Source organism: Bufo bufo, chromosome 7 (assembly GCF_905171765.1).
Source record: "Bufo bufo chromosome 7, aBufBuf1.1, whole genome shotgun sequence".
NCBI classification, from domain to species: domain Eukaryota; kingdom Metazoa; phylum Chordata; class Amphibia; order Anura; family Bufonidae; genus Bufo; species Bufo bufo.
The window spans coordinates 49,294,227-49,416,298 of record NC_053395.1 but is presented as its reverse complement, the minus strand read 5'-3'; the positions used below and the strand labels follow the sequence as shown (position 1 = coordinate 49,416,298).

Here is a 122,072-nt window from a genome sequence, read left to right as displayed (position 1 = left end):
ACAAAAAACCAACAAAGTGTAATAAACTAGAGCACTACAAGTACTTTAAAAACACAAATTCCCTCTCGGTTGTCTGGCCGAGTACATTTTTTATAATAAGTCGGTCTCACCTTACCCCCTGTCCCCTGACATTCCCATGCTTCCAGGTCTCCCGTCTGGCTGAGTAGTCATTTCCTGTGTAGTGAGACTGGCGGGGAACCAGGAAGCACTTGTGCCTCGGTAAGGCGAGTATTACTTATTTTATTAATTTACACTAGGGATGAGCGAATCGACTTCGGATGAAACATCCAAAGTCGATTTGCATAAAACTTTGTTCCAATACTGTACGAAGCAGGAGCTCCGTACAGTATTAGAATGTATTGGCTCCGATGAACCAAAGTTATTGCTTCGCAAAGTCTCGCGAGACTTCAGGTAATAACTTCATAAAATAATTTATACTGTAAAAAAAACTAATTTTCCGAACTCTGGTTAAGTTCCAAGCAATAACCTCGGCTCATCAGAGCCAATACATTCTAATACTGTACAGAGCTCCTGCTCCGTACAGTATTGGAACGAAGTTTTATGCGAATCGACTTTGGATGTTTCATCCGAAGTCGATTCGCTCATCCCTAATTTACACCATTGTAAGCAATTTTTATTTTATTTTACACCATTTTGAAATATTAAAAGGCAGCACAATCTCTTTAAAGGGGTTGGCCCATCTTGTACATTGGGGGCATATCGTTAGGCTATGCCCCCAATGTCAGAGAGGTGCGGTTCCCACCTCTGGAACACAGTCCGCAAAGTGAAGGAAGGTGCACCGCGCCTGCGTGGTCTTCCTCTATTCATTTCTATGGGACTGCCGAAAACAGCCAAGCGCTGGCTCAGCTATTTCTGTCACCCCATAGAAGTGAATGGAGCAGTACCCGCGCTTCCCATTCATTTCAATGGGACTTCCAAAAATAGCCGAGTGTGCTGCTTGGCTATTTATGGCACTTCCATAGAAATTAACGGAGGGCGGCCGCACATGCGCAGTGCTCCCTCTTTCACTTTGTGGGCTTCCTTCTAAAGCGATATGCCTCCAATGTACAAGATGGGACACGCCCTTTCATTTCCAGTGTTCTATTATATTGTACAATGTGGTTTTCGCCCTGTGTTGCTTTATCATAAAACATATTGATGCATGACATATGATAGAAACATAGGAAAAGAACACGACATACACTACATAAAGTGCAAAACATTCACAGACATCAATGCAAACGTATATTTTCTGCATTTCAGACAAACTAGTTAAAACAATATCCTCAGGCAGATGCAAAATCTCTAAAAAGGCAAATTCCAGCCACAGGTTAATGAACTAAATCTAACATTTGGCTTCACGTAATGTCAGTCCATAGTTAAAGGCCTCAAAATACCTTTGGATTGCCTTATTTTTGTGTTCTGGAAAAGCCGTATAACAAGACGTCTTCGGTGTGAGCAGCAGGTTGTTGGCAGCAAGGCTATTAGAGGAAGGTACTGCATGTTGTCAGTAATGAATCTAAGGGCTCAGGCACATGACCATATTGTCAGACCACCTCCGATCTGCATTTTTTGCAGAACGAATGAGGTCCCATTCGTTTTAATGGGGCAGCTAAAAATGCGAACAGCGCACGGATGTAATCTGTGCGCTGTTTGCATCCGTGCCGCAAATGATACGTATCCTATTCTTGTCCGTTTTGCTAACTAGAATAGGCATTTTTACAATGGGGCCTATGAAAAGTGCGGGATGTACTAAATCTGGACATACGGATAAAAGGTGGCCGATTTTAACCACTGTTTGAATAATTGCCAATTGCAGACCTCCGGCTGTCAAAAATAAAGTGTGTGTGTGGGTGGGGGCTCCAATTTATTAGGCAAAGCAGAGAGTGTCTTACTCTAGAGGTCCACTGATGAAGACCAGAGCTGTGTAATGCATCATTTCCCCATATGGTGACAGTGCAGGAGAAATGGACGCCTGCTTGTCGGGGTTCCTCCACAGACTACAGGTGACCATTGAATTCCCAGCTTGAGGACACCCTGTGATCAACTTACCGTCAGTTGACTGTTCTAGCATAAAACAAATAAAGGATTCTCCAAAACGGACGACCCCTTTAAGTTTCCACATCACAGGCCTCATACAATATTTTATGACCAAAGAGTTGCAATGTACAATAAATTAAAAGGTAACGCGCTGTCGCAGTTTTGTTGCTAAAATACGTTAACGGCATACGCCTTGGTAACTTGGTTGAGACAGTATTAGACGCTTTCGGCTGCAGTTTATAAAGTGCATTCTTACATAACATTTGACCACGGGGCATCGGCGCCTCTTGTAGCAGTAGTAACAGTTCTGTTGGGTTCAGTCCCCCATAACGCAGCTAGATAGTGATGCTGTGAGCTTCTGCCAGGCGTCGGATTAGGAACATTTTGTCTCTGCTTGCCTAAAAGACCAAACACGGACAACTAATTAGCTAAACTGTATTAAAATTAAGTCACACACAACACAGAGGTTAAAGGGGTTATCCTGGAAAAGATAACGATGACCTATCCTCAGGATAGACCACCATTATCACATCAGTGGGGGGACAGAGTCCCAGCACCCCCGCTGATCAGCTGTTTCAGGGATCTGCTGCTCTCACCGAAGCTCTGGTCAGCGCTGCGGGCTCCCAGCAGCTTTCCAAGCACAGCACCATACATCATAGTGGCAGTGCTTGGTATTGCAAGCTCAGCCCCATTGACTAGGCCATGTGACTAATGTACGGTGACTTTACCGGCCTAGGAGGAGGTAGATCACCCAGACTCTTCTAATAGCTGAGTGTCGGACCCCTGCAGATATGATACTGATGAGCTAGCCTGAGGATAGGCCATCAATCTCTTTTCCTTGATAAGGAGACTTTTGTATTACTTACCAGTAAAGTCTCTTTCTCGCTCTTCCTTGGGGGACACAGGAAACCATGGGTATAGCTCTGCTCCCTAGGAGGCGTGACACTAAGCGAAAGCTGTAAGCCCCTCCTCCATCAGCTATACCCTTCAGCCTGGAGAAGAGACTGCCAGTTGCGTGTCCAAGTAGTGAAAGATAACCACCAACCGGAAAAAGAACTGTCGAGCCCCAACGGGGGCAACCAAGCCGGAACCACAACTGTAACCCAATGAAGGGCGGGTGCTGTGTCCCCCAAGGAAGAGCGAGAAAGAGACTTTACTGGTAAGTAATACAAAAGTCTCCTTTTCTCGCCCATATTCCTTGGGGGACACAGGAAACCATGGGACGTTCCAGAGCAGTCCCAGAAGGGAGGGACCAGAACAAACTCAACCAACGCCAGAGGCATCAATCAACTGCCGCCTGCAACACCAGACGGCCTAAAGCAGCGTCAGCCGACGCATGAGTATGCACCCTGTAGAACTTGGTGAAGGTGTGCAAGGAGGACCAAGTGGCCGCCTTGCAAATCTGCTCCGAAGAAGCCCGATTTCTCTGAGCCCAGGAAGCCCCGACCGCTCTAGTGGAGTGAGCGGTAACACCAAGGGGAGGAACCCTGCCCTTGGCGAGATAAGCCTCAGTAACAGCCATCTTGACAAAACGAGCGATAGCAACTTTGGATGCCGCCATCCCTCTGCGCGACCCTCCCGGGACCACAAAGAGCGAGTCAGTATGCCTGAAAGAGCTGGTTACTTCCAGGTAAATCTTGAGCGCCCTGACAACGTCCAGGCGATGAAGCTTCCTCTCCCGCGGATGGGAAGGGGAAGGACACAAAGAGGGGAGAACGATGTCCTCGTTCAGATGAAAGGCGGAGACCACCTTAGGAAGGAAGGAAGGGACCGGACGAAGAACCACCTTGTCCTGGTGGAACACTAGGAAAGGTTCCAGACAGGAGAGTGCAGCCAATTCGGACACCCTCCGAAGAGAGGTGATGGCTACAAGGAAAATAACCTTGCAGGACAGAAGTCGCAAGGAAACCGTCCGCAGAGGCTCGAAAGGAGAAGCCTGGAGCGCTGAGAGAACCAGGTTCAGGTCCCAGGGCGGTACCGGAGGGCGATACGGGGGAACCGCGTGAGCCACGCCCTGAAGGAAGGTCTTGACAGGACCAAGGGGGGCCAGTGGGCGCTGAAACAAAATGGACAGCGCAGATACCTGACCCTTCAAAGAACTAAGGCCTAGACCTTGGGCCAGTCCGCTCTGCAGGAAGGACAAAACGGTGGGGAGAGAAAAGCGGAGCGGAGGAATCCCCAGATCGGCACAGAACCCCAAAAAAGTCCTCCAGGTCCTATAATAGATCCTAGAAGAGGACGGCTTACGGGCGCGGATCATGGTGCGGACGACATCCGCAGAAAAACCCCTACGTGTCAGGACGGTGGTCTCAACAACCACGCCGTCAAACGTAGGGACCCTAAACGCGGGTGGAAGATCGGTCCCTGAGAGAGAAGATCTTCCCTGGCGGGCAGTGGCCAGGGCGCGTCTGCCAGGAGCAGCATGAGGTCGGCATACCAAGACCGGCGGGGCCAGTCCGGAGCGACCAAAATCACCGAGACGCCTTCCGCCGCGATCTTCCGAAGGACCTTGGGCAGGAGAGGGATGGGAGGGAATATGTATGGGCGCGCGAAGCCTCGCCAAGGAAGAACGAGGGCGTCGGCTCCGCAAGCTCCCGGATCCCTGGCCCTGGACAGATAGGCGGGGACCTTGTGATTGAATTTTGAGGCCATGAGGTCCACGTCCGGAATGCCCCAACGAAGGCAAATGGCCTCGAATACCTCCGGGTGAAGAGACCACTCGCCGGGGTCGACGGTGGTGCGACTGAGGAAGTCCGCCGCCCAATTGTCCACCCCTGGAATAAAAATTGCAGATAGGGCCGGGACGTGGGCTTCCGCCCAACGGAGAATGCTGGTGACCTCCCGCATCGCTGCAGCGCTGCGAGTGCCCCCCTGGTGGTTTATGTACGCCACGGCCGTGGCGTTGTCTGATTGTACACGAACTGGATGACCCTTCAGCAGATGAGTCCAGTGTCGTAGAGACAGAAGGGCCGCTCTCAGTTCCAGGACATTGATCGAGAGTTTGGACTCCGATGGAGACCAAATGCCCTGGACGGATCGGGGAGGAAACACGCCTCCCCAGCCCGAGAGACTGGCATCGGTTGTAACCACCAACCAGTTGAGTGGCAGAAAGGACCTGCCCAGAAGAGGGGACTGTAACCACCAGCGGAGAGATGACCGCACCGGAGGCGACAGATGGAAGGGATGATCCAGAGACTGCGGCGATTTGTCCCAGGAGGAGAGGATCGCCCGTTGGAGAGGGCGGGAGTGAAACTGCGCAAATGGGATCGCCTCGAAGCAGGCAACCATCTGCCCCAATACCCGCATGCAGAAGCGGAAGGACGGTCGACGGTGGAGAAGGAGACCCCGAACCGCCCCACGGAGGATCAGACGTTTTTCCGAGGGAAGACGTACCTCCGCCGCTCCCGTGTCTAAAAGCATTCCCAGGAAGACCAGTTGTCTGGAGGGGGGAAGGGAGGACTTGGGGAAGTTGATGACCCAACCAAACCTCGCCAGAGTCTCTAGAGTGAGATCCACGCTGGCAACCGCTTGAGAAAGGGACGGAGCCTTGATGAGGATATCGTCCAAGTACGGTAGCAGAAAAACACCCCTGGAACGGAGTAAGGCTAAAACCGGGGCCAGGACCTTGGTGAACACCCGGGGGGCTGTTGCCAGTCCAAAGGGAAGGGCGACAAATTGGAAGTGGAGGTCCCCCACGGCGAATCGAAGGAAACGATGGTGACACTGGGCTACCGGAACGTGGAGGTAGGCATCCTGTATATCGATGGAAGACATGAAATCTCCCTGCTCCAGGGAAGCCACCGCGGAGCGGAGGGACTCCATCCGAAACCGTCGAAGGAGGAGAAAACGGTTGAGCTTTTTGAGGTCCAAAATGGGCCGCACCGAACCTCCCTTCTTGGGAACTACAAAGAGGTTCGAGTAGAACCCTTGGAATCTTTCCTCTAGAGGAACGGGGGTAATCACCCCCCTGTCCAATAAAGCTTGAACGGCCGCGGAGAACGCGGCCGCGTCTTTCGGGTCTCGCGTGGGGCGGGAGCGAAAGAACCGATCCGGAGGGAAGGATGCAAATTCGATTTTGTATCCGGAGGACACAATTTCGAGGGCCCAGGCGTCGGAGACGTGAGCCATCCAGACGTCCTTGAAAAGGAGGAGCCGGCCCCCCACCCGGGTGGGTGGGGGCGCGCCTTCAGGCAGAGGACTGTTTTGCTGCGGGTGTGCGGGCAGCCTGCGGCTTGCGCCAGGAGGGCTGCGCCCGAAAAAAACGGCTTCCTACGCTTGTCCTGGGGAGGAGCCGAAGCGGCAGCTGTGGTGGGAGCCCCAGAGGCCCTGCGGGAGGACCGAAAACGAGACGCACCAGGGCGTCCGCGGGGGGCGCCCCTGGCTTGGGGTTGAGGAAGATGGGTGCTTTTACCACCCGTGGCCTCTGAAATAAGTTCGTCTAAGCGGACCCCGAAAAGGCGGGAACCCGCAAACGGTAGCCCCGCCAAGGAACGTTTGGAGGCAGCGTCCGCTTTCCAGACCTTCAGCCAGAGCTCCCTCCTGACGGCAACTGCCAGGGCGGAGGAGCGCGCAATAAGGGCTCCCGCATCAAGGGAGGCCTCACAGACAAAATTCCCGGCCCGAATAATAAGCTGGGCCAAGGAACGTAGGTCCTGGATGGGGATGTCCGAGTCCAACTCCTGTTCCAGCTGCGTACCCCAAGCAGAGATTGCTTTCCCTGCCCAAGCAGAGGCAAAAACCGGTCTGAGGGCAGAACCGGAGGCAGCAAAAATGCCCTTGGACAGGGTCTCCATGCGACGGTCCTCCGCTGACTGAAGAGAGGACCCGTCGGGAACAGGGATGGCCGTGTTCTTTGACAGCCGGGCCACAGGGGGGTCTACCTTGGGTGGGGAAGACCAGGTGGCCACGACATCGGCTGGAAAAGGATAGCAAATGTCCAGCTTCTTTGGGTTGACAAAACGGGCGTCCGGGCGAGCCCAAGCCTTAGACACCACGGAGGAGAAATCAGAGTGGATTGGAAAGACTTTTGAGGCCTGCCTGGGTCTGATAAAGGAGACGCTAGCTGCGTCCGAGCTAGGGGGGTCATCCTGCACCTTAAAGGTGTCACGTATATCAGAGATGAGTTGACCCATCGCTGAGGCTAGCTTGGACGGCAGGGCCGAGTCCATTTCCAAATCTGAAGCCGCCAATTCACCTTCAGAGAGCGAATCCTTTGGAGAGGAGAGGCTCGTCTGGGTGCGCACGCGTGGCGGGGAGAGGGAGGCATCCGAGGAGGAGGCTCGCTCTACTCTAATACGCTTCTGAGAGTGCCTAGCTCGGGAGGGGTCACTAGGAGAGGATGAACCCGCTGCAGCGGCAGAAGCAGTGGACCCGGAGGGCGCGACAGTCAGAGTGGCGTCCTGCGGGGTAGGTGGCCTGTCTATTAGGCGGCCCACGACATGAGTGAGGCTTTCCACGGCCTGGGACAGGGATCTAGCCCAGTCAGGCGGGTCAGAGGAAGCAGGGAGCGACACAGCGGGCGACTGAGGCTGCGGTGGAGCTCGGCATGCAGTACAGTGCGGATCAGACTGCCCCCGGGGAAAGGGTTCCCTACAAGCGGTACAGGCATGGTACCATGGCTTGGCGGCTGCAGAAGGGTCTGACATGGTGGAAAGATGTTGCACTTTAAAGCAACAGTACTGTGGCACGGAGGGGGTTAAACAGTCCTACCAGACCCGATGATACAAGCGGCAGCTGTAAGGGGAACAGACTGAGGAGGCTGTGGAGGAGAGGCAGCAGCACGGAGCTGAAAGGCTTCAGGATCGCACGGCAGAGAGATGAACCCGGAAGTAGCGGAGCGCAGCAGCACGGAGCTGAATGTGTAAGGAAGCTCCGCCCCCCCTCTGCCGCGCTGAAGCCGAAGCAGAGCCGCGCGCGCGGCAAAATGATTTTAACCCCCAAGGATGTTGAAGTGCCGGCCATGACATGGCGCCGTTCATGCCAGGAAAAACGGCTCCCACCGCGCCTAGAAGTAGCAGACGGCTTGCATGTCTGCAGCCGTCCCCTGTAAGGCAGCGTTCTAGGACTTGCCCAGATAGACTGCCCTCCACTATGCCCGGTAACGTCCCGATATGCGGGGGGGGGGGGGGGGGGGGGGCGGGGGGGGGGTAGCAGTGGTCATGTAACAGTGGCCATGTTGGTAGCAGCGGTGGGAGGGAGGAAGGGGAGGCTGGAGCAGCCACTCTCACCATACGCTGTCTTCGCCCTCAGTCCATCCAGCGGGGGTCGCCCCTTCAGCTCCTGGCACCGCGGTGGCAGGAAGCCGGGGGAGGGACTTGGCGTGCGGGCGACCCTGAGCTGGCGGGACGCAGGGGAGCGAGGCTGCCCTGGTCCACCTTGTCTTCTGTGGGGGAGGCGGCAGTGCGGAATTACCGGCACTGGCGCAACTCAACCCCGGGAGAAACAGAGGGGTCTAATGCGCCTCTGTTGTCCCTGTAGGTAGAAAAAAACCGAGTTAAAAATAACAAATACGTAAAAAATAAAAATCATAGGATAACAACCCTGCATAAGCAGGGGGTGTCTTGCCTCCTTGGACACTAAGCAAAAACTGGCAGTCTCTTCTCCAGGCTGAAGGGTATAGCTGATGGAGGAGGGGCTTACAGCTTTCGCTTAGTGTCACGCCTCCTAGGGAGCAGAGCTATACCCATGGTTTCCTGTGTCCCCCAAGGAATATGGGCGAGAAAAACCCTTTAACAAAGTTACAGCGTGTTACTTTTACTTGTGATGTGTCAATGCAAAATCTCTGAATGAACATCAGTTCTTACCATGGCCAGCTGTTCCTGCAACTGCTCCACCACTTTCTTATGGGCGCCGGCCAGCGCAATGAAGTAGAACATCACCAAGCTGCAGAGAAAGAGAAGAACACGGGAGATCGTACACAAGCTTTTATAATACGGTTACCATCCTAACTCTTCCCCCGCTCTGCCGCTATCCTATGGCCACTGTCATAACTGAGCGGCAGTCACGCTTTGTCTGTAGTGACGTTGCATGGCCACCACTGGATGACATAGTCAGTACTGTAGACAAGGCTGTCACTGCCAGACTAGTCGTCACACCGACTAGAGGACAGCAGCAGCGTGGAACAGTGAAACATGCTCAGTGAAATACGACAGCAGTAGCGCTATTCTTACTGTCAAAAACAAATGAATCTGCAATGGCGCCTGCAGATGTGAACAGAGCTGTAATGTGATGATACTCCAATCCATAGAGTGTGAAGTTTTATTGTTCTTCTGCACACACTAATTGTATTTTTGGAAGTCAGAGACCTAAAAAGTAAACCACTGAATATTTTCAAAAAAAACTCACCATGACAACAGGAAAAATGGAACAGCAAAAGACTCGGATGAAATGACATAAATGGTCTTCTTCAGGCCGTCTGGAAACTTTTCCACTGTACTTGGAATAATTTGCCAGGAGGTATTGTAGTTAACGAAGGGGCCGCAACTTTTAGATGATGGTACCCTGTAGGTCGAAACAAAGACAGGACTTTAGTTCCAAGTAGCTCTTTGCGCAGGCGTAAAAGTCTATGGCTACTTTCACACTAGCGTTTCTATTTTCCGGTATTGAGATCCGTCATAGGGTCTCAATACCGGAAAAAAACACCTCCGTTTTGTCCCCATTCATTGTCAATGGGGACAAAACGTAACTGAACAGAACAGAATGCTCCAAAATGCATTCCGTTCTCATACCGGAGAGCAGCATGCTGCGGTTTGCTTTCCGTCCTGGGATGCGGAGCAAGACGGATCCTTCATGACCCACAATGCAAGTCAATGGGGACACAATAGAAAACGGATCCATCCCCCATTGACTTTCAATGGAGTTCATGACGGATCCGTCTTGGGTATGTTAAAGATAATACAACTGGATCCGTTCATAACGGATGCAGATGGTTGTATTATCAGTAGCGGATCCAGCAAAAACGCTGGTGTGAAAGTAGCCCGAGTCGTAACCCTACTTACTGTGCTATTCCAACCCCCACAGGGACGCAGGCAAAGATGAGGCCAATCAGTAATATCACGAGGAAGAAGAAATTGGAACTGGAAGCACGGAAAAGTCTAGTTGGTGGCCTACAGTTTTCCATCAAAGTAATCTGTGAAGGGGGGAGGGGGAGTGATAATACAAAACAAAAATAACTTTATTAGTCAACAGCTGTAATCTGTCAGACAACAAAGCTGCATGTGTTTAATTCACCCGCAGCACCAAACCAGGTTAAACTAAATGAGTTGTTCAAATTGGACAATCCCTTAAAATTAAGGTGAATGAAACATTCCCACTTAGACCAACCAATAATCTTAATACAGCATAATTATTTAATCAAAATAAAAGTTATTATTAATAATTAGAGATATGCATATAAGCCTCTAGGACAGAGATGCCCAACCTGTGGCCCTCAAGCTGTTGCAAAACTACAATTCCCAGAAAGCCTGCACAGCTTACAGTTATTACGGCATGCTGGGAGTTGTAGTTTTGCAACAGCTGGACAGACGCAGATTGAGCCTCCCTGCTCTAGGAGCAATGGGGGCGTTGCCATTACACCTAGAGGCTCTGCTCTCTCTGCAACTGCTGCACCCTCTGCACTTTGATCGATAAGGCCTGGCAGTGTAAACATCATCACACCTGGCCCTGTCAAAGTAGAGAGGGCGCAGCATTTGCAGAGAGAGCAGAGCCGCTAGGTGTAACGGCAACGCCCCCATTGCTCCTAGAGGCTCATTTGCATATATTGAAACAGCAATACGGGCACATATGAACATGGGACCAACACAGATGTCTTCTTCTGCCAAGTGCACATGTAACAGGTCAGCCAGTGTCATGCTGACAGAGGGCATTTAAAATAATGAATGTATTATTCATGTACGCAGGGATGTGTTTTATGACAATCGCTCTTTTACCAGATTCCACATAGGTGCAATGTATTTATGTGACTGCTGGGCTGCAGAATAACTTTTATGAATGATAAATATCTGCATTTGCAGATTTTTTAAGGGATTGTGTCCTCAGGATAGGTCACCAATATCTGATCGGTGGGGGTCAGACACTCAGCACCCCCACCGATCAGCTGTTTAAAAAAAGAGGTGGAGCTCAATGCGAGCACTACTTCCTCTTCATTACACTGCGCGTTGTCTCCCTTGCATCGGTGGGGGTGCCCTGTGTCAAACCACGCTGATCAGATATTGATGACCTATCCTAAGGATAGGTCATCACTATATACTGTTTGCACAACCGCTTCAATATACTTAGAATGAGATACATCCATGCACAGTGGCATACCTCCAATAGAGGCAGACAAGGCAGTTGCTATAGGGCCTATGGTGAAAAGGGTCCCGCAGTGAACCAAAGGCCTCGTCCCCCCAACTACACTCATTACTGTCCAGCTCCAGTATGGTATCCCTATCATCAGTGGAGAACGCTAAAGGACCTGTGAGGATAGTCATCACAGGTCCTGTACATCTAGTAAAGGAACTGCACAGAGCATCATCACAGGTCCTTTAAGCCCCAACAGCATGGAGAAGAACTGCAGGATGAGATCTCCACTGAGACTAGAATGGAGTGGTAAGAGGAGGTCCTCCTACTTTCTCTTCATATCTCACTCATATACAGTGGATATAAAAAGTCTACACACCCCTGTTAAAATGTCAGGTTTCTGAGACAAAGATAAATCATTTCAGAACTTTTTCCACCTTTAATGTGACCTATAGACTGTACCGCTCAATTGAAAAACAAACTGAAATCTGGTGATGTAGCTGTGTTCAGAATTAGGCAAATACATTCAAAATCATGTTAAATAGGAGTCAGCATACACCTGCCATCATTTAAAGTGCCTCTGATTAACCCCAAATAAAGTTCAGCTGCTCTAGTTGGTCTTTCCTGAAATTTTCTAAGTCGCATCCCACAGCAAAAGCCATGGTCCACAGAGAGCTTCCAAAGCATCAGAGGGATCTCATTGTTAAAAGGTATCAGTCAGGAGAAGGGTACAAAAGAATTTCCAAGGCATTAGATATACCATGGAACACAGTGAAGACTGTCATCATCAAGTGGAGAAAATATGGCACAACAGTGACATTACCAAGAACTGGACGTTCCTCCAAAATTGATGAGAAGACGAGAAGAAAACTGGTCTGAGAGGCTACCAAGAGGCCTACAGAAACATAAAGGAGCTGCAGGAATATCTGGCAAGTACTAGCTGTGTGGTACATGTGGCAACAATCTCCCGTATTCTTCATATGTCTGGGCTATGGGGTAGAGTGGCAAGACGAAAGCCTTTTCTTACGAAGAAAAACATCCAAGCCAGGCTACATTTTGCAAAAAACACATCTGAAGTCTCCCAACAGCATGTGGGAAAAGATGTTATGGTCTGATGAAACAAAGGTTGAACTTTTTGGCCATAATTCCAAAAGATATGTTTGGCGCAAAAACAACACTGCCCATCACCAAAAGAACACCATACCCACAGGGAAGCATGGTGGTGGCAGCATCATGCCAAGGGGCTGTTTTTCTTCAGCTAGAACTGGGGCCTTAGTTAAGCTAGAGGGAATTATGAACAGATCCAAATACCAGTCAATATTGGCACAAAACCTTCAAGAGGAACTTCATCTTTCAGCATGACAACAACCCAAAGCATACATCCAAATCAACAAAGGAATGGCTTCACCAGAAGAAGATTAAAGTTTTGGAATGGCCCGGCCAGAACCCAGACCTGAATCCGATTGAAAATCTGTGGGGTGATCTGAAGAGGGCTGTGCACAGGAGATGCCCTCGCAATCTGACAGGTTTGGAGTGTTTTTGCAAAGAAGAGTGGGCAATTCTTGCCAAGTCAAAATGTGCCATGCTGATAGACTCATACCCAAAAAGACTTAGTGCTGTAATAAAATCAAAAGGTGCTTTAACAAAGTATTAGTTTAAGGGTCTGCACACTTTTATATTTTTTCTTCCCTCTACCTAAGGGCTCTTTCACACTTGCGGCAGGACGGATCAGACATGCTGTTCACCATGTCGGATCCGTCCTGCCGCTATTTCGCCGTGCCACCGGACCGCCGCTCCGTCCCCATTGACTATAAATGGGGACGGGGACGGAGCTCCGGCGCAGCACGGCGAAAGCCGCCGGACTAAAAAGTCCTGCATGTCCGACTTTTTAGTCCCACGGAGCGGCGGTCCGGCGAAATAGCGGCAGGACGGATCCGAAATGGTGAACAGCATGTCGGATCCGTCCTGCCGCAAGTGTGAAAGAGCCCTAAAAGATTTCAGTTTGTTTTTCAATTGTACAGTTTATAGGTCACATTAAAAGGTGGAAAAAGTTCTGAAATGATTTATCTTGGTCTCATTTTTTTACATCACAGAAACCTGACATTTTAGCAAGGGTGTGTAGACTTTTTATATAATAAAACTGACCACATACATCTATACACTCTGCATCTATTATACCTTGTACTTCTCACACATACATACGCACCATATTTTTCGGACTATAAAACGCACAGTTTTCCCCCCAAAAATGGGAAAAGTGGCAGTACGTCTTATACGACCCATTAGCATGTGGGAGGCACAGAGAGGCAAGGGCAGCGCTGCACCAGCTGTACTCACCTTCCCTGGTCTTTTTCCTCGTACCTCGTATAGATAGGTAGGGTGTTTTAGCCCCTGTCCACCTTTCAGGGTGATCTAGGGACTTCCTGCTCCCTATTCCTGCCTACGCTGAGGTCTATATTTTGGCATAATTTCTGAATGGTACTACAGTTCATCGCATGGAAGCCCGCTTCATTGAAAGTGACTCTACTATCCACATCTACAGCTTCTGATGGGTGAGAACGTTTCTTTTACATGATATTTGCTACTGTTACCATTCAGTGCATGTTTGTCCAGGCCCATCCGGGCTGTTATGTGTTTGTCTGTTCTTGAGGGTTCACCCTGACTAGCGCTTCATTATTTTATATTATTACCTATTAAATGTTAAGTTTTACCCCTCTGTCCCCTAGGGGATCAGTACATTTTGTCCATTTCATTTTGGGAGTAAATTGTCAAGCTTGGTACGCTTGGCCCTATAGTTTGTTGTCTGCTATGAGGTCTGATGAAAAAACATTTTTCTTACTTTCCTCCTCCAAATCCTAGGTGCATCTTGTAGTCGGATGCGTCTTTTAATCCGAAAAATACATACAAACACTAAATCTATTATACAGTATAATAGATGCAGTGGACACAGGTATGTAGTATACCCAGCAGAGTAATGATATGTGAGGTACAAGGTATACTTTGGGGCCCAATGATTTCTGTGTAGGCCCCTGGGACTCAACAGAGTGCTTTCAAGCACTTCACTCTCACCCCTATTCTGAGGAAATTCCCAATTCACGCACTCACATTCCCTATATAGCGATTATTCTTCACACAGTTATTTTCTTGCAAGTATTTCCTTATATGTAAATGACCTATCTAGATGGTTGACTGTCCAAAACAAACTAGCATAACCCTCCAGACATTTTTTTTGCTGGTAAGCGGCTTTCTCAGGGGACAATGGGTTAATCTGCAAATACAGATATTTATCATTCATAAAAGTTGACAGAATATTCTGTACAATCTAGCACATCAGCAGTCACAGAAATTCATGGCTCCTTTGTGGAGTCTGGTACAGTAGCGATCCTCATTAAATACATCCCTTTGTACATTAATAATACTTACCTAATCTGATGCAAATGGACCTCTAAGAGCAACAGGGGCGTTGCGGTTACACCTAGACACTGTGCAACTGTCACACCCCCTGTACTTTGATTGACAGGGCCAAGTGTGATCACGTTTACATTGCCTGGCCCTGTCAAAGTGAAGGGGGAGCTGCAGTGAAAACAACATCACACCTGACCCTGTCAATCAAAGTGGAGAGCCTCTAGGTGTAATGACAACGCCCCCGTTGCTCCTAGAGGCTCATTTGCATATATTAAAACATGATTTTTTTCTCAGAAATGCGGGCACATATGAACATGGGACCAACACAGATGCCTTCAGCTGCCAAGCGCACATGTAACCGGTCAGCCAGTGTCATAGGTACAAATCTGTCAACAGATGCCCTTTAACCATCAACATAAAAGTTATGTTTTATTACGATTATTGGTTGGTCCTAAGTGGAAATTTGTGGCCATGTGTGTGTTTTCAAAAATAAATTGATCACAAAAGACTCTCCTGCAAGGAACCCCAGTGATCACCTGTAATCTGTGAGAATACCTGGCAGTAAGGGCTCAATTTCCCTGCAGCACCACCACAGGGGAAACTGAGCATTACACAATTGATTGTCCAGCACTCAGAAGTTAAAATGAATTCAAAATGGGACTACTAAACAAGACACTCCCTTTAATGGTACACGGTACATAACACTCATTTTCGCAATGGCTTCTTTAAAGGGTCTCTACCACCTCGTTTGAACATATTTAGCTGTCAGACACTAGCGATCCGCTAGTGTCTGCTCTACCAAACAATGCTATTATAATAGCTTTTTGTGCAGCCGTTTCCATAAAAAACGAACTTTTATCGATATGCTAATGAGCCTCTAGGTGCTATGCGGGTGTCTTTTCAGCACCTAGAGGCTCGGTCTACCTTCACAAAATGCCGCCCAGCGCGTCCCTCCAGCCCGCCAATCTCCTCTGGAATGCGATCCTCCCTCTGAGTCAGTGGACGAATTCTCGCGCATGCGCCGTGCGCGTCTGTCTTCGGCGCAGTTAATGTCTGACCGCTTTCTGCACAGACATCTCCACTGCGCCTGTTCCTCGGAGCACTATGACATCATCGGCGCAGGTCTGACATTAACTGCGCCTGCGACAGACGCGCACGGCGCATGCGCGAGAATTCGTTCACTGACTCAGAGGGAGGATCGCATTCCAGAGATGATGGGCGGGCTGGAGGGACGCGCTGGGCGGCATTTTGTGAAGGTAGACCGAGCCTCTAGGTGCTGAAAAGACACCCGCATAGCACCTAGAGGCTCATTAGCATATCGATAAAAGTTTGTTTTTTATGGAAACGGCTGCACAAAAAGCTATTATAATAGCATTGTTTGGTAGAGCAGACACTAGCGGATCGCAAGTGTCTGACAGCTAAATATGTCCAAACGAGGTGGTAGAAACCCTTTAAGGATTTCATCATTTACCTTTTTAACATAGAAGATTATGAAATATTTAATAATCGCTATGGCTGGAAGAAGTGGGGAATAAAAAGCTCCGATCCAGCAGATTGTTTGTCCATACACAAGCTCCAGTACGTTCTGAGGGATCTCAAACTCCTGCTGACCCCACCACTGCAGTGGTCTCCATGCACAGTGTGCCACCAGCAGCCTGCAACACAGAGGAGGACAAGTACAAATCCATGAAGAACAAGAGGCTTGAAAAGTTGTAAATCAGTTCACGGGTTTGAGGCACCTAATCTGTCCCGACCTACCACCGAGGGATAGCAACCCCCTACGGCTCATCCACACAAAGCTTTTTTCAGGCAGTTTTCCCTGATGTTTTTTTTGTCTGTTGAGAAAGCAGAGCTAGAGGATATAACTTGAGCAATGTGTAACTCCATTTAAAGAGGTTCTGTCACTTCAGAAAGTGGCATTTATCATGTAAAGAAAGTTAATACTTGCTGATGTATAGTGATTGTCCATATTGCCTCCTTTGCTGGCCGGATTCATTTTTCCATCACATTATACACTGCTCGTTAGCAGGAGTTATGGCCATTTCTGCAGCGCAGGTACGAGGTGGACGGGAGTTGCTGCACATGCTTGCCTTTGTGCACTCACACGGTCCTGGCCACCAGAGAGGCCGGCACTTTTTCCTATAGTGTGCAAGCACGACCACCACTGCTGGATTGCAGGGTGGTCATAACCATGGAAACAAGCAGTGTATAATGTGATGGAGGCAACATGGACAATCACAAAGCATTAGTAAGAGCCTTGTATTAACTTTGTCTACATGATAAATGCCATTTGCTGAACTTAAACAACCCCTTTAAAAATGCAAAGTGCTCAGAGTGCGGAGGTCCCTTTTGTTCTAGTAACAGGAAGGGTCCCAGCTCCTGGACCACCACTGATGCCATCTTATAAAATGCCTCAATAAATCTATATGGAATGATATCAAAAGAAACAAAGATCAAGCAAACAGTCCATACTGGAGGCAGACATCAGTGATGAATTACAGACCCAATGACATATAATGCAGTCCATCAGGTCCCAGCAAGGAGTCTGTTGTTTGGACAGGAAAAAAACATACCGCATGAAGCTCTATTTTACCTCTCAAAGGCTCCTTTCAGACGAGCGAATTTCACACTCCGGACTCGCAGCGAGAGTATGCAGCAGCTCCCGTCCTGACCTCCCAGCACTGACGGGGTCGCGTAGCATTATACTGATTTATGAGGTTATGTAACCCTTAGGCCTCTTTCACACGGGCGTCATGGATTTGGGCCGGATAAGATGCGGGTGCGTTGCTGGAAAATGCGCGATATTTCCGCATGAGTGCAAAAGATTTTAATGCGTTTTGCACGCGCGTGAGAAAAATCGGCATGTTTGGTACCCAAACCCGAACTTCTTCACAGAAGTTCGGGCTTGGGATCGGTGTTCTGTAGATTGTATTATTTTCCCTTATAACATGGTTATAAGGGAAAATAATAGCATTCTTAATACAGAATGCATAGTACAATAGCGCTGGAGGGGTTAAAAATAATAAATAATTTATTTATTTTTTTAACTCACCTTAATCCACTTGTTCGCGCAGCCCGGCTTCTCTTCTTTCCTCAGGACCTGGGTAAAGGACCTTTGATGACATCACTGCGCTCATCACATCATGTGACGGACCATGTGATGAGCGCAGTGATGTCACCAAAGGTCCTTTTCCTCCTGCACAGCAAAGAAGAAGAAAGAAGAGAAGCCGGGTTGCGCGACCAAGTGGATTAAGATGAGTTAAATTATTTTTTTAACCCCTCCAGCCCTAAGCATTCTGTATTAAGAATGCTATTATTTTCCCTTATAACCATGTTATAAAGGGACAATAATAAAGATCGGGTCCCCATCCCGATCATCTCCTAGCAACCATGGGTGAAAATCGCACTGCATCCGCACTTGCTTGCGGATGCTTGTGATTTCCGCGCAGCCCCATTCACTTCTATGGGGCCTGCGTTGCGTGAAAAACGCACAATATAGAGCATGCTGTGATTCTTACGCAATGCACAAGTGATGCGTGAAAATCACCGCTCATGTGCACAGCCCCATAAAAATTAATGGGTCCGGATTCAGTGCGGGTGCAATGCGTTCACCTCACGCATTGCATCCGCGCGGAAATCTCGCCCGTGTGAAAGAGGCCTTACAGTTCTGGAATGTATTGGATAACACTGACTGCATACTCACGCTGCGAGTCCGAAAGGGGCCATAAGCAATATAATCTGCCCCGGATGCAGATGTGACCAGAGCCTAAGTTGGCAGGACCAGCCGGCTCGCTCAGGGGCTCCGACTACCCCCTGACATCTGCTGGATTTGAACATGCCCAATCCTTCGGGGTGCAAGAGGAGTCTGGTAGTGGCTTATTACCCTCTCCCCGCTTCAAACACATGCATACTTGGCCAACAGCTATCTAAGTTGTAAGACCCACTTCAATAAAAGCTTGAGTGGATAAGCAGACCAGTGTAAGGAAAATACAACTTACTTTCTTGGAAACTCTACTAATATGGTCACTGCCAAAATGATTAAAAAGTCAAAGATCATCAGCTTGTACATTTCTTGTCCAACCCTGGTCTCCCAGCACTGTGCAGAAAGAGAAAGATAAGAAAGATCTGGTAACCGAGTATAATTAGTACATGCTCGCACATCTTCAATACGCAGATGGATGACATTTAAGACTGAACAAAGTATGTACCTGGCACCAGAAAGGTCTGGGCTAAAGGTGAGAGAAGCATAACCAATTTACAAGTCAGTTACAGTATGGGTGCAGATTGGTCAGCGCTGATACTTGAATGGGGTATTCTTGCTATATTCACAACATACGGGATAACTATTAGATCAGTGGTGCTCCATGGGGTACAGGGACCTCGTTCTTGTGATCAGTGGGTGCTCCAGTTAGGGAATAACCTAAAGGGGTTGTCCGGGTTCAGAGCTGAACCCGGACATACCCTTATTTTCACCCAGACAGCCCGCCTGAGGCTAGCATCGGAGCATCTCATGCTCCAATGCGCTCCCTTGCCCTGCGCTAAATCGCGCAGGGCACGGGCTCTTTTGTTTTCAATAACACACTGCCGGGCGGAAACTTCCGCCCGGCAGTGTGTTCGGTGACGTCACTGGCTCTGAGGGGCGGGCTTTAGATCTGCCCTAGCCGTTTTACTGGCTAGGACAGAGCTAAATCCCACCCATCAGTGCCGGTGACGTCACCGGGGTTCCTGCCAGCCCCATGGAGAGCCCCGATACGTCACCAGATCTTCAAAAAAATGCCTTTGCCCTGCGCAATTTAGCGCAGGGCAAAGGAGAGCATCGGAGCATGAACTGCTTCGATGCTCATGTCAGGGGGGCTGCCAGGGTGAAAATGGAGGGATGTCTGGGTTCAGCTCTGAACCCGGACAACCCCTTTAATATAACCGGAATACCCCTCAATTTCTCTAGTCTGGCGATATATTCTATAAGTCAGTATTGGTGACCGGTGGCGGAGTTCACAGGAGAGAATACCGGGAAATGAATGGAAGTTGTTCTCATGTGATCCTTTTCTAAATATATAAAATAATACAGAAAGCCTAAAGTGCTTCTCTAAGAGATAACACTGATAGTATGTCCTCGGCATCCCCAATATCTGGTTCAGACTGTAATATTACCTGCTTAGCACTTTTTATTAAACCCACTGCGTTCAATAACTCTTAAACCATGTAGGAAGAAAAATGAATATCCAGCAACCAGATGGAGTCCGTGTAACCTTTATTCCAATGAATGAAAAAACAGCATTCAGTGCAAAAGATGCTTAAATATTTCAGACCATCCGGTCCTTACTCACAGAACACGAATGCTACTCTGATGCCTCCGCCCTGTGCCATTCATTGCACTAGTTGCCCATACAGTATAGAATCCAATGTCAACTGCTCATTGTCACAGACAGAGACCTCCACCGTGCTGCACTCCTATATCTCCTCCCTCATCTCCGTCTACCACCCTATCCCTGCTCCACACTCCGTAAATGATTTACGATTGACATCGACTGCAATCCGAACCTCTCACTCCCGGCTCCAAGACTTCTCCCAGGCTGCACCAGTTCTCCGGCATGCCCTACGCCAAGAAATTAGGTTAAATCACAATATACACAGTTTTACGCCTGTTCACACCTGACTGTAAAACGCTCAACAGGTGAAAACCCATGTTTCCCTATGGGCACGGTTCTCACCTGCGCGTTTTACAGCGCATACTAACGTGCTGTAAAACGCCCTACGCCCAAAGAAGTACAGGAGCTTCTTTGGGGCGTATTGTTGCGCGTTCGCGCCCATAGACTTCAACGGGAATGCGGCAAAATGAACGTTTGTGCGTTTCAGTCTTAAAAACGCGCGTACGGACGCGAGTTTCGCACATGGCAACAGGCACACAGACCACAACCAGGTGACCTCAGCCACATTTCTCGGCTGTTTTTCATTGGAAGCCTCTGTGGTCAATCGCAAAAACGCGCGTAAGACGCGCGTTTCCCATTTCCAAAAATGCGCTGTAATACGCCCCGAAAACGTCCGACAAAAACGTGCATAAAGCGCGCGTATCAAATACGCTCAAGTGTGCACCAGGCCTTAGGCTCTCCCTAAAAACACATCTTTTTAGGGTGACCCATCACATCCCCTGATCCAACTCCTCTCCATATATAGCCCATTTATCATCATTTTCTGAACCTGATCCTCCACCAAACTCTCCAGCGTGCCCATGCACCCAGAAGCACTACAGATATCGGCTGGTGACGGCTCATGCAGCTTTCCGATTTTCCCAAGATGGCTGGACCATAGGACAAAACAAGCACTTTTATCATTTCTGTCAACATAGATTGTAAGCTCTTGTGAGCAGGGACCTCATTCCTCTCATTCCTTGTAATTATTGACTTGTCTGTTGCTATGCTATACATCACTGTTTGTACATGAACCACTGAACTGTAAAGCGCTGCGGAATATGTTAGCGCCATATAAGATTATTATTATTCTACATGTAGTCACCTTTTGCATTCAATTTACTGGAATAAGGGTTATACAGACTCAGTCTGGTTGTTGGATATTCCTGTTTCTTCCTACAATTTGACGTTCCTCCACGTCTTTCCGGGCACCGATGTGGTCCTTAATCAGCAGCGGTGAGCTCATCACATGGTCTGTCACATGATCTTTTACCATGGTGATGGATCATGTGATGAGCATAGTAACGTCATCAAAGGTCCTATTCTTTACAGAACAAGACAGAAGAGATGCCGGCTGCGCGAACAAGTGGATTAAGGCGAGTTAAATTTTTTTACATTTTTTTTTAACCCCTCCAGCCCTATTGTACTATGCATTCTGTATTTAGAATGCTATTATTTTCCCTTATATAATAACCATGTTATAAGGGAAAATAATAATGATCGGGTCCCCACTGCAAATCCCCACCAAAAATTGCACCGCATCCGCACTTGCTTGCGATTTTCACGCAGCCCTATTCACTCCTATGGGGCCTGCGTTGCGTGGAAAACGCACAAAGAGGAGCATGCTGCAAAATTCACGCAACGCACAAGTGATGCGTGAAAATCACCGCTCATGTGAACAGCCCCATAGAAATGAATGGGTCCAGATTCAGTGCGGGTGCAATGCGTTCACCTCACGCATTGCACCCGCGCGGAAAACTCGCCCGTGTGGAAGGGGCCTTAGGTTTTGTATGGGCTTGCTAATAGGAGGCTGAATTACATTCAGCGCCTTTATTTTTGGCTGGGTGGGTCCAACCTTCAGTGTGATCAGTGGTGATAAAACACCAGGGACCCTCACAGGGCTCCCAGACACAGCTCCGCTCTCTTCCATATGTTGTATCTGATATTGCACCTTAACCTCATTTACACAAATAGGAAATTTACTGGAATACCAAACTAAGCTTCTGGGACAAAGGCTGAACCGTGTCAGTATACACTTCAAGGGTAACTTACAGCATAGTCTACATAGTTGTAGCCACACGTCTTGCAAGTGCCGTCTGAGCAGGAAGTAATTTTTGTCCATAAAGAGACGAGCAGTACAGCAATGCTGGCCAACCGGACAAACACACACCTGAAAAGAACAAGGAACTACAATTACAGGAACATACACAAAAGTACTCGTGATTAACCAATGTGACACCAAACCCCAGCCCACAGAGCAGCCTCATCTTAAGGGCTCACGCACACGACCATTAATGTTCTCCAATCAGCAAGTCGTTCATCGGAAACGGACCAAACAAAGAGTTTGGGAACACACGGTTAGGATATGGCAATGCTTTTAGAATAATCCTCCTCCTTCGCTCTAAAGATGCATTTACATGGCCCGAGAATTGGGCAGATTATCGGGAACGACCGTTCCTGCGAATGGTTGTTCCCGACAATCATGCAGGCAACACCAATCATGATCTCTGGGCAGCAGATGGTCTGGTCTAAACAGCAATTTGCTGCTCAGAAACCACGATTCTGTATGAGGACGGGGGATCGTTATAGTGAGTCCTCGTCCTCATACAGTGAAGGAGATCGCTCCGTGTAAATGCAGCGAACGAGCAGTTCCTTCACTGAACCAGCAGCCGTCTGTTGGGAAGGAAGCTCAGTTGGCCCGTGTAAATCCAGCTTAAGCATCATGGGTGTCCCAGCAGTTGGACCTCAGCTAATCAAAAAAAGTTATATAGGTCATAGTCTATACAAAAGGATGGTATTGAAGGAAGCAAGAGCTCTGAAACAGTAACATCTAAAAATGCACTTCTCATAGAACTGCATTTCAGGACCACAGTGACCGGTGGCTGTACTGAAATTTCTCCTAGGCCATTGGATTCAACAGCTGTTCTTGAGCACATGATAGATCAGTAGTCACTTGTTAACCCTTCGAGAAGGTGGTCCTGTGCTGCAGATTACACTGTAGTTTACCGACCATAAAAATCATGAGTGGCCATCATAACAGGTATCGGTTTACTTACCGTATAAGCGTAAAGCGGATCTCAAAGGCTGGAGAATAGTCTTCATATCGTACTATATTTTCAAAGATGATGGGAGTAATAAAGTTGGCAATAGTGATTACAATAGATGGGAGATACTCCACCAGCAGGCTCAGCCCGTTCTCGTTCTTTACGCTCATCTAAAAAGGTAGGTCAAAACAGAAATACACATTGTTAATATACAGGTGAAACTCGAAAAATTAGAATATCGTGCAAAGTTCATTTATTTCAGTAATGCAACTTAAAAGGTGAAACTAACATATGAGACTCATTATAGGCAAAGCGAGATATTCCAAGCCTTTATTTGTTATAATTTGGATGATTACGGCTTACAGGTTATGAAACCCCAAAGTCTCAATCTCAGGTCCCCTTTCCTCAGGGGGTATGGATTAATTATCTGACCAGCGTGTGACACTTTGAGCCTAGAATATGGAACCTTTTCACAATAGTCTAATTTTAAGTTGCATTACTGAAATAAATGAACTTTTGCACGAAATTCTAATTTTTCGAGTTTCACCTGTATACTGTATCTATTTAGTATGAAAAGACAGACCATCTTTGTAAGAGGCGATTGGTAATAGGGCTTGAAAATTAAACTTTTTTTTTTTAGAGAACATCTGTCTGCCTTGGAGCACCGCTATTGTAACACCAATCTCCTCTGTGTGCTCATCCTCCCCTGTGATTGACAGGGCTAGACGTGGGTCTAGTCCCGTATTCTCACACCTGCTCTGTGGCTCAGTAACGCTGCGTTTGCGTCCCAAGCAGCATAGATTCTGACTGCGCATGCGCAGAGTTTCTGAGCCTTGGCTGGATGGATCCCATGGTGGGATATTTTAGTGAATGACTGCAATGGGACAACCCCCTGGATTGTCCACTTTTTTCATTCTTTAAATCCTCCCTCCACCCAGCAGGACCTGTGTAGGGAAGTATACTTACCTGCTTGGATTGGGCTTATGCTGCATGACAAATTATTCCTTTACTTCACAATTTTTTTAATTTTTCTTTAAAGGGTTGACTACATTTATAAATTCCCATCCAGCAGGAACTATGAAGGTAAGTATACTTACCTGCTCTCCACGGGTCCCGTACTGTCTTCACTGCACTTCTGGTTCATGCATGTAAAATGCCTACAGGTATGGGGCCACACACTGCAGCTGCATCCAGTCACTGAGGCCAGTCATTGGCTACAGAGACATATGTGACCCTGTCTGTACAGAACGTGTACATGCGGGGACCTGATCTGCAGGGAAGACACCAAAGGGACCCACGGGGCCAGAATCAAGACGTGGGAGCAGGTAAGTGTGCTTTCCTTTAGACGTCCTGCTGGGTGGGGTGGGGAGGGGAGGGGATATAAAAAAAAAAAAAAATGTGAACAATCCCTTAAAAAAAGTAGCAAAGTAATGGGATATTTTGTCATGTGGCAAGAGCATGGGGTAAATTGTACATGGTCAGTACACTTAGAGACCAGTTTATTCTGAGCACCTGCTTATCGCTTTGCTAGGTCACATTTTGCCCATCCTCATACATGTAACTTGGTCTCAGATTCATATTACAGCATTTGCCAGCCACTTGTCCATCTAATAGCCCTTTACCACCCACCTATGGATAGGTCATCAGTAGGGTTGAGCGAACCCGAACTGTAAAGTTCGGGTTCGTACTCAACTTTAGGATTTTTGGACCCTGGACCCGAACCTTTCACTAAAAGTTTGGGTTCGGTGTTCGGCGCTTTCTTGGCGCTTTTTGAAAGGCTGCAGAGCAGCCAATCAACAAGCAGTTAACTGTCTGACCTTAGAAGCCATCACAGCCATGCCTACTATTGGCATGGCTGCGATTGGCCAGTGCAGCATGTGACCCAGCCTCTATATAAGCTGGAGTCACGTAGCGCTGCACGTCACTCTGCTGTTACAAGTGTAGGGAGAGGATGCTGGACTTGTGATTTCAGGGAGAGAATAGGAGAGACTCTTTGCTCAAAACCTGAATCTAACTCAGCGATCTACATACATTGTGTTTTGTGGGTGCAGGGCACAATTCTTTTATCCTGCCCTGAGCCCAGTGACAAAAAAAAAAAAACTTTTCTAAGTCAGTTAGGTGGGCGGCGGCAGCGGCCATTCAATGCAAGCTCAGTGCACTAGCACTGCATCTGAGCTTTTGGGACATTGAAAATCACAATTTTTTGGGCAATTTACAACATCTGGTACATTTGCAGGCTAAGGCTACTTTCACACCCACCTGCATTAGGTGCGGATCCGTCTGGTATCTGCACAGACGGATCCGCACCTATAATGCAAACGCTTAGATCCGTTCAAAACGGATCCGTTTGCATTACCATGAACAAAAAAACAAAAAAAAAAAGTTTTTAGTTTTTTTTTTGTTCATGATAATGCAAACGGATCCGTTTTGACTTTACATTGAAAGTCAATGGGGGACGGATCCGTTTGAAAATTGAGCCATATTGTGTCAACTTCAAACGGATCCGTCCCCATTGACTTACATTGTAAGTCTGGACGGATCCGTTTGCCTCCGCACGGCCAGGCGGACACCCGAACACTGCAAGCTGCGTTCAGGGGTCCGCCTGCTGAGCGGAGCGGAGGACAAACGGTGCCAGACTGATGCATTCTGAGCGGATCCGCCTCCACTCAGAATGCATTAGGGCTGGACGGATCCGTTCGGGGCCGCTTGTGAGAGCCTTCAAACGGAACTCACAAGCGGAGCCCCGAACGCTAGTGTGAAAGTAGCCTTAGTCAGTGTGCAATTTAAGCTAGAAATACAGCCATCATTTTCTGGGTTTTTAAAAACACACTTTTTTGCCAAAAACCACTATTTTCCATATCTGCAAGTGTTAAATTCAAGTTTAATATATACAGCTTTCATATTCCGTTACCAAAAAACACTTTTTTGGCAATATACAACATCTGGATTAGTCAGTGTGCAATTTAAGCTAGAAATACATCCATCATTTTCTCGGTTTTTAAAAACACTTTTTTTTTGCCAGATTCCACTATTTTTCTGGCCTTGCAGCATCAGCACGTGTGAAATTCCATGGTTATATACTGCTGTCAAATTCAGTTATTAAACAAACACCCATTTGGGCAAAAAAAAAAATTTGTTGGCAGCCTTTGCTGCAGATGTCATTGTGAGATACACCCTTTACATACTGTCTTTCTATTCAGTTATTTGAAATACAGCCATTTTGGGCACTAGTGTGGATCAGGGCGTGTGAGATACACTCTGTATATACAGGGCTTATATTCTTCTATTAATAAAACACCCTTTTTTGGGCAAAATACACAATATTTCAGGCCTTGCAGCATCTTGACGTTTGAAATTCCAGGGTTATATACTGCTGCTATATTCAGTTATTAACCTCTTCAGGACACAGGGCGTACAGGTACGCCCTGATGTCCTGGTGCCCGCGGCGGGCGGTGATCGGAAGCTGGTGCCTGCTCAAATCATTGAGCAGGCACCTCGGCTAAATGCGCGGGGGGGAAGGGGGGGTCCCGTGACCCCCCCATGTCGCCGATCGCCGCAGGTCAATTCAGACCTGCGGTTTGCGGCTTTTACCTATTGCGGTGGCGGTGCCATCGGGTCCCCATGCGGCTGTAGGGGAGACCCGATGGCATGGAAGCCAGCGCGATGCCTAAGGAAGGCATCGCGCTGCCTTCCGGTGACGAGCCTGTGAGATCCAGCCCCCTGGATCTCACAGGCCGGAAGCTGTATGAGTAATACACACAGTATTACTCATACAGCCAATGCATTCCAATACAGAAGTATTGGAATGCATTGTAAAGGATTAGACCCCAAAAGTTCAAGTCCCAAAGTGGGACAAAAAAAAAAGTGAGAAAAAAAAGTTGAAAAAAAAAAAAGGTTTTCCCCCAAAATAATTAAAAGTTTCAAGTAAAAATAAACAAAAACGTCATTTTCCCCAAATAAAGTTAAAAAAAATTGATAAAAAATAAATAAAAATAGTATACATATTAGGTATCGCCGCGTCCGTATCGACCGGCTCTATAAACATATCACATGACCTAACCCCTCAGATGAACACCGTAAAAAAATAAATAAAAAAAAACTGTCCTAAATAAACCGTTTTTTTGTCACCTTACATCACAAAAAGTACTACAGCAAGCGATCAAAAAGGTGTTTGCCCACCAAAAGTACCAATCTAACAGTCACCTCATCCCGCCAAAAATGAGACCCTACCTGAGACAATCGCTTAAAAAATAAAAAAAACTATGGCTCAGACTATGGAAACACTAAAACATGATTTTTTTTGCTTCAAAAATGAAATCATTGTGTAAAACTTATATAAATAAATAAAAAGTATACATATTAGGTATTGCCGCGTCCGTGACAACCTGGTCTATAAAAATACCACATGATCTAACCTGTCAGATGAATGTTGTAAATAACAAAAAATAAAAACGGTGCCAAAACAGCTATTTCTTGTTACCTTGCCTCACAAAAAGTGTAATATAGAGCAACCAAAAATCATATAAATACCCTAAACTAGTACCAACAAAACTTCCACCCTATCCCGTAGTTTCTGAAATGGGGTCACTTTTTTGGAGTTTCTACTCTAGTGGTGCATCAGGGGGGCTTCAAATGGGACATGGTGTCAAAAAAAAACTGCCTTCCAAAAACCATATGGCATTCCTTTCCTTCCGCGCCCTGCCGTGTGCCCGTACAGCGGTTTACGACCACATATGGGGTGTTTCTGTAAACTACAGAATCAGGGCCATAAATATTGAGTTTGGTTTGGCTGTTAACCCTTGCTTTGTAACTGGAAAAAAATTATTAAAATGGAAAATCTGCCAAAAAAGTGAAATTTTGAAATTGTCTATTTTCCATTAATTCTTGTGGAACACCTAAAGGGTTAACAAAGTTTGTAAAATCAGTTTTGAATACCTTGAGGGGTGTAGTTTCTAGAATGGGGTCATTTTTGGGTGGTTTCTATTATGTAAGCCTCGCAAGGTGACTTCAGACCTGAACTGGTCCCTAAAAATTGGGTTTTTGAAAATTTCTGAAAGATTTTAAGATTTGCTTCTAAACTTCTAAGCGTTGTAACATCCCCAAAAAATAAAATATCATTCCCAAAATGATCCAAACATGAAGTAGACATATGGGGAATGTAAAGTAATAACTATTTTTGGAGGTATTACTATGTATTATAGAAGTTGAGAAATTGAAACTTGGAAATTTGCAATTGTTTACAAATTTGTGGTAAATTTGGTATTTTTTTTTATAAATAAAAATTATTATTTTTTTTACTTCATTTTACCAGTGTCATGAAGTACAATATGTGACGAAAAAAGAACCTCAGAATGGCCTGGATAAGTCAAAGCGTTTTAAAGTTATCACCACTTAAAATGACACTGGTCAGATTTGCAAAAAATGGCCTGGTCCTTAAGGTGAAATAAGGCTGTGTCCTAAAGGGGTTAAACAAACACCCGTTTGGGCAAAAAAAGTTTATTTGGCAGCCTTTGCTGCATATGTCATTGTGAGATACACCCTTTATATATTTGGGTTATATTCAGATATTTGAAATACTGCCATTTAGTGCACAAATCTTTAATTGAGGCCTAGTCTGGTTCAGGCCCTGTGAGATACAGCCTTTAAATACAGGGGTTTGATTCAGGTATTTGAAATACTGCCATTTTAGGCAAGCAAATCTTTAATTGAGGCCTAGTCTGGTTCAGGCAGTGTGAGATACACCCTTTGCATACTGTCGTTCTATTCTACTATTAATTAAACACCCATTTAGGGCAAGATCCTAAATTCGAGAAATATGAGGAGAGCGTCAAATAAGGGACGTGGCCCAGGTCGTGGTGCTGCTGGTGGAGCTCCTGTTGAAGGGAGAGGACGTGGTCGATCTGTGCCAGCTACACGCACAAGTGAAACCCCTTCCTCAGGTGCGAGTAGGCGACAGAACATGCAGCGGTATTTGGTCGGGCCTAATGCGGCTCTACGAATGGTGACGCCTGAACAAGTACAGGCGATAGTAGATTGGGTTGCTGACCATGGATCCAGTTCCTTCACATTGTCTCCCACCTAGTCTCCTGCTGAAAGACCACAGTTGGCACCTGCAGCCGATGTCCATCAGTCTTTCACCTCACCCCCTTGCAAATCAGCCAAGCAGTCTGAGCCCCAAGTCATGCAGCAGTCTCTTCTGATTTTTGATGACTCTGTTAGCAGGGTTTCCCAGGGCCATCCACCTAGCGCTGCCCCAGAAGTGGAAGAAATGCCCAACCACTTATCTTTCAAGATGAGTACATGGGAGGACCATCGCAGCACGTCTCGGATGACGACGAAACACAGGTGCCAACTGCTGGGGCTTTCGAAAGTGTGCAGACTGACAAGGAAGGCAGGGGTGAAGACTGGGTGGAAGATGATGTGGAGGACGATGAGGTCCTCGACCCCACATGGAATCAAGGTCATGCGAGTGACCTATGTAGTTCGGAGGAAGAGGCGGTGGTCGCACAGAGCCAACCAGCACAGCAGAAGAGGGAGCAGGGTGCAAAAGCGGAGCGGCTGTCCTCTAGACAGTATGCCTGCTACTGCAAACGCTGTGCAATCAGAGCCTGAAGAGAGGCATAAACGTTCTCAACCTGAGCACAACCTGCATGACCAGGCATTTAAGTGCAAAGCACGAGCTCCAGTGGAGTAGACACCTCAAAAACCAAGAAAGGTCTCTGGCTCCTCCTGCTTCCTCTTCTGCTGCAGTTTCAGCCTCTTCATCCACCTCTGGAGTGACAGTGCCACCTGCCACCCCGCAAACAGAGGATCTGCCAGTAACACCAACACCTGGGTCACCAAGCATCTCCACAATGTCCCACACAAGCGTTCAGCTCTCCATCTCCCAAACGCTGGAGAGGAAGAGGAAGTACCCCCTACCTACCCGCGATCCCTAGCCCTGAATGCCAGCATTTCTAAATTACTGGCCTTTGAAATGCTGTCATTCTGTCTGGTGGAGACGGATAGTTTTAAAGGCCTTATGGCGGTGGCTGTCCCACAGTACGTCGTGCCCAGCCGCCACTACTTTTCCAGGAGAGCCATCCCTTCCCTACACAACCAAGTAGGGGACAAAATCAGGTGTGCACTGCACAACGCCATCTGTGGCAAGGTGCACCTCACTACGGATACGTGGACCAGTAAGCACAGTCAGGGCCGTTATATCTCCATAACCACTGGGTAAATGCAGTGGCGGCTGGCCCTGAGGCGAATAGCAGTTTGGCGCATGTCCTTCCACCACCGAGGATTGCAGGGTGCTTCAGTTTGTCTCCTGTTGCTTCCTCCTCCTACTCTGCTTCCTCATCCGGTCAGCGTAACACCTTCACCACCAACTTCAGCACAGCCAGGGGTAAACAACAGCAGGCAGTTATAAAACTTATCTGTTTGGGGGACAAACCCCACACCGCGCAGGAGCTGTGGACGAGCCTTGAACAACAGGCCGATGAGTGGTTTGTGCCAGTCGGCCTCAAGCCTGGCCTGGTGGTGTGCGATAATGGGCGAAATCTTGTAGGAGCTCTGGGACTAGCCGGTTTGACGCACATCCCTTGCCTGGCACATGTGCTGAATTTGGTGGTGCAGAGATTCCTTAAAAATTACCCCGATAGGTCAGAGCTGCTGCATAAAGTGTGGGCCGTCTGTGCGCGCTTTCGGCGTTCTCACCCTGCTGCTGCTCGCCTGTCAGCGCTACAGCGTAACTTCGGCCTTCCCGCTCACCGCCTCATATGCGACGTGCCCACAAGGTGGAACTCCACCTTGCACATGCTGGCCTGACTGTGCGAGCAGCAGCAGGTGATAGTGGAGTTTCATCTGCAGCACGCACCAATGACTGGGCCTCCATGTGAGACCTGTGTTCCTTGTTGCGCTGTTTCGAGTACTCCACCAACATGGCCAGTGCCGATAACGGCGTTCTCAGCGTTACTATCCCACTTCTATGCCTCCTTGAAAAAGGGATCATTTCGTAGTGTTTCCGGCCAGTCATTCCCAAGTGGCTCCGAGGGTGGGTTCCTGCACCCACAAACACAAGGAGCACAATTGTCCAGCCAGGGCACAGTTCTGGAGGATGACAAGGTGGAGGATGAGAAGGAGAAGGAACCATGTTCACAGCAGGGTGGCACCCAGACCAGCTCATGGCCATCACTGGTGCGTGGCTAAGGGGATACAGAGGACACAGACGATACACCTCCCACAGAGGACAGCTTTTTGTTGCCTCTGGGCAGCCTGGCACACATGAGCGATTACATGCTGCAGTGTCTCTGCAACGACCGCCGAGTTGCCCACATTCTAACTTGTGCTGATTACTGGGTGGCCACGCTGCTGGATCCCCGTTACAAGGACAACGTACCATCCTTAATTCCCTCACTGGAGCGTGATCGTAAGATGCGCGAGTACAAGCGCACAATGGTAGACGCGCTGCTGGTGGCATTCCCACCTGGCAGCGGGGCACAGTGGAAGCACAAGGCGAAGGCAGAGGACGAGGAAGAGGTCGCCAACGCAGCTTGGGCACCGCTAGCACCTCAGAAGGCAGGATTAGCATGGCCGAAATGTGGAAAAGCTGTCAGCACGCCACAACAACCAGCACCACCAGCTGATATGGAACATCTTAGCAGGAGGCAGCATTTCACCAACAAGGTGGAGCAGTATGTGTGCACACGCCTACACGTACTGAATGACGGGTCTGCCCCCTTTAACTTCTGGGTCTCCAAATTGGGCACATGGCCTGAGCTTGCCCTTTACGCCTTGGAGGTGCTGGCCTGCCCTGCAGCCAGTGTATTATCTGAAAGTGTGTTTAGCATGACTGGAGGGTTATATTTCCCAATGTTTTGGGGTGAAAACCTAATAAAAAAAAAAAAAATAAAAAAAATTATAACCAAAAAGCAGTGTAGGCTACCTCCTCCTCCTCCACCGCCGCTTCCACCTACACCGCCACATCCACCTCCTACTCCATATGGACCTCGTCCTCATAGATCAAGATTATTATTTTTTATTTTTACGTATTTTATGTTATTTTAAGTCATTTCCCTATCCACATTTGTTTGCAGAGCACTTGCCATGCTCTTAACCACATTTTGATGCCATTTGCAGCCCTCTAGCCCTTTCCATTACATTTTTACAGCCATTTTAGTGCTCAAAAGTTCAGGTCTCCATTGACTTCAATGCGGTACGGGTTCGGGGTCAAGTTCAAACTTTTTTCTGAAGTTTGGCCGAACCCCAACATCCAGGTGTCCGCTCAACTCTAGTCATCAGTATCTGATCTGTGGGGGGGTCTAACACCCAGGACCCCCATCGATCAGCTGTTTTGAGACGGCATTGTTGCTCCTCTGAGCGTTGATGCCTTCTCGCAGCTTACCAAGCACAGCGCCGTATACTGTATAGTGGCTGTGCTTGGTATTACAGCTTAGCCCCATTCAAGTGAATAGGGCTGAGCTGCTCCTAGGCCACGTGTCGTCACTTGGCCGCGGCGCACACTGGAGCACCACTGCCTTCTCAAACAGCTGATATGTGGGGGTCCCATGTGTCAGGCCCCAACCGATCAGATACAGAGGATAGGTCAACTATAAAAATAAAAAAAATATTGGAAAACCCCTTTAATCCATTATCTCTGTACAGTTATCAGGGGTTACAATGAAATATGGAGGTTTTGAAATACACACCGTCAAGCCATCTAGGTTAAAATTTCAGATGAGCAGTGTCAGCAAATGATTAAGGAAAACTTTGTTAGCCAGAGGCTGTAAATAGCCAGATAAACCCAAGAAGAATTTTATTAGCAATATGTTTTGCCTATGGCTTTTTAAGAGGAATGTTATGAAAAAAAAAAAAAAACATGGGATACTCACATCATTTGTATACTCTTGTGAAAAGGCTGTAGCCAAGTAGATTGCATAGAAGCAGCCAACCAAAACTGCGATGACAATGATGTTCAGGAAAATTCTCAAGGAATAGATTCGAATGGTTTCTCCCCGCGTTCGCTTCTGCTTCCTGTTCCGCAATCTTTCTTCTGCCAAATCAGTCTGTGCGGAAAAACAAGACAGTTTTGCCATATTATTCCACATGTAGAGTTGTGTGAGCTGAACGTTTCCTTGGAAGGAACTCGTTCAGATCTGTGACCTGTTTTTTTGTCATGCGTTATTAACCGTTTGGGCTGAGCAAACAACTCGTCTCCAAACTGGAGTGAGATCCACTAACTTTAAATATATTTCAACTAATGTCACATATATGAAAGGGAACAAGCAAAACACAAAAATGGGGAGGGCGTTGGGTGCAGGATTGCCGGTTCATCATATAATAGGTGGCAGCACCATATATACACCTTTTTCCAAAAAAAAAAGAAAAAAAAAGAAAAAAAGGGTTTCCAATGGCTTTCCAGCCTGAAGCTGACTGAGAGCGCTCTTCCTAAATCAATCGGCGTCAGGGAGAGCCAGGATGTCATGAATATAAAGTTTCTTACCATAGTGAGCAGAGTTTAGCGCTAGGCTTGCGCTGTATCTGTTCATTGCCAATTTTTGTAAAACGCCTGGGTCAGTTCAAATAATAACCCAGCATTTTGCTTAAAGGGCATCTGTCAGCAGTTCTGTACCTATGACGCTGGCTGACCTGTTACATGTGCGCTTGGCAGCTGAAGGCATCTGTGTTGGTCCCATGTCCACATGTGTCCGCATTGCTGATAAAAAGGACGTTTTAATACATTTAAATGAACCTCTAGGAGCAACGGGGGCGTTACCGTTACACCTAGAGGCTCTGCTCTCTCTGCAACTGCATCTCTCCACTTTCATGGACAGGGCCAGGTGAGATGATGTTTTCACTCCCTACACGTCAGTTGCAGAGAGAGCAGAGCCTCCAGGTGTAATGACAACGCCCCCGTTGCTCCTAGAGGCTCATTTGCATATATTAAAACATCATTTTTCTCAGCAATGCGGGCACATATGAACATGGGACCAACACAGATGTCTTCAGCTGCCAAGCGCACATGTAACAGGTCAGCCAGTTTCTTAGCTACAAATGTGCTGACAGATGCCCTTTAAAGTCTCCATCCAAAGGTTATGCTGACCTTAGTGCAGCATAAAACTGATGTCAGCTTCCCGTTAAGCAGCCGCTTCTTCCTTCATTCATGACATTCTGTTCAGTAGTTGTTGTTACTTGAAGGTCAAGTAGAATTCTTTCCTATTGCGGTTTAAGGAGTGACTCCTGCCGGCATTTGCCCGAGATAATAATCAAAAGACTCGACAGCTCCGGGTAACTCACCTGCAGCTCATGCAGCAGACTGCTATGCTTCAGACCAGCATAGTACTTGTCTTTAATACAGAAATCCCAGCCGGCAAATACTTTATTGCAGAAGCTCTGAAATCTCTCTTCACCATTCACAAGGTTATGCTTAAAGCCTTCTACTGCCCTGGAAAGAAAATGCAAATACATAAAACGGTCAAGATTCACAAGAAAAGATACGGTGTGCCTCTGATCCAAGGAGCTGAATCATGTGCCGTCTGCACAAGCTCCAGACTCCAAGCCTCAAAGTAAATCAGCAAGGGTCTACCTCCCAGTTCACCGTCATGGACGATGCTGGGCCTAGCGGGCATGTGTTCTGAACAGGGCGGTGGGAGTAAAGCTTTCAGACACTGAGGAAAAGGTTGGACATGTTGAAATCCTAAGCCCGATCCTCATCTTCCCCAACATCTGCTGTCATGGGGAGATTGAGGAGGCCTCTATACATATTAGATGGCTGGATAGTCCTGTTGAAATAGGTGGGTTTGGCCAATATACATCTAATGTGTATGGCCAGCTTTATTCAAGACTATGGGGGAGATTTATCAAACTGGTGTAAAGTAGAACTGGCTTAGTTGCCCATAGCAACCAATCAGATTCCACCTTTCATTTTCCAAAAGGAGCTGTGATAAATGAAACGTGGAATCTGATTGGTTGCTATGGGCAGCTAAGCCAGTTCTACTTTACACCAGTTTGATAAATCTCCCCCTATGCTTATACTGTTCAGAGGTCTAGGAAAAATGCCGGATATCCGTATAGTAGATCTACACATACCGTAATCTGCATTAATCTTCAGCTGAAGTGGGTAAAATTTGCCAAATATCAAAGTATAGATGGCATGGCAGTTGCAGAGAGAGCAGAGCCTCTAGGTGTAACGGCAACGCCTCCATTGCTCCTTTGCATATATTAAAATTTCATTTTTCTCAGCAATGCGGGCACACATGAATACGGAAACAACCCATATGCCTTCTGTGACAAACTCGGAGAGGACTTCTTGCCAGCCTCTTACCATGTGATTACGGTCCCATGTTGAATGCACCGGTTTTATGCAATAGCTGCATAGTTATATAAGTTCATGTATTTTGCTGTCTTTTGCAACCATGTGGCTAATGGAGTCTTGCCTCTGTCCTTGGGAGATAAGTGGATCACTTCTCAAATGTCTCCAGGACAAAAGACTGTGTAGAACCGGTTTTGGACAGAAAACCCATGAGTACAGCCAGGCCAAAGAGACTTTTACTAACTTTTGAATTCCTGGTCTAATTCGTGCCATTTTGGGATGTGCTAAATGTCTATGTGTATTGTAAAGGGTGGGACATTGTATATTTGAGTAAGTGATGTCTGTCCTATTGTCTCCCCGTGTGTATTGGCGATTTCCCTTTGTCCTGAGAGATAATAGAATTACACCTCGGTTGTCTCCAGGACAGAGGACATTGTGTATTGTCCTGCCTGGGATAATTATGTTAACCATTGTGTACCATAATTATATCACAGGCAGAGGGGAGGATGTTATGTGGGTTGTAACCTTTGTGTTATGGGTTAATGTGTTATTTGTGGGCGTCTCCCTTGCATGGGAGCAGGGGATAAAAGAAATTGTATGTTTGAGTGCCTGTGTGCTTCCAGTAAACATTTTCCAGCATTCAGCTTTGGCTCACGGAATTTCACTTTCAATGTGATTTTCTGGGTGCTAATGGAGCGCCTATTTTATACAAAATCTCACAATGAAAAGTGAGCGACTTTACCTTTTCACAATCCAGAAAATGCTTAGCAGCAGGTAGATGATCGTGACCAGTACATAGGCCAGTGGTAGACTATAATTAAAATTGTACACCGTGACATAGTCTACCGTGTAAAATCCATAGAACAGATAAGTCAATTCGAGGAAACCCTGAAAGAAAAGAGCACGGTCAGAATTAGATTATTGCCATTATTCGAAAGTGGATGTTACATGTTATCCATAAGGGCTTGATCACACAGATTGGTATCGCAGCTCAGTCCCATTCACTTCTATGGGGTTGAGCTGCACTTACGCCACGTGATCGAGGAACGTTACGTCACATGGCCTAGGGAACGCTGGAGAAGGCCGTGGAGCTACTGCAAGCGCCGGTGCCTTATCAAACAGCTGATCGGCGGGGGTCCTGGGTGTCGGACCCCCACTGATCAGATGCTGAGGATAGGTCATCATTAGTAAAGTCTCTGAAAACCCTTTTAACTTTAAATTTTTCTTGCTCTTTTAATAATGGTATCCTATTACAGAGGTTTTCCAGCTAAAAAATTAAAATAATATATATAAAGATCGGGCAGCACACTCGCATGAAAAAAGCTAAAGTGTTCATAACAGTGACCTCCATAGCGCCCTCCCCTTTAACAGTGACCTCCACATCGGCTGCCCCTTTATTAGTGACCTCCACAGTACCCCGTCTCGTTAACAGTGATTTCCACAATAACCCGCCCCTTTAACAGTGACCTCCACAGAGCTCAGTTCCCTTAAAATGTGACCTCCACAACACCCCGCCCCCTTAACAGTGACCTCTACAGCCCCCCACCCCTCAACACTGACCTCGATAGCGGACCGTCCCCTTAACTGTGACCTCCACCGTTCCCTGCCCCCTTAACAGAGACCTCCACAGTGTCCGCCCCTTTAACAGTGAACTCCACAGTACCCCATCTCCTTAAGGCCTCCTGCACAAGACCGCATGGTTTTGTGGTCAGTTTTAAACGGATCAGTTTTTCCATTTCAGTAGTGTTTCCGTTCCGCTTCTGTTCTGTTTGTGATCCGTTTTTTTGCGGATTGCAAACGGAGGCATACAATAATGTTTCAACAGTAAGTACATAAAAAAATTGGGCTGGGCATAAAATTTTCAATAGATGGTTCCGCAAAAACGGAATGGATAAGGAAGACATACGGATGAATTCCTTATGCATTCTGTTTTTTTTTTGCGGACCCATTGACTTGAATAGAGCCACGGAACGTAATTTGCGGGCAATAATAGCACATGTTTGAACAGAAATACGGAAACAGAAGGCATACAGAGTACCTTCAGTTTTTTTTGCGGATCTATTGAAATGAATGGTTCCGTATACGGTCCGTATACAGAACGCAAAAAACGGAACGTAAATGGAAGAAAAAAAACGTTTGTGTGCAGGAGGCCTAATAGTGAGTTCCTCAATACCCCGTCTTCTCAGCAGTGGCCTCTACAGCAGCCTGCCCCTAGGATGGCCAGAGGTCCGGTTTTAGGCCGGACAGTCCGGCTTTCAGACTCTGTCCAACACGGCTGGATTTCTTGCGACTGCCACGGCTACAGGCTACATGCCCACGAATTGCATCCCTTTTTCATGGCCATTAAAAATTTATGAAGTTCATTGGTGCTATTTTTTGGGTTTTGTTATAAAGATCCCAAACCCTGCAGAGCCCTCAGTACACATAATGTTCCACATAATGGCCCCCCATCTGTAATAATACCCCCCATAGAGGCCCCAGATGAAATGTTTCATTTTAGAAAAAAAACTAAAACGAAAAAAAAAAACAACAACATCTCATCCACGTACAGAGGAAGTCGCTCCTCTCTTCATTGAAAAGGACCTGCCCTCAGCTTGATGACGTCACCGAGCGCTCCCAGCATGAGCGCGTGTTGACTTCATCACCCGAGTGCAGGTCCTTCGGCAGGTCCTTTCAAAGAAGAGAGAAGCGACTGCCTCTGTGCATGGATGAGGCATTTTCTTAGAAAAAAATGGAACCTCTAAAAAGCCACATTGTCCTAGTGTACCCATTTTTATTGGTTGTCAGACAGGTGCACCCCTGTCTAAGCGGCCATTAAAAAACGGTCCCATTGATATCAATTGGATCCGTCTGGTCGTGAAAATGTACAAAAATAAGACATTTCCTATGGTTTAATGGCCACTATTCACTGCCCATTAAAAAAACGGCCATGTGAATAGCCCTATAGACTTTCACTGGTGCTAAAAAAAAGGCAGTGTGAATAGTCTTATAGAATCTCACTGGTCGTGTGCATGTATCCTAAGTGATACAAGATGGCTATCGATTTAAAGGGCATCTGTCAGCAGATTTGTGCCTAAAAAACTGGCTGACCTGTTACATGTGCACTTGGCAGCTGAAGTCACCTGTGTTGGTCCCATGTTCATATGTGTCCGCATTGCTGAGAAAAATGATGTTTTAGCATAATTAAAATGATAAAATTAGGTTTTATTATATGCGTTACCATTGCACCTAGAGGCTCAGCTCTCTTTGCAACTGCCGCACCATCTGCACTTTGATTGACAGTGAAAACAATGGCTCTATCAAAGTGCAGAGGGCGCAGCAGTTGCAGAGAGAGCAGAGCCTCTAGGTGTAACGGCCACGCCCCCGTTGCTCCTAGAGGCTCATTTGCATATAATAAAACATTTTTCTCAGCAATGCGGGCACATATGAACATGGGACCAACACAGATGCCTTCAGCTGCCAACCGCACATGTAACAGGTCAGCCAGTGTCATAGATACAAATCTGTTTACCGATGCCCTTTAATTGCTTTTTCATGGTGGATACTGTGGGACATAGGTTTTATTAATTTTTGGCCTGTGTAGTTGGGGGTTCACTTTAAATAGCAGGTACTGTACCAGGAGTCAGTAAACTATGCAGATTGATACAGTTACTTGGGTGGTACTTCATTTTCTCATTGAATCATAAGTATAAAAACTTCAACGGCACTCATTGAAAATGAAGGTCTTCCAATAACCAAAAGACACGTACCGTTCCAGAGAGCAGATCTACGATGTTCGTGTAAAAATATTTCAGGCCTTGGTTGGGCTGTGGGTATTGTGAACATTCAGTCTCTGTAAATGGGGAAAAAAAAAACATTATGACTGAACCGATTGAAATTTTCTGTTTTCCAGAAGTCAATACAGCAGAGCAAACTGTAATCCAGCAGCGATGGTCGTACTTGCAGACTATAGGAAAATGTGCTCGTCTATGCACACACCTGCTGTCCTGACCACCAGAGAGGCCAGTGCTTTTTTCTATAGTGTGCAAGCACAAGCACAGCTGCTGGATAGCAAGGTGGTCATAACCATAGAAACTAGACGTGTATAATGTGATTAAAAAATGAATCAAGCCATCAAAGGAAGCAACATGGACAATAACAATACATTAGTAAGTGCCTTGTGAGAAAAGAGGAGAAATCCAGCTTCCCATTCAAAACTATTTCTTTATTTCTTCAGCAGTAAAAACATATTCATGACACCAATAGTCTACTAGTTTCGGACATTAAAATCTTCGTCCTTGATCGTGACATACATAGTTAAAAAGAAAAAAACACTTCCTTTTAAAACAAGGAAACACCTAGTGCTAATTAATTAACATTTGTGGTCGTGGCTAAAATACGAACTCGGGCAGCGTGCCCGCCTTGAACCTAAACCGGCTGAGGTGTGCCTGGAGCCGGGTACGAGAGCAGCCTATAAGGGGGCTGCCCTAAAGGAGGAGCCTTGAAATAAGGGGAATGGGTGGGTGGGTCCACGACCGGAACGCCTACCAGGTGAGGGAGAGAGTGGGCTTATAAAGGCTCAAGCCCCTCCCACAAATGCAGGCTGAGCTTCAGCCTTACCAACTTGTGGTCGTGGCTAAAATACGAACTCGGGCAGCGTGCCCGCCTTGAACCTAAACCGGCTGAGGTGTGCCTGGAGCTGGGTACGAGAGCAGCCGATAAGGGGGCAAAAGGGAAACCAAGATAGTTAAATTCAAGACTTATTACCTCATAACACCAGAGACTGAAAAGCTTGTGAAATCTCTACCTGTGGGTTAGGTATATACCTGGCGAAGCAAGACGAGCGCCACCTTCCCATCCTTCGGATGACATGAGCGGGGACCCTGTGTCGGGAAGCCGCTCCAATGAGGAAGGAATGGCCAGATATAGAGCCGGGGTCAAACCCCAAGCCAGCGGCAATAGTACGGATATGGCCGATGAATTGCGCAGAGGTGAGAGCGCCATTAAGATGCGGTAGCAGTGGGCTGTGAGGGGGAGCATCATGGATGGTGTGCATGAGCTGGCCAAATACTTGTACCGGGCACCATTCATTGCCAGACTGGAAAAAATTAACCTCAATCGGGGGACCCGTTTGGCTTGTCTTGGTGGAAATTAACTTGAGCGTATAATGGTCCTGGTTCCGCACCAGCTGTTCCTTGTACAGACTGCAACGCCCTGCCGCACTGCAAGTGAATTCGCCTGGCCTAAGGAACCCGTAGAAGCCCAAGTACATAGCAGCTTTAAAGACCAAGCTGGAGAAGGGCCCAAAAGGAGCACCATCCAGGGCTGAAGACAACCTCCGGAACATCTCCCCTGTGACGGCCTGTCTACGGGACAGGGGAATTGACCCTACCCTTCTGGACCCCTCGCAGGGTGGCCTTGACCGCGTGCACAGAAAAAATGGAGCCCCCCCCCCCCCCCGGGTTGCGGAGCATGGCGTGGTGTTGGACACCCGCCAGGTATAACTTAATGGTGTTGTATGAGAGATGCAAATGGTAAGGACAATGGGCAATGAAGGCCATGATGTATGGGATGTCCGTCAGGCCACCCTGCGGGTGCAGATTTGAAATTTCCTGGAAGGTTCTTAGACCTGATAGATAGTTCCTGGTTGTATTTGGGGCGAGGGACTGCTGCGCCAGGTCTCTTGCCGAGGAGACGAACATACTTAACCCATTGTCAGGGAACTGAATGCCGGGGTGGGACATCTGAGTGGATCGGCTTCCGGCATGATCTGAAAAAAAGAGGGTGAAATTAAACCGGGATAGCGCGTCAGCCGCTACGTTTTGCTGACCCGGAATGTGGCTGCAATGTATACGGAAATTGTGTGACAGGGCCAGCCATACCAGCTGGCGCAATAGAGCCATGATCTTTTGGGACTTAGCCCTACCCTTGGCTAAGATGTCGACTAGGGCCTGATTGTCCGTGACAAACATCACCGGCAAGTTAGCCCAGAGATGACCCCATGCCTGGGCAGCTGCGACAATGGGGTATAACTCCAACAGGGAGGAGGTGCGGATGGACTCGGCATCCTCCAGGACGGACATGGGCCAACGGACAACCAGCCAACGAGGACCCCAAATGGCTGCGTAACCGCAGGATGCAGCGGCATCTGAAAATATAGTCGGGAAGGAGGGTGACCATGGAGGGATGAAGAGGGAGATGCCGTTCCACTGGGAGAGGAACAACTCCCACATGGCCAGGTCTGCCATTGCCTGGCCGTCCAAATGGATGACGCTGTCCTGTTCGGGTGCCGAGGGAAGAAGCTGGAGTAGCCTCGACACGAATGTCCTTTCCTGCGGCATGATCCTAGAGGCGAAATTAAGCCGGCCCAGAAGAGATTGTAACTCGACCCTAGTGAGGTACCCAGAGGAGGCAGCGTGGGAAATGACCTCTCGGCACTGAGCGAGTTTCTCTTCCGGGAGGCTGGCCTGCAGGCTGACAGAATCCAGGATGATGCCCAGGAACGAGACCCTCGCGGCGGGACCCTCAGTCTTGGTCTGGGCGACCGGAACATCCAGACTGGCGAACATCTCAAGAAGGACGGCGAGAATGCCAGACCCGCCCTGCGGGTCCTCCACGACCAGAAAGTCATCTAGGTAGTGGATGACTGACTGGAGGCCACCGTGATGGACCAAGATCCAATGTAGCGCTTTGGCAAACTGGTCGATTAACCAGGGACAATTTGGATCCAAACGTGAGTCTGTTGGCAAAATAATACTGGCCGGCCCACTCGATGCCATAGAACCGCCACAACTGAGGTTGGATGGGAAGGAGCTTGAACGCATCGGCGATGTCAACCTTTGCCAACCAAGCGCCCCTGCCATGCAACAGGATGGCTCGAATGGCGTCGTCTATGGAGGAGTACCGCATAGCGAATTCCTCCGATGGAATCAGGGAATTAAGGCTGGGAATCGCAGAAACATGGGGGGCGGACAGGTCATAGATCAACCTTTTTGTATTAGTGTTTTTCTTGGACACTAGGCCGATAGGGTTGATGCGCCATGATGCAAAGGGAATGAGCGGGAAAGGGCCTATGAGGAAACCTTTCTCCACCTCAGACCGGAGCAACTCGCTAGTCGCTGGAGGGTCCAGGGTGGCTGACAGCAGATTCCTGCCCTCCCAGGGAACCTGTGGCAGTGTAATGAGCCCTGTGTGGAACCCCTGCTGGAAGCCTGCCAACAGAAATGCCACGAAGTTCTGATCGTGGTGATCCCGAAGGAGAGCCACCAAGAGGTCCACATTAATGTTGGCTAGTCAGGATGCTTTGGCTGCTTTTTTAGAACAGGCGGACCGCGGATGGGCTCTGAAACAAAGGGAGCACACGTGGAGAGATCTGCAACTGGTATAGGAGCAACCCCCTGAGTTAAAATTGTTGCAGATCTGACTTCTTCCCAAGTAGACAATGGGTCGGCCCAGCTTGTCAGTGGAGGGGTTGGACGGCAGAGACCCGGAGGTTCCCGGGAGAGCCCTGTCCTGAGACGGGTGAGCGCTATTTGGGCACCATTCAGACAAGTGAAAAATGGACTGGCACATTGCGCAGGTGGGTGCCCTAAGGCCAGCGAAGTGACGGCAGAAGAGTTCTGTGTCAATTGAGGCCCAGCTGGCAACATATTGGAACTGCGCCAAAGCTGCAGCCTTAGCCGGGAAGGAACGATGGTAGTCGTAGAAGGCTGAACCACCATACTTGTGACCTAGGTCAGTGACCAGATACAAGTAGCTGTCCAGCTCTTCCCTCCTATCGGGCTGTGCTGTGCAGACAATGTCTCTGAAGAGGCTAAACGCTAAGACGAACTCAGGAATAGACAACTTGCGATTAAGCAGAGAGTCCTTGGCCCTGAGGACCACAGACACATCTCCACAATCGATCACCCTGTTCTCGGGCACATCCTGAGCTGCAATGAGGATCGATGCCAGGCTAACATCCTTCCTTGCCAGAATGTCCCTCTTGAGATTAATCACAAATGAAATGCGAGGGGGTCACCTGGGGAATGGGCCTGGGCGTACCTGGTGCCAGCCACACCGACGTGGACGGTGCGATCAGCGGGACGGGTGCCGTGGGCGCCATGGGTGGCCGGGATTCCAGCTCTGATACCCTCGTCCGGACGTCAGCTACAGAGTCGACCAACGAGTTCAAGGTAGACTGCAGCTGCACCAGTGATAGCTGGATGGAAGACGTCACCGGTTGCACCACCGAAGCGCTAGAATTGATCATGAGCAGTTTGTACAGTTCTGCCTTCCTGGCGGTGGCCGGGTGCGGGATGCCTCTCCGGTTAAGCTCTACCAACAACTTCGGAATGGTCCAACTCCTTAACCCTTTGAGGACCGTAAGATTACAGTCATCAATATAAAAATAATTATATTTTTTTCCATTTAAGAATGTATTTGAACAATAAATAAAATCATTTCCACACTTGTGTTATTTTTGGGGGAGGAGTTATGACACGGGACAAATGTGAATATTTAGGTTACTTTTAATGGAAGGCCAAAAGAAGCTCCATTTTTTTTTTTACGGCAACTGAAGTTCGTACACTTCAGTTGCTGTAACTAAGCCATTTCATGAAATAACTGGCAAAAAGCTAGAACCATTTGTTGATAAGAACTTATATTTTGACTCAAACAAAAAAATAAGTTTTTTAAGTTCTTAATCAGACGATACAGGCAATTAAAAAAATGGGACAAATACGTCCCTTGGTCCTCAAAGGGTTAAGGATGATGGACCCGCCTGGCCTGATATGACCGACCCGGAGACAGATAGGCTGTCATCCATATCCGATGTCCGAGACATAGTTGAGCGGAATTAGAACCCGTAACACGGACTAGCAGAACCTGACTTAGCCGGACAGACGAAGAAAACCAATTAAACCGTGAACATTGATCCGAGGGGTACGCCGACGGAGTCAGTGCGAACTTACCTGTATACGACCGATAGGAACTGGAAATAGAGAAAACCCTGAAAATAAAAGCAACAGGCGAAATTTAAGAGTGCAGAATAGCGGATGCCCCTATACCTGTTAGAACCAGGCGAACTGGCCAGGATGGGGTGCACCCCTAGGTCAAGTAAACAATCTGAGCGTATCTGACTGGTTATTTGACAGAAGACGACCCCCTGAGCGTACCAGGTGGGTGAAAAGGAGTGATGGCGCGTTGCCATGAGATAGAGGCTGCGCGTAGCAGCGGCCCGCGAAGGGCGGCAGACTGACATGGGGAACCTGTGAGTCAGGGGAAAAGAGCGTAGAACGACCAGGGGAGCAGCCGGAGAATGGCCCCTTAGACAGAACTAAAAATACCAGGACAAGCCAGCGGACAGGTGCGTCAAGACCCACGTATCAGAGAAGGAAAGTATGAAGACCTGGGCGTACCAGGGATGTACCGTACCCTGGGCGAACCAGGGGAGACATTGTGACAAGACAAGACCACAGACTGTGCCCTGGTGACAAAAACACTAAGTGGCTATGACACAACGACAACAGTGGCCTGGGCGTACCAGGAAGACGAGACAGGCCTGGGCACAACCAGGTAGAAGCGAGTGAAAACGAAGCAGGGCGAATGACACAACGACAACAGTGGCCTGGGCGTACCAGGAAGACGAGACAGGCCTGGGCGCAACCAGGTAGAAACGAGTGAAAACGAAGCATGGCCCCCCAAGAGTATGGCAGAACCCTGTGGCACCCCACCTGGGACGCTAGTACGTGGAGCCCATGCGCAAGTGTAGGTGAACTAGGACCTAAGTATTGCAACAAGATAAGCTATTGTTTGGATGCACTGATAGTAGTTTAATCATGAAGGGGTTTTGCAGGCAGGAGGAGGAGCCGCGTGCGCTCCACAGTGGAACGCACTCCGCTCCCCCAGCTGCGGGGCTGTGGTGTGAGGCGGCCGGCGGAACGAAGCAGGAACACACGTCAATGCCCAATACGAGCTCCACGACCGGAACGCCTCTTATATCCAGTGACGTCTCCTCTGATGTAGATGTTCTCTTTCTTCATCTTCTCCATTCAGACCAGATCACCGTGATAATTTCTTTCAGCCATCTCACGTCTATCACTGGTGCAGCTAATGCATTGGAGTGTATGAGACAAGCAATCTAGTTCCCCCCCTTTTCCCCCCCTCTAGTTACCACCCCCCCTTTCCCCAAAAAGTAAATTAAAAATTGTCCAAAAAAAAAAAACACATTATGGACATCACTGCTCGCGAATGCGCCGTACTATTAACATATAAAAATATTTTTCCCATACAGCAAATGGAGAAAAATGTCAAAAGTGATAAAAATGGTATCAATGAAAAGTACAGATTGGCCCACAAAATATGAGCCCCACACCGCTTCATACACATAACTACTAAAAGTTATAGGTCAGAATATGGCGATGAAAAAAATAAAATAAAAATTTCAAAGGTTTTATTTTTTTCCAGTATTAAAATGCAAGACAAATTTATATATATATATATATATATATATATATATATATATATATATATATATATATAATTGCCGTAAACAATGAAAGTAACATTGCATTTTTTTTTTCAAATTCCAGCCCATTTAGAATTTTTTACACCTCCCCACTACATTATATGCAATATTAAATGGTGGAATTAGAAAGTGCAACTTGTCCTGCAAAAAATAAAAATAAAAAAAAAGCCCTCGTACGGCTATGTAAACAGAAAAATAAAAAAGTTATGGCCCTAGAAAGGCATGGAATGAAAAACAAAAACACAAATACCCTCTGGGGCTGAAATGGTTAATTCATTTACACTGTATGTATCGAACAGAAAGCATATTTCTTACCAGCACTGCCTGGAACGATCTGAGTGCTGTTGAAAACATCCAGTTTAGAAATGACGAGTGGCAGGGTTGTAAACCAGAACATCAAAAGGAAAATGACAAAATTCAGCAGCACCACAAATCTCAAAAATGAGAAGTAAGACCCAATACCTGTACCAAATTTACCTGAAAGTAAGGAGAAAGGATAATTAGAACATTTTTCAGTAGATTTTTATCAAAGTAGATTAGCATTCATGAGCCCAGTACCAATACAACGGACCCGATTTACTATGGTAAATTCGCTCACATTTTGGCGCCTCTCATTTTAGACACATTTTTTTTATTCAGACGCCCCAAAAAGAATAAAACTTTTTCTGAAATCCTTGAGAATGTCTGGTTTTACACTAAAAGGTGGGCGAGATTAGCTTATGTAGATACGTTTATGAAACTGGAATCCACAATTGTCGCAGATTTTGGGAGACATATTGTCATTTTTCACATTAGGACAGATTTCCAGGGCATGTGCACTATGATAAATTGTCTTAAGACTGTCTAAGTTTACTCTGTCTACTGTACAAATTAGGCGTAGAGCCGTACTAATATTTGCACACGTGTGCTGCCGGAAGTCCGCCCCGCCTGCTGCAGTATTTATCTGGCCGCCTCTCGGCATCTTTGCCATGCTGCGGCCGTATCTCCGTCCCATCCCCATTATAGTGAATGGGGCTGGGCGGACTTCCGGAAGCACACGTGTGCAAATGTAAGTACGGATCCGGCAGGCTGTTCCCCTGCCGGACAAGCCTAATTGTGAAAGAAGCCTTAGGCCCCTGGCAGACGAGCGTTCCTCCCGCAGCGAGTCCTATATGGATTTATGATGCTATGTAACCATTACAGTTCTGGAATGTATTGGATAACACTGGCAGCATTATGCCAGTGTTATCCAATACATTCCAGAAGTGTAAGGGTTACATAGCATCATAAATCAATATAATGCTATGTGACCCCGGCAGCGCTGGGAGGTCAGGCCGGGAGCTGCGCTGCGGGAGGAACGCTCGTCTGCAAGGGGCCTCAGGCAAGATTAGTAGATCACCATAAAAATGCAGTGCAATCTGCAGGCAGCAGGTTATAGAGCAGGAGGAGCTGAGCAGAATGATAGGTTTGTGGGAAAAGATTTAGGAAAACTTGTAATTTATATAATTTACACATTTAAACCTCTGACCCTTTTATGTATAGGAGTCACATAGGCGGTGCCACTCATGGAAGGCTGTCAATCACTGAGGAGGACCGCCCACATGGCTCCTGAGCATAAAAAGGGCAAATAAATTAAATAAGTCATACTGATTCTTTTTCATAAAACTATACATCTATCTACTCACCTCCTCCTGCTCTATAACATGCTGCCTGCAGAGTGTACTGCATTTTCATGGTGACAGGTTCCCTTTAATGATCAAGGTGCATTGATAATGTGTCGGCAAGTGGATGCCCCTGCGCTCCCATAGTATATGTCAAAGGTTTCCATAGGCCCCCATTTAGCTGATGGAGGCCAAAAAAATTGTGTCCTTTTGACTTCCATCCAGTTGGTTAACTTTTTTGCTGCATAGAACTAATACCACACAATGAGGGGCATTTATTAAGGTGTAAAAAAAAGGCATAAATGAAGGCGCTCTTCTTATTTGCACCATAATTTGCAACGTTTTGAGCTTCTCGCCACTTAGGCTGGGTTCAGACCTAAGCGTTTTACAGCGCGTTCCTACGCGCTGTAAAACGCTCAACAGGCAAAAACCAATGTTTCCCTATGGGCATGGTTCTCACCTGACCGTTTTACAGCGCGTACGAACGCGCTGTAAAACGCCCTACACCTCAAGAAGTACAGGAGCTTCTTTGGGGCGTATTGTCGCGCCTTCCCACCCATAGACTTCAGCGGGAACGCGCCTAAATGGGCGTTTGCTTGTTTCTGCCCATTAAAAACGCCCGATACAAACGCCCCGATAAAAACGCCTGTAAAAAGCACATATCGAATACTCTCAGGTCTGAACCCAGCCTTAAGAGGCAGGATTAGTGTGAGGGGCTTCTCGCGGTCCGCTGGATTTACTATACCTTACTGGCTTAAGTTATAGCCGACGTCTATACCGCAGCAGGGTCAGGGTCGTATTTGCTGCTGAAAACCCAAGTAAGATTTCAATCCAACGTGTGAAAAAGACCTGTCCTCAACACTGTAATGTCTATGACCAGCTTAGGTCTCATGCACCTGACCGTATGTTCGGTCTGCATCCGATCTGCATTTTTTATACATTTCAGTGGGGCTGCAAAAGATGCAGGCAACATACTGTGTTCTGTTCGCATCCATAGGTCTGTTCTGCGGCCCCGCAAAAAAGACAGAACATGTCCTATACTTGTCCGTTTTGCAGACAAGGATAGGACATTCCTACAGGAGAAATGGTGGCTGGTATCCATCTATTGTGGATCCGCGATTTGCGCACTGCAAAAAGGATAAGGTTGTGTGCATGAGGCCTTATCCTGACTGCAAAACGGATAGGGTTGTGTGCATGAGGCCTTATCCTGACTGCAAAACGGATAGGGTTGTGTGCATGAGGCCTTATCCTGACTGCAAAACGGATAGGGTTGTGTGCATGAGGCCTTATCCTGACTGCAAAACGGATAGGGTTGTGTGCATGAGGCCTTATCCTGACTGCAAAACGGATAGGGTTGCGTGCATGAGGCCTTATCCTGACTGCAAAACGGATAGGGTTGCGTGCATGAGGCGTTATCCTGACTGCAAAACGGATAGGGTTGTGTGCATGAGGCGTTATCCTGACTGCAAAACGGATAGGGTTGCGTGCATGAGGTCTTATGCCGAGGGCTCAGATACACAGGTCTTCAATGAATCCTAAACAGCTGGAGCGCTGTGACAGAATGCAACGTTCCTGCAGTCACTGTAGTACAAGTGAACCGTTTTTTCCAATCTTAGAGGCTCCTTTCAGTCATGGGGCTGCCTGGTCTGCCACATCTTCTATACTGGGCACACTGGATAAGTAGCTTTACAGTCAATGATCTAGTCTTAGTTTTGTATTTCAGTTAGCATTTTACTCGCTCACAGCCATCCCAGTATAAGTGCTCCTCCTGACATGGTTGTCACCGAGTGAGGGCCTGGAATATCAGAAACAACCGCTATCTGGAGGATACAGTCCAAGGGACTCTCATATATGTGATCAAGACGTCTCTGACTAATACAAACCCTCTATATCGTGAATATTGGACCGCCAGAGCCACAAATGTTTTAAGAAAGCAAACGCATCATGTTTGAATTTTCTGCTGAAGTTTCTAGTGTTGTCTTTCCAAAGGGTCCAGCCTTTGTAGTGCTGGGTATGCATCGCCTGTTCAACCCTAAAGAAAAAGAAGGAAATATAAAAGATATTAACCACAGATGCTGCAGACCATTCTCTATATCATCTACCCCAGGGATCAGCAACCTTGGGCACTGCTGTAAATCTACAGCTCCCATCATGCACACTTGCTTGGCTGTTCTTGTATCTCCCATAGAAGTGAATGAAGCACTCTGGGAGTTGTAGTTCCAGAACAGCTGGAGTGCCGGAGGTGGCTCATCCCTGGTCTACTCTATGCAGCCTTGTCCGTAAAGGAGCATTACCATCTTGCGATCCTAAGGCATATCGCTAGGATATAGCAATAACATTATGGGGTCCGACCTCTGGGACCCCCACCGATCCCGATTTAGCTCTGCGCCCCTTTCACTGTTGTGTTCTTCATTTTCAAGATCGATGGGGTCCCAGAGCGGAGACACCTATGATCATATTATAAAGGCATTGTATGTCCCTGCCATTTTCCTTCATTTTATAAGATGGCAACACCCCATTAAGTGACTGTGGAAAGCAATGCGCAGGTGCCAGAGCACTGAAAGTACAGTTGCCAACAGTCCTGATTCTGCATAGAAGGTCACACATTTTCAGAGATAGCCCTGGCAAAATCAGACTGTTCTGGACCAAAACTGGGAGGAGTTTATGTCAGCCCCACCCATAAGCGGCCACTCCCAGGGCAGGGCTTACATGACCCAAATTTACCAATAGCGTTAGTATTTTAAAGGGACTGTCCAGCCTAGAAGCCGACAATCCCAATGCTCCTAACTTATGCCCCATTTAAAAAAACAAAAATAAAAACCACACCATTCACCTGTCCACGGGTCTGCGCTGCTGTTCCCAGTCACTTCCTGTCCCAGCAGAGACTGCTGCTGCCAATCAGTGCCCAAGCACATGTGACCACTGAGGCCAGTGATTGGCAGCAGCAGTCTAGAACCAAGCCACGTCCTGCTCCTGCAGGGACCAGAATCTGCTGGAGCAGGGCAGCAGTGTGGGCTTGGTGGGACCAATTTAATGGGGCACAGGATAAGAGCACTGGGGCAGTTGACTCCTGGGACAAACAACTTCTGTGGCAACTCATTCTGAGGACCAGTGAGGATCCAGTCAGTCCTAGAGCTAGACCACTTAGGGCTCATGCATATGAACGTATTTGTTTTCCGTGCCTGCTCCCCTTTTTTTTTTGGCGGCCCGTATGTGGAACCTTTCACTTCAACGGGTCCACAATATAAAAATGGAAATGACTCCGTGTCTGTTTCCGCATGGCCGTTCTGGAAAAAAGATAGAACATGTCCTATTCTTGTTTGTTTTGCGGCATTGTTACAACGGATCCTCAAAAAAAATAAGGATGCAATACGGATGTCACACTGCCATTAGCTGTATTTTGTGTGGATCCCTGTGTTGCAGACTGTCCTGTGCATGAGATCTTAATATGATGTAGTTGTATCTGCCTGTCCCCCCCCCACATCACAGCCCCTGATGCTGCAGACGTGGCCCTACTCAACTATCTCACAAAGAAACACTGAAAATTCACACAAAGCTGAAATTTATGGCAAAAGCTTCAAATCAAAGAACAAAAGAACCCAAAGTCACTGTGGAATAATAGACCGTCTGTGCTGATGAGAACAATCCATGTACATATCATACAATATGGGGTCTATTCACATCACAAGCCTTTGCTTAGTAAGCCAGGTTGTGATAAGATCCCGTATAAAAGTTATTATACAGGATATATTTACCCCGGCACATTACGGCTCAGTGTGGATATTAAAGGGCATCTGTGACATCCCTTACACTTTACTGTATATATATATATATATATATATATATATATATCATTTTTCTCAGCAACGCGGGCACATAGGAACATGGGACCAACACAGATGCCTTCAGCTGCCAAGTGCACATCTAACAGGTCAGCCAGTGTCATAGGTGCAAAACTGCTGACAGATGCCCTTTAAGCACCAAATACAAGATCTCTGACGTTTTTTGCCCTTGCTTTCTGATGGTAACCGATCCCATTTAGAGCATTCAAATGGAGCCATTAGGCTGGGTTCACACAAGTGTGTCCGGATGCGTCCCGGTGTGTTGCGGCAAACCCGCGCGAGTAGGAATGCAATTGCAGTCAGTTTTGACTGCGATTGCGTTCCGATGTTCAGTTTTTATCGCGCGGGTGCAATGTTTTTTGCACGCGCGTGATAAAAAAAAACAACTGTGGTACCCAGACCCGAACTTCTTCACAGAAGTTCAGGTTTGGGTTAGTTGTAGTGTAGATTGTATTATTTCCCCTTATAACATGGTTATAAGGGAAAATAATAGCATTCTGAATACAGAATGCATAGTAGGTGATCAATTGAGGGTTAAAAAAAATAAAAAAAATAAAAAAAATTAACTCACCTCCTCCGCGTAGTTCCCGGTCTCTTCTTTACTTCTTTAATGATGAGCTGTCGGCTAAAGGACCTTTGGTGACGTCAGATCACATGCTCCAATCACATGGTACATCATCGTGGTGATGGACCATGTGATTGGAGCATGTGATCTGACGTCACCAAAGGTCCTTTAGCCGACAGCTCATCAGAAGAGACCGGGAACTACGCGATCAAGAGGAGAAAGTGAGTTAATTTGTTTATTTTTTTTTAACCCCTCCAGCGATGTTTTACTAAGCATTCTGTATTCAGAATGCTATTTTCCCTTATAACCATGTTATAAGGGAAAATAATACAGTGAATAGACTGTCACCTAGCAACCAAGCGTGAAAATCGCACCGCATCCGCACTTGCTTGCGGATGCTTGCGATTTTCACGCAACCCCATTCACTTCTATGGGGCCTGCGTTGCGTGAAAAACACAGAATATAGAGCATGCTGCGAAATGAATGAGTCCGGATTCAGTGCGGGTGCAATGCGTTCACCTACCGCATTGCACCCGCGCGGAAATCTCGCCCGTGTGAACGCAGCCTTATACACCCATGAGAATAAAGCCAAACCAGTGCAGCTTGCAGATGGTTGTTCGTCATCCACTCCTCTGACCACACTGACAAAGCAGGCTAAAGGTGGTCATAGATGCGAGATATCTGTTAAACCTAAATGTGCATTTCATGTCAATAGAGTCTGGGAATAAGCACATCTCAGGAACAGGTTAGATCGGGGGAGACAAAAGGTATTCGACTGTTCACACATCCCTGGCAAAAAACTGTCAGGACCTGTTGGCACCAATCTAAAGTGTATGACCAGTGCTGATTGGGGACTTTCAGAGTCTAAAGCCTGTATTACACAGGCTGACTGAGCAAGCGATTGCCAGGAGGGAATGCTTCCCTCCTGAATATCGCCTGCTTGCTAGCGGAGGAAAACGCTGCTAATACATACAGCGATTTCCTCTGCGGCAAGGGGAGAAGTGATCGCTATGCCATCGCTCGTCCCCATACTGTCTAGCGGTTTGCCGGCGGCAGATCGCTATTAGACAGCATGATCTGCTGCCGGCAATCAGTGATTTTTAAGCATGCTTAAACATCAGAATTGCCCAATGAAGGAGCTCGGTCATCAGGCAATCGGCAGCAATATTACACTGCAAGATGATCGCTAACGAGCGTTCATGCAAACGTTTGTTAGCGATTATCAGCCGAAAAATCGGCAGGTGTAATGCAGCCGTTACCCATCAGGACCTGAATGCTATCGCCCCCTATGCAGCTACATAAGATTATACTGGATATCAGAGCTTATCCTATGGAGAGCAGCCGCGAGGGTGGGAGTGTGAAAAGTGAACAACCTCCTACAAAGTGCAATGGTAAACAGCATAGTAAAATACAGAAGATTTGGTTCTTCTTTGCCGATAGTAGACACAACGCCCATGAACAATCATAAGCTATAATAACCTTAATTTTCTTTTTTCCTGCATACTAAGCGCTAACTCTCGTGGAGGAGTACCGAGATCAGCATCAACGGTCTCCACTTGACTGAGCCCCCGGGACAGCGATCGCTTCCGCTGACTGCTTCTCTTTGATTCCATGGTTCCATAATTTGACGGTTTTCGTCGCACCAGGGACTGGTAACTTGGTAACTCGTGTAAGAACTGGTTAATGGAGCTTCCTTCTGGGAGGAAAACATCTGAAACACAGAAAGATTTTTACTTCATCGCTAAACTCCTACAGGTTTTTTCTCAGTGCAGTGAACGTCAAAAACCTCGAGGCAGATGGTGGCAGCTGTACCCCCATAGCGGACCAGTCCACCAGATTGATATACTGAATATTTTCCCATAAAACTATATAACATAATTTATACATTTAAATTCCTGCACATTCTGGGCTTTGCAGTCAGTGATTGACAGCCTTCCCTCTATGGCTGTGTATACAGAGAGCTGTCAATCACTGATAGGACCGCCTCCTGGACTTCAAAGCCCAGAATGAGCAGGAATCGTATAACGTATAAATTATACGTTTTACTGACTCTATTCACATAAAACTATATATCAATTTGCTCAGCTCCTCCTGCTCTAAAACATGCTGCCAGCAGATTGCACTGCATTTTCATAGTGACAAGTTCCCTTTAAAGGGTTTGTCCGAGTGTTAAATACTGATGACCTATCCTCAAGATAGGCCATCAGTATCTGATCGGTGGGGGTCCCTGCCGACCAGCTGTTTGAGAAGGTGCTGCAGTGCTCTGGTGAGCGCTTGGCCTCTTTACAGCTTACCAAGCACAGCGCCGTACATTGTATAGTGGCTGTGCTTGGTATTGCAGCTCAACCCCATTCATGTGAATGGGACCGAGCTGCACCTCAACCATGTGACCGATGAACGTGACGTCACTGGCCTATGAAGCACCGCTGCCTCTTCCTAGGCCAGTGATGTCACATGGCCTGCCCTAGGTAGTTAACCCCTCAGGTGCCACACCCAGCGCCCTGTCATAGAGGTCGGGTGCTGGCTATGTGATTCCGCCACCAGCACCCGCTGCCTATATTTGTATTAAACGTTAGTTATCTTCATTGGTGGTGCAGTGCGCCCCACCCAACCCCAGTATTATAATCATTGGTGGCAGTGGCCGCAAGGTCCCCTCCTCCTCATTGGTGGAAGTTCCGATCCCCAGCAGTGAAATCGCTACTGAAGCTCTGTCTGCCATGGTAATCTCCCTGAAGTCCTATTCACCCTGATAGAGATCTATTAGGGGGAATAGGATAAGAGATTAAAAGATCCCAGGTTCTAGCCCCCAAGTTTAAAAAAAGCTTACAAAAAACAAACACCTAAATATTAAGTTTAAATCACCCCCTTTCCCAATTTTACATATAAAATATATAAACAATAAATAAATAAACATATTACATATCGCCACGTCAGAAAAGTCCAAACTATTAAACAATAGAAAAAATATATCTCCTATGTGGTGAATGCACCCAAAAAATAGGATAGGACTGTTTGATTATGGGCCGGACGTTCCATAAAATGCGGAATGCGCGTGGCTTTTTTGATGTGTTATTTTTTTCGCGTGGTATCGAGTATCACAATACTTTTTTATGGTATTGAAATCGAAAAAAAAAATTGGTATCGTGACAACCCTAATCCAATGGACGGCGCTGTGCTTGTTAAGGTGCCAGGAGGCCACAGCACTCACCAGAGCACCGCAGCCTCGTAAAACAGCTGGTCAGCAGGGGTGCCGGGCGTCGGACCCTGCCGATTAGATACTAATGGTCTGTCCTGAGGTCATCGGTATCAGAACACCTGGACAATTGAGCTTGTCAGTGAAAGACAATCCACTGTCAGAGCCTGAAAGTAGTAACGTGCATGGAAACTAGCCCCAACTTGTAAGAACTGCCTTCAGACAGTAACCTAAGTTTCAGCGTCATTCTTATTCCACCGACACAGATCCAGTTACACGTCCAGAAGGCATCCTAGGCTAGAGAGGCAGCAGAGCTAACACTGTCATTTCTTGATGACTCAATTTTCAGAAATTATCAGCCATGGGCCAAAACCATTCTTTTCTATACAATTATTCAACAGTGTCTTCTCCATTCACTGCAGGGGGCCATGTTTTGTCCGTTAGGACATGAATGCAGCAGTCTGCCGTAGTTATGGGCTATAGGGCAATGACATGTCTTCAAGGCAAGAAGTGAACAAGTTCTAAAGGGGGGGGGAGGAAGCAAAGACAGTGCCGGATCGGCAGAGAAACTGGATTTCAAAGGGAACCGGTCATCAACTTTGTGCTGCCCATTCTAAAGGCGGTATAAAGTACAGACAGGTGAGCCGATTTCAGCGGTCGGTCATTTATAAGTTAAAAGTAAGTGGTTGCTGAGAACCAACATCACAATCATTGCAGACGGGGCCTGGAAAAGAGTCCCGGCCACCTGAGAAGAGTCCTGGTTATTCATGAATTCCCGCTCTCCCGCCCACCTGCTGATGACTGACAGTCTTCTACCTAGTTTTCTCTCTTTCTCTCTAGGAGAGAACTGCCATCCATCAGGTGGACGGGGAGAGCAGGAGATTATGAATAAGGCTAGATGCACACGACCGTATGTGTTTTGCAGTCCACAAATTGAAATGAATGGGTCCGCATCCTATCTGCAAAAAAATTGAACGGACACGGAAACAAACAACGTTCGTGTGCATGTAGCCTAAGGCTTATTGCACACGAACGAGTGCGCTCCGTGGCCGTATTGCGGACCTGCAATACACCAGCACCGTTCCGTTCATTCACTTCAATGGGCCCGCAAATCCTGAGATGTGGAATGGTGCGGAACAGAAGCCTACGGAAGCACTACGGAGTGCTTCCGTGGGGTTTTGTCTCGTACTTCCGTTCCGCAAAAAGATAGAACATGTCCTATCTTTTTGCGGAACGGCCGGATCGCGGCGGCTGCCCCGCAGTGGGTGTTCGTGTGCAAGAGGCCTAACTCTGACTCTTCTCAGGTAGATTTGACCCTTTTCAAGGCCCGGGCTGCAATGGTTATGATGCTGGTTCTCAGCAACCACTTACTTTTAGCTCATGAGTGACACACCGCAGAAATCAGAATTTCTGTCACTATTTTATGCTGCCCTCAGTGAGGTCAGCATAAGGCCTCATGCACACGACCGTAGCTATGGTCCACAAACTGCGGCTCGGATGCGGACCCATTCACTTCAATGGGGCCGCAAAAGATGTGTGCTGTCCGCATCCGTTGCTCCGTTCCGAGACCCCGCAAAAAAAATCTAGCATGTCCTATTCTTGTCCGTTTTGCGGACAAGAATAGGCATGTCTACAATGGGCCGCCTGTTCCGCAAATTGCGGTTTGCGGACCGGAAAAAAAAACGGCACGGTTGTGTGCATGTAGCCTAAAGTTGATGACAGGTTCCCTTTAAGTACAAGGGATGTCTTGAATGAATCTATGGCACGGATCCTGTAGACTTTCAGCGGTACGTGAGAGGGCTGTCTAAGAGGGAATATTTATGAGCATCCATGTTGAGGATCACAACATGTCAGAACTTTTCACAGTGAGCAGAATCAATGATCACATACGCCTCTAAATAGATTCAGAATCAGAGGTATATACAGTTAAAGGGGTTCTTCCACAAACAATATTCTACAGTTTTCAAACCAGCACCTGGATCTGAACACTTTTGTAATTGCATGTAATTAAAAATGTATTACAGCTACTGGGTTATTGAATAAAATCTATCTGTATAGCGCCACCTGCTGTTTGCCTCTCTTACAGTTTTTTCTGCCCTGCTCACTGAGATGCACACTTAGATCCATCCTTCAACAGCCACTAGCTGCAGCAGACAGGACACATCCTCAGAGAAAGGACACGCCTCCTGAGCTGCCAGCTTGAAATAAATGTAGCAGAACAATTGGGGCAATGAGTGTGGAGATCTCTGGATCCATGTGAGGTCCAGGGCTGATTCTAGCTTTGTTAGAAAGAGGTTCTCATATACTACATGAGGTCTGATTTTAATTTTTTACATTAATCATGGGATAACCCCTTTAAAGGGATTCTCCAGGATCATCCCTAAAATAGATCATTAATATCAGAATTGGAAGGGGGGGGGGTCCAGATGCAAAAGACTTTTGCAGCACAAAGGCAATAGTAAGGGGGAGAGCAGGAGCGGCTATCCTGCAAATGGCAGAAAACCTTGACTAAGTGAGAATTATTTAATTATACCCAATGCCTTGTAGTCAAAGGCTATGGAGACCTTTGAACAGATTTGCTTTTCTTGCTTCCTAAATCCTAAACAAAATGTCCCAAAAACGTCTGAAAGACGCAGGTCCCCGACCCCATTCCAACAATTCATAGGAGGCTATGGCGCTCTTCATTTACTTTGATGGATGGAAATGATAGAAGCAGCAGGTAAGTGTGCGGCCACCTCTCTGGTAGTCGGGGGAGCTCCATACTGGAAACAGATGTGGCTCCCAAAGTAAGACCTGCACCTATCATTTATGGTACAGCCACAGGATATTCTACTAATGTCTAAGGCTACTTTCACACTTGTGTTTTGTGCGGATCCGTCATGGACGCATCCGTTCAGATAATACAACCGTCTGCATCGGTTCAGAACGGAGTTTGTATTATCTTTAACATAGCCAAGACGGATCCGTCTTGAACACCATTGAAAGTCAATGGAGGACAGATCCGTTTTCTATTGTGCCAAAGAAAACGGATCCGTCCCCATTGACTTACATTGTGTGTCAGGACGGATCCGTTTGCCTCCGTTTCATCAGATGGACACCAAAACGCTGCAAGCAGCGTTTTGGTGTCCGTCTCCAAATCGGAATATAGGTGGAACGGAGCCAAACTGATGTATTGTGAGCGGATCCTTTTCCATTCAGAATGCATGAGAACGCAAACTGATCCGTTTTGGAGCGCTTGTGAGAGCCCTGAACGGATCTCGCAAACGGAAAGCCAAAACGCGAGTGTGAAAGTAGACTAAGGCCTCATGCACACGGCCGTTGTTTTGGTCCACATCTGAGCCGCAGTTTTGGCGGCTCGGGTGCGGACCCATTCACTTCAATGGGGCTCCAAAAGATGTGGACAGCACTCCGTGTGCTGTCCGCATCCGTTGCTCCGTTCCGTGGCAGTGCAAAAAAAATATAACATGTCCTATTCTTGTCCGCGCTTTGCGGACAAGAATAGGCAGTTATATTAAAAGGTTGTCCGTGCTGTTCTGCAATATGCGGAACGCGCACGGACGCCATTCGTGTTCTGCGGATCCGCGATTTGCAGACCGCGAAACACGCCACGGTCGTGTGCATGTAGCCTAAGGGTACTTTCCCACTAGCATTATTAAAATGCCGGATACGGAAATCCGTTTGCAAAACTGATATCTTTTTTCTTTGGGATACGGATCCGTTAGACTTATTCATTGAAATACCGGATCCGTCTTTCTATTATCATCCGGAATAACGGATCCGGTATTTAATTTTTTCAAATCTAGAAAGAACTGCGCATGCGCAGAACGGAAAACCGGATGCGGCAATTTCCAGAACACTTGGTACCGGATCCGGAATTAATACATTTCAATGGGAATTAATGCTGGATCCAGCAAGTGCGGTAGTGTTCCGTGATTTTGTCCGGTAAAAATACTGCAGTATGCGGTGGTATTTTGTCCGGTCAAATACCGTACAAGGGATGGGATGGAAAACATCCTGATGCATACTGAACGGATTGCTTTCCATTCAGAATGCATTAGGACAAAACTGATACTTTTTTTCCCAGTACAGAGACCCTTTACCGGATTTAAATACCGGAAAAGAATGACGCTAGTGTGAAAGTACCCTTAGGTGAGAATAGCAATTTTTTATACAATTTTGCTGTTGTAGAGCCTGTAAGACTCCTCTACATAGGTGACTGTCCTGCTGTCATAGATCTGACACCACACACCGCTCCTGGCTGTGCCCACCCTCTCTGGTCTCCCCTTCCCTATTTCCAGTGTTAGAGATCAGAGAGAGGATGAAGGTGGTAGATCAGAGACTGGAGAGGGGAAAAAGCACCAAAGATTTTAGGGAGCGCAGATCACAGAGGCCCCATAGCAGTCTGTGCGGGCAGGGCGGTTAGGGAGGGAATCACACACTCAGGGGGTCATTTATCAAACTGGTGTAAAGTAGAACTGGCTTAGCTGCCCATAGTAACCAATCAGATTCCACCTTTCACTTTTCACAGTTCATTTGGAAAATAAAACGTGGAATCCGATTGGGCGACTAAGTCCATTCTACTTTACACGAGTTTGATAAATGACCCCTGAGTGTCGGTCTGCACAACAGAAGAGATCCCTCATGAGCTGTAGAAGGGGAAAGCAGTCTAGGAATGAAGCAGTGCTGATACACGAGGGCTAGTGAAGACAGCAGCATCCTGGACACACAGACCACACATCCAGCATCCATTACAGGAAGTGATATGTCCATGAGAAAAGCCTGAAACCAGGAGCAGGTCTGAAAATGAGTAAAGTCATGAAGACTGCAGCTGTATACTTAGTGCATTTGTATTCATGGTAACCACTACCATATGTCAAAACATATTTTCCATGTAAAAGGTGTCTACAGCCTGTTAAATATCGCGCAGAACTGGATGTCAATGCTTGGCATCAAACAAACTGAATGCAGCTATGAGCTACTTGTCACAAAGGCATGAAACACAAGACTACGGGTGTGGAAACCGCAGGGCGACATCGCTCCAGTTACAGCTGCCTCAGTAAAGGGATAGGTCGTGAAAAATATGACATTTTCTTAGCCATTGTTATTATACCGGCTTGACACAGAACATGACCTTCGTATTAAACCCTGTCCCATTGTAAGTGTGAAATGATGTATATTCAGTTACATAACAAGCCTACAGAACTAGGATTGAAAGGGAACAAGTTCTCAGAAAATGACCTATTGTTTAAATCACATTTTTGCTAAACATAGTTTTAAAGAATTTGTGATTGTTCGTTTTGACTTGCAAGCATTTTGTACCTGACGAAGGGGCCGCTGTCCCCGAAACGCGCTGTACCGCTTGCTGAATAAGTCTTTGGAATTCCAACTGAAATATTGGATGGCTTTTCTTGCGCCGCGGGATATCCTCTGCTGATCGGATATTGATAACCTATCCTGAGGATAGGTCATCAGTATTAAAATCCTGGAAAACCCCTTTAATGTTAAATTCATTTCAAAGACCATACAAACAATTACCATCTTTTCCCTCGAAATTCCCTAATCTGTATAAGGTTGTCACCACAACAGGTGGAGGAGAACCAAACTTTTACTGTACCGTAAAAAGGGGCTATCCCACAACATCATGTATTTACAGTACAGGCAATACATATATAATCACTCGAGGCTACAACGCTAGGACCACCATGATCCCTCCCAGGTCCCACCAGTCCAGTCAGAATAATAATAACAATGCTTAAAGGGAACCTGTCATCGGGATTTTGTGTATAGAGCTGAGGACATGGGTTGCTAGATGGCCGCTAGCACATCCGCAATACCCAGTCCCCATAGCTCTGTGTGCTTTTATTGTGTAAAAAAACCGATTTGATACATATGCAAATTAACCTGAGATGAGTCCTGTCCCTGACTCATCTCACGTACAGGACTCATCTCAGGTTAATTTGCATATGTATCAAATCGTTTTTTTTACACAATAAAAGCACACAGAGCTATGGGGACTGGGTATTGCAGATGTGACAGGTTCCCTTTAACACCAAGATGGCATTACATCCCCCACCCCACTATATGTAGCTCACTGATAAATTCCACCTAAAACAAACCTTTCATGAAGCATTCTCAGAAGACCATCTAAATTATTTACAAAATTACCGCTATAAAAATTTTCTGATAAAAAGTACAGAAATGATTGCTTAAAGTATTGGTTCTTTTCTTAAGTGTTCAGAATGAAGGTTCCAGAAATTTGGTGATAAAATATAGATGGCGGCTCCACCAAATCGTCTCGTGTCTGGGCCGCCAACCAATTTAGCGGTGGAGAGCAGAGGAGTGCCGGGTAGATCGGGGGCTGGGCAGCTTTTTGGTTCAGTGCTGCAGACATTTCAGCTTTCTAGTCTTCTCTAATCCGTGTGAGGTCGGATCGGGGAAGGGATTTTAATAGGACATAGTTTTTCATAATCCATTATTTGTCTGTGTGCACCGAGGCGCGACACGTACATCTGGACCACGCAGATTGAAGAGATTTCACACAAAAGAACACATAAGGGATGTGATATGGTGCATCATACGACATAACTGCTGTCCCACAGAAACCTTGTGTATAGAGGACCTGTCACTTTAAGATTCTGTCAAGAGGGCGAGCTCACACTTTTCTCTTAAAGGGTCACTGCGTTTTCAAAAAACTTTTCAAAAGTTTTGATCAGTGGGGTCTAAGGGCCGAGACCCCCAACAATCACTAGAACAAGAAGAGAGAGAAGCACTCGTATATCACGCTCTCTCTCCTCGCTGGAATGGACAGGACCATCTCTATTCCGTCCTCTGCAGCCAGAAGAGAGAGTGCGATGTGCCAGCCCTTGTCTCGTCTCGTTCTAGGGATCTCAGCATTCAGGCCCCCGCCAATCAAAACTCTATGACATATCATAAGTTGTTTGAAAAATCAGTGACCCTTTAACCCCTTCAGGGTACATCTCAGTGGTTTAGGTAATGTATGGAGCGGGCTGCTGCGGTGAGCCCACTTTATACGCGGGGGGTGCCGGATGTATCATACAGTAGATGCCCAGCCGCAATGAAGTACTGCCGAACCTCGTCATTTAACCCCTCAGATGCAGCGATCATGGCATCTGTGAGGTAAAGCAGAGGGATGCGGTTCCCTCTGCCTTCCAATAGGAGCCCCCACAGTGAAATCGTTGGGCTCCAATCGGTTACCATGCCAGCCTGGGCCCTGCTGGAGGTTGCCATACCTGCCATACTAAGCTTCCTGCTGCGCTGTGCACAAGGCACAGCTCAGAAGGGAGCGCTACAAAATGCCATGCACCCTAATAGATCTCTATTAGGGTGAATGGTACAAGGGATCAAAAGATCTAGGTTATATCTCCCTAAGGGGGTTAAAAGTTACTGTTAAAAAGGTAAAAAAAATAAAAAAATATTACAAAAAAAAAACAACCCACAAAAGTACTACGTTTAAATCAACCCTCTTTCCCGATTTTACACATAAAAATCCATAAACATAAAAAAAAAAAACATATCAGGTATTGCCCCATCTGAAAATGTCTGAACTATTTGAAAAAAAATTCCTGTGCGGTGAATGCCGTTGTGACGGACTAAACTGTCACTGGGGCTGCTGGAGAAGCCTGAGGGCCAGCCTCCTTCCTAGCGACTATAAACCTAGGATTTTGGAGATCCCCTTGTTTGGTTGAACCGGGTGTCCGGGACACGTGGACAACTGTTGCAGTGGAGCCTGTCCCTACAGCCGTTCACTTTCACAATCTAAGACCGGCCTGGGGAACACAATGCGAATGCTGATGGACTATCTCGCCAAACAGAACTGGAAGGGTGACTAACATGGACATCCCCAAGTGGACCCGTAGAGGATCTCACCGGGTCTGCCATCCTTTAACTTGGGGGAGCTATGTGACGACATGGTCATCAGTTTGAGTTAAATGTGTATTGGTGTTGGATGTGTGTAATTATGTTATACTGTGTAACTTGTTATCAAAAGACTGTCCCACCCCCCCCCTTCGTTATCTCCCATTGTACTCGGAAAGAGCTCAGGACAATGACATTTTGGCCAGGCTCCTGCTAGGGCTGTCTGGAGCTATTTTAGCAGGTGGACCCCAGTGGTGTGGTGAGGACACAGAGTCTGGGGGATGTGATGGGATTACAGTTTCATCTGATCACTTTCTGTATATAAGTCTGTGCAGTTGCTCAATAAAGCAGACTTTAGTTCCCCTACACTGAGTCTCGACCAGTAACTGGGGAAAACTGGGAGCAAAAGACCAGCGGTTTGCAAGATCTCCTGAGTAAGGAAGAATACAGAGGCGGACATACTCTTCCTGAGTATTGGGGGTCCGTCACAGCCGTAACAGAATTAAAAATGAAAATGCTTTGCCGTTTTAGTCACCTTCCCACCCCCCCCCCAAAAAAAAAACGAACAACAGTGATCAGAAAGTCATACATACCAGAGTAATGGTACCAATAAAAACTACAGTTCGTCCTGTCAGAAAATGGCGATGCAAAGAAAAATTTGATTTTTTTAAAAGAAGAAAAACAAATAATAAAAAAAAAAAACTATTAGGCCCCTTTCAGACGAGCGGGTGTCACACTGACAGCACCCGTCCTGACGTCCAAGCACTGATAAGGTCACATAGCATTATATTGATTTATGATGCTATGTAACCCTTCTGGAATGTATTGGATAACACTGACAGCATTATGTCAGTGTTATCCAATACATTCCAGATCTCTAAGGGTTAGGCCTCATTCACACATACGTGGATTTTCACGGACCACGGACGATTCAGCGCAGGGCAAAGGAGAGCATCGGAGCATGAACTGCTCCGATGCTCTTGTCAGGGGGGCTGCCTGGGTGAAATTCTGGGTTCAGCTCCGGACAACCCCTTTAACACCTTTCCCGACAACATCACGTTTTCAAAGATATCACCCGCTAAAGTGCTGAGTGGGTGCCATACCCCGCTCCTGCTGTTTTAGGGTAGGTTCACACCTCCGTTTATTGCAGCTGCCAGGCTGTTGGGGCAGAGAACAGCCTGCCGGGGGTTCACTGCATCTGGTCTAGCTGGATACTGCCATTCATCTACGCACCCCAGCGAGTGCTCATTCAGACGGCCATATATACGGCCCTGCAAAATTGTGGAACGGGTGCAGTCCCATTCATTTCAATAGGGCCGCAAAAGATGTGGACAGAACACCATGTGCTGTCTGCATCTCCGTTCCGTGACCCTGCAAATAATATAGAGCAAGTCCTATTCTTGTCTGCCATCGTGGACAAGAATAGGCATTTCTATATATCGCTGGCCCTCTGAGATCCGCAAAGTGCGGAACGCAGGCGGCCGTTATCCGTGTTTTGCGGAGTGCAAAACACTTATGGCCTTCTGAATGAGCCATGACTATAATGGGATCTGGCCACTTTCCGGCATAAGTGGCAGCTTTAGGTATGCAACGTTTTTTTGTATAGCCAAAAGCCAGCATTTTGCCGAAAAGCGACTGGATCCCATTAAAGTCAATGGGGTCTGGCGGTTAACGGCAGTATCCAGCTAGGCCACATCTGGTTAACTCCGGCAGGCTGTACTCTGCCTGAACAGCCTGCTGGATGCGATAAACGGAGGTGTGAACCTCAGTGGCGTGCCCAGGGGGACGGTCCGCCCCGGGTGCCGGCTCTCAGGGGGGTGCCAGAAGAGAAGCAATGAGCGCTTCCATCAATACAGATGGAAGCGCTCATTGCTTTTCCTTTTATAAGATGCAGTTCATCCTATAGAGGGAATACAAGTGAGCACTTCCATAATGGAAGCGCTCACTAGTCTGCAGGAGGAGGGGGGAGTGAAGCGCTGTGAGCGCTGTCCAGTACTTACCCCTCTTCCTGCTCGCTCTTCTCAGGGTCCGCGCTGCTGTGTCCTGGCTGCCTGCAGCGTCAGGACGTACAGAGCGCACTCTGACCTGACGCTGCAGGAGGTCAGGTGACTGCAGTGCGGGCACTTAGAAGAGAAGACAGCTAGAACAGAGAGAGTGGCGACAGGAGAGGTAAGTTACTTTATTATTTTACAGGCTGATCTGAGGTCTGATATGGAGGTTTAACCACCTCCGGACCGCCTAACGCAGGATCGCGTTCCGGAGGTGGCAGCGCTGCGCACAGTCACGCATATACGCGTCATCTCGCGAGACGCGAGACTTCCTGTGAACGCGCGCACACAGGCGCGCGCGCTCACAGGAACGGAAGGTAAGAGAGTTGATCTCCAGCCTGCCAGCGGCGATCGTTCGCTGGCAGGCTGGAGATGTGTTTTTTTTAACCCCTAACAGGTATATTAGACGCTGTTTTGATAACAGCGTCTAATATACCTGCTACCTGGTCCTCTGGTGGTCCCCTTTGTTTAGATCGACCACCAGAAGACACAGGTAGCTCAGTAAAGTAGCACCAAGCACCACTACACTACACTACACCCCCCCCCCGTCACTTATTAACCCCTGATCACCCCTGATCACCCCATATAGACTCCCTGATCACCCCCCTGTCATTGATTACCCCCCTGTCATTGATTACCCCCCTGTAAAGCTCCATTCAGATGTCCGCATGATTTTTACGGATGCACTGATACATGGATCGGATCCGCAAAACGCATCCGGTCGTCTGAATGAAGCCTTACAGGGGCATGATCAATGACTGTGGTGATCACCCCCCTGTCATTGATTACCCCCCTGTAAAGCTCCATTCAGATGTCCGCATGATTTTTACGGATGCACTGATAGATGGATCGGATCCGCAAAACGCATCCGGACGTCTGAATGAAGCCTTACAGGGGCGTGATCAATGACTGTGGTGATCACCCCATATAGACTCCCTGATTACCCCCCTGTCATTGATTACCCCCCTGTAAAGCTCCATTCAGATGTCCGCATGATTTTTACGGATGCACTGATAGATGGATTGGATCCGCAAAACGCATCCGGACGTCTGAATGAAGCCTTACACGGGAGTGATCAATGACTGTGGTTATCACCCCATATAGACTCCCTGATCACCCCCCTGTCATTGATCACCCCCCTGTCATTGATCACCCCCCTGTCATTGATCACCCCCCCTGTCATTGATCACCCCCCTGTAAGGCTCCATTCAGATATTTTTTTGGCCCAAGTTAGCAGAATTTTTTTTTTTTTTCTTACAAAGTCTCCTATTCCACTAACTTGTGTCAAAAAATTAAATCTCACATGAACTCACCATACCCCTCACGGAATCCAAATGCGTAAAATTTTTTAGACATTTATATTCCAGACTTCTTCTCACGCTTTAGGGCCCCTAGAATGCCAGGGCAGTATAAATACCCCACATGTGACCCCATTTCGGAAAGAAGACACCCCCAGGTATTCCGTGAGGGGCATATTGAGTCCATGAAAGATTGAAATTTTTGTCCCAAGTTAGCGGAACGGGAGACTTTGTGAGAAAAAAATTAAAAATATCAATTTCCGCTAACTTGTGCCAAAAAAAAAAAATATTTCTATGAACTCGCCATGCCCCTCATTGAATACCTTGGGGTGTCTTCTTTCCAAAATGGGGTCACATGTGGGGTATTTATACTGCCCTGGCATTCTAGGGGCCCCAAAGCGTGAGAAGAAGTCTGGTATCCAAATGTCTAAAAATGCCCTCCTAAAAGGACTTTGGGCACCTTTGCGCATCTAGGCTGCAAAAAAGTGTCACACATCTGGTATCGCCGTACTCAGGAGAAGTTGGGGAATGTGTTTTGGGGTGTCATTTTACATATACCCATGCTGGGTGAGAGAAATATCTTGGTCAAATGCCAACTTTGTATAAAAAAATGGGAAAAGTTGTCTTTTGCCAAGATATTTCTCTCACCCAGCATGGGTATATGTAAAATGACACCCCAAAACACATTCCCCAACTTCTCCTGAATACGGCGATACCACATGTGTGACACTTTTTTGCAGCCTAGGTGGGCAAAGGGGCCCATATTCCAAAGAGCACCTTTAGGATTTCACAGGTCATTTACCTACTTACCACACATTAGGGCCCCTGGAAAATGCCAGGGCAGTATAACTACCCCACAAGTGACCCCATTTTGGAAAGAAGACACCCCAAGGTATTCCGTGAGGGGCATGGCGAGTTCCTAGAATTTTTTATTTTTTGTCACAAGTTAGTGGAAAATGCTTATTTATTTATTTATTTATTTTTTCATACAAAGTCTCATATTCCACTAACTTGTGACAAAAAATAAAAACTTCCATGAACTCACTAGGCCCATCAGCGAATACCTTGGGGTCTCTTCTTTCCAAAATGGGGTCACTTGTGGGGTAGTTATACTGCCCTGGCATTCTAGGGGCCCAAATGTGTGGTAAGGAGTTTGAAATCAAATTCTGTAAAAAATGACCTGTGAAATCCGAAAGGTGCTCTTTTGAATATGGGCCCCTTTGCCCACCTCGGCTGCAAAAAAGTGTCACACATCTGGTATCTCCGTAATCGGGAGAAGTTGGGGAATGTGTTTTGGGGTGTCATTTTACATATACCCATGCTGGGTGAGAGAAATATCTTGGCAAAAGACAACTTTTCCCATTTTTTTATACAAAGTTGGCATTTGACCAAGATATTTATCTCACCCAGCATGGGTATATGTAAAAAGACACCCCAAAACACATTCCTCAACTTCTCCTGAATACAGAGATACCAGATGTGTGACACTTTTTTGCAGCCTAGGTGGGCAAAGGGGCCCACATTCCAAAGAGCACCTTTCGGATTTCACAGGTCATTTACCTACTTACCACACATTTGGGCCCCTAGAATGCCAGGGCAGTATAACTACCCCACAAGTGACCCCATTTTGGAAAGAAGACACCCCAAGGTATTCGCTGATGGGCATAGTGAGTTCATGGAAGTTTTTATTTTTTGTCACAAGTTTGTGGAATATGAGACTTTGTATGAAAAAAAAAAAAAAATAAATCATCATTTTCCACTAACTTGTGACAAAAAATAAAAAATTCTAGGAACTCGCCATGCCCCTCACGGAATACCTTGGGGTGTCTTCTTTCCAAAATGGGGTCACTTGTGGGGTAGTTATACTGCCCTGGTATTCTAGGGGCCCAAATGTGTGGTAAGGAGTTTGAAATCAAATTCAGGAAAAAATGAGGAGTGAAATCCGAAAGGTGCTCTTTGGAATATGGGCCCCTTTGCCCACCTAGGCTGCAAAAAAGTGTCACACATCTGGTATCCCCGTACTCAGGAGAAGTTGAGGAATGTGTTTTGGGGTGTCTTTTTACATATACCCATGCTGGGTGAGATAAATATCTTGGTCAAATGACAACTTTGTATAAAAAAATGGGAAAAGTTGTCTTTTGCCAAGATATTTCTCTCACCCAGCATGGGTATATATAAAATGACACCCCAAAACACATTCCCCAACTTCTCCTGAATACGGCGATACCACATGTGTGACACTTTTTTGCAGCCTAGGTGGGCAAAGGGGCCCATATTCCAAAGAGCACCTTTCGGATTTCACAGGTCATTTTTTACAGAATTTGATTTCAAACTCCTTACCACACATTTGGGCCCCTAGAATGCCAGGGCAGTAGAACTACCCCACAAGTGACCCCATTTTGGAAAGAAGAGACCCCAAGGTATTCGCTGATGGGCATAGTGAGTTCATAGAACTTTTTATTTTTTGTCACAAGTTAGTGGAATATGAGACTTTGTAAGAAAAAAAAAAATAAAAAATCATCTTTTTCCGCTAACTTGTGACAAAAAATAAAAAGTTCTATGAACTCACTATGCCCATCAGCGAATACCTTAGGGTGTGTACTTTCAGAAATGGGGTCATTTGTGGGGTGTTTGTACTGTCTGGGCATTGTAGAACCTCAGGAAACATGACAGGTGCTCAGAAAGTCAGAGCTGCTTCAAAAAGCGGAAATTCACATTTTTGTACCATAGTTTGTAAACGCTATAACTTTTACCCAAACCATTTTTTTTTTACCCAAACATTTTTTTTTTATCAAAGACATGTAGAACTATAAATTTAGAGCAAAATTTCTATATGGATGTCGTTTTTTTTGCAAAATTTTACAACTGAAAGTGAAAAATGTCATTTTTTTGCAAAAAAAATCGTTAAATTTCGATTAATAACAAAAAAAGTAAAAATGTCAGCAGCAATGAAATACCACCAAATGAAAGCTCTATTAGTGAGAAGAAAAGGAGGTAAAATTCATTTGGGTGGTAAGTTGCATGACCGAGCAATAAACGGTGAAAGTAGTGTAGGTCAGAAGTGTAAAAAGTGGCCTGGTCTTTCAGGGTGTTTAAGCACTGGGGGCTGAGGTGGTTAATGGGGGGGTCTGGAAAGGTCTAATGGGGGTCTGGAGCGGTCTATGGGGGTCTGGAGGTCCGACTGGGCGGGTCTGATTAGGGGTCAGGAGGTCTAATGGGGGGGGGGTCTAGAGGTCTAATGGGGGTCTGATTGGGGGTCTGGAGGTCTAATAGCGGTCTGGTCTGAGGTCTAATGGGGGTCTTATCTAAGGTCTGATATTGGGTCGGGGTCTTACATGGAGGTCTAATCTGAGGTTTAAAACTAGGGTCTTATATGGGGTCTGACAGAGGTCTAAAGGGGGTTTGGTCTAAGATTGGGGGATCTCATTTAGGGTTTTCTATGGGGGTCTGATCTGAAAGGAAGGTGTTTTTTTTTTATTTATTACTAGCGAACAATATAAAGGGGTGTTTTTGTACGGACGCACTATTTGTGTGGTACCAGTATTTTCAGGGGGACTGTTTCTGCAGGAAAGTATTGGGGAGCACTGTGGACACAGTATTGGGGGTGGCAGGATGGGGTGTTGAGAAGCTGGGAGGATGATTGAAGAGTAGGAAAGTAAGATGTCTGTTTGTTAAACTCTGCAGAGATGAGGCACGGCTGAAAGAAGTCACCATGGTGGTCTGGTCTGACAGGAGAAGAAGAGGAAAGAGAATATCTACAGAGAAGAGAAGTCACTGGATGTAGGAGGTACATATGTGGGGTTGTATGACCCTGTATGTTCTGTAGCTCCGTATGTAATGTTTTCCAAGTATGTCTTTAAAGGGGTTGTATGAGCGCTGCCTTCTCTGCTCTGTTTACCTGCTCATTACTGCAAACGCTACGGCGAGCAGGTGACCAGAACAGAGAAAGCAGCTCTCATATGAGCGCTGCCCTCTCTTCAAACAGCTGGGGGCACAGAGGGCATTACTACTATGGAGGGGGCACAGAGCCAGAGGGCATTACTACTATGGAGGGGGCACAGAGCCAGAGGGCATTATTACTGTGAAGGGGGCACAGTGGGCATTATTACTGTGAAGGGGGCACAGTGGGCATTATTACTGTAAAGGGGGCACAGTGGGCATTATTACTGTAAAGGGGGCACAATGGGCATTATTACTGTAAAGGGGGCACAATGGGCATTATTACTGTAAAGGGGGCACAATGGGCATTATTACTGTAAAGGGGGCACAATGGGCATTATTACTGTAAAGGGGGCACAATGGGCATTATTACTGTAAAGGGGGCACAATGGGCATTATTACTGTAAAGGGGGCACAATGGGCATTATTACTGTAAAGGGGGCACAATGGGCATTATTACTGTAAAGGGGGCACAATGGGCATTATTACTGTAAAGGGGGCACAATGGGCATTATTACTGTAAAGGGGGCACAATGGGCATTATTACTGTAAAGGGGGCACAATGGGCATTATTACTGTAAAGGGGGCACAATGGGCATTATTACTGTAAAGGGGGCACAATGGGCATTATTACTGTAAAGGGGGCACAATGGGCATTATTACTGTAAAGGGGGCACAATGGGCATTATTACTGTAAAGGGGGCACAATGGGCATTATTACTGTAAAGGGGGCACAATGGGCATTATTACTGTAAAGGGGGCACAATGGGCATTATTACTGTAAAGGGGGCACAATGGGCATTATTACTGTAAAGGGGGCACAATGGGCATTATTACTGTAAAGGGGGCACAATGGGCATTATTACTGTAAAGGGGGCACAATGGGCATTATTACTGTAAAGGGGGCACAATGGGCATTATTACTGTAAAGGGGGCACAATGGGCATTATTACTGTAAAGGGGGCACAATGGGCATTATTACTGTAAAGGGGGCACAATGGGCATTATTACTGTAAAGGGGGCACAATGGGCATTATTACTGTAAAGGGGGCACAATGGGCATTATTACTGTAAAGGGGGCACAATGGGCATTATTACTGTAAAGGGGGCACAATGGGCATTATTACTGTAAAGGGGGCACAATGGGCATTATTACTGTAAAGGGGGCACAATGGGCATTATTACTGTAAAGGGGGCACAATGGGCATTATTACAGTGAAGGGGCACAATGGGCATTATTACAGTGAAGGGGCACAATGGGCATTATTACAGTGAAGGGGCACAATGGGCATTATTACAGTGAAGGGGCACAATGGGCATTATTACAGTGAAGGGGCACAATGGGCATTATTACTGTGAAGGGGCACAATGGGCATTATTACTGTGAAGGGGCACAATGGGCATTATTACTGTGAAGGGGCACAATGGGCATTATTACTGTGAAGGGGGCACAATGGGGGGGATTACCAGAGAAAGGACCCGCCCCGGGTGCCAAACACCATAGGCACGCCACTGGTGAACCTACCTTAACAAAGCAAGCATCTGCCTGCAGTGTCCATGATTGGAGACAACTCTGATCACGGACATTTAAACCCTCAGAAGCCATGGTCAAAGGACCACAGCATCCGACAGGTCATTAGCTGGGAGCGGGCTGCTTCCGACATCTGAACAACTCACCCCCAGCGAGACAGTAGGAGCCGTTCAGTTGCTATGACAACCAGTGCTCTTGTGAAAGCCCCCAGGCCTTCCATAGTAAAGTTCCTATTACGCCCTGCCATAGGAAGCCATTACAGTCTACTCTAAGCAGTATAAGCGGTCTGATGACTGCATGGTCAATTCCCTTAGGGGGAAGTAAAAAAAAAAAAAAGTTACAAAAAAGTTTAAAAAAAATGTATTAAAAGAAATTCTAAATTATAATCGCCCCCATTTTTAAACAAAACAATAAATACTAATTTTGCCACATCTGAAACTGCTCAAATTATATAAATTCCTGAATCAATGTTTTTTCGCCGCTTTGCCTCCTACCAAATTGGTATCAACAAAAACTACACCTTAAGGTACTTTCACACTAGCGTTAAAGTTTTCCGGTATTGAGTTCCGTCCTAGGGGCTCAATACTGGAAAAACACACTTCCGTTTTATCCTAATGCGTTCTGAATAGAGAGCAATCCGTTCAGGATGCATCAGGATGTCTTCCGTTCAGTCACTCTTACGGTATTTGGCTGGAGGAAATACTGCAGCATGCTGCGGTATTTTCTCCGGCCAAAATTTCGGAACACTTGCCGGAATGCCGGATCTGGCATTAATTTCCATTGAAATGTATTAATGCCAGATTCGGTACCAAGTGTTCCGGAAAAACGGATCCGGTCTCCTGGTCTGCGCATGCGCAAACCTTTAAAAATGCAAAAAAAATGAAATACCGGATCCGTTTTTCCGGATGACACCGGAGAGACGTGTCTGGTATTTCAATGCATTTGTCAGCCGGTGTATACGGATTTCCGGATTCGGCTGACACTGCCTACTGGATCCTCACAATGCAAGTGTGAAAGTACCCTTACCCGCAAAATAAAAAAATAAAAAAGAGCGCTTACACTGCTCCGTAGGTGGAAATATCAAATAGTTATGTGTCAGAAGATGCTAAGAAATTTATTTTTCAAAGTTTTTTTTAAATATTTTTTATTAAAACACAACAAAAAGTATATTAATTTGGTTTCACTGTAATCGTAGCAACCTGCGAAATAAAGAAAACGCGTCCTTTTTACTGCCCAGTCAACACCGTAAATATGAAACTTGTAAAACAATGGCGCAATGGGGTTTCCCCCCCCCAATTCCACCTCATTCACTTTTTTCCTAGCATCCCGATAGTTTGTATGAAATATTAAATGGCGCTATCAGAAAGTACAACTCGACCTGTAAAATAACGAGCGCTCCTGAAGTTACGTGAACAGAAAATTAAAAAATAAAAATAAAAAGTCATGGAAGGTGAGGAGGAAACAATGAAAATGAAAAACTGAAAACTGTTTACGACGGGAAGTAATTGGATAACCCCGGGGATGTGCAGTTTTCAAGTCAGGCTATTTTTGCTCCAATGCATATAAACCAACCCTTCAAGGAATTGTCCATTATAGACGCCCCCTTTAAACCCTCTCCTGTCGAGGTATAGAAATGTAATGGGAGGAACAGCACATCCTTAGGGCTCTTGCATTTTCATTCCATGTCCGTTCCATTATTTTTTTTCTCTATACGAAACCATTAATTTCAATGGGTCCGCAAAAAAAATGGAAGTTACTCCGTGTGCATTCCGTTTTCCGTACGTCCGTATTTCTGTTCCGCAAAAAAACAGAACATGTCCTATTATTGTCCGCATTACGGTCAAGGATAGGACTGTTCTATGAAGGGCCAGCTGTTCCGTTCCGCAAAATACAGAACGCACGCGGACGTCATCCCTATTTTTTGCAGATCCGTTTTTTGCAGACCGCAATATACATACTAAACCCCTTCTAAATCCTTGACGCACTGAAATCAATAGGGACTATATTGAAAAGCTCCCTCCTTGTCAAAAATACAAAACAAATAAGGACCAGCACGTGTGTGAACACAGCCCAAGACAGCAGGTCTGCCGCACAGACAGGGTTCAGGACCCTCTCTCCGGATATGCTCCCATGTCCAGGCAGGTGGCCGCTGTCATGACGTCATACAATGAGTGTAACGTGAGTCACGGTCACCTACCGTTATCGGCCTCGGTGGCCATCGTGCCCGGGCTCCTGTCTGCCACACACACGTCTTCTCCGGGACTTCTCAAAGTGCCAGGCTGGTCAGGACTTTACTAAGCCCCTCCCGAGCTCTCACACGACAGTTGCCATGACGATCAGTGAGGAGGGTCCTAATTCCTGGGAGTGGTCTGATTGGATGGGAGGACTGAGGGGCGTGTCTTAGTTCAGGTGTACACAGAGGCGGTGAGGAATGTATGGGGAATGAGCGCGGGGTGTAGACCACGTGACTGTACAGCGAGCACCTGAGGGGAGCGGGGCGGATGTGACACAGCGGGCGGCGGCGTGTGACGGACGTACACCGGGAGATAGCGGAGAGCTGCACCAGGTGGAGCCTGGTGCCACAAAACCCAATAACTTAAGCATTACTGTTCAGCCATCAATATCTAAAAGGTGAAAAACCCCTTTAAAGGGGTTATGCAATAATGGGGGAGGGGGACCAGCAGGCAGCTACCTCATGGAGTAGTCTCTGGTTGTAGAGGGGGGTTCAGAAGACACGATCATCGGGGACAGGTGGGCCAAGGGAAGTACCAAGATCAGGCAGCGAAGGGTCAAATCCAGAAAATGGGCAGCCGACAGCATTATGGGGCACCTTTTCAGGGAATTAGAGAGCTAGAAAATGTATTTCTGAGGCACCACCCCATAGCAAATGTGCATTAAAGGGGTTCTCCGGGAATTTAGAAAATGAAAATACTTAAAGGGTTTCTGTCACCCCACAAAACTCTTTTTTTTTTTTTGGGATAGTTATATTCCTTATAGCGCGATATAGGAGAATATAATGCTCTTACTTACTTTCATGCGGCCGATTCTTTATAAAACGAAGTTTTATAATATGTAAATGAGGGCTCTACCAGCAAGTAGGGCGTCTACTTGCTGGTAGCTGCAGCAGAAATCCGCCCCCTCCTCTTGTTGATTGACAGGGCCAGCCGTGATCTCCTCCTCCGGCCGGCCCTGTCAGTAATTCAAAAATCGCGCGCCTCTGGTCATTCGGCGCAGGCGCTCTGAGATGAGGAGGCTCGTCTCCTCAGCACTCCCTCAGTGCGCCTGCGCCGATGACATCACCGAAAGAGAAGACGTCATCGGCGCAGGTGCACTGAGGGAGTGCTGCTGTGGCGGGGACTCGATGTCTCAGAAGGCAGCCCAATGCCGTGCAGAGGCTGCCCAATGCTTTGCACGGCATCGGGACCTGCCTTCTACGGGAGCCGAGGAGATCCAGCCTCAGGCTGGGTCTCCTAGGGCCTAGGCAACCTGTTAGGCTACTTTCACACTTGCGGCAGAGAGATCCGGCAAGCAGTTCCATTGCCGGAACTGCCTGCCGGATCAGGCAAAATGTATGCTAACTGATGGCATTAGTAAGACTGATCAGGATCCTGATCAGTCTTAAAAATGCCTGATCAGTCGAAAAAATGCATTGAAATGCCGGATCCGTCTTTCCGGTGTCATCCGGCAAAAACGGATCCGGCATTTATTTTTTCACCTTTTTTTCAGTCTGCGCATGCGCATACCGGAAGGACGGATCCGGCATTCCGGTATTCAGAATGCCGGATCCGGCACTAATACATTCCTATGGGAAAAAATGCCTGATCCGGCATTCAGGCTAGTCTTCAGTTTTTTTAGCGGGAGATAAAACCGTAGCATGCTACGGTTTTCTCTTTTGCCTGATCAGTCAAAACGACTGAACTGAAGACATCCTGATGCAAACTGAACGGATTACTCTCCATTCAGAATGCATAGGGACATACCTGATCAGTTCTTTTCCGGTATAGAGCCCCTGTGACGGAACTCTATGCCGGAAAAGAACAACGCAAGTGTGAAAGTACCCTTAGTGTATTACTCTGTGTCATACACTAACAGGCAATGCATTACAATACAGATGTATTGCAATGCATTGCAGAGGGGATCAGACCCCCAAAAGTGAAAATCTGAAATAAAGTAAAGAAAAAAAAGTGTTTTTAATAAAATTAATAAATTAAAAAAAGAAAAAAAAACGCCCCTTTCCCCTTATTTTATAATAAAAAAACAAAAAATGTTTTACATATTAGGTATCGCCGTGTCCGTAATGACCAGCTCTATAAATATATCACATGATCCACCCTGTCCGATAAATACCATAAAAAAAAACTGTGTAAAAAAAAAAGAAGCCATTTTTGTCACCTTACATCACAAAAAGTGCTCTATACCACATGATCTAACCTGTCAGATGAATGTTGTAAATAACAAAAAATAAAAACGGTGCAAAAATAGCTATTTCTTGTTACCTTGCCTCACAAAAAGTGTAATATAGAGCAACCAAAAATCATATGTACCCTAAAATAGTACCAACAAAACTTCCACCTTATCCCGTAGTTTCCAAAATGGGGTCACTTTTTTGGAGTTTCTACTCTAGAGGTGCATCAGGTGGGCTTCAAATGGGACATGGTGTCAAAAAACCAGTCCAGCAAAATCTGCCTTCCAAAAACCATATGGCATTCCTTTCCTTCTGCGCCCTGCCGTGTGCCCGTACAGCAGTTTACGACCACATATGGGGTGTTTCTGTAAACTACAGAATCAGGGCCATAAATATTGTTTGGTTTGGCTGTTAACCCTTGCTTTGTAACTGGAAAAAATTGATTCAAATGGAAAATCTGCCAAAAAAGTGAAATTTTGAAATGTTATCTCTATTTTCCATTAATTCTTGTGGGTTAACAAAGTTAGTAAAATCAGTTTTGAATACCTTGAGGGGTGTAGTTTGTAAAATGGGGTCATTTTAGGGTCGTTTCTATTATGTAAGCCTCACAAAGTGACTTCAGACCTGAACTGGTCCTGAAAAAGTGGGTTTTAGAAATTTTCTAAAAAAAAATTCAAGATTTGCTTCTAAACTTCTAAGCCTTGTAACATCCCAAAAAATAAAATGGCATTCCCAAAATGATCCAAACATGAAGTAGACATATGGGGAATGTAAAGTAATAACTATTTTTGGAGGTATTGCTATCTATTATAAAAGTAGAGAAATTTGAAAATTTGAAAATTTTTCCACAATTTTGGTAAATTTGGAATTTTTTCATAAAAAAATTTTTTTACTCAGTTTTACCACTGTCATGAAGTACAATATGTGAAGAGAAAACAATCTCAGAATGGCCTGGATAAGTAAAAGCGTTTTAAAGTTATCACCACATAAAGTAACACATGTGAGATTTGCAAAAAAATGGCCTGGTCCTTATGGGGTTAAATATTAATTTATTATAAATATATTCCCAAATACCTTTCATTAGTTATATTGGCTTGTTTTGTCTAGAGTGCAATCATTAGGAGAAATAAAATGGCTGCCGTACAGTACTCAAACAAAGTTTTATGCAAATCGACTTCCGATGTTTCATCCAAAGTTGATTCGCTCATTCCTACTCAAAACCTGTCCTAATCACACAGCAGGGCAAGTTACTTAACAAAACTAAGGTAAAGAGCTGCCTCATTCTTCTCTCTGCTTTGTTTGTCAGTAAAATGCTGATAAGATCTTTAGCCGAATCTCTGTAGGAATGGAGTTCATGAGGAGACATGAAGTACAGAGAGGAGGGTGTGGATAATGAGCAGCAACACTTTTTACCACAGCCCACAGTCCCTCATCTGTGTACTTCATGTCTCCTCATGAACTCAGTCCTAAGGGCTCTTTCACACTTGCGTTCTTGTCTTCCGGCATAGAGTTCCGTCGTCGGGGCTCTATGCCGGAAGAATCCTGATCAGTTTTATCCTAATGCATTCTGAATGGAGAGAAATCCGTTCAGGATGCATCAGGATGTCTTCAGTTCCGGAACGGAACGTTTTTTGGCCGGAGAAAATACCGCAGCATGCTGAGCTTTTTGCTCCGGCCAAAAATCCTGAACACTTGCCGCAAGGCCGGATACGGAATTAATGCCCATTGAAAGGCATTGATCCGGATCCGGCCTTAAGCTAAACGTCGTTTCGGCGCATTGCCGGATCCGACGTTTAGCTTTTTCTGAATGGTTACCATGGCTGCCAAGACGCTAAAGTCCTGGCAGCCATGGTAAAGTGTAGCGGGGAGCGGGGGAGCAGTATACACACCGTCCTTGCGGCTCCCCGGGCGCTCCAGAGTGACGTCAGGACGCCCCACGCGCATGGATGACGTGATCACATGGATCACGTCATCCATGCGCATGGGGCGCTCTGACGTCATTCTGGAGCGCCCCGGCAGCCGCACGGACGGTAAGTATACTGCTCCCCCGCTCCCCACTACTACTATGGCAACCAGGACTTTAATAGCGCCCTGGCTGCCATAGTAACACTGAACGCATTTTGAAGACGGATCCGTCTTCAAATGCTTTCAGTTCACTTGCGTTTTTCCGGATCCGGCGTGTAATTCCGGCAAATGGAGTACACGCCGGATCCGGACAACGCAAGTGTGAAAGAGCCCTAACCTCAGTATCTGAGGAAAGGGATTGTCACGAGGGTGTCGAGGACCACGCCTGACTCCGTTATACCCGGGGTCAGGAAGTCGCAGCGGTTGGCTGCACGCTCTATTTAAGATAGGGCTGTTTTCCTTATGGTAGCTTTCTGGGTTTGCTTAGCAAACCCTTTTGGCTCACTCAGGGATCCGTAGCTCCTTCTCCTCAGCTGTTCCTTGTCCAGCACTCCCAGACCTCCTTATATTTCTCTCTCACACTTCTCTGGTTGCCAGAGATAGAACTTCCTGCCTGGACATCTATTCTGACCTTCTGGAGCTGTGTTGCTGCGTTCTCTGGTAGTTGGTCCAGTACGCTACCCTCCAGATCCCTGTTGGACCTTTTTGGTTTATTGTGGTCGCCCACCTGGGTGTATGTGTTTGTATGTTTTGTCTGTCCTCTCCCTGGTGTTTCCCTCTTAGTGATAGTGGTGTGGACTAGCGATCCCACCGGCCTGTTCACTATCCAGGGCTCATATTAGGGAAAGCCAGGGTTTAGGCACGCGATCGCCGCACGGGTGAGGAACCCGTCTAGGGACGTCAGGGCAGTCAGGTGCCAGCCGCAAGGTGAGTTAGGGGTCACCACCTTTCCCTCTCCCTTGGGCAGGGCTTTCCCTGTTTTCCTCCCTGTGCGTGTCGTCGGTCATTACATTATCTCTGGCCCTTATTTTGTGTAGGTAAAAAAAAAAAAAAATTTTTTACCTACTTAGAATCCAGTATGGATCAAATTGCTGCTCTGTCCAAACAATTTCATGGCCTGTCTTTGGAGGTGGTAGGATTGAAGGCGTCGGTCCTCCAGCAACAGCAGCAATTACAACTGACTGCAAGCCCAGCGGTTGCTACTGGTAACCAGGTTGTTGCTGAACCCAAGGTCCCTCTCCCTGACAGATTTTCTGGGGGAAGGGACAAGTTTTTGACATTCCGTGAGGCCTGTAAGTTATATTTTAAACTGCGCCCTTACTCCTCTGGTAATGAAGATCAGCGGGTGGGGGTTGTTATTTCCCTGCTGCAGGGGGATCCGCAGTCCTGGGCGTTCTCTTTACCTACTGATTCCCAGGCTCTTCGGTCAGTGGATGAGTTTTTTGGGGCCTTGGGTCTCATATATGATGACCCTGACCGAGTCGCCCTGGCTGAATCAAGATTACGGAGACTCTTTCAAGGAGAGCGGCCGGTAGAGGAGTATTGCTCTGAATTCCGTAGGTAAGCTACGGATACCCAATGGAACGACCCGGCTCTCAGGAGTCAGTTCTGCTCTGGGTTATCCGAAAGGGTTAAGGATGCGCTTGCATTATATGAGACCCCCTTTTCCCTTGATGCGGTTATGTCCCTTTCTATCCAAATAGATAGACGCCTTAGGGTCAGGTTGAAAAAACCGGAGCAATTGGTAACCCCTCCCAAGCAGCAGTTAGTCTGTACGGACTTAGACGAGCCTATGCAGCTAGGAGGAACTACTCGTCAGGTCCGTCCTCCTGAGGCTCGCCGTAGGCGTGGGGTTTGTTTTTTTTGTGGGGAGAGGGGTCATTTCATTAATGTCTGTCCTTCTTTCCTCAGAAACAAAAGACCGTCGGAAAAACTACTAACCCCAGGCTGTGTGGAGGATGTCAGCCGGGGGGTATACGTTTCCTCCATACGTACATCGCAATTTGTGTTGCCAGCGGTTATTATTTTTGGTGATAAGACGGAGACTATTTCTTTCTTTCTAGACAGTGGAGCAGGGGTAAATTTGATAGATGCCCATTTTGCCCGCACTTTGGGTTTGTCTCTCTGTACTTTACAGAGACCCATTCCCATATTCGCTATTGATTCTGCTCCCCTGTCTCAGAGAAACCTCACGCACATGGTTCATAATTTACACCTTCGGGTAGGGGACCACCATAACGAGATGCTTTCAGGTTATGTTCTGGAGGGGCTTCCCACTCCGGTAGTGCTGGGTCTTCCCTGGTTGGTAGCGCACAATCCAGTGGTGGATTGGCAGGCCAGGGAGATATTGGAGTGGAGTGAGCAGTGCAGAGAAAATTGCTTAAATAGCAATTGCTTAGTCGCCTCCATAACTACCCTACCTACATTTATTTCGGACTTTGAGGATGTTTTTTCTGAAAAGGGTTGTCAGAAGTTACCACCTCATCGTCCTTATGATTGCCCGGTTAACCTTATTCCCGGCGCAAAATTACCCAAGACCAGGTTATATAATCTTTCGGGTCCAGAGAGACAAGCCATGAAAGATTATATCTCCGAGAGCTTGGCTAAGGGACACATCAGACCCTCTTCTTCACCCGTGGCTGCAGGGTTTTTCTTCGTTAAAAAGAAAGATGGGGGCCTGCGTCCTTGCTTAGATTTTCGCGAATTAAATCAGATAACCATCCGAGACCCATACCCTCTTCCTCTCATTCCTGACCTGTTTAATCAGATTGCGGGTGCTAGGTGGTTCTCCAAACTTGATCTTAGGGGTGCCTACAATCTGATTCGTATTAAGGAGGGGGATGAGTGGAAGACAGCGTTTAACACCCCTGAGGGGCATTATGAAAATCTAGTTATGCCTTTCGGTCTGACCAATGCTCCTGCCGTCTTTCAACATTTCGTTAATGACATTTTTAGTCATCTAATCGGCAGGTTTGTAGTAATATACCTAGATGATATTTTAATTTATTCGTCCGATCTGAAAACACATGAGGTGCATGTCAGACAAGTACTGCAGGTCCTACGGACGAATGAATTATATGCTAAAATTGAAAAATGTGTCTTCGCCGTTCAGGAGATACAATTCCTGGGTTATTTTTTATCTGCGTCAGGTTTCCGTATGGATCCTAGGAAGGTCCAGGCAATTTTAGATTGGGATCTTCCTGAGAACCTCAAAGCACTACAACGGTTCTTGGGCTTCGCGAATTTCTATAGGAAATTCATTAAAAATTATTCACTTATTGTAAAACCGCTTACTGACATGACTAGGAAGGGGACTGATTTTTCTAAATGGTCTGACGCCGCTAAAGTTGCTTTTTCCTCTCTAAAAGAGAGGTTTACCTCAGCACCTGTACTGGTCCAACCTGATGTCTCTCAGCCTTTTATTGTTGAAGTCGATGCGTCAGAGGTGGGAGTGGGGGCGGTGCTGTCTCAGGGTCCGTCTCCTGGCAAATGGCGTCCTTGTGCTTTCTTTTCTAAAAAACTATCTGCAGCAGAAAAGAACTACGATATTGGCAATAGGGAACTATTATCTATTAAACTTGCGTTTGAGGAGTGGCGTCATTTCTTAGAGGGGGCAGTCCACCCCGTCACTGTAATTACGGACCACAAAAATCTTCTGTACCTCGAATCAGCTAAGCGTCTCACCCCTAGACAGGCTAGGTGGTCGCTATTTTTTACCAGGTTTAACTTTGTGATTACCTATCGTCCTGGGGCAAAGAACACCAAGGCTGATGCACTATCTCGTTGTTTCCCTGGAGGGGGTAATGTGAGTGATCCGGTACCCATTCTTCAAAGAGGAGTGGTTGTTTCTGCGGTACACTCTGTTTTGGAGGGGAAGGTGTTAGAGGCCCAGGGGGACGCCCCGGTCTCTTGCCCCTCCGAGAAATTGTTTGTACCGTTGAACTTACGTTTCGAATTATTAAAGGAACATCATAATTCGGCACTTGCTGGGCACCCGGGTAGTAAAGCAACCTTGGAACTATTGTCTCGTCGTTTTTGGTGGCCAAGGTTGCGTCAGGATGTATTGGATTTTGTGTCTTCTTGTTCTACCTGTGCGCGCGCAAAAGTTTCACATACACGTCCTGCAGGGTCTCTATTACCACTCGTCATTCCCAATAGACCGTGGACACATCTGTCAATGGATTTTATCACTGACTTACCTTTGTCTGCGGGTAAAACAGTTATTTTGGTAGTAGTGGACAGGTTTAGCAAAATGGTACACTTCATTGCGTTACCCGCACTACCTAATGCTAAGACTCTTGCTCAGGTATTCGTCAGTGAAATCGTGAAGCTTCACGGGGTCCCCTCCGATGTTGTTTCGGATCGGGGGTACCCAGTTTATTTCTAAATTTTGGAAAGCTTTTTGTTCTCGTTTGGGGGTACACTTGTCCTTTTCCTCTGCTTTCCATCCTCAGTCGAATGGACAGACTGAGCGTACCAACCAAAACCTTGAGACATATCTAAGATGTTTTGTGTCTGAAAACCAAGAGTTGTGGTCATCATATTTACCGTTAGCTGAGTTTGCCATAAATAATCGTCGTCAGGAATCCACTGGCAAGTCACCATTTCTTGGTGCATATGGTTTTCATCCCCAATTCTGTACTTTCAAAGAGGGGGGGTCTTCTGGGGTTCCCGAAGAGGAACGGTTTTCGTCATCTCTTTCATCGGTATGGCAGAAGGTGCAAGCTAACTTGAAAAATATGGGAGGTAAATACAAATGCATGGCTGATAAGAGACGGTCGCCAGGTCCGGACCTAGGAGTGAATGACTATGTGTGGTTGTCTACTAGGAATATTAAATTGAAGGTTCCCTCTTGGAAACTGGGTCCTAGGTTTATTGACCCTTACAAAATTGTAGCCATCATCAACCCCGTAGCTTTTCGCCTGGAGTTACCTCAGACTTTTAAAATTCATAATGTTTTTCATAAGTCGTTACTCAAAAAATATGTTCCACCTCTAGAACCATCACCGCTGCCACCCCCTCCTGTTGTCGTGGATGGTAACCTAGAATTTCAGATATCCAAAATTGTTAATTCTCGTCGGGTCCGCCGCTCTCTTTAATATCTGGTGCATTGGAGAGGTTACGGTCCCGAGGAAAGAATGTGGGTTCCTGCGTCTGAGGTAAACGCCGACAGGTTAGTTCGGGTTTTTCATGCCTCTCATCCTGGGAGACCTGGTCCTGAGTGTCCGGAGGCCCCTCGTAGAGAGGGGGGTACTGTCACGAGGGTGTCGAGGACCACGCCTGACTCCGTTATACCCGGGGTCAGGAAGTCGCAGCGGTTGGCTGCACGCTCTATTTAAGATAGGGCTGTTTTCCTTATGGTAGCTTTCTGGTTTGCTTAGCAAACCCTTTTGGCTCACTCAGGGATCCGTAGCTCCTTCTCCTCAGCTGTTCCTTGTCCAGCACTCCCAGACCTCCTTATATTTCTCTCTCACACTTCTCTGGTTGCCAGAGATAGAACTTCCTGCCTGGACATCTATTCTGACCTTCTGGAGCTGTGTTGCTGCGTTCGCTGGTAGTTGGTCCAGTACGCTACCCTCCAGATCCCTGTTGGACCTTTTTGGTTTATTGTGGTCGCCCACCTGGGTGTATGTGTTTGTATGTTTTGTCTGTCCTCTCCCTGGTGTTTCCCTCTTAGTGATAGTGGTGTGGACTAGCGATCCCACCGGCCTGTTCACTATCCAGGGCTCATATTAGGGAAAGCCAGGGTTTAGGCACGCGATCGCCGCACGGGTGAGGAACCCGTCTAGGGACGTCAGGGCAGTCAGGTGCCAGCCGCAAGGTGAGTTAGGGGTCACCACCTTTCCCTCTCCCTTGGGCAGGGCTTTCCCTGTTTTCCTCCCTGTGCGTGTCGTCGGTCATTACAGGGATTTAGGAGTCATTATTTCAGAAGACTTAAAGGTAGGCAGACAATGTCATAGAGCAGCAGGAAATGCTAGCAGAATGCTTGGGTGTATAGGGAGAGGCATTACCAGTAGAAAGAGGGAGGTGCTCATGCCGCTGTACAGAGCACTAGTGAGACCTCATTTGGAGTATTGTGCGCAGTACTGGAGACCATATCTCCAGAAGGATATTGATACTTTGGAGAGAGTTCAGAGAAGAGCTAATAAACTGGTACATGGATTGCAGGATAAAACTTACCAGGAAAGATTAAAGGACCTTAACATGTATAGCTTGGAGGAAAGACGAGACAGAGGGGATATGATAGAAACTTTTTAAATTCCTAAAGGGAATCAACAAGGTAAAAGAGGAGAGAATATTTAAAAGAAGAAAAACTGCTACAAGAGGACATAGTTTTAAATTAGAGGGGCAAAGTTTTAAAAGTAATATCAGGAAGTATTACTTTACTGAGAGAGTAGTGGATGCATGGAATAGCCTTCCTGCAGAAGTGGTAGCTGCAAATACAGTGAAGGGGTTTAAGCATGCATGGGATAGGCATAAGGCCATCCTTCATATAAGATAGGGCCAGGGGCTATCCATAGTATTCAGTATATTGGGCAGACTAGATGGGCCAAATGGTTCTTATCTGCCGACACATTCTATGTTTCTAACTCCATTCCTACAGAGATTCAGCTGAAGATCTTATCATCTGTATTCAGCTTCATAACCCCTGAAAGGTAGAGCAGAGATGGGGCAGCTCTTTATCTCAGTGATGGGAAGTAACTTGTCCTCCTGTGTGATTAGGACAGATTTTGTGTATACTAACAGGATGGCGGCCATTTTGTTTCCCCTGATGATTGCTCCCTAGACAATATGAGCCATTAAAAAATAATGAAAGGTATTTGGGAATATATTTATCATAAAGTAATATTTAAGCATTTTCCTTTTCTTATTTCCTGTAGAACCCCTTTAAATGGGTTGTGCAAGGGTCGGGGGTGATTGGCAACCTGGTGCTAGCTATCCGCTCCTTCTCTTCCAGGTCTGGGCTTCCTCAGTAAAAACAACCAGTTTGACGTCACCTGCAACCAGTCATTGGCCGTGGCAGTGACTGGATCCTCGCATCATGTGACCACTTGTCATAACGTAAGGGGAGCCGCTCACCGCCGCAGCCAGTGATCCTAGCAAAGCATCGCATGCCTGGAGGAGAAGGAGCTGGGAGCTGCCACCCCCCATTCTCGCACAACCCCTTTAACCCACTATCTTCCATGACTCGACAGCATTTCTCTTTTTCTTGTATCCTTTCCCATTCAGCCAGTGTCGGTGCTGTTAGTTTCGGCATCTGATAGCAGTGAATTTTCAGGTGGGCTGTCTCTGGTGCCCAATGTCGATGGCTGAGGTGACGTTGACTCGGAACTCAGGGGGAATTAATGGCACGGATAGCGCCTAAACAGGAGACTACAAATAAAGGGTCTCACGGGGGTTTGGTCTAACTCTTTGCCTCGTATACAGTCCATCCAATATCAAGCAGTTGGGGAGGCAACACTCCAACTGGGTGCAAAAAGAGGTGCATATGAAAAAAAATATTATTGGGTCTCGGGTAACTGTCAGTGTAAGGTTACATCTAGAGATGAGCGAATTTTTCAAAAATTCGATTCGGCCGGTTTGCCAAATGAAAAAAAAAAAGTTGTTTTGATCCAAAAGAATTTGCGGCGAATCGCGTTAAAAACTGCTATTTCCTGGCTGCAGAGAGCTTTTATAGTGGTGTAGAACACTGTGCCTTGCAGTTACATGCATAGGGAGTCTGCTGTGGTAGTGAAATAATACTCTGAGTCAGTATGACATGCAGATGACAGGCGTCGCTATTAGCATCACTGCACACTTCACTTATTTGGGCAGTCACGGGGCCAAAACTGACCAAATAACTCAAGTATGAACTCAGCCTTACAGGTCGATGTTAACGCCAAGAAGAAGCGCACTCCTTTTACACCGTCGTTAGCTGATTCCACATAGATGTCTACAGAACCTGTTCTATTAAACGCTTATACAAGTAGAGCTCCCCAACAGAGTGGAGAGGGTGTCAGCATTAAGTTTGTGTTGACGTCACTGATTATTTTGCCCTTCCTCTGATCTATCAGAACAATAACTCCCAAAAAACGGATCCGTCAGAATAATAACCCCCAAAAAACTGACCCAACACTATGCACTGACTGACTGCTACTGCCGTTGCCTCCGTAATCCTGTGCACCGCTACTTCCCAGGCAGGTAGGCTCCTGCGAAGTGGGTGGTCTACCCCGGGCACGTTTGACTACCGACCTCCCACTGCTGCCACCCTGTTAACTCCCGGCCACGCAAGCAACTTTTCCTTTCTCCGCCGCTGCCTCACGGGCAAGCTGCCACCCTCTTCTCCCGATTAATGAAGCCCCTTTGTCAGAGGGGGTGAAGATGTGATGACGTAGGTTTGCTACGTTGCTCCTCCCTGTGACCGTTCTAGCCCACCACACTATGCAAGACATGAGCCTCTCTATCTGAACCGCGGGACGCCCCCACCTCTGGGCCCTTTGCATTCTGCTGGACCAGACTCTCGGCGGATCCCCTGTATTTGTCCGCCTTGTCTGGCAGTGTCTGCTTGATGCCTCGATCGCAGATGGGGCGGTCGCCCTTCTTCTGATGTTTAGATCTCAGCTGCTTCCTGCCACCCCCCTCATTGGATCTTCGATGTCGGCTGGGACCTGGTTACAGGTTTGAAGTATCGAATATATGTTGCTTTGTGTCCTCCTCTGCCTCTATGTTTGACCCCCTCCTCCCCCATGCCCTGTGTAATCGTTTTCTCAATCTCCACACTTTGTCTATTCATTTATAGGGAATATTGGACAGAAGGTTAAAATTTCTCAACTTTATATAAAGTGTTGCTTAAAACACGATTTAATAATACACGTTCTCCGGGATAAAAGGCTTGGCAAATTGATTGTCCGGGAATTTCCCTCGAAGATTGGGATAATATATTGGCAAATTTAAGTTAAGCTTCTTATAACTTTAATCACGTTTTGGAGAAAGCATTAAAAAAAAAAAAATTCCACCTGGAGATGAATCCTGTCAAGATTGATGCAAGTGCGGTATTGGCTGCTCATCGAGCTAGATACTTTTGGGGGAACCTGTCTTGCATGAACAGGCCTCTAGTAGCTACAAATTCACAGAACTACCACAATTCTAAAATATAACCTTTATTATTTATTATATAAAAAGTAGTAACACCCTTTTTATATAGATACAAAATATTAAATAACAAATGAAAAAAGGAAATTATAAAGACAAAAAAAAAAGGTATAGGTCTGGTAGTAAGATCTTACTAAGATTATTTGATAGGGGTAGACGTAGATTGATAGTGGCCTAATGGGATAAAGGTCCCTATATCTAGCCCTAATGTAAGATGCCCTACCTAAATACGGAATAGCCGCCCCGATAGGGGCGATCCCGTTTCTCGTTCCTCCTGGTAACCCTGGAGGACCCTGCAGGGGAGGAGGAGCTGCCCTAATCGACGACCTATACTAAAGTACAGAAATAATAAATAAATAAATAACAATGTAAGTACCCAACAATAGTGACGGTGAATATCCAAGTGAAAAATAACCAAAAAATAGAAAAGGATGCTCAAAACCGTCCCTACGCGTTTGGCCTGGTTGTTGTCAGGCTCATCAGGGGACAAAATTGATCATGGAAAACCCAACACCAGAGTACCTAATAAATTATTATAATATATACACTTTAATTCATTTATTTTTGATTTTCAATAAATTTTTGATAATTCATAAAATCATAATGACGAGCCACTGGTTTTAAATAAACAAAGATGTGTATCAGCCTCATAATCAGTAGACAAGTCCCAAAGAAATTTATATCATGCCTATTATGGGTTTGAGAGATGGGGTCAAAAAAATGTATAGTCCAATCGGGACTGACTCTTCCATCTCACAATCCAAAATATGGCTAAATACCGATATATCAGTTTATAAATGCACACTTATATCCCATATAGAGTGTTAGTTTATAGTAAAAACAAGAAATTTAAGGCGATTATAGAGCCTAAATGGTGTAGAGGTATAACTATCTGCTGTGGCATAAAGATCACCAAAATTAGGCCAGTTACACAGTATAGGGGATCACACATCTAATATCAATGCATAATGTAGCATTGAAAATGGTCAGATAGCGCTATTATAATGAGCGATACTTGCGTTCCCCAGAGAGAGCTGATGGGCCAGTGGCAATAACCATAGATGAGGATGCCAAAGCCTGCTGATGAATCCAAGTGGCACTAAGATGTGCTGGCGTCCGGTCAATAGGATAGCAGCGAGGAGACGGCAGTATTCCCTTTTAAATAGTGCCACCAGATACCTGATAGGATTGAAGGCCCATGTGATCTGTGTAACGCGTGACGTGTTACGTCAAGCGTCATGACGTAACTGGGTAGATGCCGTGGCCGCTCATGTGACCAGAGTGAGGTCACAATATCGGGGGCGTGAGGTACGGGACCGCAACATAGTAGCCAAAGGATCCCCATGTGACCGGGAGTGCCGATCACATGACATGTGAGGTCACAACACCGGACACATGACTGGGTGGAGCTACAGGTCCTCAACCTAGTGACTAGATGGTATATAGTAACCACCGCTCCCACATAGTTATAAATGTCTATGGCGCAACAATAGTTCGGGATTAAGAAAAAACAAACAGGGAATGGGAGATATAAAGCAAAAATAGCCAACAATTATTGCCAAGGGGAAAGGTTGTTTTTACCCCAAAGGGACTATAGGGTAATAAAATGAGATATAGTGTGACAATATAAGGGTATAAGAATACGCCAGGTACAGATATTTGATTAAATCCGTGGCTATATTCTTATATAATATAAGGGTATAAGAATACGCCAGGTACAGATATTTGATTAAATCCATGGCTATATTCTTATATAATGAATTATCAGTGGATAATCAGATTTAGCACGGGTGATTGGCTACTATTTATATACAGGGATCAAATCGGGGCGGTTAACGACCAGTCAACATGTGTTGTACTCTACAAGTAATGAATTGATCCCAAAAGATAAGAAGGCCTCAAATAAAGCACGCATAGTCTATATTTTCGTTTAATCCTGCTGGTGTGACGGTATTTAATCTAAAGATCCACCTAGATTCTTTCTGTTTAATAGTTTATCTAGATCACCACCTCGCTTGGACATTTTTAAAACCTCAATCATGAAAAAATGGATACATTTATTAGACCCCGCATGACTCATCCACACATGTCTTGATATCGGTTTGTCTCGTTTGTTGCGAATGTCCCCGATGTGTTCGAGAATGCGTTTTTTAAAAATTATTTTGGTTTTACCCACATATTTGAGTCCACAGTCACATTCAGCCAGATAAACAATCCCAGAGGTGTTACAATTAGCAAAGTTACGAGGATAAAATGTCCGGCTTGCCTGGCTGTTCGTAAACGTTTTGCCTGGGGCTATAAATGTGCATGCCTTGCATTTCCCGCACTTAAAAGTGCCCACCTGTCTGTTGGACAGCCATGTGCTCTTTTCTGGGGGCTCAAAGTGACTGTGGACTAATGTATCACCTATATTGCGTCCTCGTCTATAGGTGATCGCCGGGTTTTCAGGCAAAACTTGCATAAGGTCGGGGTCTGTCTTGAGAAGGGACCAATACCGATTTAGAATATCTCGGACCTGTCTAGACTCAGAGTCGAAGGTACCGGCTATTCTAATTGGATCTTGAGAATTTGATTTCTTAGGTTGCGGTTGGAGTAGAGTAGTACGATCCTTAGACATAGCCCAGTCCCATGCCTTGTGGAGGCATGGATCTGGGTAGCCCCTCTGTTAAATCGTCCAAACAGTTTAGATGCTTCATGTGTGAAGTTGTGGTCGTCAGAGCAGTTCCTCCGAACTCTTACAAATTGGCCTTTGGGGATGCCTCTCTTAAGGGAGATAGGGTGAAAACTATCCCAACGTAAAAGACTGTTGGTAGAAGTTTTCTTCCTGAACAAAGTCGTCTTGATATAGTTATGTTCATCCCTTATGAGGCAAACATCCAGAAAATTGATGGTGTTCCGATGTATTTCTGAGGTGAAAAAAAGGCCAATATGATTCGAGTTGAGGACATGCATAAACTGTGAAATTGACTGGCTGTACCTGACCAAAGTAATAGAATATCATCTATGTATCTGGACCATAAGGTGATAAATTTGGTCCAAGATAACATAGCTTCGGAGAAAGACGACCGTGTCCTCTAGTAGCTACAGACAACTGTTGTGGCAGGCCAAGGGTCAGCCACATGATGATCGTTGCCTCGTGTTCAGGTGAATGACGTTGACTGAGGAAAATTACAGAAGTCTGAGTATAGTTCAAAGCCTTGTCAGGAACCCAACATGAAAGTGTCCTGGACCCTTTATTTATACACAGTTCAAAGGGTGTAACCCCTCAAAGTAAAAACATAATTGGTTTACAGACATTTCAATAATGGCTTTTGAATCCATCTATTGATTGGTTAGTATTTTCCCAGTTTCACTTTTCCAAAAATGTGTTAACTAATGAGTTTAGGTTTTTTAGCAAGAGATGCATATTTTGGTTTGTAGTACGTACAAACCTTATCTTATCTTAACACACTCAGTTCACTTCTATAGGTTTTTAGCTTACGCTTGTTCTTTTCTAAATGTCACCACATTATATCACACGTATACAGAGAAAAATGAAAAACATCTTATGAATTTTATATCCACTTTCAGAAAAGCTGGATAATTTCCTTAACACAACGAAAAGACAAAGCTGCAAGACTGCTTGTAGCCCGGAAAAGTCGCGAAGTTTATCAAGATTCAAATAATAACTACCAGCCCCTGGTCTCTTCATCAGGGAAGGGAAGGAGGACATTCTGTAGTGCTAGGAGATTTAGAGGGTCTTCGTATTCCCCCCCGGCACTATACGGACGTCTCAGAAATGAACCGCTGCTCCCGACAGAACTCCTGGGAAGGTCATGGAGCGTCCCGGTCATCCGCATCTATTCGCCCCCCCGCTGAAGGATTATTTTGAAAGTGTGTAGAAGCCACACGGGGCCCCCCACGGTGCAGATTTATCATGGAATCACCGGATTTTATAATATTACATTATTATATAAAGAAGAAAAAAAATGAAGCCCTTTCATCACCCCCGGCTCCAAGTGCGATCAGCTACATCATCGAGTAGTGTCTGCACGTCACTGATGTCCTCCCAACCCGTCTCTGGGTTCAGGAGCCTGACCACTTGCAGCACGAGCTCCAACGCCACTCTCTCATCACTACTTGCCCGCCTAGTGGAAGAAGTGGATGTCTCCTCAGATCTTGGCTTGTCAGTAGCTGCTGTCTTCTAGTAGTTTGGCCTCACTGTATAGTCATCCCCCATAGCATACAATACTTCTCTGGCTGAGGGAACAGAAAAAGACAGAGGCAGGTTGAGGACAGATAAGGGCACAGGGCCTGCTCCCAGGACATGCCCAACTAAGGGTTGTGTCTGACGAACCCACCGACTCTTGGCTGGGGGTTGTCTGATGTCCACTTGCGACGAAGTCGAAGATAGAGTCAACCATTCAAGAACCGCTGGGATGTTTGGTCAAGACACGACCACTAGCTGACACTGGGAGTTCAGGCCTCTCAAAGTGACCACTGCTGCCACGGCCCCTTACTCTGCTGCGACCTGTGCCTGCGCCAGAAACAATTAGGCCTCTGCCACTCCTCTGTGCAGGGCCTGGCACTTCTCTGTCTGACATACTGTTAGATTAAATAAATAAAAAGGAAATTAAACCACCCCAAAAAAGTCAAATTTTCTCACTTCACCACACAACGGCTAATAAGCCCCCCCCCCCCCCACATAATACACACAAAAAAGGGCTTTAGAACATATACCTGCACTGCTGAACGGCAAATATATTTTTATTTTGCCACTATTGACACGCCAAAAAGGTCTTTAGAACATATAACTGCATTGCTGAACGGCAAATAGGCCCTTATTTTTTTCCACTTATACACGACACAGTAGGCTTTAGAACATATACCGTATTTTTCGCCCCATAAGACGCACTCCCCCCCCCCCCTAAAATGGAGGAAAAATGCCCCTGCGTCTTATGGGGCGAATGCTGACATTTTTACATTGCAGGCTGCGATGTATGAGTGAGCGGGGAGGGACTGGGAGGAGGAGCTGGGGGCCGGCAATTGCGGCGGGGTGGTGCAGTCACTGTACTCCGGCCCCGCCGCTCCAGTGCTGCACTATACAAATATAAAATGTCTCATTCAATTAAAAGTGATTAAACATGCCCCCCCACTTTTAATATTACCGTACACCCTAACAGCTTCTGTAGAATGCAGGCCGGGCGGGCGGCAGCGTAACTCCCTGATGTCACGTGCCTGCGCCGCCTACTTTATGAATGAAGCAGGCGGCGCAGGCACGTGACGTCAGTGAGTGACGCGCCGCCCGGCCTGCCTGCGTTGTACAGAAGCTGTTAGGATGTACGGTAAAATTAGGAGTGAGGGGGCATGTTTAATCACTTTTAATTGAATGAGACATTTTATATTTGTATACTGCAGCACTGGGGCGGGGATCTGTGGATGACAGTTTTATGGGGAACATCTGTGGAAGGCACTGTTAAGGGCTGGGGGGGTCTGTGGATGGCACTTTCATGGGGTGGGGGGTCTGTGGATGGCCACCCACAGATCCCCCATAACAGTGCCACCCACAGATCCCCCATAACAGTGCCACCCACAGATCCCCATAACAATGCCACCCACAGATCCCCCATAACAGTGCCAGCCACAGATCCCCCCTAAGTGTCAGCCACAGATCCCCCCTGTAACAGTGTCAGCCACAGATCCCCCCTAACAGTGTCAGCCACAGATCCCCCCTGTAACAGTGTCAGCCACAGATCCCCCCTGTAATAGTGTCAGCCACAGATCCCCCCTGTAACAGTGTCAGCCACAGATCCCCCCTGTAACAGTGTCAGCCACAGATCCCCCCTGTAACAGTGTCAGCCACAGATCCCCCCGTACCAGTGCATCATCCACAGACCCCCCCCCGTAACAGTGCGTCATCCACAGTTCCCTCCGTAACAGTGCGTCATCCACAGATCCCTCCGTAACAGTGCGTCATCCACAGATCCCTCCATAACAGTGCGTCATCCACAGATCCCCCCATAACAGTGTCCTTCACAGATCCCCCATAATAGTGCCATCCACAGACCACCATTAGTTCCAAACCCACCAAAAGCACACCTTTTGGTTAAAAATATTTTTTTTATTATTTTCCTTCCCAAAAACCTAGGTGCGTCTTATGGGCCAGTGCGTCTTATAGGGCGAGAAAATACGGTAACTGCACCGCTGAACGGCAAATATATTTTTTATTTTGCCACTATTACACGCCAAAAAGGGCTTTAGAACATATAACTGCACCACTGAATGGCAAATAGGGCCCTTATTTTTTTCCACTTATACACACCATTGAAGCCTTTAGAACATATAACCGCACCGCTGAACGGCAAGTATATTTTATTTTGCCGCTATTATATGCAAAAAGCGCTTTAGAACATATAACTACAACACTGAATGCCAAATATATATTTATTTTGCCACTATTACATGCCAAAAAGGGCTTTAGAACATATAACTGCACCGCTGAACGGCAAATATATTTTACTTTTGCCACTAATACATGACAAAAAGGGTTTTAGAACATATAACTGCACCGCTGAACAGCAAATATATTTTACTTTTGCCACTAATACACAACAAAAAGGGCCGTAATTTTCGCACTTCACCACACAACGACTAATAAGCCCTTTTTTCCCCACTAATACAACCAAAAAAATGCTTTAGAACATGTTACTGCACCACACAAGGGCAAATAAGACTTAGAAATATTTCCTTGTAATAAACCCTGTTAATGGCTGTATCAAACAGCACTTGCACCCCAATAACAAGAACGGTTTGCTGGAATTACAGAGCTGTATATTGGCAATTTGGATCCCCAGCCAGTGGAGCAACGTGTAATAGCATTGTTCTATTTACCCAGGCTGTAATCTCCCCTACTGAACCCTGTTCAGCATAAATGCTGTGGAATGATTTCTCCCTATCCTTTCCCTACACCTTGAATAATCTTTCCCTGCTGATGTCTCTCCCTGCACTAAGTACACTGGAAAATGGCAGAATCCAAGATGGCTGAGGCTATTTATAGGGCTGTGACATCACAGGGCTGGCTGATTGGCTGCATGCATGGCATTATGGGTGATCCCGCCTTCCCAGAGTTCCTTTCTCCATGTCCTCACACGTGCAGCAGCCATTTTAGGAAAAAATGCAATTCTTTACCATGAAGCGTGAGGAAATTCGGCTTCGGTGCGACTATCAGAGCCACGATTAATTTGGAAGAAGCCAAAAAGCCCCTTTCAGTCCAAGACCAAATGTTTCTGGGACTCGCGGACAGGAAACAAAGGGTTTTTCCTATACATAGTAATATTAAGACTCTTATTCAAATCGAGTTGAAGGATCCTGAAAAGAGGAAATCCGCATTTAAAATGTTTGAGGAAGTATCCCTTTTCTGAAGAGGATTCTAGTTCCTGGGATAAGCCTCCAAAAGTCGATGCTCCGATGGCGAGGATTTCCCAAAAATCCTCTCTGCCGTTCGAGGACTTAGGGCTGCTGAAAGACCCAATGGACAAGAAATGTGAATCTTTGCTTAAGAAGACCTGGGAGTCATCTACAGCATGTTAAGACCTGGAATCTCTGTCTTTATGGTTGGGTCAACTCGAGGAGCACATTGAATCTGGTACTCCAGAGAGGACATCCTTACTTCCATTCCAATTTTGAAGCAGAATTTTCTTGCGGATGCCTCAGCGGACATTGTTAAGCTATCAGGCAAAGACAGCAAAATTATCTAATGCTTCCCGCAGGGCTATCTGGTTATTTGTCAGGGATACAGCGTCTAAGAATAGATTATGCTTGCTTCCTTGTGAAGGTGATAGAGTATTTGGTACATCGGTTTCCTACAGAGTCTAAATGCTTTCATCAGAGGCGCTCCTTTCACCCCCAAAAACGTTCTAGATTTGACCAGAAAAAGGAGTCCAATTCTACCTGGCAATCCTCTAAGGAAAACAATAGAGGATTCCTATTTAACCCTGACAAGTCCTCCCGTCCTTCCTCCCAATGACGCCAGAAGTCCGGTGAGGGGGAGGCTGAGTCAGTTTGTGTCGGCTTGGGAAAAAAATCCATGCCCCTTCTTGGGGTGCTCTCAACCATAACCTCCGGTTACCGTCTGGAGTTCTTAGAATGCCCTCCCAACAAATATCTAGAAAATACAAAGTTGAAGGGAGAAAACCAAAAAGCAATGGATCTGCAAATATCTCTGCTTCTGCAGAAGGAAGCAATAGTGCAGGTTCCTCAGAAGAGCAAGGAAAGGGCTTTTTCTGGTCAAGAGCAAAAGGGTACCTTCCGAGCTATTATAAATCTCAGAAATCTAAACAGGTATATTGTGTACAAAATATTCAAAATGGACACAGTGAAGTCCGTAACCAATCTGCTGTCAAGAGACTGCTTCATGGTGACGATAAATCTTTCGGAGGCCTATTACCATGTCCCGATTCACGTGGATCATCAGAAGTTTTTGAGGATGGCACTATGGTTCCAAGGGAAGTTACATAATTTCCAATTTCAAGTTCTCTTTTTCGCTCTGTGCTCTGCTCCGAGAATTTTTACAAAGATCATAGCAGATGTATTGAGGTTTTTTCATCTGAGATTTTTTTAATACCTATTTGGTCAACTTCCTAGTTGCAGCTCCAACAGAGAAGCACCTGCTTGTTCAACTTCAGATGGTATTAAGCATCCTATCGGATCTGGGTTGGATTATAAACACTCAGAAGTCTAGTCTTCTTCCAGAACAGAAGACAATATTTTTTAGGACTTCATTCTCAGCGAATGTCTTTTTTTCTCCCCTTTACAAAAACAGGAGGTCTTGATTCAGAGAATGCTGAAATTTCAACGGATGAACAAGGCCCTTATCAGGGAGGTAATGGCAATTCTGGGCCTCATGACGTCCACCATTCCATCAGTAAAATGGTCACAGGCCCACTCGAGAGTCCTCCAGTCCTTTCTGTTATAGTCCTGGGACAGTAAGCAGACGTCTTTGAACAAAAGAGTAAGTATTCAGGCCAATGTAAAGATCTCTCTAACATGGTGCTCAGCTGGAAAAAATCTGTCCCGTGGAGTGGCAACAGACAGATAAGCTGGTAATTATAACCGATGCGAGCAAACAAAGTTGGAGGGCGCACTTGAACAATGCCGTGAGACAAGGGATATGGCAAGGAAGTCTGGAGCATGCATCTTCCAACATGCGGGAATTAAGTGCAGTTTGGCAGGCCCTAAAGACCTTTGCTCCCTCAGTAGAGCAAAATGACATAAGGATTGTATAGGACAATACCACTACAGAGGCTTATCTAAACAAACGGGAGGAACGAGAAGTCGTTCTCTCTCTTAATATGTGCGGAAGATTTTTATTGGGCCGAAGAGAATCTAAAGTCCCTATCAGCCTTTTCACGTAAAATCTAGTGGCGACTTTCTGAGCAGAGAAAAGCTAAGAGAGGGGGAATGTAGTCTGAGTCAGGCGGTGTTCAACAGATTTTTGCAAGATGGAAATTCTGAAGATTGACTTATTTGCATCAAAGAAAAACAGAAAGGTGGAAAAATTATACTCCCTGTCTTTCCCGGATTAGCCTCTGCAAGAGGACGCATTGTCGATTCCGTGGCCCATCGGTCTCCTTTATGCCTTCCCTCCATTCTCACTAATTGCCAAGGTGCTGACAAAGACCATAGAAGAAAAAGCCCAGGTCATCCTGATAGCGTCTTTTTTGGCCCAGGAGGGCTTGGTTTCCTGTTCTCAGGAGTCTAGCGGGAGAATATTATTGAACCCTTCCTCTCCTCCCAGATGTTTTGTCCCAGGGTCCAGTGGTACATTCCAGTGTTCCTCAGCTGATGGCCTGGAGGTTAAGAGGGGCATCTTGAAGAAGGGTTTCTCGGATGCAGTCATCAACACTCTAATGCACAGCAGAAATCGAGTGACTTTGAAGATTTATTTGAGATGTTGAAAGACTTTTTTTCTGTTTGTGAAAGACGCCTGGGACCCCTCTATGTCTCCAAATATCAAGTTGATATTAGACTTCCTGCAATCAGGCCTGCACAAAGGTCTGAGAGCGGTTTCTGAAAAGGAGTTGTTTTAGAACCTGGATGTGAGGAGATGTGTCCTTCAATATTTAGATACAACTAAGGACCTCAGTTAGTCGAATCAGTTGATTCAATATCTTGGACTTAATCGGGGGAAGGCAGCTTAAGGCAGATTAAGTCTTGTATCCTTTTTTGCTAAAACGAGAAGAAAGTTTTTCCTCCTTTAGGTTTAAAGGCTCATTCCACTAGAGCACTGGCCACTTCTTGGGCAGAGGGTGCTATGGCAGGCGCAGCACAATGAAGTGCCTTTTGCGCTGTGGCATTAGAAGAATTTTGGTATCTCTGACTTTTAGTCTAACCAGACTATCTATTACTCTGACATTTGCCGGGCTGCCACTTGGTCAAGCCCCTGTACCTTTTTTTTTTTTTCAATCAAATTTTTTTTATTGGTCAAATAAAATTGACTTATTATATGACATTACCTGTCCTCTTTTTTTCCAATCACAAATGCAAAGTCAGAATAAAACATTAGCATATGACAATATCATGAGTAAATCACCACAAATCAGTGTATAATGTAGGCATACAAGAAAAAGCAATTGCACATTTACATGTCCACAACATAACTTGCTCCCAGCCCCCGTCCACCCCCCTCCCAGGCAGCCCATCCCCCCTCCCCCCATAGATCAGAGCGTGAATACCTCCAAAGCATCCTATATTACAACATGAGTATGAGACAACCATTCATTCCACAACTTCTCAAACTTCTGAGGACATCCTCTCCTAGCAAACACCCCCTTTTCCAGCGTCAACATATCATGCACCTTTCTCACAAATTCCTCCGATGTTGGTGGACTCCCCTGGATCCACCTCTGCGCCACCAACTTCCTAGCTACATACAGCAGCCTCCCCACTGCCACCTTAACCAGCTCACTCCCTCCGATATCAGTCACATAACCCAGCACGCATATCTTAGGATCCTTTTGCAACCTAAACTCCAGATTGCGATTAAGCAAAGTCAACACTTCGTCCCAGAAACTACTTATCACCGGACAAGACCAATGCATATGCAGCAGATCAGCTCCTTCCTCCATCCACTTTGGACATTTGGCATCAGTTCTAACACCAACTTTCCGTAAAAATACCGGAGTTTTATATACTCTGTGTATGATGAATAATTGTGACAGCTTGCCCTGTTCGCTTAAAGACACTCTGGGAACTACCTCCAGTATATCTTCCCACTGATCTTTAGAGATGTCCCCCAGATCATCCTCCCATTTCCTCATCCTTGTAAGTGGGAACCCTATTAAAAATGTATCTAGTAAAAGAGTATATACCTGCGATATCAATCCTCTCTTCCCCCCGACCGGGAGAACCAATTTGTGAACCACATCCATTTTAGCTATAATACAACCTTTCTTCACCGTGACATCATAGGCGTGCCTCAGTTGCAAATACTGATAAAACCAAACCTTGGGGATATTAAATTCCTGCTGCAAACCCTGAAAAGATTTAAATACATTACCCTCAGCCAGTTGACCTATCCTCATTACCCCATGAGATTCCCAGTTCCGGAGTCCTGACAGAGATAAAAATTCTGGCAACAAGTTATTGTTCCAAACTGGGGAAAGTTCACCAACTCCACACCCACACCCCTAATCAGTTTCACCTTCGCCCAAACTTTTTTCATAAGTTCAATGAGCAATGCCTTTTCCTCTCCCCACATGCATTCCTGATCCTCCAGTATACACATGAGGTCCCGACTGCCCGACCAGTGCTGCAGTATCCTTCCCGTCACATCCGGCACCTGGAAGTCAATCCAGCCCTTAAAGTGTGGGGAATTGGGTCAGCACAACCTGTATGTGGTGCACATCACTATGGCGAAATACATATACAAATGAAAAATACAAATGTGATAGCACTCTACATCCAGCAATTTGCCTCCATGCTGGATGAGGCATTGGTGTACATTTTGGCCAAAGCGTAGTAAGCCACTCACCACGTCAAGGTCGCCTCTATTTGAGTGGTCCCTAACACTAGTTCCTACCTGTTTATGGGCCATGATAGCCACACAAAATCCAGGGAATGCAGGTCAGCGTGCACGCCAAGCACACTCTGCTTTTAACCCCGTCCGGTGCCATTACAGCTTTCATCGGATCCAGGGATGCAAGTACCAACATGCACGCTGAGTCCACCATGAAAGCTGTAATGGCACCGGACGGGGTTAAAAGCAGAGTGTGCTTGGCGTGCACGCTGACCTGCATTCCCTGGATTTTGTGTGGCTGTCATGGCCCATAAACAGGTAGGAACTAGTGTTAGGGACCACTCAAATAGAGGCGACCTTGACATGGTGAGTGGCTTACTACGCTTTGGCCAAAATGTACACCAATGCCTCATCCAGCATGGAGGCAAATTGCTGGATGTAGAGTGCTATCACATTTGTATTTTTCGTTTGTATATGTATTTCGCCATAGTGATGTGCACCACATACAGGTTGTGCTGACCCAATTCCCCACATTTTTTCTTTGTAGTATATATTGGAGGCGTGGCGATCTCCTTGGAGTCATTGCACACCTGACCAGTCAATCTGTCCTGGAGGCTGGTTTTAAAGTCAGTATAAAACTGAGTCTGCTTATATAGAACCTACCAGTAGCCTTTTGGCTCCAGGAGAAGTATATGGTGGGCTCAGCGTGTATGTTGGTACTTGCATCCCTGGATCCGATGAAAGCTGTAATGGCACCGGACGGGGTTAAAAGCAGAGTGTGCTTGGCGTGCACGCTGACCTGCATTCCCTGGATTTTGTGTGGCTGTCATGGCCCATAAACAGGTAGGAACTAGTGTTAGGGACCACTCAAATAGAGGCGACCTTGACGTGGTGAGTGGCTTACTACGCTTTGGCCAAAATGTACACCAATGCCTCATCCAGCATGGAGGCAAATTGCTGGATGTAGAGTGCTATCACATTTGTATTTTTCAGCCCTTAAAGTGCTGACACTGGGAGGCTAAGAAATAGATCCAGGCATTGGGAACAGCCAAACCTCCTTCAGTCTTAGGGTATTGCAGCGTCTCCAGCTTAATCCTAGCTTGGCCGTACTTCCAGATAAGATCTCTAAACATTGAATGTATTTTCCTAAATCTATCCAAAGGAATCCACACAGGGGCATTATTCAATACATAAAGCAGCTGGGGCATCATCACCATTTTTAAAAGGTTTACTCTACCCACTACCGATAAAAAGAGTCTTTACCATGTCCTTACCTTCAGCCTAAAAGTAGCTAGCAACGGGGTTAGATTAAGTTCTTCAAAATCCAACAGTCTAGGTTTTATATACAACCCTAAATATTTAAATTTTCCTACCCAGGGTACCAAACTATTGACTCGCCCACCTGAAAGGGCCTGCCCATCTGCCGGCATCAAAGCAGACTTCTGCAAATTTATCCGAAGTCCAGAGAAGCCCCCAAATCTATCTATTAGAGCCATGGCCGCATCCAAAGAATTTCCAGTGTCGCCCAAGAATAACATAGTGTCATCAGCATACATAGCCACTTTGTTTTGCATCTCACCATATCTAAACCCCACAATATGAGGTGACAGGCGAATAAGGGCCGCAAGCGGCTCAATTGCTAGAGCAAACAGCAAGGGCGACAATGGGCACCCCTGTCTGGTGCCTCTGGCCAAGGCAAAGCTATCCGACAGCCCCCCATTAGCTCTAATTCTCGCCCTGGGGCTTTGAGTACAGCACCTTCACCCACCGAATGAACTGTGCACCGAAGCCCATGACTCTCAGGATCCCCCACAGGTAGTTCCATTCAACACTGTCGAACGCCTTGGCGGCGTCCAGCGCGAGTAAGGCCCTGTCCCCACAATTATCGGCCGGAATATTCAGGCTAGCATATAATCTACGGATATTTATAGCCGTCGATTTCCCAGGCATAAAGCCCGTTTGATCCGGGTGCACAATAGTCAGAATCACTCTGGACAACCTGTTCGCCAGCACCTTCGCCAGGAGCTTCACATCCGCTATTAAGAGCGAAATTGGTCTATAAGAATCGGGAAATTTGGGATCCTTCCCAGACTTAGGAATAACTACGATGATAGCTTACTGCATAGAATGTGGTAGCGAACCCGCCTCCAGAGAATGTTCAAGGACCTTGAGCAACTCGGGGAGGAGTACCCCCTGTAACTTTTTATATACCTCCACTGGTAGGCCTTCTGCTCCCGGAGCCTTACCATTCGCCATCTCCCCAAGAGCGGCCTCTAGCTCCTCAAGTGAGATCGGCTCTTCTAATCTCTCCCTATCTTCGTCTGACAACACTGATAACTGTGCCTCTGCCAAGAAGGCTGACAAGGCCTCCTCAGAACTAGAGACAGTGGAAGCGTATAGAGACACATAAAAACTTTTTAGAATGTCTAATATCCCTTTTGTGTCCTGGCTACTATTCCCAGTTCCATCCCTCAGTTCCTGTATACAGAGGAGCCCCTCTGGTGCCTGAGAAACAACTGACAGCAGATGACTACTTTCTCCCCCTCCTCAAAAGATCTTTGGCGATAAAAGCTACGTTTCCTCTCTGCGGCCTGCAATAAATGACACCTCAACTGTTCCTGAGCTACCGCCAGCGCCTCACTATTAGCCAGGGTAGGGGATCTACCAAACATCCATTCGGCCTCTGCAACTTGCACATGAGCTTTAACATCCGCCTCTCTGGACTTAGATTTATGCTTACTAATTTCTTTAATCAGTACTCCCCTCAAGAACGCTTTCATGGCATCCCAGACTCTGTGAATTGAAGCCGTCCCTCAATTGATAGCAAAGTACTCCCTGACCTCCAGAGAAACCCTGGATAGGTCACCCAGTACATTTAGCCAATGTGGGTTACATTTCCACAACCTCGGTCCCTGTCTGAGCACCCCCAGGCACATGTCAATCTGCACCAAAGAATGGTCAGACAACGACCGAGGGTGATAGACAACATCCCTAATCAGTAGGTAGCATAACATCATTAACCAAAGCCAGGTCTATACGCGATAATGAATGATGTGTAGCAGATCTACACGAAAATGCGCGCCTATCAGGGTTACGCAGTCTCCATACATCAAATACACCGGTTTCATTCATAATATTCTTTAGAGCAAACACTCCCCGGTGATCCACTTGATCCTTCCACCCGACATCTATCTAAGGAGTCATTCAATGTGCAATTGAAGTCCCCTACTAGTATCCACGGTAATCCAGGGAAGTCCGCCACAAAGGTCATATATCCCGTATCAGGGGAGAAGCAAACGGTGGAGGCACATATACTGACCCAACACCACCTGGATCCCATCAATCTACACACGACACATACATACCTGCCTCAACATCCACACATTGCTGCATATGTTCATATCTAATACTTTTATGCACAATCACACTTACACTCCTGGAGTGAGAGGAATGAATTGCATGTACCACATGGCCCACCCAGTTCTTGTTCAGCCACTGCCCATTATCATTGGTCAAATGCGTTTCCTGGAGACAACATATGGCTGGCTGAAACCGCCCCAAATATTGAAATATACACTGCCGTTTCCGTGCATCTGCCATACCTCTCACGTTCCAGCTCAACACTTTAATCACCTGTGTCATGGTAAAACGATGCAACATATCTGGATCCCACACCCCACTCAAACATCATCCGCTCAGAGTTCACGCCCCTATCCCAACCCCCTATCTGTCTCCCCCCCCCCCTCCATCCCCCTCCCCATTAATCAGGTTACTGTAAACAATTTCCTCAGTCCCCCCCCCTCCCCAACATCCAACTCTAAAACAGGGCAATCCGTAAGCATCTTGCCCACTAGTGAACAATAATCATTACTGATTCCAACACACTCCCTCAGGTAGAGAATCCTCTCCACAACTGGGAAACACATTTCAATCCCCCAAACTCCTACTCCCGCCTCAGGATCTACCATGCGGTAGCAACACATAGTGCACTTCTTAACTGGTGTAACATTAAAGTGACATTAGGGTGCAAACACATGTATAAAATAAACCCAAAAAGCAAATCTGCCTCCTTCAAGTGTCCAGGGCCCCACTTCTCAGTTTGCCGCTCGTGGGACTTCCAGCCACTGTGCCGCTTCATCTGGATCCTCAAAAAATCTGGTGGATCCTAATGCCACCACTCGCAATTTAGCCGGGAACAACATGGCGTATGGAACCTGTAACCCTCTAAGCCTTTTCTTGATATCGATAAATCAGCTCCTCCTCCGCTGCACCTCATTCAAATAATCTGGAAAGATGGACACTCTGACCCTGTTCAGGACCATCTCATCATTGTCCCTGGACTGACGCAGGATAGTGTCCCGATCTTTAAAATGCAAAATCTTCGCCAATATGGGGCGAGGAGGCCTGCCTGGCGGGAGCGGCCACGTAGGCACTCTTTTCCCCCTGCTCAACCGCATACAGGGAAGATAGGCCCTTCTCATGAAATAACTGGTACAACCATTTCTCCATTGGTCCCCTCCGTCTTCTCTGGCATTCCTACAATTCGCAGGTTGTTCATCCGTGACCTGTTCTCTAGGTCATCCGCTTTAGCATATAGGGCAGCAATGTCCTTCACATTTGTCTTAGACGCCATTTGCAATTTGCAAAGGCTGAATTAGATCTTCCAATGAGGACACCCTCTTTTCCAATTCAGAAGTGCGCTCAGAAATCTTGTCATGTCTAATTATAGACACATCACATCGCAAGCTGCCAACTTGTACTGTGAGCACTTTCAGGGTACTATTGCAACTTGCCACTGCAGCCATTATGTCCTTCAGAGTGGGTTCCTTTGCAGATTCAGCCCGAGGGCCAACTGAAACATTTGCAGGGCCTGCAGGATTGGGCAAAGGCTGACCAGCCGTGTCCGGGCCGTCGCCATCTATGGAACCGTCCTCCTGATCAGAGGAAGTAGGTATATAAGTCCCTTTATCGCTAGCCCAGTCGCCCACTCCGCCATCTAGTCTGGCAAACTTGCTAAGTTTAGCTGCCGCGCTCTGGCTCACCATCTCCTGCAGCGCCGTCACCTCTCCACCTTCGGCGCCATCTTGGCCCATCTCCAGTCGATCTTGTTTAGCGACTTTACTCGATTTTCTCAGCATTTTCAGGTTCCCGATCGTGACACAGCAGCCACCGGACACTTTCCTCTCACCAGGTAAGGTTTTCCAAGCAATCTAATTGTGCTACCAGTATAACAGAGCAGGATGCTAGCAGGAGCAGTGAACGGTGCGTCTTACTCCATGCGCTCACAGGCCACGCCCCCCCTGTACCTTTTTAAACAATATAAGTTAGAGCCAACAAACACTTGTCCTTTGGCAGAAAAGTTCTGTCTGACGTATTCTCCCCCTATTGATTCTCTGCTATTCCTCCAGGTGGTGCCGTTGTGGAGGCGTGGGGAAAAGAGGAAAATTACTCTTACTAGTAATCGGATTTTCCTTTAGCCTACACAATGGGAATTCCCACCCAGTTATTTACTATTAGAGATTCTTATTTTCTGTAAAAAAAAATAATGTAACTGGAAGAAGTTATTTCTATTTGTTTTTTCAACATTATTAAATTGTGGCATCTACTTTTGAGTCCTAGGTTATTAACTGGAGAAAGTAAGAGGGAGGGGGCTTTTATCTGCTGATCTCACAGTTGTTTCCTGTCCCTGAGAAGGCGGTGGTGCCGTTGTGGAGGCTAAAGGAAAAACCAATCACCGGTAAGAGTAATTTTCTTTTTCTTTTTTTTGGTCACCTTGCCAGGAAAAAAAAAAACATAACATCAAAAAATCTTATGTACCTCTAAATAGTAAAATGTCAATTCATCCTGCAAAAACAAGCCCTCACACAGGGTCATTGCCAGAAAATAAATATGGCTCTCAGAAAATGGTGACAGAAATTTTTTTTTTTCAAAAATGCTTTAATTGTGTAAATATAGCAAAACAGTATATAACATTGGTATCTCTGTAATTGTACTGATCATCAGAATAAAGATAACATGTTTCCCTCACAGTGCAACCTGCAATAACAAAACCCAAAAATGAATGAATTTCGGTCTTTTCTTTATTGCTTCCCAGAAACCGAAATAATAAGCGATCAAAAAGTCATATATACCCCAAAATAAAACAAATTATGGCAATTCATCAGGAAAAAAAAGCCCTAACAAAGCTGTGTATGGTTCTCCGAAAATGACAGTACTGGTACCCCAGACGCAGTTTGAAGGCAACATGGCATCTGTAAACCAATCCATCAAAATATGCTTCACAAAAAGTGGTCTTTCCCTTCTGAACCCTTCAGCATTCCCAAACAGTTTACGTCCACATAGAACCCACCTGACAATTTAAGGGGCGACAATGATCGCCAGTCTTGATGTAGAAGCCTTATACACAAGCATTCAGCATTCAGAAGCAATTCAATACTTTTTAAGAACCAAGGGGACACATTTTTGTGAACACAATCAATTTGTGTTGTCACTTTTACATTTTTTGTTAACACACAATTATTTCATTTTCAATGGGAATTATTATTTACAGATCACCGGGACCGCAATGGGGATGATTTGCACACCGAGTTTTACCAATTTGTTTTTAGGGTGGTGGGAGGAGAGAATAGTATTCATGGAAAATTACACTGGTTTCACAAAACACGTTTATTTTGGGGCCAGTATATTTTAATTTTATGGGGGAGCACTGAAAAACACTTTTTACAATTTGTAGAGACACTAAATAATAACACGATAGGTCTTAAGTTCACTGCTGAAATACACAAAAAAAATCTTAATTTTTTGGACCTGAAAATTGCCCTTGAGCCTGATGGGAGTGTCAAGACAGAAGTGTACAGGAAGACGACTTCAACTAATAATCTTCTCCATTGGGAGAGTTATTACCAACCAGCATTGAGTAAAGGCATTCCAGTAGGTCAATACCTACGTGCAAGGAGAAATTGCTCAACTAATGAAGGCTTTGAGCAAGAAAGTCAGCTGTTATACAGAAGATTTAGGGCCAGAGGCTATCCTGAAAAAGTCCTGCATAAGGCATACAATAGAGCAAAAAATACTGAAATAACTACTCTATTACAAAATCAGAAGCAAATAACTGAAAATAAGAAAATAATACGGTGTATCGGCACATACGATGTACAACATGAAAAAGTTAGAAACATCTTGAAACGCCATTGGCACATTTTAATAACAGATGAAGAGTTGAAAGAAGTCGGCTCTGTACTATACTGGCCATGAATAAGTCACCATGGCGCATTCAGTCCAGCACACGGCCCCGCCGGGAAAAGACTTCAATCAAGATAAAGCCCGCGCCCAGACAGAATCCAGGAAGTGAACGGTGCGCTGGCAGCAGGTAAGTATGAAAATGCAAAGTGGGATAATACCTTTAATGATATACATACATATATACATTTATATGGATACACCTTAATAAAATGGGAATGGTTGGTGATATTAACTTCCTGTTTGTGGCACATTAGTATATGTGAGGGGGGAAACTTTTCAAGATGGGTGGTGACCATGGCAGCCATTTTGAAGTTGGCCATTTTGAATCCAACTTTTGTTTTTTCAATAGGAAGAGGGTCATGTGACACATCATACTTATTGGGAATTTCACACGAAAAACAATGGTGTGCTTGGTTTTAACGTAACTTTATTCTTTCATGAGTTATTTAAAAGTTTCTCTTTGTTTACAGCCATTGACATGTCGCCGAGGTTAACACGTGAGGAGCGGATAGAAATTGTGTTGATGTCTGGTGAACGCAGTAACCGGGTCATTGCAGCAGATTTTAATGCAGGACACCCTACAAGACCACCCATTTCCCATGCTACAGTTAGCAAACTGCTTGCTAAGTTTCGTGAAACTGGTTCAGTGTTGGATTTGCCAAAATGTGGACGCATGAAATCTGTCTCTAATGAAGAAACATCAGTGGCTGTCCTAGCTTCATCGCATGTCACTGGAGAGTGGCATTAGTCGAACATCCCTTCGGCAGATATTAGCTACTCACAAATGGCACCCTTACAAACTCCAGCTACTGCAGCATCTCAACGAGGATGACCCAGATCGGCGCACTGAATTTGCAGAATGGGCAAAACAAAAATTGGAACAGGACCCTCAGTTTACGCAGAAGATTTTGTTCAGTGATGAGACAAACTTTTATGTGAATGGTGAAGTTAACAAACAAAACCACCGCTATTGGTCTGACACTAACCTACATTGGATAGATCCCTCCAAGACTGTTGGAACAAAAAAATTGATTGTATGGTGTGGTATATGGGGTACAAAGATAGTGGGGCCATTCTTCATCAATGGAAACCTCAAGGCCACTGGATATGCGAAATTGCTACATGATGATGTGTTTCCCTCTTTATGCACTGAAGCTGGCACGTTACCTGAGTTTTTCCAGCAAGATGGTGGAATTAAGATCTATGAATCATGATGAAAGAAAGGAAACATGATTATCTTAAATAATTTAGGAATAAGATAAAATAATGATAAGTAAGATCAAGTATGATGAAATAGCATTAAATGTTAAATATCATTAATATGATGAAATATTAAAATATTAAATAAAGAAATCATGGTCCTTTGAAAGTTCATTCCAGTTTATTTTATTTTCTAAATGGTCCAGTTAAAATATAGGTATATTACATGATTGGTTAAGAAAAATAAATAAATCATGATTAAAATAAATGGTGAATAGGACATATATATGAATAACACCCTCCTAAGGGAAGTGGTGAGATAAGAAGAGCTGAGGAATGCGCAAAGAACATGACCAAGCGGCGAAAAAGAGTTTGAGTCCCGGAAATGAGACTAAGTCCAATGACATGCGCAGTACGGCTGAACTATGGAGCTTAGAGACTAAGTCCTCTGACATGCGCTGTAGACATGGGCTACTGGTGAGAACAAGTCCGTGTTCATGCGCAGAAGCGCTGAGAGAAGGAAAGAGGGCGTGTATAGCGTGGCTGCCAGGTAAAAGGAGAAGGAGAAAGGACGGGATCCCATAAATCAGAGCCTTCCTAACTAAGGTTTAATACCCACATGGGAACATACAGACTAGTGATATGCTAGTAATATCGGTGATGTCATCGGCAGAAGCCTTATAGAGTCGATCCCGCCCCTTTCAAATACATTCTGCCCAATTCCCCTAAAGACGCCAGTTTAACTGGTGACATGTCGGGGGGCAGCCTAAGGGCTCATGCACATGAACGTATTTTCTTTCCATGTCCGTTCCGTTTTTTTTTTGAGGGATCGTATGTGGAACCATTCATTTTGATTGGTCCGCAAAAGAAACGGAAGATACTCTGTGTGCATTCCGTTTCTGTATTTCCGTTCCACAGAAAAATAGAACCTGTCCTATTATTGTCTGCAAATCACGTTCTGTGGCTCCATTCAAGTCAATGGTTCCACAAAAAAAAAAAACAGAATGCATACAGAATGCAACCGTATGTCATCCGTTTTTGCAGAACCATTTGTTCTACATTTTATGCACAGCCCACTTTTTTGCCATGTGCTTAGTGTTTATAAATATTGGCAGAGCACATGTGCAGGAAAGGGACTGAGGCCTAGATTAGCTGCTGACCAGAGCTTGGAAGATGGATGTGGAGAGCCTAATTTCTCTTATACATCGGTTATAATTTTGCGCCACAACTATGAAGGGGAACACCCAGGAGGATTTAAGTTAATTGCAAAGATGTACTCCATCCTCAGTACTTGTTTTGACAGATAATTCTTAAAAATGCATAATTTGTATGAAGTCTATGTTGTGTCTTCAACACTTTTCACATTTTTGCGCTATTTTAAAGCATATATGTTATTTCGCTAGTCATATAATATTATGTTTAGATATATAAAATCACATGTACATGCTTCAAAAGTTAATGAAAGTCAGCCCCCAGTAATGTATGAGTTAGCATCAACTACTATGTCATACTTGGCTTTGATAATATCAACTAATACACGTTTTTTCGAAATATGTACATTATACTTTAAATATTTTTTTTTTACTGTGGATAAGGTGCTCTGACCTTGTGACTCACCCCGTCAAGTGAATAGAATCCAATTATTTGTAACTATGGATAGACACACTTCATTTGGAGAAATCCAGACTCAATTATTAGGGGTACAGATAGGGCGATCTGTCACAAAGACCAGGATCGTCGAACGTTGTGTTGTTTTCTTGACGCTCGAGTTCAACACATCGTGGATCGGGTTGACAGATTACTGGGAGGGGTTGGAGAAGATCCAGCGGTCATGGTCCATATCGGAACCAATGACAAAGTTAGAGGTAGGTGGAGCGTCCTTAAAAATGATTTTAGGGATTTAGGTCAGAAGCTTAGAGCAAGGACCTCAAAAGGTAGTATTTTCCGAACTACTGCCTGTACCATGAACCACACAAAAAAGCCAGCAGGAGATATAGGGAGGTTAACAAGTGGCTTAAGAACTGGTGTAGGAAGAAGGGGTTTGGGTTCCTGGAGAACTGGACCAACTTCTCTCTCGGCTACAGGCTCTATCGTAGGGATAGGCTGCACCTCAATGGGGAAGTGGCAGCTGTGTTCGGGGAGAAGTTGGCTAGAATGTTGGAGGAGTGTTGAAACTAGGGACTGGGGGGAGGGTAATTACGTTATAGGAGGGGAAGATAGTGCAGATAGAGACCTGGGGCAAGGTAATGGAACTGGGGGAGGAATGAAAGGATGGACTAGAACAGTTCAGAAGGAAAGGTGTAGGGTAAAAAATATACATAAACCTCTTAAATGTATGTATACTAATGCCAGAAGACTGACTAATAAAACTGGAGAACTGGAATTAGTGATGTGTGTGGAGGACTATGACATAGTGGGAATAACTGAGACATGGCTGAATGATAGTTATGACTGGGCAGTTAATGTACAGGGTTACAGTCTGTTTAGAAAGGGTCCCTAAAACCGGAGAGGGGGAGGGGTCTGCTTTTATGTAAAGTCTTGTCTAAAGCCCACAGTCTGAGAAGATATAAGTGAGGAACATGAACATGTGGAATCACTGTGGGTAGAAATAGATGGAGGCAAAAACAATAATAAATTACTAATAGGAGTTTATTATAAACCACCTAATATACCAGAGTCCACAAAAATCTACTACTAAACGAGATAGACAAGGCGGCAAATCATAATGAGGCCGTTATTATGAGGGACTTCAACTACCCAGATATAGACTGGGAAACTGAAACCTGTACATCTCATAAAGGAAACCGGTTCTTGGCAATAACAAATGACAATTACCTCTCCCAACTGGTTCAGCACCCAACTAGAGGGACAGCTATACTAGACTTACTATTAACCAATAGACCTGACAGAAGTGCAGGTTGGGGGACACCTGGGAAATAGTGACCATAAAGTAATAACCTTCCAATTATCATTCAAAAGAGTGTTTCTTCAGGGAGGAACAAAAATACCAAACTTTAAAAAAGCAAAATTTAGCCAACTAAGAGAGGCCATAGGCCTAACTAACTGGGACAAAGTCCTCAAAAATAAAAATACAGCCACAAAATTGGATATTTTTAAAGGCATCCTAAAATCTAATTGTGAGAGGTACATACCTTATGGGAATAAAAGGTTAAGGAACAAGAAGAAACCAATGTGGATAAATAGAACTGTAAAGAAAGCAATAAATGACAAAAAGAAAGCATCTTTACACTCCATATCGTACTGTCCCTTCACTAGACAGGTACATCTCTGCTCAGCTGGACAATATCCGATTGCTCACTCAGACCCCACTGTCACCGCCAGCTCTCTGAGAAGGTCTGGCAGACGTTCTTCTGTACCTCTTGCATGATGTTCTTTGTTTTGGTTTCACTTTGTCATCTCCTTTCCTTCTCCCAGCTGTCACGTATTTACACTAATTGCCTCCCTTTATATTCCCTCCCATACTGCCTCACTTTGCGGTTTATACTACTTCCTGGATTGAAGTGTTCACTGCTAGAGACTTCTGTTACTGTTTGTTCAGATAAGTCCTTTCATGTATTGTGTTTCCTTGCTGGCTTGATTCTAGCTGACACTGACTCCCTCCGTATTTAGTGCAGGGAGCCGGTGGTCGTGTCCCCTCACTATTATAGGGTTTTCAGGTGTCACACAGTCTAGGTACGAGGGCATGCAATCGTCTACCTCTGAGACCCTTGTATGTGCTTAGCAGTCAGGGTGAGCTCTTAGGGTTTTATAGGTTTTCACCTTTATGCTCCTTAGTTTGGGATCAAGCCAGTCGGATGTTTATCCATAACTTCCAGCTATCTGCAACATCATCCGTGACACCCACACACATACAATCGCAATACAATTCGATCTTCTAACCGTAAAAGTAAATCTAATATTTCCCCTTCAAAGACTTATAAACTTTTTGCTGTTTTGTTGAGGACATTATTTTCAATACTAGTATTTAAAAAAAAATTGGGATTATATGCTTGTATCTTTATCTTGCAGCGCATATTGGGGCGGGGATATCATCTGACCCAGGCCCATGCTGAAAAACAGAGGATAGTCCATGAACTAGGCGACGAGCTGTTGCGGAAGTTCAAAGTTATGCACCACTGAATGGTCCTTATAAAAAAAATGGTCCCATTTAAAGCGGAGGAATCCAGAGCGGATAAGAGAGATCCAAGACCGAACATGCCCAGGTACAATGCGTACATTACTTTTGTATCTCTCGCCAACACTCTGTAATGTATATATACAGTTATGCAAATAAGTATTTAATCCCTTTACAAATGATTACTTAGTACCTGGTGTGACACGTAGCAAATCAGCAGGTTACATCATACATCTCTACCTCGCCATGAGTGTATATATATATATATTTTTTTATTTTTTTTTACACACAGCGAGGTAGAGATTTATGATGCAACCGGCTGATTTCGTACATCCCCCACTTAATTTGCATGGGATTATAGAATATATATATACACACACTCACCTAAAGAATTATTAGGAACACCATACTAATACGGTGTTGGACCCCCTTTTGCCTTCAGAACTGCCTTAATTCTACGTGGCATTGATTCAACAAGGTGCTGATAGCATTCTTTAGAAATGTTGGCCCATATTGATAGGATAGCATCTTGCAGTTGATGGAGATTTGAGGGATGCACATCCAGCGCACGAAGCTCCCGTTCCACCACATCCCAAAGATGCTCTATTGGGTTGAGATCTGGTGACTGTGGGGGCCATTTTAGTACAGTGAACTCATTGTCATGTTCAAGAAACCAATTTGAAATGATTCGAGCTTTGTGACATGGTGCATTATCCTGCTGGAAGTAGCCATCAGAGGATGGATACATGTTCTCATTCTGTTTACGCCAAATTCGGACTCTACCATTTGAATGTCTCAACAGAAATCTAGACTCATCAGACCAGGCAACATTTTTCCAGTCTTCAACAGTCCAATTTTGGTGAGCTCGTGCAAATTGTAGCCTCTTTTTCCTATTTGTAGTGGACATGAGTGGTACCCAGTGGGGTCTTCTGCTGTTGTAGCCCATCCGCCTCAAGGTTGTGCGTGTTGTGGCTTCACAAATGCTTTGCTGCATACCTCGGTTGTAACGAGTGGTTATTTCAGTCAACGTTGCTCTTCTATCAGCTTGAATCAGTCGGCCCATTCTCCTCTGACCTCTAGCATCCACAAGGCATTTTTGCCCACAGGACTGCCGCATACTGGATGTTTTTCCCTTTTCACACCATTCTTTGTAAACCCTAGAAATGGTTGTGCGTGAAAATCCCAGTAACTGAGCAGATTTTGAAATACTCAGACCGGCCCGTCTGGCACCAACAACCATGTCACGCTCAAAATTGCTTAAATCACCTTTCTTTCCCATTCTGACATTCAGTTTGGAGTTCAGGAGATTGTCTGGACCAGGACCACACCCCTAAATGCATTGAAGCAACTGTCATGTGATTAGTTAACTAGATAATTGCATTAATGAGAAATAGAACAGGTGTTCCTAATAATTCTTTAGGTTAGTGTATATATATATACACACACACACAGTGGCAAGATTTGCCCATTTGCAAAAACACTCTAAATCTGTTAGATTGCGAGGGCATCTCCTGTGCACAGCCCTCTACAGATCACCCCACAGATTTTCAATCCTATTCAGGTCTGGGCTCTGGCCGTGCCATTCCAAAACTTTAATCTTCTTCTGGTGAAACCATTCCTTTGTTGATTTGGATGTATGCTTTGGGTCGTTGTCATGCTGAAAGATGAAGTTCCTCTTCATGTTCAGCTTTCTAGCAGAAGCCTGAAGGTTTTGTGCCAATATTGACTGGTATTTGGAACTGTTCAGAATTCCCTCTAGCTTAACTAAGGCCCCAGTTCCAGCTGAAGAAAAACAGCCCCAAAGCATGATGCTGCCACCACCATGCTTCACTGTAGGGATGGTGTTCTTTTGGTGATGTGCAGTGTTGTTTTTGCACCAAACATATCTTTTGGAATTATGGCCAAAAAGTTCAACTTTGGTTTGGTCAGACCATAACACCTTTTCCCACATGCTTTTGGGAGACTTCAGATGTGTTTTTGCAAAATGTAGCCTGGCTTGGATGTTTTTCTTGGTAAGAAAAGGCTTTCGTCTTGCCACTCTACCCCATAGCCCAGACATATGAAGAACATGGGAGATTGTTGTCACATGTACCACACAGCTAGTACTTGTTAGCTTCCCAGACCAGTTTTCTTCTTGTCTTTTCATCAATTTTGGAGGGACATCCAGTTCTTGGTAATGTCACTGTTGTGCCATATTTTCTCCACTTGATGATGACTGTCTTCACTGTGTTCCATGGTATATCTAATGCCTTGGAAATTCTTTTGTACCCTTCTTCTGACTGATATCTTTTAACAACGAGATCCCTCTGATGCTTTGGAAGCTCTCTGTGGACCATGGCTTTTGCTGTGGGATGCGACTAAGAAAATTTCAGGAAAGACCAACTAGAGCAGCTGAACTTTATTTGGGGTTAATCAGAGGCACTTTAAATGATGGCAGGTTTATGCTGACTCCTATTTAACATGATTTTGAATGTGATTGCTTAATTCTGAACACAGCTACATCCCCACTTATGCAACCACATTATTTTTTATTTATTTTTTCCTCCCTCCACCTAAAAGATTTCAGTTTGTTTTTCAATTGAGTTATACAGTTTATAGGTCACATTAAAAGGTGGAAAAAGTTCTGAAATTATTTACCTTTGTCTCTTTTTCTTTTACAGCACAGAAACCTGGCATTATAACAGGGGTGTGTAGACTTTTTATATACACTGTGTGTGTATATATATATATATATATATACACCGCTCAAAAAAATAAAGGGAACACTTAGTCCTCTTTCACACGGGCGTTGCGGGAAAATGTGCGGGTGCGTTGTGGGAACACCCGCGATTTTTCCGCGCGAGTGCAAAACATTGTAATGCGTTTTGCACTCACATGAAAAAAATCACGCATGTTTGGTACCCAAACCCGAACTTCTTCACAGGAGTTCGGGCTTGGGATCGGTGTTCTGTAGATTGTATTATTTCCCCTTATAACATGGTTATAAGGGAAAATAATAGCATTCTGAATACAGAATGCAAAGTAAAATAGCGCTGGAGGGGTTAAAAATAAATAAATAAATAATTTAACTCACCTTATTCCACTTGATAGCGCAGCCCGGCATCTCCTTCTGTATTCTTTCTTCAGGCCCTTGTTAAAGGACCTGTGGTGACGTCACTCCGGTCATCACATGATCCATCACATGATCTTTTACCATGGTGATGAATCATGTGATGGACCATGTGATGACCGGAGTGACGTCACCACAGGTCCTTTACCCAGGTCCTGAAGAAAGAATACAGAAGGAGATGCCGGGCTGCGCTATCAAGTGGACTAAGGTGAGTTAAATTTTTATTTTATTTTTTTAACCCCTCCAGCGCTATTTTACTTTGCATTCTGTATTCAGAATGCTATTATTTTCCCTTATAACCATGTTATAAGGAGAAATAATAATGATCGGGTCTCCATCCCGATTGTCTCCTAGCAACCGTGCGTGAAAATCGCACCGCATCCGCACTTGCTTGCGGATGCTTGCGATTTTCACGCAACCCCATTCACTTGTATGGGGCCTGCGTTGCGTGAAAATATAGATATAGAGCATGCTGCGATTTTCACGCAACGCACAAGTGATGCGTGAAAATCACCGCTCATGTGAACAGCCCCATAGAAATGAATGGGTCGGTATTCAGTGCGGGTGCAATGCGATCAACTCACACATCGCATCCGCGCGGAATACTCGCCCGTGTGAAAGGGGCCTTAAACAACACAATGTAACTCCAAGTCAATCACACTTCTGTGAAATCAAACTGTCCACTTAGCAAGCAACACTGAGTGACAATCAATTTCACATGCTGTTGTGCAAATGGGATAGACAACAGGTGGAAATTATAGGCAATTAGCAAGACACCCCCAATAAAGGAGTGGTTCTGCAGGTGGTGACCACAGACCACTTCTCAGTTCCTAGGCTTCCTGGCTGATGTTTTGGTCACTTTTGAATGCTGGCGGTGCTTTCACTCTAGTGCTAGCATGAGACGGAGTCTACAACCCACACAAGTGGCTCAGGTAGTGCAGCTTATCCAGGATGGCACATCAATGCGAGCTGTGGCAAGAAGGTTTGCTGTGTCTGTCAGCGTAGTGTCCAGAGCATGGAGGCGCTACCAGGAGACCAGGAGACGTTTGGCATTTGCCAGAGAACACAAAGATTGGCAAATTCGCCACTGGCGCCCTGTGCTCTTCACAGATGAAAGCAGGTTCACACTGAGCACATGTGACAGACGTGACAGAGTCTTGAGACGCCGTGGAGAACGTTCTGCTGCCTGCAAATTCCTCCAGCATGGCATTGGGTCAGTAATGTTGTGGGGTGGCATTTCTTTGGAGGGCCGCACAGCCCTCCATGTGCTCGCCAGAGGTAGCCTGACTGCCATTAGGTACCGAGATGAGATCCTCAGACCCCTTGTGAGACCATATGCTGGTGCGGTTGGCCCTGGGTTCCTCCTAATGCAAGACAATGGTAGACCTCATGTGGCTGGAGTGTGTCAGCAGTTCCTGCAAGATGAAGGCATTGATGCTATGGACTGGCCCGCCTGTTCCCCAGACCTGAATTCCGATAGTGTTGGAATAGATGGTGGGGTGAACCATACCGGTAGGCCGGACGAGGGCAAGGAGGGGGTGGGCTGGGTGGTCTTGGGTGATGTGCCTAACTTCACAGCAGTGGGTAAAGACGTCTGTGGATGTCTGTGTGTAATTGGGCGTACGTCAAGACCCGTACGAGACCGCTAAGGGGTCTGTGTTTTACTCGGGCAATGATGGGTATGAGAAGACAGAGCCCTAGTGTTCGTGGACTTGTCAGGTTGATGATTCGCTGGTCTACTGCGATATCTGGTATATGTTTGGGTATTGTGGGTAGATGGTTTGAAATGAGGTGTATGGATATTACTGCCCCTTGATACTGGCACTTGTGATTGGTTCACTACATTTGTTTGGATACTACTCACACTGGTACTTATATTCCTATTGTTATTGGTATTTTACGTATTTGTGGGGGGGGATTCTGTTTTTGGACCAGAACTGGATGTTGCAGTTCAGAAAATCTGATCTGTCCCTACAGAGTTTGCCAGTTTTTTTGTGGATGATTTCTCGCTCTAATTGGAGTAGTCGACCTGTGATAAGTCTGTCAAACTTTGTGTATTCTGTATGTGTACTAAAGGTGGTAAGGTGGCTAGTCTGTTGTTGTATCTGTTCTTTCAGGTGCTGACATAACAGTTCACGTTTTTTGCAAAGGAGTTCCATCAGGCCCCTGCCGCAGTTCAACATATAGTTGTCCCACTCCTGAGTGAAGGCGGGGTCGTTTTTGAATGGACTCTCTAGTTTCCATCGTAGTCCACGGGGGACTAAAGCCTCCCTGAGGTAGGCCCTGAGTAATATCAAGTCCAGATGATGTTGAATCTCTTCTTGCAGGGATGATTCTAGTTTGAAGAAAAGGTTTGCTAGTTCTTTCGTTCCGATAGTTTCTTTCGGAGGCGTATCATTATCCAGTTCGTTTCGGTTGGCGGTGTTTGTTTCATTTTCTGTCCAGATGTGTGTAAGTTTTTTACGTTCGGACAGACGATGTTGAGTGTACTCCATCAGTATGTTTTTCTGTCAGGTGTAGCTTTCACCAAAGGAGGATACCTAGAGCCGCCGTATCTCAGAGTTATTTAAACTCTTTTACCTGAAGAACTCAGGGTCATACAGCAGATAATGGCCAATAGGATAGAGAAGGCGCTCATAGGGTAAGTAAATTCAGCAAATCAGATTTCTAATGAAAGAAATGGTTTGCTCACTGCAATGGAGATCGAGTGTAGATAAATGACGGTTGGTGCAGCCTAGATTCGTCCGATCGCCTTGGGCAGGAGCCACCCTGCCACTTGGGTAACAGTATGAAGAAGAGTACGCTGGACCTTAGGTAGAGCGTGTGGACCACAGAGGGTGCACGAAACAACCGGTCAAAGACAATATTTTGGTTTCAGCAGTATTCCATTTATTCGTAAGACAACGCGTTTCGGGGTGTTAGGGTCCCCTTTATCAAGTCTAAAATAAAGATTAAGTAAAAACGGAGAAACATGTGTTGGGAAAACACAAAATTTGTGCTCCCCTATATAACAAACAAATAAATTATGAGGATAAATATATAGATAAATAAATAAATGAATAAATACGCATAAATATAATTACCAAGGCATACACTGATAAAATAATAAATATACACCTGTGTATAAAGAAGGTATATCTTATGTATATATATGTAAAACATGGTATCAAAATGATAGTATTCACATAGGGAAAATACATGGAGGTTAAAAAATGTATAAAAAAAATATAAATTAATAATAAATGAGATAAATACTAGAACAAAAACAAAAACCATAACAATAATGTTTCTGTACTGATGTCCCTACCATGAGACTGATCTGTATGTCATAAATAAATAATTAACACCAATGTGAGCGACTAGCATAAGAAACCATATACAGAATCAGTCTTTTTGATGTGGTTGCTGGTAAACCATAGTGGAGGAGCAAGGCTGATATTTCCATACATTTGAAGAAAAACTGTATAAGATGTGAAAGGTAGCTATGGCAAATATGATGTAATGTGTCCACTGGCAAACAGGGGGTGTTGTGTCTACTGACAGGCAGGGGGTATTTCTGTCCCTGAGGGGATCAGAACCTATAGATATGTATTGTATGTATATTCAATACATATATATATATATATAAATCCGTGCAACAAGGCGGCAGCACCGTGTCCTGGCAGCTCAGACCAAAAATAATAATTATTATAGCCCCACATGATGTGGTGAAAAAATATATATATACAGTACAGACCAAAAGTTTGGACACACCTTCTCATTCAAAGAGTTTTCTTTATTTTCATGACTATGAAAATTGTAGATTCAAACTGAAGGCATCAAAACTATGTGGAATTATATACAACAAACAAGTGTGAAACAACTGAAAATATGTCATATTCTAGGTTCTTCAAAGTAGCCACCTTTTGCTTTGATTACTGCTTTGCACACTCTTGGCATTCTCTTGATGAGCTTCAAGAGGTAGTCCCCTGAAATGGTTTTGACTTCACAGGTGTTCCCTGTCAGGTTTATTAAGTGGGATTTCTTGCCTTATAAATGGGGTTAGGACCATCAGTTGCGTTGAGGAGAAGTCAGGTGGATACACAGCTGATAGTCCTACTGAATAGACTGTTAGAATTTGTATTATGGCAAGAAAAAAGCAGCTAAGTGAAGAAAAACGAGTGGCCATTATTACTTTAAGAATGTACATAAGGGGTTCGGACCGCGCGTACCATAAATATACGGTATAAAACAGGTTATTTTCTCTTTCTCCCTTCAAAAAGGTACGGAGGTCTGCAGATCTCCTGTTGGTGGATATCCTGCAACTTATAAAAGAATACAATAGGGTAGATCCGTATGGTTGTGCTGCCCTGTGATGCACAGATTGCACTTACACGGCACTCCACCAATAACAAGCGTATTACTGATATCCTCCGCAACAAGTTGGTTCTCCGCAGTGAAGATCCACACTCACACACTGGTGCACAGGGCTCAACCACGGACTTAATTACAGCATACACCGGGTGGGTCTGCTGGTGTTCCCAACTTCCTTTGGTTCAGAATTTTCTGTGGATACAAGTTGCTCCCACCATAGTGAAGCTCCGATAACTATTTTAAAAGGTTTATTTAGTACATACTTACAAACATGCACTTTAAAATCGCATTAAAAATCCCACTCGTGTGCCCCTGACGAAGCTCAAGGAGCGAAACCTGAGTCGGGCAAGGAGAAAGACGCTGGGATTTTTAATGCGATTTTAAAGTGCATGTTTGTAAGTACAGTAGGTGAACCCGATTTTGTGTCAATCTCGCTCTCTTTCTCGGCGAGATTGAGCACCTACGAGCCCCATCGCGGGAGCCAGCGCCGAGCTGGCTTGCCGCGATGGAGACAGAGCCGTCATAGAAGCGACGGGAGATCCGACTTGGATTCCCGCCAATTCTACACGTGTGCGGCGTTTGTTATGAATCCTGAGGGGGAAGTCCCCGCCGGATTTTAAATAAAAATCCGGCATGGGTCCCCCCCTCAGGAGCATACCGGGCCCTTAGGTCTGTTATGGGTTGTAAGGAGAGCCCCCCCTACGCCGAAAAAAACGGCGTAGGGGGTCCCCCTACAATCCATACCAGACCCGTATCCAAAGCACGCTACCCGGCCAGCCAGGAAGGGAGTGGGGACGAGCGAGCGCCCCCCCCCCCCCCCCCCTCCTGAGCCGTACCAGGCTGCATGCCCTCAACATGGGGGGGGTTGGGTGCTCTGGGGCAGGGGGCGCACTGCGGCCCCCCCATCTCAGAGCACCCTGTCCCCATGTTGATGAGGACAGGGCCCCTTCCCGACAACCCTGGCCGTTGGTTGTCGGGGTATGCGGGCGGGAGGCTTATCGGAATCTGGGAGCCCCCTTTAATAAGGGGGCCCCCAGATACCGGCCCCCCACCCTAAGTGAATGAGTATGGGGTACATCGTACCCCTACCCATTCACCTGCAAGAAAAGGGGTAAAAACACAAATAAACCACACAGTGTATTAAAATATTTTATTTTTCTGCTCCGGAGGCCGCCCCCTGTCTTCTTTATTAGCTCTTTTACCAGGGGGGGCTCTTCTTCTTCCGCTATCCCGACGGGTCTTCTCCGCTATCCGGGGGGTCTTCTCAACTCTCCGGGGTTCTCCTTCTGTCTTCGCCGCTCTCCGTTGTTGACTCGGCGCACCCCGGTTCTTCGTCTCGCGAGATCTCAGATTTTAAATAAAAATTTAGCGAGACAAAGAACCGGGGTGCGCCGAGTCAACAACGGAGAGCGGCGAAGACAGAAGGAGAACCCCGGAGAGTTGAGAAGACCCCCCGGATAGCGGAGAAGACCCGTCGGGATAGCGGAAGAAGAAGAGCCCCCCCTGGTAAAAGAGCTAATAAAGAAGACAGGGGGCGGCCTCCGGAGCAGAAAAATAAAATATTTTAATACACTGTGTGGTTTATTTGTGTTTTTACCACTTTTCTTGCAGGTGAATGGGTAGGGGTACGATGTACCCCATACTCATTCACTTAGGGTGGGGGGCCGGTATCTGGGGGCCACCTTATTAAAGGGGGCTCCCAGATTCCGATAAGCCTCCCGCCCGCATACCCCGACAACCAACGGCCAGGGTTGTCGGGAAGGGGCCCTGTCCTCATCAACATGGGGACAGGGTGCTCTGAGGTGGGGGGGCCGCAGTGCGCCCCCTGCCCCAGAGCACCCAACCCCCCCATGTTGAGGGCATGCAGCCTGGTACGGCTCAGGAGGGGGGGGCGCTCGCTCGTCCCCACTCCCTTCCTGGCTGGCCGGGTAGCGTGCTTTGGATACGGGTCTGGTATGGATTGTAGGGGGACCCCCTACGCCGTTTTTTTCGGCGTAGGGGGGGCTCTCCTTACAACCCATAACAGACCTAAGGGCCCGGTATGCTCCTGAGGGGGGGACCCATGCCGGATTTTTATTTAAAATCCGGCGGGGACTTCCCTCTCAGGATTCATAACAAACGCCGCACACGTGTAGAATTGGCGGGAATCCAAGTCGGATCTCCCGTCGCTTCTATGACGCGCTTGCTGGGATGTGCTGTCACTATTCCAGTGAGTGCGAGATCTCGGCACCATGTCGCCGAGTATCAGCGCGACGCTGTCGTGCTAAAAGCACAATATCACAAACACCTACTGTATGTGACCATCATTACTCCATCACTTGATATCAATCAAAAAATATATACACTCACCTAAAGAATTATTAGGAACACCATACTAATACGGTGTTGGACCCCCTTTTGCCTTCAGAACTGCCTTAATTCTACGTGGCATTGATTCCACAAGATGCTGATAGCATTCTTTAGAACTGTTGGCCCATATTGATAGGATAGCATCTTGCAGTTGATGGAGATTTGAGGGATGCACATCCAGGGCACGAAGCTCCCGTTCCACCACATCCCAAAGATGCCCTATTGGGTTGAGATCTGGTGACTGTGGGGGCCATTTTAGTACAGTGAACTCATTGTCATGTTCAAGAAACCAATTTGAAATGATTCGAGCTTTGTGACATGGTGCATTATCCTGCTGGAAGTAGCCATCAGAGGATGGATAC

The 122,072-nt window shown here is 46.0% G+C and overlaps 1 protein-coding gene across 1 annotated transcript; it reads right to left on the bottom strand.

The window, feature by feature from the left end:
- Positions 1-1,662: 1,662 nt before the first annotated feature.
- On the bottom strand, positions 1,663-74,206 carry TMC7 (transmembrane channel like 7). Its single transcript, XM_040440487.1, has 16 exons — positions 74,083-74,206; positions 53,481-53,712; positions 49,478-49,626; positions 46,270-46,431; positions 39,218-39,300; positions 36,211-36,356; positions 34,454-34,601; positions 33,049-33,222; positions 23,189-23,346; positions 22,185-22,302; positions 18,723-18,820; positions 16,196-16,379; positions 10,038-10,168; positions 9,385-9,540; positions 8,844-8,922; positions 1,663-2,438 (listed from the first exon to the last, which is right to left on the bottom strand). The coding sequence occupies exons 1-16, from the start codon at positions 74,102-74,104 to the stop codon at positions 2,376-2,378; spliced, it is 2,103 nt and encodes a 700-aa protein (XP_040296421.1). The 5' UTR covers positions 74,105-74,206; the 3' UTR covers positions 1,663-2,375.
- Positions 74,207-122,072: the final 47,866 nt, after the last annotated feature.

What these genes read in the sequence shown, in the direction of transcription:
- TMC7 (XM_040440487.1), bottom strand. Translation starts at nt 74,104, where the DNA reads ATGGCCACCGAGGCCGATAACG. An exon ending in CAATATTCACGATATAGAGG is followed by an intron (nt 46,432 to 49,477) that starts GTTTGTATTAGT and finishes CCTTACTTTCAG; the next exon opens with GTAAATTTGGTACAGGTATT. An exon ending in GTCTGCTGCATGAGCTGCAG is followed by an intron (nt 33,223 to 34,453) that starts GTGAGTTACCCG and finishes TTTTCCGCACAG; the next exon opens with ACTGATTTGGCAGAAGAAAG.